Genomic DNA, 128,874 nt, shown 5'->3' with positions numbered 1-128,874 from the left:
TTACGATCTTGAAATATAATTCTGTCTCCTCCCAAAAAACCTCATTTTTTAATCTTTAAGTTTTCCACTGATTGAATGCATCCTACTCATATTATGGAGGGTATCTCTTTCACTTAGAATCAACTGATTATAGAAGTGCCTGGGTGGCTCAGTGGGTTAACCCTCTGCCATTGGCTCAGGTCATGATCTCAGGCTCCTGATATCAAGCCCTGCATGGGGCTCTCTGCTCAGCAGGGAGCCTGCTTCCTCCATCTCTGCCTGCCTCTCTGCCTGCCTCTCTGCCTACTTGTGATCTCTCTCTCTCTCTCTCTCTGTCAAATAAATAAATAAAATATTTTTTTAAAAAAGAATCATCTGATTATAAATCCCATCTACAAACATACCTTCACAATAACATTAGATAACACAGTCTATCCAAGTTGACACATCAAATTAACCATCACAAGGACTCTGATAGATTTGTATTCATTCCTTCCTATCCCCAGTGAGAGGAATATAAATTCCCTGTTCTATGAATTGACATTACTTGCTTTGGCAAATGGAATAGGAGCTCATCCTGAGACAAATTTTTCATTTTATGACTTGAATAGCTCATTCTGACTATTTCCTAGTGTCATGAAAATGGGTTTGTTCCACAAAAGGACTTTCTTTTATTTTAGACCCAGGAATTAAGACAGTTTATAAAGCAGATCAAAATCTAACCACCAATCTGGATCAGAGCTGAAAAATAAGAAAAGCCACCAACATAAACCCGCCACCACTAACAAAGAACATGAAGAAAAATAAATCCTTATTTATTTCACAAACTATTGCGATTTGAGGGTTATTACACAGAAAAATCACTAGCAAAAGTTAAATAATACAAATACTTTGGTGAAGCCTGCCACATTTGATAGTACAGCTGATCCTTGAACAATACATGAGTTAGGAGTAATCCCTGCACAGTCAAAAATCCATCTATAATTTTTGACTCCCCAAAAAGTTACCTACTAATAGCCTCCTGTTGACTATTAGTTAGGCTATTAGTTAGGCTATTATTAGACTGTTTATGTTGACAACATAAACAGTCATTACATAATTTGTACATCATATGTAATGGATATTGTATTCTTATAATAAAGTAAGCTAGAGAAAAAGAAAATGTTAAGAAAATCTTAAGAGAAAATAAATTTACAGTATCACATTCACTGAAAAAAATCTGCATAAGTGGACCCATGCAGTTCAAACCTGTGTTGTTCAAGGGTTAATTATGTAATGCATCATATCCAATCCATTTATGCTACCAATGATAAATATACATTAGCTGTATGAATCTCATTTTTAACTAGATAGTGCACAGCATGGCCTCTGTGGTGGATATTGTGTTTTACAAAACGTAATATAAGTGGAGCTATATAAAATTTATTTAGGACTCACTGTGTTTCAGACAATCTGAGCTCAGCATGTACAAAAATGAATGTGACACAGTTTCTCCATTTAAAAGCCAACAGACTAGAGAGGAAAATCATACATGTCAACATATAGAATGACAAGAGCTTTAAAGTATACTTTAAAGTATATTAAAGTATACTTCATTAAAGTATACTTCATGAGTTATGGCCTCACCTCTCTGCTAAGGCCTTCTGACCAAAGCCTTCCTCCTATGCCTTAAGACCCAACTTGTTATGATTTTCTTCTGTTGGCTCCTGAGAAAGATCCATTGCCTTAAAACAAACATCTATATAATCCATCCTTTCACCTAAATAGAAAAATGGTTTTGTTAAGAGAACAAAATTGAATGACAGACACAATTGCGACTCAGAACCCCATCTTTCCTTCTAGTGCATTACACAATTAACCCTTGAACAACACGGGTTTGAACTGCATGGGTCCACTTATGCAGATTTTTTTCAGTGAATGTGATACTGTAAATTTATTTTCTCTTATGATTTTCTTAACATTTTCAAATCTACACAGCTCTTGCCAACATTCAAAGTTGTCTGTCACCTGTCCCAGCCAACCCCTAGAGCCTTACCTCCTACCACACCCAACATGAGCACTCCACTCCAGTCAACTTCCTCACTGCTGGCCCAATGTGCCCACTGTGCTCCTTCCATGGTAGCTTTTGTCTCTCAGCTTCATACTCAGACTTCTCAACTTGGCTTTGTGGTGCTGGCACTGGGCTCTGCAAATCATATCTCTGTTTTTTGCCAGGTAGGCTCTGGCAATAAGGGGCATATGGAGAAAGGACTGAGAATGGGAAGGGATTTTTTTTTTCTTTCCTATTTGCTCTCTGCTTGGGTCAGCATAAGGAAGCGTTCTTTGACCCAAAAACGGCAGTTAGTTTGGTTCTAGTTGCCGTGGCAGTTTTAGTTAGCCTTTTTTCCCCCAGAATTCCAGCACCAACTTTAGCATGCCCCTTCACAGATATCAGCACTGGTAGGTTTGAGTCCTACCTTCTTGGGATCACTCCTCCAAATGTCTACATTCTAATAATATCAGCTTCTTCTCTTTGTCCCACCAACCCTAAAGATGACTGTGGTTTCCTGCAGTCACTGCCTCTCATGATACCTCTTCATCCCCTTTTGCCTTTTCAGTTCTCCAACTCCTGGTCAGTAATTCTTTATAGGAAATTCCCCTGCTAAATAAGTGGTACGGATTCTGCTATCTGACTGGACCCCAACTGATACAGCCTAATGTAGCAAGCTTACTCTTAACTCTTGATTTGGTTTTGGTTTAGATTTCATTCCATGTTTCCCCCTCAAGTCAAATGAATAGTCACCCCTCTCTCATCCTCCAGGACTTGACTCTAGTCATGTATCCTTGATGAAGGCTTCTACCCCAACCCTTCTCTCCCTCTGAACTCCAACAGTATGGTTATCACAGGAAGATATACTCAGGAAGATATATTCAGATACTGAGATATACTCAGGAAGATATATACAGGAAGACTAGAAAGGGACCTTGACCCAGGACTCTGCTAGTCACTAGTCCTATAAATTTGGGTCTTTCTGGGATTTAGATTTCTCCCCTATAAAAGAGAGAAAGTTGGATTAACTAATCTCTCAGTCCTGTGATAACTGCATTCTTTCAGAACTCTGTACTCTGTTTTTTACTGGTAAATACTGTCTTTCCAAGATATAAGATTATAACCTCCTTAAGGCCAAAAGCTTTGCCTGAAACTATCTTTAGCATGCCTCCATCCCACTCTTATCCTTAGGATGCCTGGCACAGTTTTGTGGGCTATGCACACAGTGAGAGCTCTCTAAACCTCTTCTAACTAAAATCTCAGAATTATATTGAAAATCTGTGTGAATCAGAAGTTGCAAATTAGTGGGCTGGAAACCAAATATTGCCCATGAACATGACTTGTTTGGGCCACAACGAATTTTTATTAACTAGTTGCCGTGATTTTTAAAACTGGGAAATGTTATACACAAATCCAAAATGCAACCTTCAAATTTCACAGATGAGAAAATTTAGGATGAAGAGGCAAGGGAAACTGTCCAACGTCAACGACTCCATCAAGAGGAAAATGGTTAATGAACTATGAATACCTCTTTTGGTTTTGGGGTTCCTGAACCTCCCTGCTTCTGTAAAATGATACCATGAAGCGGGGTTGGGGGAAAGTGCTATAACAAAGGAAAATTTACATCTCGAACTATATTTGTCTTTGTTGTTAGCCAAATCCTCTCATTTATCTTGATGTACAGCAGGTTTTAATACTCTATATAAGGCTACCTTTAAACATTTTGAATGCAATTTTATTTTCAAGTAATTATAAATGATCGACATTTCATTTCATTTTTGTTGGCATTCATAATTCACAGAATTCACTGTGATTGATTTTGAAGAAAACTGATACCAAAGTACTTATTCTCTGTAATGTAAAATTAATAGCAGATGCATGACTGAGGAAAATTTTTTCCTGCTGTTTTTATGGCTTTTAAAACTCTTGGACTCTACTCTGTTTATATCCCAGATGCTATGTTGTCCCCCTTACTAATTTAATTCACTGTAGCATTTAAAAGTGGTGGCTACTCTCTCTTAAAACCCTTTTGTGGCTTTCTGCTTTGAAGTAATAACAGCAGCCAACATTTCCTGAGCCCTTGTTATGTGCTACACAGCAGATTAAGTGCTTGGTAAATGTTATCTTGATTAATATATGAGAGAAGCTTGGAAAGTAATATTATCCCCATTTTACAGAGAAAAACAAATGAAGCTCAGAGACAGTAAGTAGATTGCCATCAATGACCCTGTTAGCATGTGGTGGTACCTTCTCTCTCGGTGCTCTTCTTCTTCTGTTTCCTCTACTTAGCCTCTTTCACAGGCCCCTCTTCTTTTGCTGGACCTCAGTATGTTCCCAGACTTCCATCTTCACCTATGTCTCTGACAAATATAGTGACAACAGTTCTACATGGCTATTTCAGAACTCCCCCTGAGCTCATGGCAGAAAATTGTTGTAGTTAAAAGTGGGATTTGGAGCCCAGTAGCCCTTCAAACTCAACCTTTGTCTACAACAAAGGCTTCATTTCCTCTTGTAAGCCTGCTCCTCCTCTGTTTTCTTTTATGGTGAATGGCACTGCCACTCTTCACCAATTCATTCAAATCAGAAATCTAGGTTAATCCCTACCCCTAAGACATGTACTCCCCTAGAGGATGGAATTTTTAGCTAACGTCCAGAATATATCATCTGTACTTGCATAAGAGGGATCTCTTTCAAAATTCCAAATCTGTTCATACCTGCTCACCTCATTTAAACTCCCTCAGTAGATCACCAAGATCTTTAGAATGCAATCCAAGTGGTTAAACAGAGCAGGCATAGCCCTTCAACATCAGTCTTTGCTGATTCTCCAGTCTGACCATCTACCTTTCCATTCTCCAAAGGCACAAATTTACTACTGCTGCCCCGAACAGAAACTAGTCATTTGTTTCTGTTGTATGCTGGCTAACACAGTTTCCAGGAGTCAAAATTACCCTCCTCGCTAACCCTTCCTGCCCTTCTAAATGCTGCTCATGCCCTCCTCTTTCCACATCTTTGACAGCTCCTGAAGTCTATTAGGCCCCTCCTGGGTAGCACTCACAGCCTGCCCTTAGCTGGTTCACAGACAGCCCTTGCTGCTGGTTGCTCCTCAGTCTTACTTACTAGACTCTGAGATTCCTGAGTTGAGTTTATCAGTTCTATAACCAGATCCAGATGGTATCCAAGAGGCACCTGACAAGGAAAACTATACTAGAAAGCCAACTAAGTTCAAACTTAAAAAGCAGTCATGTTGACAGTACAATTACAAATCTGTTTGTGCAAATATAAAATTGTAGTGCTGACAACAACTTTGCAAGTCTAATCCAATTGTTTTAACTTACATATGAGAACTTATTCTTGTCTAGACTCATCCTAGAACACCAGTTTAGAAAAGGTTAAATGATCTGAACCTGTGTCTCAAACTGGAACATAATCATTCTCCAAACTCACATAAATAATGTATTTACTTATAATCTGTCATGTCACAGAAAAGGTCTTGGACATTGTGGAGAAGTACTTAAAAGAACATAAGACTTCAGTTTTCTTACGGCTAATGAAAAAGTCGTACAGTGCTGGAAAACAGCAGCTGTGAAGTGGACAGGACTATGAAAGCCGAAGAGAGGTAGGCTAAAATCCCAAGTGAGATTAAAATTTAAAGCCCTGCTGTAAGAGCTGGTCCATTTTCTGAAAGTAGATTACAAATTTGCCTGCAAGTTACTTAGCAGCCAACACAGCAAAGTAGGTAGAATATATTCTTGAATCAGAGTGGAAGATAAAAACAAACCAGTGCTTCAGGAGAAACATTCCTGATGCTGATCTGAAAGGAATTTCTCCCAGAGGTCTTTATGAAGAACAAAAATGTGAAAGAGAATAAACAATGTCTTTAAAATAATTCTGAGTTTCATAATATCACCTGTATAGTATTATTCAATAAAGGCCCAAAGCCTCAAAAAGAGCAGTTCAGGAAAATTGGAGGGATTTGGTAGAAGGCAAAATGATGTGAAATTTAAATATATATTTCCCTTCCTAAAATAGGTTGTGCACTTCATGAGGGCAAGCAGCCCTTGTCTTGTTCACTATTGTGTTCCTTAGTGCACCCTCTACATTTGTAAAGTCTCCATGGTTCAAAATGTTCAATAAAAAACTGAATGAATTAATCCATATAAACAGTCAATACCTCAGTGAATCAAGAAAGAAAAGTAAAATGTGAGAAGAACAACTTTTTAAGGCAGAACCACATTATTGACTAGGATCCCAGTAAACATCAGTTCCAGGCCCTACATTGGTATGCAAAGAATTTGTACAACAGTTTCAGAGGAAACATTTCAAGTTTGCAGTTAATATTAAATTGGAAGAGACAGCAAATAATGAGAAACAAAGGAGGCAGATAAAAGGGTTTTAGATATTTCAAGTACCTACCCAGCTAATAAATGCAAATGAAGTTCAGTGCAGATAAGCACAGAATTATGAGTCTGGAAGCAAAGAAGAAAAAGAAGGACTATCTGCTTAATGGAAATGAGCTGCACGGTGCTGACCAGGAATGAGATCTGGGGAATTATTGCAGAAGAAATCCCTCAAGCTTTCAACCCAGTTTGCTGCAATGGAAAAGAAACATGACGATGAGCTGTATTAAGCCACAATACACAACTATCAAGTCACGCTCCACATTGGGTGAAAATGAAACCACAGCAAGGAAAGAGTAAGATTTTTTTTTTTTTTTAATTTAAACTGTCATTCTATTCAGGCCAAACCATCCTTAATGATTTTTTTTTTTTTTAATCTTGACCTTAAGTAACTGTCTTCTCCAGATGTATTGGAATGTGGCTTCTTATGATTTGCTTGTATTCTCTGCCATTTTCTATGCCATCCTACAGTTATTTAAGGGTCTCCAGAAAACAGCCATCATACCTGATAGCAGCATCTATCACTATAAAAATTAGAAGACACTTGGATTACAAAGGTTGAGTGCTTCTTCTGCCAAAGCCTTATATTTTCTTCATTGGTAAAAAAAAAAAGAAAGAAAGAAAGAAAGAAAGAAAGAAAGAAGAAACAGATTCATAGCTTTTAAAGCTAGAAGACATTCTAAGTACCTACTAACTATTACTAACACAATGTTACAGCTGAATTTCTCAGACTCAAAAGTCTGAACCATTGAGACTCTCTACAATGGTAGAGGGTGCACTAAGGAACACAACAGTGAACAAGACAAGGGCTGCTTGCCCTCATGAAGTGCACAATCTATTTAGGATAATATCAACTGACCACATTACGGTCTACTCTAGACCCAAGTCAAACTTAGCACACAGCTGAAGGAGACTGGGATGGTGGAAGGCATACCCAAAGCTTCCCTGGCCAAAAATAGTTCTCCCTTTTCTAGTTTTGGTTCCTGAAATCCTATATTCATTCATTCAACAAGTATTTCTTGAGTCCCTACTTTGAACTAGGTATTGTTCTAAGTACTGGTGATATAACAGTAAACAAAAGAGATAATATCCCTACCTTCACTGAGCCTAAGCTTTAGGAAGGGGAGAGAGACAATAAACCAATAAACACAGAAACGAGGCAGACAGTCTCAGGTAATAGAAAGCATCAGAAAAATAATTAACTGGATGAGATGGAGGAAAACCAGCAAGGGGTGCAGAGACTACATAAGGAAAATGATCAAGAAAGACAATTCTGAGAAGGTAACATTTAAGGACTTAATGAGGAGTCCATAGGGAATTAGAATTATGCCCTAGACAGGTTAAGGTATTAAAAGGATAATCATTTACTCAAATCTCATTCTGAATTGATTTCTCAGATTTTTAATCCAATCAATTCATAGAACTATGTAAAAAAAGAAGAAGAAGAGAGAATAAATTCTGCTTCATATGAAGGAAGGAAACAATGGGTTAGGAACACAGGATTTGGACTAATGAGCAGGTCCTAGACCTTGGTAAAGAAGGAAGCAAGGGAAAACACTTCCTGACAGTGACAAGAAACTGAAGGGATAGGTTTTGAAACACAACTATTAGAGCACACTCCACCAGATTTAGCCACATTTTCACCAATAATATCCTTACTACAGAGAAGGCAGTTTTTTCACCTAATCGGTGACTTCTACAGACATATCTTATATAAACAAATAGTAGTTCAATTTTCTTTTGAAATAGAAAAAGCCGTAGGATGCTTGGGGGGAGCCTCTCCGTGATCTTCCATGTTCCCTGCCACCTGGTATTCATGCCCTATATAGTCTTCCCTCCTGAGTGTGGGTTGGACCTTGACTTTCACTTCTATAAACAGAATTCAGGAAAAGTGATGAGATGTCACTTCTGAGATGAAGTTGCAAAGAGACCATGGCTTCCTTCTTACTCATTCACTCACTCTGAGACAAGTGAAAGGTTATGCTGTGAGCTGCCATGGAGGAGCCCATGGGGCAAGAAGAAGCTGAAGGACTGAATCCTGCCAACAAGCACATAAATGACATAAATGACTGTCTCCCAGATTAGCCTTCAAAAAATACTGCATTTCCAGGCAGCACTGTAATCGCAGCCTGTGAGAGAAACTGAGGCAGAAGTTTCTAGCCAAGCCACGTCTGGATTCTGACCCACCGAAACTTTGACGTAATAGATGTTTGTTGTTTGAGACTGCTAAGTTTTGGGAGCTATGTGTTACAAAGCAATAAATAACTAACTTATACACCAAGAAAGCACTTTAAAATTGTGTCCCACCTCCCTTTGAAGATCTTGTATTTTACCCAAAACTGCTTATATAGTAAAATTCTATCTCTCGATGCCTTCTTGAGCAAAAGAGAAGCTGAAAGTTGGGCATGCAATGAGGCTACCTACAAAGGTGGCAAGTTAAAGGACAATAATAATAGCCATTAAATTCCTTTTCATTCTGAATATAAATCCATAAATATATGACATGGGATAGTAACAAACCCTACTAAAGTGTCTGTTGCCTATAATTTTAATAGTTTGCTCAAGCCATCAGAACTTGATGATTTTCTTTCCTGGGGTTAGTCTGGAGCATCCTTAAACTCAGGTAACCAAGGGATACCATACCCTCTCCACCTGAAGAAGAGAAGCACATCCCTAGGCCCCCACCAACTGGAAGTATCAGAGCCAGTCTCAACTTGACCCACTCTTCTCGGGTAGCCCCCTGAAGTTCTCAGCTTGACTTAACCACTCAGAGAACCAAATAAAATGTGATAAACTCCCAACTAATACCAGCAAAGAAAATTAAATTAATTAAGATCATTAAGAGTTTATAATTCAAATTGAATTACTTTTGGATTAAATACTATCATTTCTCTAATATAAACTCATTTATTTAGCTGAACCAAAGAGGAGCTTTTATTATGTCTAAATGAATAATGCTCTCCTTGCTTATCTTTGAAAAGCTAAGGAATTTCTCCAGAACACTGTAAGGTTGCTCCTATCATCCCAAAATAAATATAATACTAATCAAAACAGACAGCCCCTTAGAGTACTGCCACTGGCTATTAGCTATAAGACACTACACAGTAGGTCTTCTTGAGCACAGCAACTACAGTGATACTAGGTTTTCCAAATTCAAAGAGGCAGTTCTGGACTGCAGAGATCTTCCAAATATGAAGACAAAAAATACACTTAATAGACCTTGGAAAGCATTATTCCCTTGCCCCGTGACCTCACCCTGAGGGGAACCAGTCTAACCGGGACAATCCAAAGGAAGAAAGGCTAAGAAAATGTCCCTATTTCCACCTCTTTGTTTTAATCTTTCCACAGCATTGGCCTACATAAAAATCAATACATTTGTCAACATTTTATCATCAGCAGTTCTTTTAAATAGGCTTCCATTCCGGGAATAGCCACAGATTTAAGGCCAAACTCTCCGCTGTGGTACCACTAAATGCCAAATAGGAATACCTAAAATAGAATTTGGCCATAACAACACTGATCCTCCCCACTGCCATTTAAAATCTGCTTTATGGGAAGCAGTGGGAAAACATGCTTTTCCTGTAAACCACTCCTGATATAGTTCATATACAAAGAAATCCAATTTCGATTTTAAGGTTTTCTTTGCCAGATTCAATAAAATTTCAAGTCTACACTTTCTTTTTTTTTTTTTTTCTTTTTTTTTTTTTTTATCTAAAGAAAAAAGTATTTTTTTTTTAATTTATTTTTTATTTTCAGCATAACAGTATTCATTATTTTTTCACCACACCCTTTTTTTAATTTTTTATTTCTTTTCAGCATAACAGTATTCATTATTTTTGCACCACACCCAGTGCTCCATGCAATCCGTGTCCTCTCTAATACCCACCACCTGGTTCCCCCAGCCTCCTACCCCCCACCCCTTCAAAACCCTCAGATTGTTTTTCAGAGTCCATAGTCTCTCATGGTTCACCTCCCCTTCCAATTTCCCTCAACTCCCTTCTCCTCTCCCTCTCCCCTTGTCCTCCATGCTATTTGTTATGCTCCACAAATAGGTGAAACCATATGATAATTGACTCTCTCTGCTTGACTTATTTCACTCAGTATAATCTCTTCCAGTCCCGTCTATGTTGCTACAAAGGTTGGGTATTTGTCCTTTCTGATGGAGGCATAATACTCCATAGTGTATATGGACCACATCTTCCTTATCCATTTGTCCGTTGAAGGGCATCTTGGTTCTTTCCAGTTTGGCGACCGTGGCCATTACGGCTATAAACATTGGGGTACAGATGGCCCTTCTTTTCACTACATCTGTATCTTTGGGGTAAACACCCAGGAGTGCAATTGCAGGATCATAGGGAAGGTCTATATTTAATTTCTTGAGGAATCTCCACACTGTTCTCCAAAGTGGCTGTACCAACTTGTATTCAAACCAACAGTGTAAGAGGGTTCCCCTTTCTCCTCATCCTCTTCAACACATGTTGTTTATTAATGTATCTTTTTCTCCCTACTTGTATTGAGTAATAATTGACATATATCACTGTGTAAATTTAAGGCATGCAGCAAGACAGCTTGATTTATATATACATATATTTATATATTTTTAATATATATTGTTAAATAATTACCTCAATAGGTTCTGCTAACATCCACCTTCTCCTATCTTTAGATACGATAAAAAGAAAGAAGAAAAGGAAAAAAATTCTCCTTATGTTAAGAACTCAGGATTTACTCTCTTAGAACTTCTGTATATATCACACTAATTATAGTCCTCGTGCCATACACTACATGCCTACTACTTATTTGTCTTAAAATGGAAGTTTATAACATTTGACTATCTTCCTCCAACTCTCCCTTCCCCTCACTCTCTGGCCAAGTCTGATCTCTTTTTCTATGAGTTTGGTTGTGGTTTTTTTCTTCTTTCCTTCTTTCCCTCCCTCCTTTCTTCCCTTCCTTCCTTTCTTTCCTTGCTCTTGTTCTCTTTCTCCCTCCCTCCCTTCCTTTCTTCTTCCCCTCCTTCCTTCCTTCCTTCCTTCCTTCTTTGTTTTAGATTCCACATATAAGTGAGATAATATAGTTTTTTACTTTGTCAGACTCATTTCACCTAGCATAACACCTTCAAGGTCCATCCATGTTGTCACAAATGGTAAGATTTCCTTGTTTGTTTTCAATGACTGAATGGTATTCCAGTGTTTCTGTGTGTGTTTGTGTGTTTGTGTATCTATCTAAATATCTCACAACTTCTTTACCCATTCTTCCATCAATGGACACTTAGGTTATTTTGGTGTCTAGTCTATTGTAAATAATTCTGCTATGAACATGGGGGTGCAGATATCTTTTCTAGTTAGTGTCTTCATTTCCTTTGGATATACTGACAGAAGTAGAACTGTTAGATCATATAGTAGTTCTATTTTTACTATTTTAAGGATCCTCCATATTGTATTCCATAATGGCTGTAACAATTTAAAATCCCACTAATAGGACACAGGATTCCCTTTTCTCTACATCCACAGAACCACTTGTTATCTCTTATCTTTATAATGACAGCCATTCTAACAGGCATGAAGGGCTATCTCATTATGGTTTTAATTTCCATTTCCCTAATGACTAGTGATGTTGAGCATCTTTTCATGTACCTATTGGCCCTTCACATAGTTTGGGATAAATGTCTATTCAGATCCTTTGTCCATGCTTTTATTGGGTTATTTAGATTTTTCATATAACTGAGTTATATGAGCTCTTTATATATTTTGGATACTAACCCCATAACAGATTTATGGTTTGCACATATTTTTTCCCATTCCGTAGACAGTCTTTTCACTTTGTTGATGGCTTTTTTTGCTGTGTAAAAGCTTCTTAATTTGATATAGGCAGGTTCGTTTATTTTTTTTATTTTGATGATTGTACTTCAGGCATCACGTCCAAAAATTTGTTACCAAGACCCATGTCAAGGAGTCTTGTTCATATGTTTTCTTCTAGAACATTTATGATTTGAAGTCTTACATTTAAGTATTTAATCCACTTTGAGTTAATTTTTCTGAGTGGGGTAAGATATTGATCCAACTTTATTCTTTTACTTGTAAACGCCCAATTATCCAAGCTCTTTTTATTGAAACCACTATCTTTTCTCCTAAACACTATTATTGAGTATTCTTGGCTCCCTTGTCAATATTAGTTGACTGTATATGGTTGGATTTATTTCTGGGCTCTCAATTCTGCTCCACTGGTCCATTTGTCTGTTTTTATGCCAGTATTATACTGTTTTGATGACTACAGCTATAATAAAGCTAAAATCAGGAAGTGTGATGCCAATTCAAAGTCTTTCACGACTCTATATAAATTTTAGGATTGTTTTTTTCTACTTCTGTAAAAAATGACATTGGACTCTGGATAAAGATTGCATTAAGTTTATAGATGGCTTTTGATAGTACTGGCATTTTTCTAATATTTCTGCTAATCCATGAACACAGGATAACTTTCCATTTATTTGTGTCTTTTCTTTTTTCATCAGTGTCTTACAGTTTTCAAAGTGGAGATCTTTCACCTCCTTAGTTAAATTCATTCCTAAGTATTTTATTGTTTTAGATGCTATTATAAGGAATTGATTTATTTCCTTTTCAGAAATTTCACTGTTTATGTATAAACATGTCACTGATTTTTGTATGTCAACTTTGTATCCTGCAACTTTATTGAATTCATTGATTAGATCTAAGAGTTTTTTGGTTGAGCCTTTAGGATTTCCTATATATAACACCATATCATTTGCAAATAGGGCCAATTTTACTTCATTTTCAACTTTAATATCTTTCTGTTCTTTTTCTTGCCTGATTGCTCTAGCTGGGACTTCTAGTACTATTTTGAATAAAAATGATGAGAGTGAGCACCCTTATTTTATTCCTGATCTTAGACAAAATCTTCAATATCTCACCATTCACCATTGAGTATGATGTTAGCCATAGGCTTTCCATATGTGTCCTTTATTATGTTGAGGTATGTTTTTTCTATGCCTAATATGTTAGGTTGTTATCATGAATATATGTTGAATTATATCAGGATGCTTTTCTACATCTATTGAGATGCTCAAATGCTCTTATTTTGGTTAATCTTTTCTATTGTTTTTATTTCTCATTTTCATTATTTCCCTTCTTCTGCTGACTCTGGACTTCATTTGTAATTCTTTAAGGTATGAAGTTAGGCTGCTTAATTGGAATCTTTCTTGCTTCTTAATGTAGGCGTTTACTGCTATAAATGTCACTCTTAGAACTGCTTTTCCTGCAACCTACAAGTTCTGGTATGCTGTGTTTCCATTTTTGTTTACCTCAAGGAATTTCTGATTTCCCCTTTAATTTCTTTTTTGGCCATTCGTCCTTGAGGAAAATATTGTCTAATCTCCATGTGTTCACGAATTTTGCAGTCTTCCTCTTGTTATTAATCTCTGGTTTCATGCCATTGTGGTCTGAGGATATATTCAGTATTTATTAAGTCTTCTTGAATTCGCTAAGATTTGTATCCCAACATATGGTCTTTCCTAGAAAACATTCCATTTGCACTTGAGGAAAAAAGTGTATTCTGTTGTTGTTGAATAGAATGTTCTATAGATGTCTGTAAGATCCATTTGGCCTATAGCACTGTTCAAATCCACTGATTCTCTGCCTGGATGATCTACCTATTGTTAAAAGTGGGGTAATAAAGTTTCCAACTATTGTTGTATTACTATTTCTCCTTTCAGCTCTGCTATATTTTGGTCTATGTTTAGGTGCTCTAAAGTTGGGTACACAAATATTTACAACTGTCATATCTTCTTTGTCTCTTTTTATGATTTTTAAACTTTATTTTGTCTGATATGAGGAGAGCTACCCTGCTTGTTTTGGTGAACATTTGCTTGAAATATCTTTTTCCATCCCTTCACTCTCAGTCATTGTGTGTCTTTATAGCTAAAGGGAGCCCTCTTGTAGCCAGCGTATTTGGATCTCGGGGGGGGGGGGGGGTTTTATCCATCCACCTATCTTGTCTTATCCAGTACACTTAAAGTAATTGTTGATAGGTAAGGACTTACTATTGTCATTTGTTATTTGTTTTCTAGATCCTTGTTTCTTATCCTTCTTATCCTATTGTCTTTTTTTGTGTTTTGCTGTCTTTTAATATCAGTTTGTTTGACTTCATTATCATGTTCTTTTCTGTAATTACTATAAAATTTTTCCTTCTGATTACCATAAAGCTTACATAAAATATCTTAAACTTACAACACCCTATTTTAAACTAATAGCAACTTAACTTCAACAGCATTGAAGCAACTTAAGCAACTTAAGCAACTTAAGCATAATAGCAACTTAACTTCAACAGCATTTATAAACCATATAGTTTTTTCTTTCTCACATTTTAGATTACTGTTGTTATAATTTACATTTTTATATTATGTAACTAATAACAGGTTACTGTAGTTAAATACATTCTTTTTTTTAAACTTTAAAACTAGCATTATAAATGAATTATACATCACTATTACCATATTACAGAATGTAATTATGACTATATATTTAACATTACCAGTGAGATTTACACTACCTTTGTATGTTCTTATATTAACTAACATTCTTTTACTTCCACTAACTTTAGTAAGTGTAATGCCCTTTAGCATCTCTTATAAGGCAGGTTTGGCATAATGAACTCACTCAGCTTTTGTTTGTGCAGAAAAGTCTTTATCCTTCCTTCTCTACTGAAGGAAAACTTTGCCAGGTACAGAATTATTGACTGACAGTTATTTTCCATCAATATTTTGAATACATCATCTCATTTTCCCCTGGCCTGAAAAGTTTCTGTTGAGAAATCTGTCTATAATCTTACGAGGGCTCCCTTCTATGTAACTTCTCTCTTTTCTCTTGCTGTTTTGTTTTTTTGTTTGTTTGTTTGTTTAAGATTTTATTTATTTATTTATTTGTCAGAGAGGAAGAGAGAGAGAAACACAAGCACGCAGAGAGGCAGGCAGAGGTGGAGAGAGAGAAGCAGGCTCCCTGCTGAGCAAGGAGCCTGATTCAGAACTTGATTCCAGGACCCTGGGATCATGACCTGAGCCGAAGGCAGCGGTTTAACCCACTGAGCCACCCAGGCATCCCTCTCTTGCTGCTCTTAAAATTCTTTCTTTGTCTTTGGCAATTAATTATAATGTGTCTCAGTGTAGCTTTATTTGGGTTCAACCTATCTGAGGTCTTTTATATCACAAGAATCAGAATGTTCATTTTTCTCCCCAAGTTTAAAATATTTTCAGCCAAAGTTGCTTGAAATATAGTTTCTGTCCCTTTCTCTTTCTCTTCTCTTTCTGGAATACCTATAATGTGACTACCATTTCTTTTCATTGTACTCCATAATCTCTATAAGCTTTCTTCACTCTTTTTCATTCTTTTTTTCTCTTTTGCTCCTGACTGGGTGATTCCAAATATTCTATCCTCCAGCTAACTGATTCTTTCTTCTATATGATCTAGTCTACTTTTGAGACTCCACCAAATTCTTCAGTTCAGTTACTGTGTTTTTCAACCATAGGCTATCTGAGGATTTTTATGGTTACCATTTCCTTCTGAAATTTTTCATTGTGTTCATGCATTGTTTTCCTAATTTCATTCAGTTGTCTGTGTTTTCTTGTAGTTCACTAAACTTCCTTATGAAGATCATTCTGAATTCGTTGACAGTTCATAGATCTCCATTTGTTTAGAGTTAGTTATTGGAGCTTTACTAGTTTCCTTGGTGGTGTCATTGACCTGATTTTTCATGATCCTTGATTCCTTTTGTTGGTATCTGCACATTTGAGTAATCTGGCTCCTCTTCCAGACTTTACCGGTTTGCTCTGGCAGTGGCAGTTCACCACTCCACTCAGTTTGGGCTTCTGGGTTATATCTTTGGGCAAGTAGAGCCTTCTATCATGGTCTATTTAAGGGCAAAGTAACTATTCGAGCTCTGAGAACAAGGATGGGGGTTGTGCCACCAGCTGATAACAATTGGATAAGACTTCTGGCTTGGTTCCCTACCTGAGAGGCTGTAGGATGGACCCCATGGTTGCCTGGATTTTCTGGTCACGCTCACTAGATAGTTAGGACTGGGTATTAGATTCAGTAGTAAACAGTACTATGAATTAGCTTCCCTGCCCTTGTAGGGCAGCAGAATGGAACCCAGGGCCTAAACAGCTCATTGTTTGTGAACCTGAATCAGGCCAAAGTGTACACTAAATTTGCTAGTCAGGGGAGGCCAACAGTCTTGCTCTTCAAACAGGGTAAGGTATGGCTGTGCTCTCTATTCAAGTGCTGCTGTGCATAGGACTATTGGTGAGCTACATAGCTTCCCATGTGCTCTGGTAGTTTCCTGGGTGAGACAGCCTAAAGGCTATATTCAGCAATGGACAGGACTATGTTCCCTACCTGAGCACAGTGGGAGAAGCAGCTCTAATGCTGGTAAAGTTCTTTGTTGACTTAACTTATGCTGACCTGCACCCCAGGGTTCCTGACCTAAGCAGAGTCATTGGCTTTTCTCTGCAGACTATTGGCTCTACCTACCCATCTCTTGGCTCAAGTGCTGCTGGACCATCCATCTTTTAGGAGTCTTCTCCAGCCGTTCTGGTCAAATAGGGTTGGAAGACACTCCACAGCAGTTGGGGCTATGATTTAGTTCATCACCTGTGTGTGAGTAAACAGGGCTCTAGGGACCTAAAAACTCATTTGAGGACTTAGAACTGCACCCTGCTAAGTTCCCTAGTCAGAGGGCAACCCAATTTGATTCCCTAATCAGACAACAAAACCTCTTGTTGAGATTACTCCTTGGGCACCATAGGTATTAACTCAGCCTGCCTAGATCCATGTCCTGTTTGTTGCAAGCCCCTCCCCATTTCCCCATCACAGTCATATTCCCATGTTGAGCACCACAGATCCCTTGCAATCCCTGGAGGTGTGAGATCTGAGTAGGGATCCCACAAAACAACCCACAATGCTGGGGAAGACCTGGTTGTCCCCACAATGTTCTCTTTTCCCATGGAAGGACTGGAGGCTCAGCAGAGTTCTGTTCGTGTGGTCCTGCACTGGCTTGGGTGAGGAGCACTGCAGTTAGTTGTAGCCACTTCTCTTACCCTTCTGATGCAAGGTCTCTTGGTCTCTTTGGTATAGGAGATGCTTCAACTTCACCTATATATTTTAGGATGCTCTCAGTGGTACCTTGTTCTTTAATACTTGTTAGTTGTTTTTCTTGTGAGGGAAGCAAAGTCAGGAACTGTCTGTGACACCACCACCCCCACCACTACCCAAGCATACATATTTTAATCTATGTCCCTTACACAGGGTGCCTGGGTAGCTGTTGGTTAAGCATCTGACTCTTGATTTCCACTCAAGTCATGATCTCGAGGTCCTGAGATAAGGCCCTGGGTCAGGCTCCCAGCACAGAATGTGTTTGAGATTCTCTTTCCTTCTCCCTCTGCCACTCCCCCCTGAGTGCACTCTCTCTCAAATAAATTTTTTTTTTAAGATTTTTTTTTTAATTTATTTGACAGACAGAGATCACAAGTAGGCAGAGAGGCTCTCTCCCCACCCAGTAGAGAGCCCCATGTGGGGCTCGATCCCAGGACCCTGGGATCATGACCTGAGCCGAAGGCAGAGGCTTAACCCACTGAGCCACCCAGGCACCCCAAATAAAATCTTTTTTTAAAAAAATCTATTTCCCTCACATTTACACTAGTTCTCAGGTATTTATGTATATTTACACTAGTTCTCAGGCATTTATGAAAACAAATGTTTGAAAAGCCAGAGATTAAAAGTATCATACCTACACCAAGTACAAGGAGCACAAAAGAGCAAAGTGGGACAAAGAAAAAAAAAAATTTTAATGTATTAATTTAAAAAATAAAATAAAGTGTATTAATTTGCTAAGCTATTAGATGAAATTGAAAAAAAAGAAGGGTTAATGTAACATCTTTCTATGAAGAAAACAAAATTACTTATATTATTTCCCTATATACCATTGAATTTACCTCTTTATTCACCAGATTGTTTGTGGTGCTTTTTTACGCATTCTTTTAAAAATAAAAATCATGCTAGCTTTCATCTAAACTGGCAGTATTTTCCAAAACATACAAAATTCATCATGTTTACAGGAGAAAAACTGTGAGAGAGTCACTAGCTTTAAAGACTACAGGACAAAAAAAGACACTGTTGTAGAAATTTCCTTATATTCACACTCCTGACCTTTAAGAAAAGCAAAACTACATTCATTTGAAAGAAGCATTCATATAAAAAATACTATATTCATTATATAGAATAATAAGCATATTGGTCAGAATAATTCTGTGCATCGAAATTAAAATGCCAAATGTTTTCATGTTTTCATCTTATAAAATTATTTAACATCCTTCATTAACTTTCCTGAGAAGTTCCCAAAACTATATCTACATTAGACTTCCCAATCCCTTCAAGGTATAATTGAATTAAGCTTTTTTAGTAAAGTAATTCTGCACTCTATAAATAAAATGATTTAAAAGTCTATCTTCACAGGAAAAAAAAAACTTGTGAAATCCAAATAAAGTCTATAGTTTAATAGTATTATAGCAATGTGAATTTCTTACTTTGATAAATGTACCATGGTTATGTAAGATGATAGTATTAGGGGAGGCAGCGTGAACGATACACAGAACCTCTCTTTAATGTCTTTGCAAGTCCTCTGTAAATTTTAGATTATTTAAAAATAAAAATATTTTTAAAGAAAAATCTTATTTGGAATTTCAGTATGATAGGCATTTGGAGAAGAAAAACTCCTAACATTTTATATGGAACCTATTCATAAACATGCAATTAACAGACAACATGTGTTCTCAATTGACTTCTGACATTAAGACTATTTTATAGATCTAGAGACCACACTAAGGCAACAGGGTTATGACCAACATGAGCACAATATATTTGTATTCTCACTCAGACCACAGCCTTTCAAAGTCTCTATAAATCAACATCTATTTTCAGTCATAGAAAATAGAGGAAGCAGTTATTTCTAGATTAAAATTCTCCTAATGAGGAAAGCATTTTTTAAAGCAGGTATTATGAAAAATTCTATTCATAGAACAAAGCACAATATTGAGCTTATCTGTATATGTTCATTATTTACATGGAAATATTCCATGTAGAACTAATATCTACCTTGACTCATGAGAATGTTGAAGTCTTTATGTTCAGCAGGCACATTATTTAATCCATTAATAAATAGTAAAATCCCACTAACACCAAAGAGTGATCATGTCTATACATCTGTCCAATGAAGAATCCCACTGTCAGCTCAAACCCAGCACTGAAATTATTCTTCCTGGCAAAAAGCCAAAGGAACCCATAAACCTCTTCACTTTACCACAGAGCTAAACAAGAAAATTACTCAGATGGAAATGGTGAAAATGCAAAGCTGACAGCAGTGCCTTCCTTGGCTCCTTCAGTGAAGTATCTGCCCTGAGCTCAGGTCGTGATCCCAGGGACCTAGGACCAAGCCCCACGTCAGACTCCTAGCTTAGGGAAGAGTCTTCTTCTCCCTCTGCCCCTCCCCCTGCTCATGCTCCACAACCTCCCTCTCCCTCTTTCTCTCTCTCTCTCTCAAATAAATAAATAAAATCTTTTAAAAAATTCATAGCTGAGAAAATTTAAAAAGTTATATTGAAATAGTAGTGGACACAAATATCTTGCAGGGTACCAGAGAAAGCAACCCATGGAATCTATAAATGACGAAGGCAACACAGATCAAATCTTTACTTTACTCAAATCTGCAAGTAATAAAAAGCATCCTTTTACCAGGAGAGTTCTGACTCCAGCACAAATGAATGGGACAAGACAGAACAGCATGGAAAAAAGAGGACATGGAAAGCCTGAACAACTAACAAACAGGAGAAATGGGAACCAGACCAGAACAGAAATAGTTTCCATGGTGAGCAGAGATACAAAATTACAGGTCATCAATGCCTCGTCAGGAGAGGCCAGAAATGAAGAGCTGAGTTCTTTGGCATACCATTTGATATTTCTGTTTAATACAATTACACTTAAAACAATAGTATGATAATATAAAATAATATATATAATAATAATAAAGTGCAACTCACACCCCACAACATGCATTCATTCATTCTCGATACATTTATTGTCTTAAACTTGATTTAAAGAAACTTTTCAGGTCTTCATGATTCTTCCTGGTCACCAGACCGAATGACCACACTGACAATGGCATTCATTCTGTGCCTAAAGGGGCCCAGGAGGGCAGGGGGTTATAGGTTGACCCACCATTCACCCTCCAATGCAGAATGCTACTCTATGAAACCTTGTTTCTGGGTGCTCCAAACTAAAACATCATCATTTGACTATGTTTCACATTAAAAATGAAGTAGCGGAGGTGCCTGGGTGTCTCAGTCAGTTAAGCACCAGATCTTGATTTCAGCTCAGGTCATGATTTCCAGGTATTGGGATCACGCCCCACATCAGGCTTCATGCTGGGTGTGATGCCTACTCGGGATCCTCTATCTCCCTCTCTCTCTGTCCCTCCCCACCCCTCTAAAAATTTAATTAAAATAAAAGTAGCAATTGTCAGCAGATTCAAAGGAGCATAAAGAAGCGTTTATTTAAAAATATATATATATCTGAGGAACACCTGGGTGGCTCCACCGGTTAAGCATCTGCCTTCAGCTGAGATCATGATCCCAGGGTCCTGGGATCAAGTCCCACATTGAGCTCCTTGCTCAACGGGGAGCCTGCTTCTCTCTCTCTCTCCTTCTGCCTGCTGCTCCTTCTGCTTGTGTTCTGTCTCTCAAATAAGTAAATAAAATCTTTAAAATAAAATAAAAAATAAAAAGAATATTTGACATTTATCCATGTTAAGAACTGCTTGTTTGTTATTATATCAGTAACACTGAAAATGTTACAGATGTTATTTTATATAAATATTTCATAATTCAAAAGAGAAAGGACTGCTGAAAGTTCTAAAATGACATTTCCATACATATGTATGTGTACATAAACATTTACACGATACAAAACGTATATGTTAGCCTTTATATTTGCTCTTCCAAAACTTTTTCAGGAAATATTTCATTTTTACCCTGAAATCCTCCAAAGAGGCAGCTAAAAGTACTGTATATTATCTTAGTTTTAAATACTCAATGCAGAAGTCACAAACTCTCTGCAGTATCACACACTGAATCAGTGAAGAGACAGAATAAGGAACAACTTTCAAAACATGACTAATTCCACAGTTCATAAAAGTTGTACACCTTATTAAGGTTTCAACATAAATAATTTAATATTAGTAAAGATACTTATTTTTTTAATTTTTTATTTTTTATAAACATATATTTTTATCTCCAGGGGTACAGGTCTGTGAATCGCCAGGTTTACACACTTCACAGCACTCACCAAAGCACATACCCTCCCCAATGTCCATAACCCCACACCCCTTCTCCTAACCCCCCTCCCCCCAGCAACCCTCAGTTTGTTTTGTGAGATTAAGAGTCACTTATGGCTTGTCTCCCTCCCAATCCCATCTTGTTTCATTGATTCTTCTCCTACCCACTTAAGCCTCCATGTTGCATCACCACTTCCTCATATCAAGGAGATCATATGATAGCTGTCTTTCTCTGCTTGACTTATTTCGCTAAGCATGATATGCTCTAGTTCCATCCATGTTGTCGCAAATGGCAAGATTTCATTTCTTTTGATGGCTGCATAGTATTCCATTGTGTATATATACCACATCTTCTTGATCCATTCATCTGTTGATGGACATCTAGGTTCTTTCCATAGTTTGGCTATTGTGGACATTGCTGTTATAAACATTCGGGTGCATGTGCCCCTTTGGATCACCACGTTTGTATCTTTAGGGTAAATACCCAGTAGTGCAATTGCTGGGTCATAGGGCAGTTCTATTTTCAACATTTTGAGGAACCTCCATGCTGTTTTCGAGAGTGGCTGCACCAGCGTGCATTCCCACCAACAGTGTAGGAGGGTTCCCCTTTCTCCGCATCCTCGCCAGCATCTGTCATTTCCTGACTTGTTGATTTTAGCCATTCTGACTGGTGTGAGGTGATATCTCATTGTGGTTTTGATTTGTATTTCCCTGATGCCGAGTGATATGGAACACTTTTTCATGTGTCTGTTGGCCATCTGGATGTCTTCTTTGCAGAAATGTCTGTTCATGTCCTCTGCCCATTTCTTGATTGGATTATTTGTTCTTTGGAAGTTGAGTTTGCTAAGTTCTTTATAGATTTTGGACACTAGCCCTTTATCTTATATGTCGTTTGGAAATATCTTCTCCCATTCTGTCAGTTGTCTTTTGATTTTGTTAACTGTTTCCTTTGCTGTGCAAAAGCTTTTGATCTTAATGAAATCCCAATAGTTCATTTTTGCCCTTGCTTCCCTTGCCTTTGGCGATGTTCCTAGGAAGATGTTGCTGCGGCTGAGGTCAAAGAGGTTGCTGCCTGTGTTCTCCTCAAGGATTTTGATGGATTCCTTTCTCACATTGAGTTCCTTCATCCATTTTGAGTCTATTTTCATGTGTGGTATAAGGAAATGGTCCAATTTCATTTTTCTGCATGTGGCTGTCCAATTTTCCCAACACCATTTATTGAAGAGGCTGCCTTTTTTCCATTGGACATCCTTTCCTGCTTTGTTGAAAATTAGTTGACCATAGAGTTGAGGGTCTATTTCTGGGCTCTCTATTCTGTTCCATTGATCTATGTGTCTGTTTTTGTGCCAGTACCATGCTGTCTTGATGATGACAGCTTTGTAATAGAGCTTGAAGTCTGGAATTGTGATACCACCAACTTTTGGCTTTCTTTTTCAATATCCCTTTGGCTATTCGAGGTCTTTTCTGGTTCGAGGTCTTTTTTGGTTAGGTTTATTCCTAGGAATGAACAGAATCTATACTCAGAAAACTATAAAGTACTCATGAAAGAAATTGAAGAAGACACAAAGAAATGGAAAAATGTTCCATGCTCCTGGATTGGAAGAATAAATATTGTGAAAATGTCTATGCTACCTAAAGCAATCTACACATTTAATGCAATTCCTATCAAAGTACCATCCATCTTTTTCAAAGAAATGGAACAAATAATTCTAAAATTTATATGGAACCAGAAAAGACCTCGAATAGCCAAAGGGATATTGAAAAAGAAAGCCAAAGTTGGTGGCATCACAATTCCGAACTTCAAGCTCTATTATTTTTTAAATCTATTAAATTATAAATGTATTACATTTATGGACTATAGTCCATTACACAGGTCTCCAGGAGTTTTGAGTATGCACTGAAATAAAATAAATGTTCATGTCATTTTCTCCTCACTTTCACAACTTCAGGTTAATTGTAAGCTTCTAAAAACAATCTAGACTTCACTTGAACTAGCTTCAAATGAGAGGTCAGCAATGAAATAAGCAAATGTTTTTAGCTAGAGGTCTGGTTTCAATGAACAAGTATAAAAACACTTACTATTTAATTCCTTGAAGCATTTTTTTAATCAAATGATTTAGTAAAGGCATTTGGCCTGCTTTCCTAAAAGGATTATAGGTGCCAAGAAAAATCAAACTATAATGGAAATGGGGGATATTTTAATACGATGTGAATTCATTAGACTATTCCAGACTAAAGCTCGAACTTGCCCAAAATATCTCCACATCTTCACCTTCCCTGAGGAGGGCAGCCTCTACCGGAGGAGGCCAGGAGAATAACAAAAGAAGTCCAAACAGTGGACTCATGAACTTTTGAAGCATACTTCATGGTTCTTCAGCGAATACTTGCTGACTGCATGTATGCCTAGCACCAGGCTACAAACACTGATGAACCAAAGGATGCGGCACCTTCCTCCTGGACTTGTCACCGAGTAGAAGAGGCAGACAACAAACCAAGTATTTGAGTCACCCGTGTGATAATGGCTAGGAAGAATGTGGGAAGGAAGAATTTGAGAAAGAAGTTCTCCAAACTAGATAGAAAGTTCGAATACATCTAGGGAGATGGGGCAAGTAGGGAGAGGAACATCCATGTCCTTAACAATGAAACCAGAAACAGCTTCTAACACAGAGAGTGTTCTCTGTGGCCAGTTTCCCATGCATTACCCTACTGAATTTTCACAGCCCTGTGGGGGAGGGAGAGTGCAGATTTTATTGCCCTGAATATTCTGACCAGGAAACCGAAGCCTCAGAGAGTAAGGGCACTGACCTAAAGTGCCACCACCCAGGCTATGAACACCCTGCGACTAGTCTTCACTGGGGTGAACCCAGCAGAGACCAAACATATTAACCTCACAATGAGAGGAGTTTGCTGCCTTGCTGGGCAACAGGTGTAGAGCAGAGGCCATACCTAAGAAACACCCTAAGCACAGGATTTTCCTCCTTAAATAACCTTCAGTAAGTGTGAAAGCAAGCATCTTTCTCCTGGGACCCAAAAAAGAAAATATCCCACGTCACAGTGGTAGACACCCAGCAAAACAGAAGAACCTCTTACAAATGTACTTTATCAAAAGAGACCAAGTAAAATCATTTCAAAATATGATATTTATTTCATAATAACACAAAAAAATTTAGAAAAAAACAGGATGGTGAGTACATTCTCTCTCTTTTAATATTTTTCAAGGAAAAATAACAAAATTAACCAGGCCAAAGGAGCATCCTGTATCTACCATCACATACTGAAGTGAGAACTTTTCTTTCTCCACCAATTCTTCCAAAACTGCAGCATTGGATAAGATTGGTAGGCAACTGAATAACCATTGGGTTTTTCTTTTCTTCTTATAAAACTGTCATGCTGCACATATCTCAGCAATGTGTCTGTCTTCTCTATTTTGAAAGCAGGTCTATACAATAGAAATACAATGTAAAGATGACTTCAAGTGAGGCTCTGTGGTTTGGCTATAAAAGAGGCCATGGTGCTTGGCATGTAGTCCCACCCCCCACCAGCGTTCCAGCTCCCTGAGAGCTTTGCAGGACTGCAATGCAGTAAAGGGTCTCCATAAATGAAAGGAGATGGGAGAGGGGGAGGGAGAGAGGGAGGTTGCAATTTCCTGGTGTGCATTGAGCCTGAGCATTTTCTATTTCAACTAAATATGAAGAATCATGGCCTTGTTTTAAGGATTTCAGCAAAAGAAGACAGTTTAAAACCAAATGCCTGCTCTCTGCTATGGCAGTTCTATTGGCAGGCTGTAATTTGTCTGAGACAGATAACGGAAATGCAGTTATGTTTGTATAATCCATGGGCTGTTTATCAGCTAGGTAAAGCCCAAAGATACAGGTAGCAGCAAATCTTTCTGTCTGGGGTGGAAAAAAAAATCTTTTGATTCTGTAAAAGGAAAAAAAAAAAGAAAAAGAAAATGCAGTTCCATTTCATTTCTTTACAGGTAATTCTGAAGCAAAGAGAAGAGGTTAATGGAGAAAAAGAACCTGTGGGATAATAGGCATGTTTCATATCATATATGGAACATGAATGTGCATTTCACAAAAAGAGAGATTTCCATTCATGTCCTGATATATCGTTAGCCCACAATTTAGAAACAAGTAATGTAAATGACAGCTCTACACAAATCACTTCTTTGCTACTAGGATTACAACAACCAGAACCTTCTTTTGGGGGAAAAACGTATTGTAATCAATGCAGGCAATAATTTGTTACCTTTGTTTTGTATTTTTTTCATGATTTTTGGCTTTTCTGGAAGAATCAAATCCTCAGCAAAACCTCACCCTTATCTGAAAGTATTAAACAAGCATTCACTGGTTTTGTCGTGAGAAATAACATACACAGATATAAATGTGATAGGCTCCTTAAGAACCATGTAAAGTAAACTCTGAAAATTGCTTCTTTATTCAGATATCCGTATTTACTTCTGAGCTTTCATTTTCTAGGCTGCATGTTTTACTCTGAGATATAATCTTGCTTCATCTTTTCAATGTCAGTATGTCAGTCTTCGATTGAACCAACAACGATGAATATAGAGCTTATTTAGTAATAAACAGAAGGTACATGCACAGACTACAAAAACACAGTGTAAACACATTTCAGAATACAGCTGCCCGAAATTTCCATTTCAGCATATCTCGCAACCACACTGCATACCACGGAAGAGACTAGAGTGAAATGACATCGCAGACCAGGGTTTCCCTGTGTGGTTTCTATCCTGATCAGTGTCTGCACTGTTTAAATGCAAAGAGGACAACACATAAATCATAAGCTTTTTCTCCCGCTTAAACATCCCTTACTGGTATTTCATTCTCTGTAACCTCAGGTGAGCTTCAAAAATGAATCCAGCCATCAGCATCCAGCCACACAAATTGCAAGCCGTTCTAGCTTTTTATTTTCTTATTCTTTGGGGGACTATTTGCTCCCTGGCTCACGCAGTCCAATTTACCAAGCCCCTGAAAGTATTGGGGTGCTTCTCCTTCACAGGGTCTCGGACAGGATTCAGTGCAGCAATCCCTAGAAAGAACATCACACAGCACCTCACGCACAGCAAGTATGCATTAAATCATGAGTCATATTGGTATTATTATAATTAGTGATTTTCTAGCTATTTTCTCTAGACCAGAATTTCTCACTCAGTATGTAATAACCCCCAGAGAAGAACTGCTACAAAGGAAACTGCATGATTTTTAGGGGACCTGTACTCATATTTTGGCTTTGCTGTTTAACATGACTTTGGGTAATTTACTTTAACTCACTTAACTTCAGGTAACCTATCCATGCAATGGACATGGTAATACTTAGTTCATAGGTTTGGTGTCTGGATTAAATAATAAAGCTCCTCACTCTAAAAGGCAGGACAGCAGACAGTGATAGAATGAAGAAATGAGGCATACAGAAAGAACTCAAGATTGCACAGCAATTGGCACAAATTGTGTGGGCACAAATACTCATGCTGCCAATTACTGTGCAACCTTGAGTTCTTTATCTGTGCCTCAGTTTCCTTATCTATAAAATGGGAATAATAATGGTGAATAGGCCTAATATGGCATTGTGAGGACTGAATAAGTTATAAATTACTTCCAGAAGAGTCTCTAGAAGGCAGCAAGTGTCAGTTATAATGATAATTGCCATTTTTTTTATTTAGTAATAAGGTATTTATTGAGCAACTACTAAATAATCCATCACTGTGCTAGTCACTGAGGACACAAAAACAGTATAATCCCTGCACTCATAAAATTTAGAGTCTGATGGGAAGATAAACATTAATCTAACAACCAAAAAAGATAAATGTATACTTATAAACTGAGATATATGCATTGAAAAAAGGGAACAGTTTTATGAAAACATAACTAAACAGGTGAATCTTTGGGGAAGAGGCATTTGAACTGACAGCTGAAGAATGAGAAGTTAAGTAAGTAATAAGGACAGGGGGGAAAGGAGCCGTATATGCAAAGGCCTTGTGGTGAGAGAGAGCATGTTGCGTCAGAGGAAGTGACTGGAGACCGGAGAAAGGGTGAGCATAATAGGAGAAGAAGCTGGCAAGGTATGCAAGTGTCACACCATGCAGGGCTTGGAGACCAGAGTGAGGATTAGAGATTTTATCCTAGGAGAATAGGAAACTTTATGGGAATTTAAGCACTGGAAGGCAAGGGAAGTTGGTGGTAACAATCAGATTTGCATCCTGCGATTTTCCGGCTCATATGTTTTGGACACAGACACAACTATATGCCTGGGAGACCAGTTAGAAGGCTATGGTGGTGGTTTTCTAAGGTTTTCTAAGCCTACGCTGAGGGCACAGCTAGAGATAGACATGTATTTTCACCATGTAGTGGGACTTGACCTACTGATAATCTGGATCAGGACACAGTGAGCTGAGGCAAGCTCTCCTGAGGGTGAGCTTTCACCTGGGCTACTCAGACTAATCTCAGTCCAGCCAGAGCAAAGGCCACACTACCACCCAGGAGTTCTGGGGACTAGAGTAGCGCTCGACATGGGGCAAGGCTGAAGCTGCTTTCTGTTCCCACTGCTGCTTCTTGCCACCTGGCAAAGAAAACAGCTAAGATCCACTCCTAGGTCTATGTCTATGATCAATCCAAACAGTATTCATCAATCTTCTTTGTTATTTATGCCCACTTTTTGCCAAAACACTACAAAATACAACTTGTGGACATTATCTGGTAGGTCTCTGTCTTGGTCACAGACAACAGGTCAAGTGTCAGTTTCAGCCCCTGTCATCACTGACATGTCTCTCTGGAATACTGTTACTAAGTCTGACTCTCTGTGACGAAATTGGTTTTCTTTTAAGCTGCCACTGATTGTGGCAATCATCTATTGCGTTACACTGATTTCTATAAACAGATTCTCACTCAATAAGAATCTAATATTTATTGAACATATACTATGTGGCATGCTTATGTCAGGTGCAGGACACCAGAAGATGAGTGCCCCATTCCCAGTGTCAAGTATCAGCAGTCTAGTAGGGAAGACAGTATAAACTGACTAATTACATGATATGGAAGTGCAAAAATGAGGGCATGAATAAAGTACAGAAATCCAGTGCTGGATATAATTAATTTCTGTCTGGGGCGGTACATAAAATCTCCACAGAATTTGTTGCAAAACACAATAAACATTAGATAGCCTTTCGATTAACAACTTCCTTCTGGCATTTTGTTCTTACCCTTTAACCTCACTGCAATTGCCTTATAGTTCCTGCACTATATTATTAATGGAAATGTTTCCCCTCATTATCCAGCAACTTTGTTACATAGACAATTATGTTCTGGAAGATGCTTGAGAACTTCTTTAGCTGATAAAAGAATTAACCTTTTAGACTAAGGCACCACTTGCTGCTGGGCACAACTCAAAAGGATTCTGATTACTTGGAAAATACATAGCATCTGTTTTGCATGTGTATGTAGTATACCCTAGCAAATAACTACTCATAAGAGTAAAATTAATTATAGCTAGGAGATTAAAGAATGATAATCTTCAAATCATGCTTCTAAAACAGTCAAATCTTAAAATTTTTTTTAGCAAATCATGCTTCTAAGACTGTCAAATCTTAATTTTTTTAGCCTCCAAAGAATAGAAATGTCACTAAAGGTGCCTGTGTGGCTCAGTCATTAAGCATCTGCCTTCAGCTCAGGTCATGATCCCAAGGTCCTGGGATTAAGCCCTGCATGGGGCTCCCTCCTCCTTGGGAAGCCTGCTTCTCCCTCTCTTGTTGTGTCTCTCTGTCAAATAAATAAATAAAATCTTAAAAAAAAAAAATCTCTGGGTCCCAGGGCCAATACTATAGGAAAAGAAGAGGCAGTTATCTGCTAGAGAATTAAGGACTGTGGAAAACCTACCTGACCCAAAATATGTTCCTCAAAGACTAGACTACTTGATCATTGGTAGAGATGTAAAAACAATGCCATCTTACATTCTCTGAGAAAGAAATGAATCTCAGAACACAAGAATTATGGGCACCTGAGTGGTTCAGTCTGTTAAGCATCCAACTCTTGATTTCAGCTCATGTCATGATCTCAGGATCACGGGATTGAGTCCAGCACTGGGCTTCAAGCTCAAGGTAGAGTCTGCTTGAGATTCTCTCTCTCCCTGCCTATTCCCCTCTCTCTGCTTGTGCTCATGTGCATGTATGCTCGCTCTCTTTCTGTCTCTCTCTCTCTCAATAAATGGATAAAATCTTAAAAAAAAAAAAAAGAACACAAGAATTGGGGGACATGTGGTAAAAGACAGGTGACTCCTACTCTCGATTCTCTGGATAAAAGAACTTCTTCCATCCTATCATTCTTTATAACCCAAAGAACAGAATCCAAAGCTTTACCCATGCACTTAAGGCCTTCTCCAATCTAATGTCAACCTATGTTCGCCAACTCGTATCTCACCTTCCCTACAAAAGCCCTTTGTTCCAGACTAGCATAATCACTGTCCTTAGTTCATGCTTTCCTCTTTCCCTCCAAGTAGAGATGGGGGCAGGCACAGCTATGCTATAGGTAGCTACAGAATGAGCTCCATAACACAACCTTCAGTGAATTTGAACATCCCAAATTATATTATCGATAATCAAATTAGTAACTGAATCAACGAGTAACCTCAGAAATAAACATCTAGAAATAGACTCCTGACCTAGGTAATAAACTAAAAGAACAGGTAGCCCTCCTGAGGGATCTAGTTTCTGTGCCCCTAAAGGCATTACAGAACAGATCAGGCTCTAATCCGAAAATGGCAAGTTAACCAAAACTCTGGTTAACAAAATCTTTGTTACCAAATGAAAGATAAAGGCATAAAAATAACAAAAAGAATAGCTGATATTTATTGAGAACTTGCAGTGTACCAGCACCATTCTTAATGCTTTACATGGACTGATTCATTTAATCCTCACAGGAATGCTCTGGGGTAGGTAATGTTTATTATGCCCACATTAGAGGTGAGAAAAATGAAGTCAGACTTTGAGTCATTTGCTCAAATTCACACAGAGCTTAAGTAGAAAATCAGAATTTGACCTCAGACTCTCTGATTCTGGAATATATGCTCTTGACTTAGTAGCCAGGTAGAAAAATGTCAGACTACAGGTAGAACTATATATGAAGTGAGTCTTAATGTTTCAGGTTTTCTGAGATAAAATATTTACTGATTAAACGTCAAGAAAAAGGATATGTTTGTTATTTTCTATAATTGCTGAATTCTTTGTTTTATCAAATCAAAATGCAAAGAATAAAAAGGCTTCCTACCAAATATATCTTCGAATGCAGGAAAAATGAGCAATGCCTCTTCCTAGATTCTACTTAAGTTTAAAGAACTAAATTAAAATTTTCTCTTAAAGTCCGTCTATCTAAAAGATACACAGCTTGACCTACAAGGTTGACTATGAATTTATCCCATTTGGCAAATGTCTTAATCTAAAGAAGCTCATTATTAGAAGAGTTTTCGTTGAAAGAAAAAATTTAAATTTTATTGAACTTTATATTTACCTTAATAGTTCTGAACACGCATCATAATTGCTGTATATATACAAAGTGAATATTTCACTGGCTTGATTCTACATTACACAATGGAATAATAAGGATCTATTAAAAATTAATTCTGTGAGTAGTTTTTAGCAAGGAATAAAAAGCCTTATCCTAGAGTGTCAAGTGAAAATGACAAGATTTTATATTTTTTTTAAAGATTTTATTTATTTATTTGACAGAGAGAAATCACAAGTAGATGGAGAGGCAGGCAGAGAGAGAGAGAGGGAAGCAGGCTTTCTGCTGAGCAGAGAGCCCGATGCGGGACTCGATCCCAGGACTCTGAGATCATGACCTGAGCCAAAGGCAGCGGCTTAACCCAATGAGCCACCCAGGCGCCCCAAGATTTTATATTTAATATGACTACATCACTGGGCATACATATTCATAAAAAATAGGCTAGTAGAAGTTGTTAATATTAATAAAATCGTTGTCTTTAGGTGATGGCATGTTGTGATTTTTTTTCTTTATGCTCTTTTTCTGTTTTTCTAAACATCTTTACAGTTGTAATAAAAAAAGCAAAACTTTAAATATGAACAAGAAAGTCATTAGCAATCCAAGTTCTGTTTCTACACTCAGCTCTTTAAAGGAACATTTTACCATCTACTTAAGAAAATTCTCTTTGAACCACACACCAGATGTAAGTTTACCTTTATGAGACCTTTCAGCATTTTATAGACAACCACTAATCCAGAGTAATAAGGGAAATCAGGCATTCTTTCTGTAAAGGGGAAAAAACATTTCTTCTCTAATTGAGAAGAAATAAAATGGGCTTTGTACTACATCTGAATCATGGTTCAAATACTTCAGCAAATTAGTTAAGCTCCCTGAGCCTACGTTTTCCCACATGTTTAAAAAAAAAAAAAAAAAAAAGCTGCTATCAGAATTAAATTCAGTAGCATAAGTCAAGTGGCCAGCTCGGGAGACTGCGGCGCCACCCAACACCTGATGGCAATTGCAGTGCTAGTTCCTTTACCTCATGCTAAGCACTGGATCCCACCACCGTGTCCCTAACTGGGAGGAAACACAACTGAATCCCAATCAATATTTTAGAGTCATCTAAAATACCAGTGGCTACAGACTAGGGGATAGAGAAAATTCGGTAGTATTCTCCAGTCAACACTGTTTATTGTTCTGGTCGATGTGGAATAATTTCAGTTCTTAATGACCATTTAACTTTCTGCAACAAAAATAAAAAATAGGGTTACCTGATTTCTAAATATACTTTTTACAACATACCTTGTGTTAAATTTAACACATCTTGTTTCTTTTCTTTCTGTCAGTCTGATTTGCCTTCCCAGTGTCTCTGTTTCTTTCTTATGTTATTTTGGACATAAAGACAATGCAACAGTTTTATAAAACACCCAAAATGCTAACTATATTCTTACAGCTGGATAATTTATCAGGTACAATTTGATCTGTATAATGCTAAAATATATTATAACCCTCATATACCAAGAAGTACATCAAAGAAAAAATTTTCTTTTGTTTAGTGTAAATGATTATTAAAATGGGTTAGAATCCTCCTGTGATGTTTCTAGTTGGGCATTTTCTCCTTGTGAACATTCAGTCTCTGTCTCATCTACTGACCTTCAAAGTTTGCTTAAAAGCATTCTAGTCCTTTATAATATAGTTATTTTAACCAGGTTTTATAGATCATACAGTCCTTTTTACTTAGTATCAGTGACAGAACAAATATAAAATAGGATTAGATGAGCATAATTGAGGTTTTATCATAAGTATGTCATTTCTATTAGCATTCAATATTCTTGTATTTGTGAAGTTGGCAACTCCTCTCTCTGTCTTGCTAATTCCCACTTTTTTCAGATCTCATATTAAATAAGACAAATTCTTGAAAGACTTTTCTGAACACTTCCCACTCCTACCTTTTCACCCAACTTACCACCTCAGATTAGATCGGAGGCTTTAATTACATTCTCTCATTACACACTAGATTTTTACTTTATACCGTTATCACAACAATAAAGTCATTACTAATATAATATTCTGCTTAATATCTATCTGTCTGAGTAAACTATGACTTCCATGGGACAAAGATGTACCTACATTTTACCCCATCCTCCTGTGGTATCTGACCTAGAAAAGATGTTCAATGAGTAATTATTGAATAAATGAACATACAAAACCAATACTTGTTGCCAGTAAAAATATCCAGGGTTATGCTTTCATCTCAGCAAAACAGTCTGAATCTCAACAGTTCATTTAGAATCATACTATATTCATTGTGTAGTTTAGTAAAATATGTCAAGGAACCATTTTTCAGCTTCTAGTAAATATCTACACCAAAATAAGCAGTCTGGCTGTCATTCACTCAGGCATTTGTGTTACCAAAGAATATTTACAACCACAGAGTTGACAGCAAAAGATGTTTTCTAAATTCAGATACGTATAGGCTACTGATTTATCAGGTACCTTTTTCCTGGAAGATTTACTATGAGAATCAATGAAATGTCAGCTTTGAGATATAACAAGGGCTATTTCTGATAGTTATCAGAAAGATGATATCCAGTGAAAAGAGAGTATATTATAAGGTATGAACAAAATTCAAATCAGAAGAATTTAAGTTAGTATGCTTGGAAAGAATATAAAACAGAAATTTCTTTAGTGAACCAGGGTCAGGTCCTCAAAGTTGCTCTAAACTCTCTAATAATAAACAACCCCACATAACCAACAGGATCAGTTTTATGGAGTACAGTGAGGTTTTTTTGAGCTGTTGGAATGTTCACTGTGGAGTGGCCTCTAGGTTTATACATTACTTTAATAACAGGGTAATTCAGGTTACTCTACTTGCCTTCTGAAGTCGTGATAAAGTTTCATTCTGGAACAGGAACTAGGCAAGGTGTCAAGTGGGTAGCTTAAACTCCCACTGTGTGTTAAAAAAGAAATAATGAGAACACAAGAGTGAAAAGCAAAGCTTCAAACCCTCATTAAAGAAGGCACCAAACAACAAAAAGCAACACCAAAGATTTTGAGACAATAATACATGCTTTTTCCTAACTTTGTTCAACAAATAATTTATATGCCAGCAACTGAGCATGATTTTAGTGATTAACACAGGTACAATGCATGTCTTTCACTGTATTTACACAATGTCTTATGAAATACTAACACAGAAGCACAGTATCTAAAGAATATTGGTAAATGTTTTTTATTTGTTCATCATTAATGAAATGCTATATATGGCCTGTCATGTGTTATCAGTCACTTAGAAACCTTCCCAAGAATTGAACTAGACTTTGCAGTCACAAATGACTACAAGAGACAAATGAGTGACCCAAATGATAAAGTCTAGGTGAGTCCAAAAATGGAGATTTCATGTCCAACAAAGGACTAGCGCTGAGCTTTGGAAAAATGAAGACCTGGAGAAAAGTGAAGAGGACTCTGAGGACCTGAGGAAAGGCACAGAGAAGACATGGACCCAGGAGTGTTGATGGCATCCAAGGAGAAGTCAGTAGGCTGGTTGAACTGATGCAGAGGGTACCAGAATGAAGCAACGGGGTTGGAAAGGTGGGAAGACTCCTCAAATATCTTATACCTTATACTATAGAGTCCTCAGCATTCAGAAGAGAACCTTGAAGAAATTCTTGCATTAGAGAGACTAAACTGGTTGTAGCGCCTAAGATCTGATTTGAAAAATGGGGCCAGCTGGCCTAATTAGAATCACCTGGAGCACTTTATGAATCCCACAGACCCCAAGTCCCACATTCCTAGTGACTTAGAGTATATCTAAGAGAATGAATATAACTTTTTTATTATATGTGTAATTAAAAAATATACATAGTTTTTTTTTTAACTAGTACTTTAAATGATTTCTTATGTGATTCTGAGGCACAACCTGCATGGAAAGCATTGCCATAGAAGCTGAAATGACTGTGCTGGCTTAGGAAAAGTGACAAGGACCAGGCCTAGGGAGTGTGGACTGGCCTGACTTGAAAGACAGAAAGACCACTCAGTCTTAAGTCAAAACTCCAAGGTTGAATTGGGCATCTGGTAATATTCGTAGGAACTTTTGACCCCCAAAAGTACATTACTCTCACACTGCTGGGCTCAATGTTTAGAATAAAAGATTTAGTATGCAAGGACTCCAAATGAATCAAAAAATTACATCTACACATCTTGACTCCATCTGTTTTCTCCTACTGCCATCCCATGAGGAGAGGAAGGAAAGCTCCTCAAGTCAGAGAATTTACTTCCTGTTTTATCCTAGCCCTAACAATGGCAGTAACACAGACTTGACATTGACAAGCAATCTTTTTTTTTTTTTAATGAATTCTTAAGTGAATAAAGAAAAACAAGTCTTTTCAACTGCTAGAAAAAGCAGAAGCCATTCACAATTCTTTGGAACCATGTCTAAAATACCCATTCCCAGGTGAAAACCAGGAGAATTCAGTCCACCATAGACATTAAGTACTTTGGTATACTCTGTGGGTTTTAACATTGGGAAGAGACCTGGGAAAACCCTTTTTAAAAACAATGTTGAGGTACAGAGGCAGTAAGAGTAACAACATCGCCACAGTCGATTTCAGCCTGATTATAAAGCATCTGCCATCTACAAACATCATAACTTTCCAGATGTGTCATGGGGGTTTTTACTCCCTCAGGTCTGCAGGAGAACTTCTGGTTCATGAAGGAATTCCTCCTCTTTCCATTTGAATTCCAGAAATCTGAGTTTAATATTTGAGAGTTCTAGAAATTCAGGGTTTAGTATTTAGGAGTTAGTAGATCTTACATGCTTTTGTTTTCGTTTTTTTTTTTTTTTTTCTGAAATTGAACAAAACTGTGATTGCTATACAATCAACTGTTATTCCTTTAATTCAGATTTTTTTAAAAAATCATTTTAACTTGGCACACTTAGCTAAAATGACCACGCTGTGAAGTAATCTGTCTAGTTTCTTCATTAATGACCTCTGATAACATCAGCCAGACTTTAAAAAGAGGGAAACCAAGGCCCAGAGCGTTGATGCCATGCCTAAGGTTTATCAGTGTCAAAGCTACCACTACAACAAGGTCTCTGCATTCAAGACTAAATTCTACAGGTGAGATGCTGCTTCTCTTAAAAAAAAGAAAAGCCTAGGAGTTCATGTATTTTAAGTCTAGTGCTTTTTATTACATAGGCATTTTTCCTTCAGCAATCAAGAAGCAACTCAGTGAGAAACCAGTTTTAAATTTATGTGGGTAAGATTCCAGATTTTAAATAATTCCATTTAACCAAATAAGTGAAATTAAATTGTCCTTGAGACAAATTAGGAGGGGAAAGCATAAAATATATAAATAAAGTTTGCTTAGTTTCTCCAATAGGGCTTTTTAAGAGAGCATGGCAGTGGGGTGGGGGTTAGAGATGCAGTGGCATTTGCCCCTGCAGGTAGGAGGAGTATTTTTATTACTGGCATTGTTTAAAATCACTGAAGCATAATGATAGAAAGCAGAGCAACCTGGCTCTATTACTCTTTTTAAATTCTCTACAGATAATGCACCCCCTAACTGCCCTTAGTAGGCTCCTGCAGTGGGCCTAGTGGGAGCTGTGCTTAGAGATAACCCAAGGACACAAATCACTGCCACAAATATTGTCACCAGGGGTAGAACTAATATCAGAGAAACACTGGAAAACATTTAGGATCTTAGTGAAGAGTATAAACATAAGCAGCAATGAGTGAAAAGCAGTTTAAAGTATGTCTAGGTGATATGTTGGATGAAAAAGCTCTGAGTACATGGCACAGGAAAGCTCCACAGACCAAATGAAAGACTGTTCTAGGTTGTTCAACCTCCCCAGACCAAAGGAATTAGCCTCAGTTCCTCCATTAGGATCAGGCCTGGTTTGCCCTCACCTCCCTTCACTGATGTATTATTAATTGATAGGTTAATGTAAAAAAAGAGAGAGAGAAATAGACAGTGAATATAAATACTACATAATAAATTCTATGAAGCTGAAACAACAACTCAAAGTGTGATGATGAAGGGAGAGTCCTCACGCACATCACCCAGCCTCTTCCGTTCCTGATTTTGTGGTGTTCTGGATGCCTGTCCAGGCCATCCATTGCTTCTAAGGTCCATCCTGTGTGGCAGGGAGGACACGTTAGACTCCTGGGTGGAGGTCCCATGACCTGGCCTACTGAGCAGGTCCCTTTCTGCACTCACATCTCAGATTCGAACCCCCATCAGAGGTAGATGATGACCTTCACAAATAGGGAAACTGACTTCAAGCAATACATTCCTCCATCCTACGATGGAATCTACTGTCTGGGGTTTCATGGTCACAACACTAAGGTCAAAGCTAAGTACTATGCCCACCTCTCAGAGAGTCACAATGCACGGTAGTCATAGCATAGGTTCTAAAGAGTCCTGTGGTGATGAAACATGTTTGACTTTGTTTTACCAGGTATTTCTGCAAAATCAGTAAGGTAGAGAACCCTTTTTCCACAGAGGACCTATTAGTATGAATGCATATGTGGGCCAGCATTCTGCATTTAGAACCAAATGGAATTAAGGAATTCAGACTTCCTCTTAAACATATTTTCTGAAATAGAAGAGTCGAAAAGTCCTACACTTAAATAACACTTGATTTATATATAAACAAATGACTTGAATTACAGAATTCCAAAATATAAAGGCAAGGCTAACTGGCGACCAATATTGAATGTAGACACCCTCTTGCATCACTGGGGTTCATGTCTGTATAAAATTTAATAATAGTGGAACAATATTGAACATTTCATTGATTGTATATCCATGTGCAGGTGAGTTCATACGAAGTCCATGCATATTTACGGTTTGCCTCAACTGTCCCCACCCCTCAAGAATTCTCTTTCTTCTTCTGGTTATGTAGTATCAAAAGGTTAAAAAAAATGAGCTTACTTTTTTTTATTTTCAATTTAAGTCAATGACAGTTTTTTTTTTATTTTATCTGGATTTACAGTATCTACTTTACAAAAAAACAGCTACACATTTCTTCAAATATATGCCATCATTTAATAAGAAGTTTTAAAGTCTAAAAATGCATGGGTACCAATTTAATTAATGTGCTATTTAACACATTTTTAACCACCTGTTATTCAACACTACATTTAGCAGATGTTATCTCTGAGGCCAATTAGGTTTTTTCATCTGAAAAGAGTGTGGGAGGTGACAGATTATTGTTGCCATGTAAGAAGAAAACTTCACATTCATTACTACCAATTTACAGCCTCTTTTTTCTGGCACTTCTAATATTTTTTTTTGTCACATTTTTCCTTTACCCTTTATAACAACCTCTAGTAGTGGACTTTCCCTCCTTGGGGGCTGTCAGTTACAAGATGCCCTGAATCAGATGTCATTAGCTGATACAACATTCATCTTCTTTCAGGATTAGAAAAATGACCAAATAACGATTAGAGACAGAGGGCTTTTAAATATCCTAATCATATATCTCAATTCAATATTGATTTAAGTGATAAATTTTTCTATGATGATACAGCATCGTGACCTATCAAATATAATGTTTACAAGGTGTATTAATCATAGTTTATAGTTTTCTTAGAGGCATGATGGATAGCGAAGGTTTTTTGAATCAATAGATGCAAAAAACTATTTGCACTGGAAATAAGGGAGCAAACACACGACCTGCTCAATTTGTATCTGTTTTCAAAATTCCAGCAGTCTCTTAATTATAAACTCATTTTGGCTTATATTAAGGGTTTCTTTCATTAGCTTATTTTTATCATTATGGGGTAATGGAAAAACAAATTCAAAACGTGGAGCTGTTTCTACACTTTATTCAATGTCAAACTGCAAATAACAGTTAGCTATATGAACTATCCAGAGGAAACAATATTTTACGTAGAACTATATAAAACCGTCTGTGTATGTTTTATTTCTTTGAAGAACAATCAAGATTTAAAGATTATATCTAAAGTATGGTCAAAAGAAATAGATCAAGATTTTGCTAAGCAGAACTTAGAGCTTGTAACAATAAAGGTTTCCTCTGACAATTTTGAATGATTATAATACTTCTGTTATTTTTTACTCTTTAGATGAATTCACACATTCACACCATCATTTTATGGATAACTGATTAATTTTTTTAATTTACTTCTATGTGATTTTGTTTGTTGCCACTTTCATCTTGTTTATCCTTCATTTTTGTCCTTCTTGTTGGAACACAGTCACTACACACATTCAGTTTCAGAGGACCTTCAGGACTCTCAGCTTAGTTCTGTTTCTAACATTGTTCTAATGGGTGCTCCTTCTCTGGAGCAAATTTCTCAAAGGTAGAGTTCTGAGCAGGGATCCTCTCCTCTTGACATGTGCTAAAATAGAGCTTCTAAATATGCAGAACTGGAAAGCGGATCTCAAGGTAAGCAAAGGATCATCTCATTTGTTTTCCAGTACCCCCAGGACAGCGCCACTACAGAAGAGCATAATTATGTGAGAACAAATACCATGACAATGGTGATATATGACCAGTTTCACATCCATGATATGTGGAACTCCTGAGTTTCTGGAGTCCAGGCTGATCAGCTCAGTGGGCAAGGTGGAAAACAGTGCCCACCACCTGCCCACAAATAGTACCCCAGGACCAACCCCTAGACAGTGTGCTTGATCTTAGGAAATAGACTGAATTTATCTGGAAATTTATCTGAATTCAAAACAATACGTCTCTGAGTTTTGCATTCAGTTGGTTCCCGCTGAGAGTTTTAACCAAGAGATGTTTTTTACTTTACTCAAAAAACAGCCCAGTGCTTCAGAAAAAAAGAATCTGAAAAGTCTCAGATGCCCCCCAATGATATCTAAAATGTAAGAATCATTTATGGAAGCATCCTTTTGGGGTACAAGGTTAATATCAGAGAAGACAGTTTGAAAACACTATTTTATAACACCAGCTTTTTACTGTGTTTCATTCAACAGACACTTAACTAGGACCAGTTACATAACAGGCTTTTGCATTACACTGAGCATTGGGAAAAAAAAAAAAAGAAAGAAAGAAAAAAGAATGACTATTCCTGCTCTCAAGGAGCCCAAAATCTAGTGAGATAAGTAGACAAGAAAATAAATACTTTGGAATAAAAGCAATAGTGCTGTGACTCAGAAACAAATAAGGAACTGTAAGTGTTTAAGGTCTGAGCAACTAATCTGCCGAGGATGTCAGAGCCAACCCGAGGAAGCGAATTGGAACTGTTAAAGAATGAGTAAAAGTTTTCCAGAAGAGGAAATGTGTTCCAAGAAGGAAGACCATGCGCAAAAGCATAGTCACGCAAGAAGCTGGTATATCCTAGGAATGATTTAAAAAGGGGGTGTTGAGGATTAAAGCCCTGGTAGGAGATGAAAGTGAGGCAGACGGATATAAAGCCCCTTAAAGTAAACATACATTGTCTGCCTATTATTGGATCTTTTGACGAAGCACTCCCCTAATCCTTCTAGCTGAGGAAGCTGACAAAACCTTGGTTTTTGGCCCTAGCTGTGGACAAGTAAGCCAACCCTGAACCACTGGAGAGCTCCATACACTGGACAAGGGATAGGTTCAAGAATAGATACATAACCCCTCTCCTTACTCCTCAAAAAAAAGAAAAAAAAAAAAAAAAGAACAGATGTATAACCCAAACTTGGCCAATCATAATCCTTGTCAGCAGATCCAGCTTGGGGTCTATGACCTGCTCAGTGACAAAGGCCTCTTTAGTAAGTTCAAGAGTGTCCTGCACTTGGTTTAATGCTCTGCTGTTGCTGCTTTGAAATTCTCAGTAATTTTACCTTGAACTTGTGTTTTGTAAGTGAAGTCCCACTGAACAATGGGCATACACATGAGCAAAGAAAATACATACTCTGTTTGCAGGATAGCATTTATGATGCCCGTAAGCACAGCCTTCCAGTGGACCCACAAAGTGGAGCAGTTCTGTAAGACTCAAAGGACAAGGTAAGTACGTTACATTTAAAACTGAATAAATGGGGTTGCTGAGAGATCCATGAGACCGTACTTTCCATTTGAACCAGAACTTTCTTCCAATGAAGAAAGCAGAAAGAATGCAGTGGCATTTTAAGAAACAAGACCAAATAACTTCATCATATCTTTTCTTACTTGTGTCACTTCCCTTTATTAGACAAACTCACTAAAAATGATGACACTGAAGGAAAGGAAAGATAGGGCAACCCATAGTTCTTTTCTTTTCAGTTATTCCTTACTCATTGTTATGCTGAAGGAAGAAATGGCAGAATGTGGGAGTATCAAGAAGTGAAATAAAAACAGTTGAGTTCATTTTGCACATTTCCATTGGTTTAGTAAGAAAAAATATATATTAATTATATGTATTATAAATTGTATAATTTTAGTGCTTCCATATATGAGTTAAATGCTTTTATATTTATGTTGAAAAACTGGTGTTGCACAATATAATGACAAATGGTGAGAGTCATACTCATTCTTAAAATTTTAGTTTTTCTTTACTTGGAACAACATTACATAAGAGATTTTTTAAAACATAAAAAACACAATGACAAGTTGAAAGCATACAGAATATTTTTTTGAAAGCACTTTATATTTTAGTGCCTTTAATGACACTTGTTCCTGGTATTTGAACAAGAGACCCCACAAATTACATAACTAGCCCTCCCTATTAGGAAAGACGTTTATTTTTCCCTAGGATCCCAAGTTAGAAGGGCAGTGTGAGCTGGACTTTCACGTGACTCTCATCCATAGCCAAGTGTGTGAAGTGAGCTACAGTAAGAGATACAGCAGCCCAAATGCAAGCATAACATAGATGAGAAAGACAAAAAGAAAGAACCCATACTGTCATTTTAACTTGTGGGCGTGGAGAGACCAAAGTTAAGGGCACATTTATCCTTCTTTGTCATATAAGCCAACAAATTCTTTTTCTTTTGGTGGGGAAGTAGGTAAGTGCTTAAATAATCTGAACTGGATTTCTTTCACTTGCATCCAGAATATTAACTAACATAGCCTTGTATGCTAAGCATATATGGAGTTCTCAAATTCATACTCCTAGAAGCTTAATAGAAGCTTTAGAGAGTCAAGAAGACAGGAGATTCGGGTTCTTCTTAAAATCAGTTTTATAATTTTGAATGAGAAAATATTTATAAAAGATATAAATAATATTTGTGAAAGGTTGAATATACCAATATAAATATGCATGTACTTACTACGCAATTTAAAAGTATCTACCAGTGCCTTTGATGGCCCATAAGATTTTCCTCAATTACTCCCCTGACCATTTTCACCCACCCACCTCAAAGGTAACCACTGTGAACTTTGCAAATAGCCTTTTCTTGCTTTTCCATATAATTTGGGTATTTTTTCCAGAGAAATGGAGAAGAACTGGAGGAGGCTAGTCTGTACGTTAGTCCAGGCAGGAGATAGCATAAGTCTAAGCTAACCTGATCTTCATTTGTGAGTGCTTTATGTAACCACCAGATCATGTTTCATCAAATAAAATTCAGGCAACAGATTAATTTATAAAATTATGTATTTTAAAAGGAGAAAAAGCATACTGCTTTTTTTTTTTTTAGCCATGGGCAACTATTTAATCAGAGCAAGATGAAACACCAACACCTTAATATACCATGACCCAGTTATTCAAGCACAGAAATGAGCTTTGGGTTTGAGGTGAGGGCACTGAAGGTAGTGGATCTGCTACCCGACTCACCAGTGATGCCAGGAAGGGAAGTAGAAAAGAACAACATGAGGAAGGAAGGAAAGGAAAGAACAAGGAATTCTGTGTTTCATGCTATGTTATCCTCTCCCAACACATAAAAAAGCAACCTGACACACGTTATGGTATTTCTCATGACTTTACATAGAATTGTCCTTCTCCTTCTATCAAATTCATTTTAATGAATCACAGGAATAAAAGAAGGAATAGTTAGCCCAAGGAAATAATCCCTAATTATAAAACGTGGTGCAGTATAGTACTGAGTTAGAGATCCATAGGAACAAAGCTTCCCAGTATTAGTGAAACCTTCCTTTTACATCTTCACATTCTTGCTGGCTCACATAATGAGAACTTCTGCTCTAGCTGTAAACACTGTAGCTACCTGAATACTAGTAGAGGAACATTTTTTTCTGTTTTGTGATGAAAGTCTGATACCCACTAGTCCACTTTGCACTGCTGGGTGGATCAATGGATTCACGGCTGCTGAGTGGCCTCTTACTCAGGTTCTCTGGGCCCAGTGGGTATGAGTTGGTCCATAGACCTTCAAGAAGATGGCAGAGGAACTATCACTCTGCAGACCCAACTCCATCTCCCATTCATGTCCTAAACTTATTGGAGAGGGAGCAGGAAGCCCATTTAGCACCACATCTAAGCCACATTCTCCAGTTTTATGCATATAAAATTCCCATGTTTATTTCTCATTGTCCATTTCCTGTATCTATTTCTCAATTGGTTTAGAACTCAGAGGGAAGATGGAAAGGATTGGCCCCTTGAAACCCCAACACACAACATCCCTCAACTTATATAATTTAGTTAACTATTTATGAATACAAATACAAGTACAAATGAATATATAACTCAGTTCTGAGGAGTTTAAAAAAAAAAAGGATAGAGATGTAAACTCTAACTATGAAAATTAATCTTATCCCTAGCTCATAAAGTCTTCAATAAAACAATGTGATTTTTTTACCCTCCTGTTTTTCTATAAGCCATAGCCTCCTCAAATACAGACTCAGGATTTGTAATGCTCTCCAGACTCCATGCAACAATCTCCAAATACTTAAATCAGCAAAACAAATTTACCCATGAGCAACCTAGGAGCTGCCAGCATCAATTAAAAATAAGTGGTGTATAACAAATTGATGAAGGATAATTTTGATGCAACACCATTTCAGTTTATACAATGCCTTCCATCTCTAAAAATAAGCAGACCTGAATAACAACAATAAAAAAAAAATCCCTAAGAAACAAACAAACATTTGTTCCATTCAATAAGAACAAATTGCTTTTATGTTATCTGAAAGGGTTTAGTCAAACAGAAATATTGGCATTGAACCACAACATTTGAATATTTTGGCAGAGGTGTTTTTAAACCATTCCTTTACATAATTTAATAAAAATGGCAGTACCATTGGAAAATAACGGAACAGAAAACTCTGCAACATACAATAAAGTTACCATAAAATGTGAACATTATAAAAACAGTTAAGCTTTATTATGCTATTAATGGCTTAGGTGGGACTTATTCTTTAATGCCCTTGAAACCATTTTTTTTTTAAGATTTTATTTATTTATTTGACAGAGAGAGATCACAAGTAAGCAGAGAGGCAGTTGGGGGTGGACAGGAAGCAGGCTCCCTGCAAGCAGAGAGCCAGGATGAGGGGCTTGATCCCAGGACTCTGAGACTACAACCCAAGCCGGAGGCAGAGGCCCAACTCACTGAGCCACCACACACACTGAAACCACATTTTTTAAAAGATGCATTTTTAAAATAACATAAGATGGGAGCACCTGGGTGGCTCAGTGGGTTAAAGCCTCTGCCTTTGGCTCAGGTCATGATCCCAGGGTCATGTGATCGAGCCCCGAATCGGGCTCTCTGCTTGGCAGGGAGCCTGCTTCCTCCTCTCTCTCTGCCTGCCTCTCTGCCTACTTGTGATCTCTGTCTGTCAAATAAATAAATAAAATCTTAAAAAAAAAATAACATAAGATGACTTCAAATGTTACAAAGTACAATTTTCTATTTTAAAACTGGTGTCTCCCAATAAATAGGGAAAAGCTGTTTCTAACTAAGGCCAGGGGCACCTGGGTGGCTCAGTCAGTTAAGTGGCTGCCTTGGACTCAAGTCATGATGTCAAAGTTCCTGGGATCAAGCCTCACATCGGGTTCTCTGCTCAGTGGGGTGTCTGCTTCTCCCTCTCCCTCTGCCTCTACACTTGCTTGTGCTCTTTTTCACTCTCTCTCTCAAATAAATAAAAACTTATAAAAAAAATATAAGTCCAGAAATCTTTATGTACTCAGTAGTTTTCAGAGCCAGTTTCCCACCTCCCACCCCAAGTTGACATGTCTTTTCTTTAGTTCCTATTACAATTGCTCCCAGTGTCCACATTGCCGACACCCTGATGCTGTGTCCTCCACCAGACTTGGAGTGAAGAGCCTGTGAGACTGAGACTAACAAACACGCTCTCATCTTCTCTCTTCTCTTCCCCTAAATCTCTACTGCCAACCATCCTCCTTTCCCTTTACTTTTGTGTTCTTCCTATTCCAGACTAACCCGGAGAAGCTCTCCTTTATTCCACTTGACCTCTGAACATGCCAGCCCTGCTTCCCCATAACAGCCTCAACACAGTCTTCCCTGCCCTCCCCCAATAGTGCACAGGGCTCTCTGACAAACCACCTGACAGATCAGGATCAAATCCAAATCCCCAACTCACCTGCCAACAGAGGCCAGAGAGGTCATGCAAGTGAAAGGAATGGGCAGGTCGAAAGGACAACCATCAGGAATGGGGACTGTGTGGTGACACAAGAGAGCACATTATTTCTGAAGTAGACAACAAATTATTGCCAAGAGGAAGCAAAGGCCATTGCTGTCAGATCTTCCAGTTTTTTCAAGAGAAATATAAACTTACATTTTATATGAAACCTCCCAATTTTTAAGTGTTGGAAACTAATTTTTTTTTTCTTTGAACACCATGGAGCACAGCAATCAGTTAAACCACATTGTGAAACACCTATGCGGTGGGTCTGTTGTCTGTCTACACCTGCTACCTCCATGGCCCCAGTGTCCTACTCCGTACCTGTTTTGCAGTCTGGCTTCCAACCACATCTCTATACTGAAACTCAGTATGACACTCTCTGGCTTCTTCTCAGTTCTTTTCATCCCTAAATGGCCATAGCATTGACGTCGGTCACTGATATTGATGACCAACTCACATTCCTGGAAGTCCCCTCTCTTGGCATCCATGACATCATGTTTTCCTGGTTCTCTTCTTCCCTCTCTGATTTCTCTAGTCGCTCTTCCTTCTCTTCACCTCCCACACCCTTCTGGACTTGCAGGGTGGTATGGGGAGGTTCATATGGAGAGAATGCCTACACAACAAACTCCACAGGGCAGGTTTTGAGAGGACAGTAATACAGGCTAAGCATCAGTTGTGCTTCTCACACAAAGGGGACATTTGGCAGTGTTTCTGACCCGTGGATGTACACTAAAATCACCCTGATTTCATTGGCCTGAGTTGTAATCTGGCCTTGGGATTTTAAGAAGCTCCCCAGGTGATTCTAAAGTGCAGCAAAATAGAACACTGGTATACTTGGTGCTAAGGCGTGCCTGCACCAGGGGCCTCAAGGAAGGCAAAGGAACTGGCAGAGCCAGCACCGGTTGCTGAACATCCTCACTCAGAACAGATCCTGTATAATCTGAGTAAACTTATTTTGTGAAAGTAAACTATTTCTTCCACTGGAATATAATTTGTAAAAAAAAAAAAAAAAAGTCTCTTATTACAAGGCCTTTCCCTAGGCTTATAAATGGAAATCTTACAAATCTTTTTTCTCTCTCTCCAACTCTGAATACCTTTATTGACTTGACTTCTGCTTTTCCAACTACTTGGTCGACGTTACTACATTTCTTCTCCCCCACCTAAATCTTCTCCTCCTTCCAATTCTCCATTATAATTTTTCCATTCTCCAGCCCACTAGACTGTAAAATCTTGACACAATCCTTGACTCCTCTTTCTAGTTTTTCCTTCACAGCTAATGCTGTTTCTTCTCTCACCCTGTTACTGTCATTTGGCTGTGTCTCCCCATTCCCACTACACCTTCCAACTTAAGAGAGTAACACTTCATGTCTGACATATGACAATGGACCTTAGTACTCTCACTGCCCCCGGCCTATTCCTCAAACTGTCCATCGCACTCCATGATTATGTTTCTCACTTCGTACAAACCTTGTTGCACCCAGGAGGAACAGACTTAGGCCTACAGCCTGGGTCTGCGGAACTATGTTATTCCACCCACTCCCTTGACTGAAGACTCAGAAGTGTTCTACGCCTCTTTTGGAATAGTTTCTTGTACCTGGTGAACAGGCAGGCCCAACCCAGAGTCTATTGCATAGTCAGGCAGGTGGCTATAAAATCTCCCAGGAATGCAAAGTTGAGCCTCTCACCCCTGGCCAAATCTTTGCCCACAGAAATGGATTCAACAGCAGCAGTGACCTCTATAGGAACTTTGGGGGACCCATGCCTCCACCTGAGAACATGCCGAACAGCTTCCTGTTTTATGTAGTTAATTCCAGATGGGTATGTTTCTGGATCCTTTCACACTGAAGAACTTTCATTCTCTTGTTGCATCTCTTGGCATCTCTCTGTATTTCACATCATCCTCCCAAAAAGACAGCTGCACAGATCTCCAATACTCAACAATTAAGATCCATTCTCCTGGGAGCTGTCATTCTAGGTCCTTCCCAATCTGCTTCACTCGTCCTTCTGGCCTTATCTCCCACTACACCTTTATTCCCACCCCCTGCTCTGATCCCAGTAGGCTATTTGCAACATGCATTAAGGCCAAAGAATCTGAATCACTCAGATGTCCCATCCTAAGAAGGGTATAGCCTTTCAAACTTTCCGTTTATTGAACTATAAAAACACAGTTCTAAAGACAAACTCCAGGATAATGAGAAATATTGGAGATCATCACAAAATTATTCTTGTTGATTTTAAGAAGTTCTGTCCATTTCTCACTTCAACATTATGAGTATAGTTTTAGATAACCCTTGATAACACTTGACAAAGTACTCTGCATATGTTCTCTAATACACACAACAATCCTTCGAACACCTGCAGATGAGAAAATGGACCCACAGAGATATTATTTTGATTTTCCCAAGGTCACACAGTTTATAGGTGGCACAGATGGTTCCCAAACTCATTTGTCCTGATTTTAAAATCCTATTGACATTCTACTACCCAGTCTTGCTTTATTTACTGATATAAATCTCCACTGTTCACCAAAACTTACAATGAAAATTAATAAGATAAACTACCTATCCTTGAGAATTTCAATGCTTTCTAGATACCGTTCTGACTCCTCCTTCAAAGCCGTAATAAGGAGAATATGCCTCTCTGTAGATCTGCATCATTAGAAACCTCATATACTCAACTAAGATTGTCCACAGATGGAGAACTGAAAGCTTATAAAAGGCACTGAAATTGAACAAAAAAGACAGTAATGAAAAGGTAAGTAGACAAACAGCATTTCAGTGATTACACTGTTCCGCAAAGAAAGCTGTCCATCATCAAATATTGGCCTCTTTATGTTGTCATGCAAAAATCTAATTGCACCATTTACCTCCCACAGTGCTATAGAGAGAACAAAAGAGCCAAGCACCATTTCTTTATTTCTGTCATTTGCCACGGATTCCAATGCTAGAAGGAAGGAGCAGAGATTAAACAGAACTATAAGAATCTACTCTGTTTTAATACTGGTGAAGATAAATATGTGTCCCTTGAAAAACCCTTGGTATCCAAGAGGGATGGAGGTTCTGGGAACAGCTGAAGTGAACAAAGGAGGTATGGGATGAATTTTCGAGCCCTGTCTCATGGCATCCTGCTTGGAGGGCTCAAATGGCTCAATTTTTAAGTAGTCTAACATGAATATTTTTCACAGAAACAAATTTTATTCACTTGTAAAAATAAATACTTTCCAAATCTTTGACTTAGCTATCTTACTTCTAGGAATCTACCTAAGAAGAAATACACAGATACATATACACACATACACACACACAGAGTCACTCACACATACGTGATAACAGTAGTTGACTATGAGAGTAGCAGAGTTGAAAAACAAGGACAGCTGAAAAAAGATTTAATTTTTACTGTGTCCTTTGGTACCCTTGCACTTTTGTCAAGTGAATACCTATTATATATACATGAAATTAATCAACAGGATTATTCTTAATTCATGCCTCAAATACACCTAAGCTGTAAGCCAAAAATGCCTCTTTTAAAAATGTTTACAAATAAGCACCAAGAAATCTGTACAAGGATGTTTGGTGCAGTAGTATTTATTATACAAATGATCAGATGAAAACTAACTTGCATCAACAAGAGAATGGTTTGGTAAATTCCAGCACATGAATTCAGTGCACACTCTACAGTGATGAAGAAGAAGAATATAACCATATGCAAAATACTCTGAAAAAAGAATTTTTTTCCAAAAAAACAGCAAAGTGAAGAACATGTATAGCTTATTATCATTTTTTGTAAAAAATAGAGACTATAAAATCACAGAGATATAAATATTCCCGTATATACTTAGAGACTTTATAGAAGGAGACTAGGGAAACTACAAACAGTGGTTAACAGTTAAGGGGGTTTCTGAGAGACTGATGGTTTGAGGTAGATCCCTCTTTGCTTTTAATTTTTAGACTTGGTGTACATTAATTTTTCAATTAAAATGGATTTTTTAAAATATTTTATTTATTTGACAGAGAGAGACATGGCAAGGGAGGGAACAGAAGCAAGGGGAGTGGGAGGGAGAAACAGGCTTCCCACAGAGCAGGGAGCCTGATGTGGGGCTTGATCCCAGGACCCTAGCATCATGACCTGAGCAGAAGGCAGCTGTTTAACAACTGAGCCACACTGGTGCCCCCCCAAAAAATCAGTTTTTAAAAAATCAGTGTCTCAACACAATGAGACAAAGAAAACTTACCTCAGCTAAGTATATTAATTAACCTTGTTCTTTCTTCATAAATCTGAGCAGACAATTCAGCATTAACAGTATCTAAGGAACAGCAACAATCCAGAAGAGAAGGACCAACATGAGCAAAGAAAACAACTGACCTAATCTGGAAGAGGGTCACTTAATATCCCCAGAGATATTTGGGACCCCTGGGTGGCTCAGTCAGTTAAGCATTTACCTTCAGCTCAAATCATGATCCCATGGTCCTGGGATGGAGTCCCACATTTGGGCGCTTGTGCTCAGCGAGGAATCTACCTCTCCCTCTCTGGTTCCTCCTGCTGTATTCTCTCTCTCTCTCTGTACAATAAATAAAATCTTAAAAAAAAAATCAATCATATTTCTTGACTTCAATATACTTCGATTAAGATATGAATTATATTTTCACATTTCAAAAGTACTTAAAATCGTCACACTTCTCATATAGATATATATACTAAAATCTCTTTGGGAAGTACATGTTTCCTTTTTATTTTTTTTTTTTAAGATTTTATTTATTTATTTGTCAGAGAGAGAGAGAGAGCACAAGCAGAGGCAGAACCAGGCAGAGGAAGAAGAAAGCAGGCTTCTTGCTAAGCAGGGAGCCTGACACGGGACTCGATCCCAGGACCCCCGGGATCATGGCCCAAGCCAAAGGCACTTAACCGACTGAGCCACCCAAGTGTCCCAGGATGTACATGCTTCTATTTACCAACTTCAAACAAGCCTCAGGATAGTACATATGATTTTTTTTAAGATTTTATTTATTTACTTGACAGAGAAATCACAAGCAGGTAGAGAGGCAGGCAGGGGTGAGTGGGGGGATGCAGGCTCCCGACCAAGCAGAAAGCCCGATGCAGGGCTTGATCCCAGCCAAAGGCAGAGGCTCACCCACTGAGCCACCTAGGCGCCCCAGGATAGTACATATTATTAAGATAACATGAAATGCATTATTTTCCCTGAATCTTTTTCATAGGCTTCATGGTCAGGTATTTTGCAAAAGGCTCTTCAGCTTAAAGCAGAAATTCTCTTCTAGGGATAGCTAGAGAAAATTTAAGATGGAAAGATTTGACTGCTCTTTTGTGGGTCACAGCACTGAAGTGCTTCAGCCCTTAGAGCATGGCTGAAATTTCAGTCACTGACAATGTTAGTTCCTATTTCCTTCTTTCCCTCTGTCTTTAAGCTGAGTTCATTTAGCACATTGGTTTGCCATAAATTCAGCTGAATGTATCTCCCAATCCCTTCATACTACCTAGTGAAGATTGATTAAAGATGGGGGAAATGATGCTACCCATAGTAGAAGTGACCGAAATCCAGTCCTCTCTTCCCCCTTGCTAGAAGGATGCCATGTTTTTTGGGTGTCTACTAAGGAGAAGAAAAGAGGCCCTCTCCACATCCCCGGATTTCCTGTTCCCATGGCCAAGGATTAGATTGAAAAGGGCATGTAGTATAATTCTGAATACTGTGATGTGTAGGAAATCTGGGAAAGGCTCTCCTTATTAACACTAAAAAAAAAAGTTTGGGGATAAACATCCCCTGCTGCTGGAGGTCAGTGTGTCTACCAGGGTTTCTGGAGCTGTGGCAGTCATCTGACAATCAGGTGGGGATCTAAGTCAACAAATGCAGGAGGGCAGAATAGAAAGATGCAAAGAACTTAGGTTTTCATTCTTGTACAGCAAATGAATCAATCAATCTGGAGCTGTTCCATATTCACATTTCTGTTAAGTGAGATAATAAATGTTTCTCATTGTTCAAGACATTTTTAGTCAGTTTTCTGTTACTTAGCAGATAAATCCATCCAGATTGGCGCATATGAATTAGTTCCCTCTGTTATCCCTCTCTTCCTCCATTGAGCCAACATTTTAAACATTCTTAACATAATTTAATTGGTATTAACATTTTCATGTAGGTAGATTTTGGCTTTCTTTAGCGACAAACTTAAATTTATCCTCATGTTTTATACTTTACCTTGGCAATCTACTTTAAGAAACTGAATCTTATCAAATGTATCTGGTTACCATACCCATGGGGTACTGATTTTATTCTTAAGGTCATGCAAATAGCAGAAGGAGACTACAATGCTTTTTGATAGCCGAACATACCCATTTTGAACAAAGGTCCTTTCCCCTATTAAAAAAATAAATAAAAGAAAGAAAAGAAAAAATTTAGCTATACACAGAAGCTAATTCCTATCCCAAACTTTTTTTGGATAGACTTTCATTACAGCAACTCCTTGAAGCCTGACTATTTGGCTTTCACAGTTTAGTTTCTCAGCTTTGAGTTAATATTATTCCCTTAATCTCACTAATCCCCTGAGGAAGATGAACATAATGGTGACTTCATATAAGAAATATTCTATTTAAATTTTGAAATGATTAAATTGTAAACATAAAAATAAAATATGAATCCACACTGAATTTATATAACTTCCTGCCCAAATTTCTGGATTTAAGCTATCTTTTCACCAACACTATTTCCGAATGTCCCTCTATGTGAGCTTTATCAAGACAAGTGTCAGAATTCATAAAATCAACCAGAGCAATTGAAAGACCTACGTTAATTACAAATCATAACACAAGTCAACGTTAATTACACTTAGATTTTAAATGTTTTGCTTGAGGATGTTAAGCTTATTTAGTCTAGAATGTATTTTTTAAAAATAAAATGCTATGTATGACAAATACAAGAGTTTACTACAGCTGTAGGATAGGGGAGGAAGCACCTACCCAGCACTATTTAAACATTACATATTCATCTCAAAAGTAACAAAAATAAGCAGTGTGAATATAAATTATTCTCAGGGCTTTTTAGCTCTTAAAAGGAAATGTAAAGGCCATAATCTCTGAAGCACTTCTGAGCAATTACAATTTTTTAAAAATTCTAACCTGGATGAAGCAAAGATGCCAACATTTATTTCTGGAGTTCGCAGCCAATTTTGCCATACAAGTGCTTAACTAATATTTTTTCACTCCTGTGTTCTGTTCTAAGAAGAGTTTCCCAGAACAAAGTCTTAAGTTTAAAATCACAAAGTACTCAGAATCCACCCGACAACATTTTTAGCAGTTCTCTAGCTCCTCATAAGGAAAAACATTGGAGATGGAATTAGAACTTTTACGTAACTATAAGGATGTGAGAACAAGCTTACCCAGTCTGGAAAGTGGACATGGGATTTCTAAAGTCCAAGAATACTAGAAAGTCTAATATGAAACTAAATGGAGATATTCTACAAGTAAAAAAAAAAAAAAAAAAAACCAATAACAACAACTCTTTTCCTTAAGGGAAATTCAAAGTAATTTTAAGAATAAACATATAAACAACTAAGGGATCTGGCAGAGGGTATATAGAGATCGTGTTTTTATAATTTTTTAAAAATCTAGGGGCACCTGGGTGGTTCAGCGGGTTAAAGCCTCTGCCTTCGGCTCAGGCCATGGTCTCAGGTCTCTGCTCCACAGGGAGCCTGCTTCCTCCTCTCTCTCTGCCTGCCTCTCTGCCTACTTGTGATATCTGTCTGTCAAATAAATAAATAAAATCTTAAAAAATAAAAATCTAAAGCTTTTACAAATTGGAAAATGTAAAAATGTTTTAAAATGCTTAAAAATTATTACTATTTTGGCATAAATTAATTCAATTGTCTAAAAGGTTTTATTTTCTGACCAGGTTCAAACTAGATTAGAACGTTATTGTGTTGGGAAAATTTCAATCTGTATTCCATGGCCTCAATTCTTATCTTAGTTCTTGGTGGTATTTAAAGACATCAATTCCCATAAATAGACAGATTTTTATTTTCATACAGAAGAGTTCTACATAGAAGAAATACTAAAAACTCCATGAACATTATAAGCCTGAGTTTGGATAGTATTTGAAATCTGACTTAAATATATTGCTCTTTTATTTGGTAGTTTATCAGATCCTTTCAAATTACTTCATAACATTTCTACCTTTATGTTGCTTAAAAATAAATCATAAAATTATAAACCTAAAATGACCTATAATTATAGTTTATACACTCTCAGAGCTCAGAGCAATATTAGATTATCCTAAATGGACCAGAGATGTGAAGGGACTTACCTGAGGCCACTCACTACAACTTAATACATCACATCACACAACATAACACATCAGTTAACTTCAATGTGGGAACATACATTGGATCATATAAAAGACATTCTTGTCTTAAATATGGAATCGCTACCAAATAGTGTTATACAATTATTGTTAATTTTCTTAAGTATAACTTATAATAATGTTATTCAAGATAATAATACATGATTATATAAGTTATATAAATAAGTATCTATTATATACTATACTTATATTTAATATATACTTATATAATAAACAGATATAATAATATATTTAGTTATATTATGATAACTTATAAAAAATAAGTATATTTGCATTATCCTTATTCTTAGATGATGCTTGATGTACTTACGACTTTGGAACTCATTGTTATTTTCAAATGGTATAGCATATGCATCTGTGTATGTCAATACATGTGTGCATGTGTTATCATATTGAGAGAGCAAGATAAAGAAATTATGAAAAAATATTAAGAATTATTTTTTATATGGAGAGCACATAGGCATTCAAATTTTCTGTATGTTGAAAATACAGAATAGCACTGTACTTCATGAAAAAACACAATAGCTCTCACAAAGATAGTACTCACAACTTTGTTTAGAGCAAGCAGATTCTTTAAAAAGTGGGTTTTCTTGAGTACAATAGATTACAAGCCAAAAATTAAAAGGAGAGAAATGGGTGTTACAAGCAGTCATGATCCATCTGATAAACATTTATAAAATATCTACAGACTTATGAAACAGCAATGGCCAAATTTGATCCTGGTCCTGAAGGAGCCCATGATCCGGCTGGCAACACAGACATGCAAACAAAGAACCACAATGATAACTAAGATATCTAATACAGAGAAAGAATATTAAATAGTAGATACAACTATACTGATAACCAGTGAGAAATGAAATTTACAATGATGACCCATAGTAGGAAGTAAACGTTCAAATTTCATTTCATATACATTTAGAAAGTTAGAGTAATTAGCATTCTATTTTATAAATATTATTGTAAAAATATTTTAATAAACTAAAGACTTAAAGTTTCCAGAGAAATGTTTTTTACTTACTAAAATTTATTTCCCTGGATAGTGTTGGATAGGAAAAATTTTCCTTTTACTATTCTAGGTTCTTTGGTTGGTCTAATAATCAAATTAACATAAAACAGATTAACAGGAGAAAAACAAACTTAAGTACATTATCAGGGCCCCATAAAAATATAAGACCCACATGTAGTCAAGCAAATGAGGCCTATATGTTTCCCTGAGCTCAGATGAAGGGGACAGAGGTTTGGGATTTCAAAAGAGAAGAAGGTGATTCACAAGGAGACAAAAAGAACAAATTTTTGGTAATCAAATATTTGCCATGCTATGTGGAGAAGTCTTTCTTACGTAAAACAAAGCTATCTTTGGTGGTAACTCTTTTCCTGGTACATACTCCTTATCTATCTAAATTATTTTAAGCAATTAAGGGAGAGGTAAAAAGAATGACATCTTAAGACTTCTGTGTCTTGGGGCGTCGGGGTGGCTCAGTGGGTTAAAGTCTCTGCCTTTGGCTCAGATCATGGTCTCAGGGTGCTGGGATCAAGCCCCAAGTTGGGCTCTCTGCTCAGCAGGGAGCCTGCTTCCCCCCTTCTCTCTGCCTGCCTCTCTGCCTGCTTTTGATCTCTCTGTCAAATAAATAAATAAAATCTTTAGAAAAAAAAAAAGACTTTTTTGTCTTAAAAAATAATCTGTCTAGAATAACCTTAATGCCAAAGTGACATATTTTGAAGTAGCAAAATGTAGAAGTGGCTTTATACAGTAGGAAATCTCAATATTCTTAAGATGTCAATTCTCCCCAACTTGATCTATTGATTCAGTGCAATCCCAATCAAAATTCTCAAAAGTTACTTTTTGTATCAACAAATACACAAACTAAACTTTATATGAAAAGACAAAAGACCCAGAAAAACCAATACAATATTAAAGAACAAAGTCTGAGGACTGATACTACCTGACTTATATATATACTTATACATATGTGTGTGTGTGTGTGTGTGTGTATGTGTGTGTGTGTGTGTGTGTATATATATATATATATATATATATATATATATATATATACTATATACTTATATAACTGTAAAGCTAAAATAATTAGTGTTGTATTGATGAAAGAGTAAAATAGATTAAGGGGACAGAATTAAGAGCCAAAAAATAGACCCACATAAATATAGTCAACTAATCTTTGACAAAGAAACAAAGTCAATTTAATGGAGAAAATGTAGTGTTTTTAACAAATGGTAGTTTGTTAAACTAGCAACCGGACATCCACCTACAAAAAAAAAAAAGAAAGAAAGAAAGAAAAGGAAAAGGGAAAGAAAGAGAAAGAAGGAAGAAAGGAAAGGAGGGAAGATGGGTATGAGGAAGGAAGAGTAGGAGGAATGAAAGAAAAAAATATCGACACTGGCCTTACACCTTTCCAAAAATTAACTCAAAACTAAGTTGGGTCATAGACCTAAATGTAAAAAGCAAAACTATAAGACTTCTAGAACAAAGAAGAAAATCCAGATGACCTTGAGTTTGGAGATGAGTTTTTTAAATAGACAACCTAAAGCACAACTCATGAAGGAAAATCCACAACTTGGACTTCATGAAACTCAAAAATTTCAGCTCTGCAAAAAGAGAATGTTCAAAGAATTAGAAAAAAGGCATAGACTGGGAGAAAATATATGCAAAACATCTAATGAAAGACTTGTATCCAAAATACATAAAGAACCCTTAAAACTCAACAATAAGAAAACAAGCAATGCATTTACAAAATGGGCAAAAGAGTCAATCAGATACCTCACTAAAGAAGATACACAGATAGTAAACAAACACGTATAAAGATGTTCAACATCATATTTCAGAGAATTGTAAATTAAAACATCAATAAGATATCACTATATTCCCATTTGAATGGCAAAATTCAAAAAAATCATCAATATCAAATGCTGGCATGGATGTGGAACAAGAACTTTGATTCAGTCCTGGTGGGAATTCAAAATGATTCAGCTACTTCGGAAGACAGCTTAGCAGTTACTTACAAAACTAAACAGTTTTACCATATAATCCAGTCATCACACTCCTAGGTATTTACCTAAATGAACTGAAAACATACATCTGCACCAAAACTTGCCCACAAATGTTTATAGCAGCCTTTTATTTTTTTTTAATAGTTGTCCCAAACCAGAAGCAACCACGATGTCTTTCAAAAAGCGAATGGATAGGGGGCGCCTGGGTGGCTCAGTGGGTTAAGCCGCTGCCTTCGGCTCAGGTCATGATCTCAGGGTCCTGGGATCGAGTCCCGCATCGGGCTCTCTGCTCAGCAGGGAGTCTGCTTCCCTCTCTCTCTCTCTCTGCCTGCCTCTCAGTCTACTTGTGATTTCTCTCTGTCAAATAAATAAATAAAATCTTTAGGAAAACAAAAAAAGCGAATGGATAAACAAACTGTGGGACATCCATACAGTGGAATATTATTCAGGAAGAAATGAGCTACCAAGCCACTAAAAGACATAAAGAAATCTTAAATGCATATTGCTTAATGAAAGGAACCAATCTGAAAAGGCTATATACATGATTACAACTATATGACATTCTGGAAGAGCCGAAACTATAGTGACAATAAAAACATCAGTGGTTGCCAAGAGTTCAGGGAGGGGAGGAGAAGAGGGATGAATAGGCAGAGCACAGGGGATTTCTTGGACCAGTACAACTATTCTGTAGGATACTACAATGATAGATACAGAACGTGATACACTTATCAAAACCCATTCAACTGTACAACACAAAGAGTGAACCCTAATATAAACTATGGATTTTAGTTAATAATAATGTATCAACTACAGATTTTAGTTAATGAGACTGTATACCACATTAATACAAGATGTTAATAAGAAGGGAAACTGATTAGGGGAGAGAGGGAGTATATGGGATACACTGCCCAATTTTCTGTAAACCTAAATTGCTTTAAAAAATCAAGTTTAGGGGCGCCTGGGTGGCTCAGTTGGTTAAAGCCTCTGCCTTCCGCTCAGGTCATGATCTCAGGGTCCTGGGATCCAGCCCCACATCGGGCTTTCTGCTCAGCAGGGAGCCTGCTTCCCTCTCTCTCTGCCTACTTGCACTCTCTCTATCAAATAAATAAGAAAAATCTTTAAAAAAAAAAAAAGTAAAGAAAAGAAAAAGAATAAAATTTACTATTTTTTTACTTTTTTATGCAAGACTCATTTTCCCACATACCAAATAACAAAGCTCTGTTGGAATAAGCATGTGCTGCTCATAGTTAAGTCTTTATCTACACTAAACTGGATTTTTATGAATTGTCAATCACTTTTAGATATGCTAAAATAATGAGCACATAAATTATGAGTAGGCCCTGGGCAGAGTTTGGAAAAGTGTGGTCTTCAAAACACCTGCACCAAAATCATTTGGATGCTTGTTAAAAATCATATCCCTACTAAATCAGAGCCTCAAGGGGTGGGCAATCTGCATTTTTAACAAGTTCCCTGGGGATTGTGATGCATGGTAAGTGTGGGAAGCACTGCATTAATAGTGTATAAGGATACTTAAGGAATACTCCTTTTATTTTATTGCTTATAAAAAGCAAACAATTAAAACATACCAGCTGCCCAGTAATTGAGAACAGGTTTCCCTTCATCTCTCTGGCACAAGACGACAATCAGTGACTTATTTTGCAATTTCAGGAATTCTAGCCATAAGGACTAAATTCTCCAGAAGCACTTTGTCATATAACACCTTGTTTTTTAAAATGCTGGTTTTTCAAGAAAGAAAGAACTAGAAGGTGAAGACTAGACTGATGCTTATGGTTCTCTTGTATGTTTTTAATTGAAGCTTTATGAATCATAGTTTTAATAAAGGATTAAAGAAAAAGCTGATGCTTTATCATTTATTATTCCCTAAATTGAATAAATATTTTTAATAATATTTTCCAATGGCATTGTCAATTCCTTTTTTTCCCCAAGAAAATTAATTTCTATGAAATAATTCTGGTCTTGACCTTTTCAGGAAGATATAATTTTACTGTGTCTATATCAAAGGTCACAGAGTCAGAACACAGGGCAATGCTTCACAGCAAAGCCCCAGAACAATGATAGAGTGAGCCAAATCAATCCTAGCTGTCATCATTTCTTTCAGACTCTCCACCTTGCCCTTTTGTGATTTTAGCAATCCACCTTTAAGCTAGATTGTATTATGACCCAGATTGATCCAGTGGTCAAACCTCAAGAAATCTTTGCTATTCGTAACACAGCAGAAATACAGGTCTTTCAAATCTTTGCCTCACCTTTCTGCATCCCTTCCTGCTGCTTTAACATATCATTTACAATCCGTCCTCAGTAGAAATGATCTGATGGTACTCATTTACATTTATCATCTAAGGCAGGGGCGCCTGGGTGGCTCAGTTGGTTAAGCAGCTGCCTTCGGCTCAGGTCATGATCCCAGCGTCCTGGGATCGAGTCCCACATCGGGCTCCTTGCTTGGTAGGGAGCCTGCTTCTCCCTCTGCCTTTGCCTGCCATTCTGTCTGCCTGTGCTCACTCTCTCTCCCTCTCTCTCTCTAATAAATAAATAAAATCTTTAAAAAAAATTGTTTATCATCTAAGGCAGTGCTGCTCAAATTGGAGTGTGTGCCATGATCATCTGGAAGGCTTGTCAAAAGCCCAATTGCTGGGCCCCACCCCCACAGTTTCTGATTCAGTAGGTTTAGGATGGGGTCTGAGAACTTACATTTTTTTTTTAAAGATTTTATTTATTTATTTGACAGAGAGAGATCACAAGTAGACAGAGAGGCAGGCAGAGAGAGAGAGAGGGAAGCAGGCTCCCTGCTGAGCAGAGAGCCCAATGCGGGCCTCGATCCCAGGACCCTGAGATCATGACCTGAGCCGAAGGCAGTGGCTTAACCCAAAGAGCCACCCAGGTGCCCTGAGAACTTACATTTCTAACAAGTAATGCTGATGCTGCTAGTTTAGGGGCCACACTCTGAGAACCACTAATACAAGATAATTTGCCACTTTTTCTCTGGTATATGTTCCAGTAAAGTGACCAGTGTTGTAATTTATGTAATTTGTTCTAAGACTCATCAGAATGAGCATCCTAATTAACAATCCCTAGATGGTATTATTAGAATGATGCAAATTAGGGGTGCCTGGCTGACTCAGTTTGTAGTGACTCTTGATCTCAGGGTTTTAAGTATGAGCCTCATGTTGGGTATGGAGATTACTTAAAAATAAAAATCTTAAAAAAAGAAAAAAAGAAATGATGCAAACTGACAACTCTTTTTGATAGTGGAGTGGTCAGAACACCCAATATAGTAATTTTTTTGTTGCTGTTTTCCAACAAAACTCTCAAGTTAGCACATGAGAACTCCAGTCTTTTACTTGTTAACCAAATCTTAAGTAGCCAAGTCTCTCAGCTTCCCCACCCTGGAAGCACTTTCACTCAATTTCCACTTGCCTGCCTGCAGTCTTAGCGAGTCTGTTGGACAGCGGCCCACTACATGAAGACCTACATGCCTCTTCCCACCATGAATCTCGCACCCACCCCCTCCCCACTGCCCCCCTTAGAACCCAACCTACCTTTCCGATCTCATCATGGATCCTCTCCATCTTAGCTCCCTAGAGGCCCTGAGGAGTTCTGGCCCACCTCCATCCAGGGTTCGCAGAACTCACAGGTATGTGACAAATCTCTGGCATCAGTCCTCTCGGCTGCCTCCCACCGACATGATTTGGAGGAGAATGCTTACTCTCTTCTAAAGGGAGTTAGAAGCATGCCAAAGCTGAGGTGAGGCAAGACCCATACTTGGTAATTCAATAGATGGCAGGAGAAAAGGGAGCTTTCACACATAGGAGTGTATTGTTGAAGAAATATCAAGTCCTGCTTTCTTTGATGTTCTCTGATATTTTCCTTACGTGAAGTGCCAACCAGAATGTTTTCTCACCTTCAAACAAGAGTGGCATACACTGAGAAAAGAGGTTGCTCTAGGAAGATCAAGATTAAGGCCAGAGGAAACCAAGCAACAAGAAAAGTGAGCCACTTCGCCAGCAGAGGGCGGCAGACCACATTACAAGCAGGACCCTATCCACAAGCAGCAATTCACAGGAGTCCAGGTGTGCAGCGGCTGGTAATTACGGTGTTGCTGAAGGGAGTACGCAGGACTATTACTGTTGCTTTTGTGTTGTTACTTCCCATGGTTAGAATACTAACAGGAAAATGTCAGCAATGTATAGAAAAAGAGCCCAAGACTTGAAGTCTAAAAAGCTGGATTCCAGCATTTTCTAGCTATGTGACATGGTCAACAACCCAGAGCCTCCATTTTTTTTCCCCCCAGTGAAATGGAGGGAAAAAATAATAGAACCAAATAGCAATCTCATGTGCCTCAGCGTCACAGCTTTGCTCTTGAGGCTAATGAATAAAAGAAAAGAAAGTCTATATGCACAAAGTTTACTTATCTCTCAGAAACTATCTGGGCTGTGAACTCAAGACAAAAGAAGTATGTTGACCTCAAAGGCCACCTCAGCTCTTCACAGGTTCCAATGCTCACGAATTCTTTAACCTTACTGCTACTGTGCAAGGCTATTTTGGGCACTGGCCTGCAAGTTCATTCACGGAGGCACAAAATCCCACTCAGTAATTAATGGCAGAGACCAATCCACCGCAATCACAGGTACTTAAGTGACTATGGCAAAAGAGAAACCAGGAGACACATGGCAGAGAATTGAGCTGGGGGAGATTAAGGGAAAGATCAAATCTAGGGCTGTCTCTTCCAAACAATTACTGGAAAATTGTGGAACCAGCCCGCTCCAGGACACCTCAGGGAAAATATTATTTTGATTGTGTGATTGCACCTTTCACAGAGCACACAAGAGCACTGCCGGGCACTGTGAGCTAGACACTAAGAGCTCCAGTAGTTATATTATTCCTTTGCGGGGTTGCTATGCTTAGTTAATGTCAAAAGAAGCACAAAATTCAAATGCCAAAGTTAAAATCACAAATTCTGGACTAAACTATAAGACAGAGTTCCAGATGATTTCATTCTATTTTTATGTGACAGGCTATTAATTGCAATCACTGCACAGAATTTTTATTTTAGGACAGCTAAGATTTCTCTTGCCGTCAGGTCCCAACCAACACAGTCCCCTCTGCTGGAGAAATTTCTCTAACCAATTTTCCTGTCGTCTGCCTCACAGGTTTAATCAAATTGACACTTGAGAGTTAATTTACACCTTCCTATTTTATAAAAACAATCCCAGAAGAAGGTACCAAATGATCTCTCCCATTTGAATTAGAAGTCTAAATTTTGATTTTCAGTCTCTACTACATATTATGTAAATGGGAACCCTTGAGGAGGACACTCAGATGAATATGGAAAATTTTTCTATCCTTTAAATTATTTTCTCAACATACCCAAGCTGGTTACTTTTTTTTTTTTTTTTTTAAGATTTTATTTATTTACTTGAGAAAGAGGAAGAGCATGGAGGCAGTGGGGAGAGGCAGAGGGAAAGCCAGAGAGATCACAGAGGGAGAAGGAGAAGCCAGCTTCCCACTGAGCAGGGACCTCTCCCAGGACCCTGAAATCATGACCCCAGCAGAATGCAGTTTAACTGACTGAGCCACTCAGGAGCCCCCAAGCTAGTCTTTTAAATCTAGCTTTTAAATCTACTTCAGCCTGTTCTTTAAAATCCAGCTAACAAACAAATCATTATTAACAGTGCCTTTTTAGGGAAATGAAGGATACCACCACTGAATTCTTCTACAAGGAAGTTATTAACATAGGTAACTGAAAATCAGAACAATCTCTGAATAATGATGTCTTTTCTGAACCTTCTAATAGATCTAAGGATGTTTTAAAATTAAAGTAAACATGTATTAGAATTTTTTAAGCTAAAATATATTTAAGACCAGCATAGGTTTCTTTTGAAAACACATGGTATTTACATTACTCACTGACACTGCCTGTCACCTGCATTCCTGCTCCCTGGTAGTATTAACACTTCCCTGCCCTCATGTAATTAGGCAGGGCTAAGTGAATTGCTTCACCCAATGAAGTGAGAGAGTAAGTGCACACATCCCTTCCAGCAGAACATCGTAAGAGCCAATGCCTGACTGGACTATTCCCTTGCCCAGCCACCATGTCCAACTCTGTACCCTGTGCTCTGAGTGAGAAAATCATGAATCAGAGGCTCCTTGGAGACAAACTGTGGTACCCACAACCAATGGGCAATAAATATTTGCTGCTATAAGCCACTGAGATTTAGGGGTTCTTCATATACCACAGCATGATCGAGCATATCCTGACTGGTGCCCTATCAGAAAATCATACTGTAATAATGCACCAGGACACGGGCTTTGTAGCAAGCAGAGGTCAGGGAGGTTATCACTGGGCAAGGCAAGAGAGGTAGGAACCAAAGAAACAGCGAGCCTTTCAAAACTGAGACAGGTGGGGCACCTGGGTGGCTCAGTGGGTTAAGCCTCTGCCTTCGGCTCAGGTCATGATCTCAGGGTTCTGGGATGGAGCCCCGTATCGGGCTCTCTGCTCAGCGGGGATCCTGCTTCCTCCTCTCTCTCTGCCTGCCTGTCTGCCTACTTGGGATCTCTATCTGTCAAATAAAAAAAAATTTAAAAAAAAAATCTGAGACAGGCCTGGTTTAAAACCTGATTCTGATACCTACCTACCCTTGATGACATAGGCGAGTTCTTTCATACAAGTTCTGAGCCTCAGTTCCCTCCACCACAAAAATGAGGATAATAATATCTTTCCTAAATAAGAACCTATGTGTAAAGTACCTTTCACACAGTAAAATTTCAATATAGTTTAAGAATAACTGCTATTGGGACGCCTGGGTGGCTCAGTTGGTTGGACGACTGCCTTCGGCTCAGGTCATGATCCCGGAGTCCCGGGATCGAGTCCCGCATAGGGCTCCCAGCTCCACGGGGAGTCTGCTTCTCTCTCTGACCTTCTCCTCGCTCATGTTCTCTCTCACTGTCTCTCTCTCAAATAAATAAATAAAATCTTTAAAAAAAAAAAAAAGAATAACTGCTATTATTATCACTTGTTCTTAAAGAAGAGTATCTGAAAATGGACTTGCCAGAGCAAAATAAACATTTCCAAGTGTCCATCCTTAAAAAACGTTACGTTAAGCACTGACACTGACATTTTCTAAACAAGCTCTGTATAGGAAATACAAATTTTACTAATAGTAGTACTGGCATCTTATGAATGCAGAAAATAATGAATATATAGATGTTAAGTACATAGCAAGTTGATCTGGAGAGGGATTTATTTATTTACCCAATTTATGAATTTGTGACCTTGAAAGTCTTATGCAAAAAAGCCATTAATCCCAATTTGTAAAGTACACGAAACTAGCAATACAAGTGGTAATATAGATAAAGGACAACACAAGAAGAATTAAAATGGCTTTTAAAGCAACATTTGTCTGCTCCTTTCTCATTAAGCCTGTTTTAAAAGGTGAGGTATATTCCTGACCCTAAAAATTAAAACTCCTAACCCCAATCAATCTGGTTTTGTACATTGAGATATACTGCCTTCCTCCACTAAAAGATTTCATAAACCCTGGGGTAACCAGAGATGAATTTCTTAATAAAAATTCAATTTGCAGGGTTTAGATATTATTTACTTCTTGATTGGAGAGCAATTTGAGAACCTTACCCAACATGGCTACATAACTTCTTCCTCTGGCAATGGGAGTAAAATTGATTGGATCTTTTCACAAAATAACACAGGGGTTGATCCAAATTTTTCTCTCTCGCATCTCACATATGGCCTTGCTATTTACTTTCTGTCAAAATAATCCTAGCATGCCAGCCACCAAGCAAAACATAGATTTTTATCTCTAAGAATTTTCATCTTTGTTTAGTAAATGATTCTGTCTATAACAGATTCCTTCTGCTCACCAAATCCAGATAGGAAGGGGGGAAAAAAAATGGATAATCCAGGCCCGTCCATTTGTTTCACTTTCATCAAAAATTTGCTGACACTAGTTCTTGCTTCTCACTTGGGCTAAGGACTCCTTTCCTTATTTTGCACTTCCAATGCTATTAGTTCTCTTCAGTAATCACTCAGGACTTAATTATACCTTGAAAACCGGAAAAGACGCATCTCCTAGTCACAAGCACATGCCTGCCTGTCAGTTGCACAAGCCAGTTGAAGGCCCTGACTCCATGGACTCAACCATGTTTCATGAAGCACTGGCAGAACAAGATAGTCCATATGGGCACAGCAATACAGGACTTTCAGAGCCTAAAGGAAAATACAGCCTATTAGATTCTCTCTGAATTTATCAGCTTAGGTCTGTGCCCCCAGAATGACCTCACTGACCAAAAGCTGATCATTCAGCTAACCTTAAATTCAGGGAAAAGTAACAACACTAAAACTAAAACATTCACCTATCATATCACACGGTAGGATCATTGCATGCAGCACCCACAAGCCCAGTAACATGGAGGGGTATTTCAAAGTTGAAAACTGTCTTTGATTCTCCCAGGGGCTAGGACAGAGGATACAGTAAAGGAGACATCTAATTGAAACTGCTCAGAATCTTCCAAGTGCTTCAGGCTGAAAGTTACCAACCACGATGTGAAAATTAGGTGGACAGTCTGCATTTCCTTTGTGCTACATCCTAGGGATCTGGTTATAATCATGGCTGTTAGTGATCAGACCCGGACTTCGGCTGATGGTATATGAAGTGGTATCAGGATGTGTGCTCTCATGTGCAAATGTACACAGCTCATTGACTTTACTCTCCAACTCCTACACCGCGCTCGTCGAAAGAACAGAGGAGCTGCCCCAGAGAGGAATATCTATCCAAAACAGTCCGTTTAAAGATAGGTCAAGGACAGTGCAGCCAGAGAAAGGAATTCCAACATGACAGATGTTTGACTGTTATAAGTTCAAAAAAGCAAAGAAAATGAGAAACAGAAGCATGGAGCTGAGGTTTGAAAGGTTTCTCTCTTGAAGGCCTCACCCAACAACAACTTCTCAGACTGCCATTAAGGCACCTCTAAGAAGACAGTCAACAAGAAGCTTTACCCAAAAGGCTGAAGATCAGAAAGCCGCAGACATCTTGGTTCCAGCCTAGAACATTACAGGTCAGAAAGAGCTGGCTTAGAAGCCTCTGATAAGAAATACTAATAGTTTATCTGATAACGTGCAATTCAAATAAAGCTGTGCTGGCTCCCACTCTGGGACCAGCCTCACTACAATGTATTTAAAAACAGAAAACAAAACCCTAACTCTAGATGAGGACCAGAGATTTTCTTTTAAGGAGAGCTGGCTGGGAAGCAAAAGAGGTATAAATTATAATATACAATACACACTAATACTTTCTAAAAATCCTCCTTCCTCATCTCTGCTCCTGAAAGTCCTATTTCTTGGCACAGTTGTCCTGATTCTCATTCTGTGTTTCTTAAAATGTTCCAGAATCACTAGGCTCTACTTCTCACTAGCCTGTCAGCAATTTTCCTTTATTCCTCAGATAGTTACAGGCTCTTTCTTTTGTTCAGTCATCACTGTCCTACAGGGTTTTCAGTTTTTATCTCTGACCATTTTCCAACTAGATCCAGTAGCTTTGTAAGGAAGAATCCCGCATTACCAGTAATACAGAAGGAAAAGGATAAATGTATAAATTGTTCTTTGATTATTCTTTTCTTTTCTTTTTAAGATTTTATTTATTTATTTGACAGAGATCACAAGTAGGCAGAGAGGCAGGCAGAGAGAGAGAGAGAGAGAGAAGCAGGCTCCCTGCTGAGCAGAGAGCCCGATGTGGGACTCGATCCCAGGACCCCGAGATCATGACCTGAGCCGAAGGCAGCGGCTTAACCCACTGAGCCACCCAGGCGCCCCTGATGATTCTTTTCTTTGCATACTTGCACAAACACGCACAGGTACACACACACAGAGAGAGAGAGAGAGAGACACTCAAATAGCACAGTGATGGACTATATGGAGAAGCTAAAGTCAAATATTCACTAATGAACTAACTCTGTTTACCTCACATTCTTCAAAACAGCATCTATCTGCTCCTATACTCTCTCAGATCAGCATTTTGGCTAGCATCTGGCTATATTAATTTTATAGTACAAAATAAGTGACTTAAAATAGCACAAATTTATCCTTCTATAGTTCTAGAAGTCAGAAGTCTGAAATGAGTCTTGAGAGATTAATACCACAGCACTGGCAGGGTTGCTCTATCTGGAGGTTCCAAGGCAGAATGTGTTCCTGGCCTCTTCTAACTTCTAGAGGCAGCAGGCTTTCAGTGGCCAGTGGATGCATCAGTATAATCTCTTGTTTCCAGCCTCAATCCACTTCTCACCCTGATCTCCTTTCTTCCTCTTATGATGATCTTTGTGATTACATCAGACCTAGACCTACCTGAACCATCCAGGATAAGATCCTTACAGTCTTAAGAGCCCTAGCCTAAGTATATCCACAAAGTCCCTTTCATATAAGGTAACATTCACAAATTCAGTAGATTAGGATATGGACATGATTGGGGAAGCCATCCTTCAGTCTACCACACTAGCAGATGTCACAAACCTTATTTTTAAAAAACTAGTACAAATGAAACCAAGACAATCACAAGAGAAATTGCCAGACTTGGAAAAGATGAATGAATTCATAGTCAACAGAAGTTATGGTTGAGAACTGCTGGAATTATGAGCAAAGCCATTGACAAATGATGATTCAGCAGAGATAGAATCTCTTACAATTGAAAAAAAAATAGAAAATCATCAGGAATAGTAACAGCTAGGTACAGCAAAGAAAAAATTATATAAATACCACCTGATTAAGAGAGAATCTTGGAAAACTGATGAAGTCCTCACATTTTTGGCTTATAATGCAAAATGTGAAATGATATCATATATAATCATACATTTGTCTTGGAAATTTTTTACTGAAAGCAAATCAATCTTTTTTTTATTAACATATAATGTATTATTTGCTCCAGGGGTACAGGTCTATGTATCATCAGTCTTACACATCTCACAGCACTCACCATAGTACATATCCTCCCCAATGTCCATAACCCAGCCACCCTATCCCTACTCGCCCACCCCCCCAGCAACCCTCAGTTTGTTTCGTGAGAGTAAGAGTCCCTTATGGTTTATCTCCCTCCTGATCCCATCCATCCCGATCCCATCTTGTTTCATTTTTTTCTTCCCTACACCCCAAAACCCCCCACCCTGTCTCTCAAATTCCTCATATCAGAAAGACCATATGATAATTGTCTTTCCCTGACTGACTTACTTTGCTCAGCATAATACGCTCTAGTTCCATCCACATTGTTCAAATGGCACGATTTTGTTTCTTTTGGTGGCTGCATAGTATTCCACTGTAAATATATACCACATCTTCTTTATCCATTCATCTGTTGATGGACATCTAGGTTCTTTCCATAGTTTGGCTATTGTGGACATTGCTGCTATAAACATTTGTGTACACGTGCCCCTTCAGATCACTAGATTTGTATCTTTAGGGTAAATACCCAGTAATGTGGTTGCTGGGTCTTGAGTAGTTCTATTTTCAACTTTTTGAGGAACCACCATACTGTTTTCCAAATGGATGCACCAGCTAAATGCAAATCAATCTTGATTAATTCCTTACTGCCTCTAAGGAATTAATTTGATTCCTTACTGCCTCTTGATTAATTCCTTACTGCCTCTAAGTTCATAATTATAATTATTATTTTTAATTTTTTAGTTTTAAGTTCTAGGCAAGAGTTTTAGTTCAAGGCAAGAGACCAATTTAGACCTTTTCTATTTTTTACTATAAAGTTTTGGTCTCTGTTCTAAGTGGATTCATTTTAAATAGCTATTTTCTAGTGAAAATTAACCTTAGAAAAAAAGAGAGAATTTGGAGAACCCACCAATGAAGACAAAAATGTACTCTAAAGGGGCAGGGAAAAGACCCAAAGGCATAGCACAGCTGAACAGAAAAAGCTGTAGAGACCAAGGCCACATACTATAACCTTAAAAAGAGCCCATTTCCCTATCTAGGCCAAAAGTATTCCCCTTAGTACAGACAGAAGCTTTAGCTGTGTGTGTGGGGGGGGGGGGGAGGGGAATCACTGGCCTGGTAAACTTCACACTACAAAATGATCACAAAATCACAATGTCATATGGGAAGGTATTTCATAATTCTAAAGGGGGGAAATAGGCACCATTTATTGAATGCCTCCAAAATCCAAATAGGGTAGGGTCCATTCTCACTAATCCTCTACAAATTAAGTACTATCCACCATTTGCTGAAGAAGCAGCTAAGTTTCTACAAAAGTTGAATAATTTTCCCAGGATCTCACAGGTAGGAAATGTCAAAATCAGGGAGGAACTAGAATTTTGCCCACTCCACAGCTACTTTTACTACATCATGTTTCTTAGTGTTGTGTGTCATGACAGGTGCACCCTTGGTCTCAAGAACCTGCTTCTCCCCATCATAAAGGGATAGATGAGACTGACTGGATATGTAGACCATATAACCATAGAAAGATCAAGAGTATAAAGGGAGAAAATCTGGTCTTAGGCCTCTTTCAAGATTTGTCATTTTTGTGACATTGAACAATAAGGATGTTTGGAACCTCTAAAAAGATCTCTCCTTCCCAATAAAATGAGTTATCAACACTTGTCTTCATACATTTGTTGACTCCAAGGAAACTCACCTTAAAATTCAGATAAGTAGCTAGAAAACTCAGTATTAAAATAAAGATATCTATTTAATGCTACCCCAATAAAGACACCACCAGCAATACCTGGAATGAAACAAGCTAATTCTAAAGTTAAATATTAAAAAATAATCTTGCGGGGTGCCTGGGTGGCTCAGTGGGTTAAAGCCTCTGCCTTCGGCTCAGGTCATGATCCCAGGGTCCTGGGATCAAGCCCTGCATTGGGCTCTCTGCTCAGCAGGGAGTGTGCTTCCTCCTCTCTCTCTGCCTGCCTCTCTGCCTACTTGTGATCTCCGTCAGACAAATAAATAAATAAATAATCTTTTAGAAAAATAATAATCTTGCAAGAATATTCTGAGAAAGGAAAGTAATTAGAAGATAAGCTCAACCAGAGAAGATATAATAAAGCTACAGTAATTAAAGCAGTATGATATTATGCCTGAAAAGGACAGAACAATAGGACAGAACAGAGTCCTGAAATGGACTTGAATACATTCAGGCATTTAAGATATGATAAAAGTATCCTTACAGATCAGTGGGCAAAAAAATGAATCGTCCAGTAAATGTTGTCAGAACAACTGAGTAACTATCTAGGGGAAAATACATTTCTAATTCTTACCTTTCACAAAAATAAATTATGGATGGATATATGATTTCAACATACAAAATAGAAGCATTTTAATCGCTAAAAAAAAGTATGGGAGACATTTTTATAATTTCAGATTAGGATGGTTGTGAATTTACGTTACAACTATAACATAAAAAATAATGAATTTGACTCCATAACAATTTTTTATTTCTGCTTGAAAAGAAATCACAAAGGACGCCTGGGTGGCTCAGTCTTTAAGTGTCTGCCTTCAGCTCGGGTCATTTTCGGAGGGTCCTGGGATAGAGCTCCATGTGTTTCTCTTGGTCAAATAAATAAACAAAATCTTGAGAGAAAGAAAAGGAAAGAAAAGAAAAATCTTAAAAACAGAGAGAGAAAGAAAAGAAATCACAAAGTGGAGACAATTAGCCCCACTGTTGTTTCTATTCTTGCATGCCTCAGAGTATTTTCACTTGCTATTTCGTCCTCCTGAAAGTGTTCTTTCTCCAGTTTGCAAATAACAAACAGGGCAACCTATCTGCAATACATTTAAGGATTCCAACATATCAGTCAGAAAATATCAACAAGGAAAAAGTGTACAAAAACAGCACATCACAAAAAATGATATTAGAAATTAGTTGACCTTATTCAAATTAAGTGAAACTGAACACTATGATTCCATTTTTTAACAGTCAGAATGGAGAAAAACAAAATTTGATTGCATATTATATTGGAGAGGGGAAGCAAATACGCTTAAAATAATGTGGGTAGGAAGGTAATTAGAACAATCGTTGGTTTACAACCTCGGAAATGCCCCAGTGAAATCTGAAATGAGCTCCAGTAAATGAAGGGCAAGGAGAGACCCAAAAAGGGGCAGACCACTCACTTCAGACTGGTGGGGGGAGGTTTAATAAGTAAGGGAACTTACATAAAGGCGTGGCCTAAGTGGCTACAAGACAAGCAGATCTCTACACCCACCCATCAGAATTGTAGAATTTTATATATAGGCATATAGGCCTTAAGGGGGTCCAGTCAAGCATACCGTCCAGATGGTCTGAAGAACACATTACTCTCTCAAGGCTGTGTCCTTGAAAATGGCTCCAGCTGTGGCACAGTGGATAGAACATATATTCTAAAGACAAGGTAGGGGATGAAGAAGCCAATTGCCCAGGTCCAACTTACAGGTCAACTAGTGGTCACATCCTCTCCATGATCTCCTCCAACAACATCTTTACAGAGAAATCTGGGAGTGTCTACTAAAATGTACAAATCCTGACATATAAATTCTAGTCATATAAAAATTAAATATCTATTAAAAAATTAAATATCTATGAGATACCCGGGTGGCTCAATCAGTTAAGCATCTGCCTCTGGCTCGAGTCATGATCTCGAGCCCCGCCTCGGGCTCCCTGCTCTGTGGGAGTTGGCTCCTCTCTCTCCCTTTTTCTCTGTATGTGTGCTCTCTCTCTTTCTCTCTTGTTCTCACTCTCTCTCAAATAAATAAATAAAATCTTTAAAAAATTAAGTTATCTATGAAAAGTATCTATGAAAAGGATGCCTGGGTGGCTCAGTTGGTTAAGCAGCTGCTTTCAGCTCAGGTCATGATCCCGGGGTCCTGGGATTGAGTCCAACATCGGGCTCCTTGCTTGGCCTCTGCCTGCCACTCTGTCTGCCTGTGCTCGCTCTAGCTCCTCTCTCTCTGACAAATAAATAAATAAAATCTTTTTTAAAAAATGCATACTCTAACCCTAATATATCTTATAAAAATACTCTGACATATATACAAACAAGTATGTAAAAGGGAATTAAAATGTAACTTTTCTTTTTTTTTTTTTTTTGGTAACAGAAAACAATCAGTTAAAAACCAACGCCCTTTGGTTGAAGGACTGGTTAAGTAAGTGATTGCACATACACACAATGAAATACACTGCAGTCAATAATGGTAATGAGATGCCTTTAAGTGAATGAGCTCCAAGTAACATTGCTATATGAAACGAATGAAGGTGCAGAACAGAACAAACAATATGCTAACATTTGTGAGTGTTTTAGGGGTATGTGTATACACACATACAGTTACAAGTGTTCATTGTGGAGTCAAGGACCAAACTTTTGATCATGTTCCTATAATATCTATTCAAAAAATTAAGGAAACCCATGTTCAAGCCAGGCCCTGAATATTTGGGCAATCATGTGTGATTTACCATTGCCAGCACCACTGAGCCTTGCTGTTGATACACGTAAGGAAAAACTGAATGTAAATAATCTCTTGCTTTTCAGTGGACACTGAATTCAGTGAAGTCTGAAACTCACTGCGTGAGGCAGTACAAATGCACTAATCATCTGGAGCTGGAAGACCAGGGTTCAGTCTTCAGCTCCACATCTTAAAACCTGCGTAAATCTAGAAAAAGGAGCTTACATTTTGAACCTTGGTTTTCTCAACTATCAGTAGGAACAAATGTTTAGGGTTTTCCTGTGAGGTTCCAACTGGGTAATGATAAAACTTAAAGTGCCATGTCAACCCAATGTGACATAAACATGCTAGATAATATCTAATTCCTATCTGAGAATTTAGTGCCATATAAACTGAAAGTGACATAAACAAGCTAGTTAGTATGTAATTAATTTTTAAGGATTAAGAAACTCAGTGGCGTGAATAGAAGACAATAACCTGGAAAGTCTTGATGAAGGTCATATGATAATGAGGATTAAATTTAAAAACCCTCAGCTGCAGGAGGCAAAGATGTTCCATGTGCCCAAGTAGAGGACACTGCCACACATTTGTCCAAAGAGGGGGGGGGGTGTATGTGTTGGGGGATGTGTGCATGTTGTGGGGGAACATATGTATTTTTTTCCTTTCAGCTTGAACCCTAATCAAGAAGTATGTCTTCCGGGGCGCCTGGGTGGCTCAGTGGGTTAAGCTGCTGCCTTCGGCTCAGGTCATGATCTCAGGTTCCTGGGATCGAGTCCCGCATCGGGCTCTCTGCTCAGCAGGGAGCCTGCTTCCTTCTCTCTCTCTCTGCCTGCCTCTCAGTGTACTTGTAATTTCTCTCTGTCAAATAAATAAATAAAATCTTTAAAAAAAAAAAAAAAAAAAGAAGTATGTCTTCCTCCTCAAGGATTTTAATGAATTCGGCCCCTCCTCCTGCCCTGGCAGATGCTGAACACAAAGTGACACAAGCAAGAGGCAGCTGGCTACAGAGCACAGAACTCAAGGAAAGGCAGAAAACTCTGACAAGCCATTTCCAGGTGGACCAGAAGCATTTGGCCAAGTAAATTTGAAAGTCAAATTTCCAAACAATTGTTAAAAATATGTAATTTAAAATCTAAATTTGACTAACCTCAAAGAAAAACTGGAAAGAAAAAAAAAAACTCTTGCAAATAAAACTAAAGAAACTAAGATAAGGAAAGGATAATATACATAAAGTAAGGATGAACAGAATGAACAGCAGAACACAGAAAAGTGAAAAAAAGGAGGAATCAGATGAATCTAGATATGAGGATTTAATACATATCTGCAAATTCTTTGACACTACCTGTCCTCAGAAGTTAGGTTTCCCTATGTTCTCGCCCCTGAATCTGGGTTGACCTTCTTGACCAGTTCACCTATAGTATGGTAAGGGTGACTTTCCTAGTCATGGGACCTAAGAAGCCATAAAGGGCCCGAGGCTCAGAAGGGCTCCTTACTTGGTTTAATGGTATGCTACTGCAATCCTGAGATTCTTAGCAACAAAGAACCCACGTTTTCCTTTTGCACTGGGCCCCACAGATTATACAGCCAGTCCTCCTTCTGAATCTGGGTCATAAAAGGCAATGCAGCTTGCACTTGGTTCTCTGGAACACTTGTGCTGGAGGCCTAGGCCACCACATGATCACTCTGAATTAGCATGAGGCTACCATGCTATGATGAAACCAAACTATCCCACCCAAGGAGACCATAAGTGCTGAGTCTACATGACGAATGAGGTGTCCTAGGCCACTGATGTTCCAGTTCCAGACAGCATAGACTGTAAATCACTGGAGAGACCCAGAGCCAGAAGTGCCCACCCAAGCCCTCCAAATTCCCAATCAGAAACTATCAAAGATCAAATAATAGTTGTCAATAGCCTAGGAGTTTACATTTTAGTTATTTTTATTTTTTTTATTTTTATAAAACAACAGTTAACAGGAACATTGGATTATGCCAGACTAGATTTTATTCCTTAAGCTATAAATTCTTTTTTTTTAAGATTTTATCTATTAATTTGACAGACAGAGATCACAGTAGGCAGAGAGAGAGGAGGAAGCAGGCTCCCCACTGAGCAGAGAGCCCAATGTGGGGCTCAATCCCAGGACCCTGAGATCATGACCTGAGCCAAAGGCAGAGGCTTTAACCCACTGAGCCACCCAGGTGCCCCTAAGCTATAAATTCTTAATCTTTTTTATGAATAAAGGAGAAAAAGGCATTAAGAATAATAGAGACATGGGACGCCTGGGTGGCTCAGTTGGTTAAGCAGCTGCCTTCGGCTCAGGTCATGATCCCGGCATCCTAGGATCGAGTCCCACATCGGGCTCCTTGCTCCGCAGGGAGCCTGCTTCTCCCTCTGACTCTGCCTGCCACTCTGTCTGCCTGTGCTCACTCTCGCTCTCTCTCTCTCTCTCTGACAAAATAAATAAAAAATCTTTAAAAAAAAAAAAAAAAAGAAGAAGCATAGAGACATTTTCTTTAGCCCTTTCTCTACCTATTAGCCATTAAACAAGAAAAGGAGACAGTTCTGGAGAGTGACTGAGTCGGGAACCCAAGAAACAAAGCAAGTTCTGACCACTCAGTGTCTGGGTTGGAGCCTCGTCCTGGATCCTGCTAAGCCAGGGGTTCATCAACTCCAAGAGCCTTAACTGAATGAGATAAAAAGAGGGAAAAGAGACCATATCTTATTAACCTAAGTAATTCCCACTCAGTTTGTGTGTCTTCTGGGCTCAACCCTCACACTGCTAAGTTCTTTGAAACTCCAGCTTCCCACAGGGTTTGTAGGGCTAAGGAATAGTGACAACCATTCATCAAGGACTCATCATGAGCCAGACTCTCCACCTACCCTGGCTCTCATTCCACAAACAACACCACGGAGAGGGTTTCATTGTCCCCCATTCTAGGAGTTAGGAAAGGAAGCTTAGAGTAATAAAATAACTTTAGAAAGGTGATGTCTACTGAGCATTAATCATGTGCAGATTCTGCTGTATGTTCCATGTGCACTATCCCACTAAATGCTCACAGCTACACCCTAAAGAAAGGAATAACATGGGGTGCTCAGTATAACATGGGTGGCTCAGTGGGTTAAAGCCTCTGCCTTTGGCTCAGGTCATGATCCCAGGGTCCTGGGATCGAGCCCTGCATCGGGCTCTCTGCTCAGCAGGGAGCCTGCCTCCTCCTCTCTCTCTCTGCCTGCCTCTCTGCCTACTTGTAATCTCTGTCTGTCGAATAAAATAAATAAAATCTTTAAAAAAAAAAAAAAAAAGAAAGGAATAACTTCATCGTTGTTTTACAACAAATTATATTTTTCAGAGAGGTTAACTAACTTGACCACACAGAGTGGCCTTAAGAAAGCGGGGTTTCACTGGTTCAAAATCCTGCTCACACCCTCCTTTCTCTGCCAACTCCAAAGGCCACACTTGGCCCACAGGGAAGCTTGTTGCCTCTTTGTAAAGTTTCCTCAACATCGACTACAGTCTTCAGAGGGGGAAAGGGTACATTTCCCTCAACTCTCATGGCCATGTTGAGACTACTGAAATGTATGGGCTTTACAGGTTGGTAGATGCATGAGACTTATTTTATAACAGATATCATTATAAAACTTCAGTAAGTTCATTTTATGCTCCACAAGGACTTCTGCCAGTGGAGTGTGCCGTTCAAATTCACAGAAGCCAAGAGTATAACATAAAATTGGGCAGTGGCCTGGGGAAAGCGCTCTACAAACACAAGAGTTCATCTTGCCTCTAATTGCATGAATTGTCTTTGTGTGTCTGTAGACCTGAGTGTTGTTTGGTTTCACTTCCCTAGGACAAGGAAGGCAGCTGTGCTATCCTGACGGGGCCCTATCACCATTATGCAAGTGATGTGAAGCAACAGGGAACCTAAACTTTTCCTGTCTTTTTGGCTTATATTCACAAGTTTTTTATAACCTTCAGAGCCAATTTTGTTGGCAGTTCCTAAGGTTAGCAACATCACCCCCATCAAACACCTTTTTTCTATCTCCTAGATGGGATCTTACACTATCTATTCCCAATCACTGCTTCTTGCTTATTGTGTAAATTGCATTTATCACTCTAAAAGGACCTGAAATATCTTGACTGTTTTCCTCTATGTGGAACTTGAAATGCATCGATTTCTGTTGCTACAGACCTAGCTATATGTTTATTATCTGTCACTTCTAGTTTACTTAGAAGTTGCTTCTATAGAACCTAACAGTCTTAAACTAGTTCACAAAAGACAGAGAATCAACAGCCATATTTCATGCACCCTCTCAGTTCTACTCAACATGTTTTTTCTGGAAAGGCACCTGGCATCAGAGGGCTCTCTCTCCTTCTGTGGTCACCAGAAAGCTTTCTAAATGCCTCCAGCTGTGAGAAGAGAAGAAAGTTGTCAAATTCAGATCAGAAATTTAGATCTGTGTTCAAATATCAGTCCTTCCTGTTATTGCTGTCACCATCATGACTGTATGTTACACAGCAAAGCTATGTGAACCTCTTTCCAGGACCTCCATAAAGTCAGGAATATCGTGCCCTGAGCTCGATCCTCAGAGAAGTAAAGGCAGATCCAGGGGATGGAGAGTGGACTTTGGAGCCAGATAGATGTGGTGTTGGAAAAGTCATTTAACCTCTTTTGGGAGTAGTTTTATTTTCTGTAAATGGTAGTAACAGCTCACTTGCAAGGTTCATGTAAAAATTAGAAATAATGTCTGAAAAAAAACTTGCTTTCATGCTTAACAGATAGAAGGTCCTCAGGAAACAGTAGCCATTATTGCTATGAAAAGAAACTAGGATAATAGCTTTATTTTCAATGTTAGTTTTATTTTTAACAAACTTACACAGGCACATACTTTACATGGTCAAATAGGGCTATCAGTCTTGTCATAAAAACACTACTCCTTACATTATGCCTATTGTCTACTCGGAATTCAATGTTAAACTGTTTTCTAAATTGGTTAGATCCATTTACACTCCCACGAGTCCATGGGCTCTTTGATTCCGGAAACTCCTACCCTTCCCTACTGAGATATTTCAAAAGTATTTTTTTTTTTTTTGTCTATATTGTGGCTTATTCAACTTTTCTTCTCACCCCTCTGCTGCATTTTTTAAAAAAGACTTGACAGAGAAAGAGAGAACAAGAGAGCATAGCAGGGGGCAGAGAGAGAGGGACAAGCAGGCTCCCCAATGAGCAGGGAGCCCGAGGGGATATGGGGCTCAATCCCAGGCCCTGAGCCACCCAGGTGCCCCTTCTGCTGAATTTTTATTTCTTCTTTCATAGCTTTAATTTTTAGGATCTCTTATAGTTTTCTGAATGTTACTTTTTTATAGCCAGTATGTTTTGTCTATGACTGCCATATCTTCTTTCACCCCCTGGTTAATAATTTCCTTTGGTCATATTTTCCTCTTCCTATTGTCTTACTAGTGCCTACTCCCTCCAAGATTCTTTTTTTAGGCTGTTTCTGTCTCTGTCAGCCTTACTGGATGCTTTCCTAAAAGGTCTGACAATTCCTGGTTGTCTATCTTTAAAAGTACTGCACTGGGGCGCCTGGGAGGCTCAGTGGGTTAAAACCTCTGCCTTTGGCTAGGGTCATGATCTCAGGGTCCTGGGTCCTGAATTGGGAGGGGGGGAAATCTCTGCTCAGAAGGGAGCCTGCTTCCCCTCCTCTCTCTCTCTGCGTCTCTGCTTGCTTGTGATCTCTATCTGTCAAATAAATAAATAAAATCTTAAAAAAAACCACACACACATAAAATAAAAGTATTGCACTTACAAATTTATAAAGCTTTGTGTTCATGGTCTGGCTTGGCAACTTTTTTTGGTACACTCCTCTGCCTACGTATCTCATTGGCTAACACTCACTACTAGGAAATGAAGGCCTTTTCCTTGGGCTGGTCACATCTTTCAGACAAGACTCTTCCAATCACCTACATATATAGGTAGCCTGGCTTTGTATTCCAGGAACCAGCAGAAGAAACAGAAGGGGAATGGAGTTGAAATTGTCAGTAGGTGAGCATTCACTTAATCTCCCTGTTTTTGCTAGGGTCCTGCAAAAATAACACTAACTTCCTGCCAGGGTAGGTGAGAGGCTGTCCCCTGCTGTGCAAAGTGGGGGGGGGGGGGGGGGGAGAAGGTCTTAAGATCTGTTTCTATGTCAATTTTGAAGATAGTTTACTTTTCCCCAAAATGGTTCAAAAATAGGCAGTGGGTCCTAGATGGGTGGACTCTGCTCCTTGAGAAGGGGGGGAAAAATCTAGGCATGTTCTATTTGTTATTCCACCTTCTTCTAGGAGGTCCTCTTCCCATAGTCCCAGTTAACTCAACACATGATACCTATATCCCAGCTCACAGGAAGGGAGGAGAGAGAAATTGAAGGGCAATTAACTTATTTTCTAAGAGCCTGATGCACCATATCCTATTTAGCAACAATTTACTCATATAGCCATCTCTCCCTGCAAGAAAGACTGAGAAAAGTCATTGATAACTGGGCAGCACATGCTTAGCTAAACTTGGTGACAAGGGGGTTCCAAAAGAAAGAAAAGGAGATTGGATTTGAGGACAGGAGCCTTCTCTGACGTAGCTTCTCAAACAAATTTTCAATCAGTCCTTCTGTTTTTAACCTCACCTCCACTTCCCCTTCTAGAAGAAACCTAAGACGCCAATTCAAGAGCTTTCTTGGGGTTTTATAGTGTTAACAGGATTGCTTTTTTAACTTTCCCAACTGTAGGCCCGGGTTCAGGTTTCTCCAATCTGCTCTGGCATTTGCAAATAACCCACCTGTTCTCTACTTTCCCGAATTCCATGGCTGTTGTCTTACCCTGATCTCCATTTCCTTGAAGATGTATTCCTTGTTAAATACAACTTAATTATTGGGATTCAGGAGGGAGTGGTTACGTAAGTGTTCTCCATCTGCCCATTCTGAAACAATTCTGGTTTCACCGATTCTAATTTTTAATCAGGATTAAACATGATGGGCATCTACTTTACGTTCTTTCATTGGTTATCTTTCACTTACTCATACATTCAATCTGCAAGTATCTGTTAAATGTCTGTTTACACGGCAGTCATTGTGACAGACTCTGGAGAGACAATGGCTTTATCAACCTCATAGCCCAAAGAAATAAACAAACAATAAATGCATTTTTAAGAGATAACCATGCAATAAAAAAATAAGAAACATGCAATAAATAAAACAGTACACTGGGTTAGAAAATAAGGAGGCAAGAGAAGGCCTCTTTGATGTGGTAAAACTTGAGGTGAGATTTGAAAAAGACCTAGAAGCCACCAAGCAAAGCACTGTGCTAAACTCGCTTTGTTTCAGGAACTAAAAGTATGTTACTATGATCTTCTGGCTTCCTACCTTTACAACTTCCAACCTTCTGACTTAAACTGTACCACAAAATTTTTTTCTTGTTTTTCCTTCTCAATTTATAGTTATTGGTGATACAATGACATTACCTTTTGACTCAAAAGACAGGATTTCGGGGCACCTGGGTGGCTCAGTGGGTTAAGCCTCTGCCTTCGGCTCAGGTCATGATCCCAGGATCCTGGGATCGAGCCCCACATCGGGCTCTCTGCTCTGCAGGGAGCCTGCTTCCTCCTCTCTCTCTCTCTGCCTGCCTCTCTGCCTACTTAAGATCTCTCTCTGTCAAATAAATAAATAAAATCTTAAAAAAAAAAAAAAAAGACAGGATTTCAAATTCTAGTTCTGCCACTTTCCAGCTATGTGACTCAGCCAAGTTTTTCAACTTCTCAAAACTGAGGACAGTTGAAAAGTGAAAAATTAAAAAGGCTTATAGCAAGAATAAAATTAGTTGATTCATGTGAAAGTTACCCGGCACATAGTAGGTACTCAAAAATTGTTGAAACTAAATCCAAATATTGAACACATTCTCAGGTACATTAACTTGCATTCTTCCCCAAATGGGCAAAAGACTCATGAATTAATTCTCTAGTCCAATAATAAGAAAACAAAACAAAACAAAAAAATACCACCTGTAAATGTTACAAATATTCTAGGTAATGAAATCAGAACAAATGTGTCAGGCTGGCGCAGTCAGTTAGATGGCTGCCTTCAGCTCAGGTCATCATTCCAGGGTCCTGGGATCAAACCCTGTTTGGTGGAGAACCTGCTTCTCTCTCTGCCTGCTGCTCTCCCTACTTGTGCTACCTCTCTGTCACATAAATAAATAAAATCTTTTTTAAAAAAATGAATGAATGGGTCAGATCCATGGCTTTCACTGCTTAGAATTATATCTGATGATGCCATCCAGAACCATGTTGTATAAGGCAGCAACTATGCCCCTAGACATCTGTTGTTTCACGGGTGGGGATGTAACATGTCTCAACACCCTACTCTCCCCGAGCGTATTACATACATACAGTTAATGGACTTATCCAACGTGCTTCAAGTAACTCTTTTTTCAGCATGTATAAACTCTTGAAAAGCATAAGCTTTGTAAGTTTGAATTTGAAGTAATCTTGTTTATTTTTCTATAACTTAATGTCTTGAATATTGTATAATATCCAAAGAGATATTATTTAGACTTAATTCAAGAAACCTTGATCACTCACTTCCCAGACATACAATACTGGGTTAATGTGCTGGGAGATGTACAAAGACGAACATAGTATTGGTAGTCTAAAATATAATAAATTATGGACAATTTCAAAGTCCTTTTTCGGTGATTCAGAGGGCACTTTATGATCCTAAACATTCCAGAGTAATCACAGTGAATGTCAGTTATTTTCTATATGGTCATCCTTATAAGGAAAGGCTGAATAAGGTCTATAAGATACAAAATAGTAGCAAAAGAGTGAGTTCTCTTCTTAGAGCTCCCATAGAAAGCATTCAGTTCTACATGGAACATGGGAGTTCTGGGTTGTAGTAATCCAAATGCTGAGAGAACAGCCCTCCAGATCCTGAAGTATTCAGTAGCCAGGTCAGTCTCCTGTCCTTTTTTGCAGTCTCAGTACCTAAAATCAGGTGAGGCATGCAGTGTACACTCAAAAAATGTGAAGGGCTGGATAAAGGCATAAATATCTAATGCTTTCCTTTTCTATTTATTGCCCCAGGAAACATATAGTGGTAAATATTGATATTAAAGACACTCTACTAGCACAATGAAGCTTAGTATTAGCATTGCGCATGGTGATGCTACCATTTTTTTATCTCTTCACCCAAAGTTAGACTAGAACTCACAAGCCCAAGATGAAGAATCACATGCTTCACTATCTGAGCCAGCCAGGCCCCCCATGATACTATCATTTCTACAACAGCACATATAAGTGTGAATAAAGGGTTAATATCAGGCCTGGCTGAGGCGGGCCAGCCTGAGAATGACCTCCTGTCCCCCACGGTCCTGTTTCCTTGGAAACAGGAAGATAAAGGGGTTAAGATAAAGGGGGAACAGTTGTCTCTCCCTCCACATTGTGTGAAACAAAAACCTGAGCTTGAGGATCTGCAAGCTGGCATGCAGACCTCAAGCTTGATGAAAACCATATACAAGATTGGTGGGGGTAGTGGCCACTCTGTGACAAGGTGACCCACATACCCTGACTCTCACACCTTGTCCCTGTGTGGGGGAGGGAGCAAAGAAAAACTGCTACTAGGGTACCTGCTAGGCCTCCCAATGAGCTGATGATACTGTGTCTCCTTGCTGGTCTCCTGCTTGCTTCCTTCCAGAAAGTTCAGTAAGAGTAGTATTGATTAAAGCCTGTCTGTGTCTCCTGAGTCTGATTTGCCAACTCAGATTCATAAAGGCAACCTAGCTGTCTCACTCAGTAATCTTCACACCTGGCTCTCCTGCTCCCAAATGTCACTTTCAGCACATAAAACCGGGGAGTTAAAAAACAAAAAACAAAAGAGAAGAAAAATCTCCAATACTGTGTTCCCCAAGATGGAAAATAAAATGCTTGCAAATATTTGGGGATGCCATGAACCCGAGGCAAAACCCAGACTGGCTCCCAAAAGGTCAGCACACTTGATGGTCACATCCCAGCAAAATAAGAATGCAGAGGATTAAAATTAATCCAGTGCCAATGTCTGGAGTAGGCACTGCACAATTTAAACTCCATCACCAAGGAAAGGCCATTTGGGAAAGGAAGTGCAGAAGAGAAAAAGCAGGATAAGGATAATTTGATGACTAGGCAAAGGTCAAAGAGGCATATTCAAGAAGGTCCCTCTGGATCTGTGAAACAAGAGGGAATAAAAGCATATGCATGCTTACTGAAATTAAAAACCCTTTTAGGTTGTCTTCTCTGCTAAATTCTTATGACCTGAAATGATTTTAAATTCCTGAAAGCAACTCCTTTCCCTCTAAATCAATGTTTAGCTACTTTAATGTGCTTTACCTGGGAGTTTGGTCCGTGCCTTCAAGCCAGGAAAAGAGTTTTAAGAGGGTCTAATACTCCCTTCAGGCATACGTATTTTTTCAAGCACCAGAGTCCACATGCTAATGAAGCCTAAAGAGGCCATGTAAGTCATATCGGACAGAGCACCACCCCAAAGACCTGGTTCAAGGCACTTAGAACTCATGGCCGTCTTTACTATCCTTGATCCGTTATCTTTCATTTTTTTTCAATGCACTTAGAGCCCACACTGAGCAAATCAAATTGACCCTAAACTTTTTTTACTTAATTTATCCCATGCAACTAGTTCCAAAGAAAAGTGTGCTACAGGTCATTACTCTCCATATATTCAAAATCATCTAAACAACCTACAGTGGATCAATTCCAAGAAATATTGACAGTTTTAGTTATAGCAACATAAAATTAATGTGTATGTCTTTGAAACGATAAATCTCCCTCTAATAAAGTTCTACACGTAATATGTTTAAGGTTGTCTATGCATTGTCTATGCATACTAATATTAAGTAAAACTGCACATGTTCCTATAGCCCTTTACATATTTAAACATTTTGCAAAACTTGTCCCATTCAATATTCTCAATAACCCTGTGATGTCGTAACACACAAGGTTATTTATACTATTCAGCTGTCTTAGAAACAGATGTCTTAGAAAACAGAAAGTTGTTAAATGACCTTAAACTACAATCCTGCTAGTATGATGTCCAGCAAAATCATTTTTCTACTACATAACTTAATAAAAATAAATGCAAGGAATTTTTTACTTCACTTTTACAAAATTTCAAAGTTAATAAAAACAAATGGAAGTTAAGTACCTTTCCTTCAGAAATAAGATAACTAAGTAATTTGTAACTTATTATGCAAAAATTCAAGCTTTTAAAAAACACAGAGCCTTTTTGTGATGCGGCTGGGTAAGGAATTCATTCTATTTCTTTTTTATTTCCCTGAAGGGATTTATTAAACAAATACCAAGTTTAAAAATTCATATACCTCAAGTACAAGTTCAAAAACTTTAATTCCACTTTAAAAAAAAAAAAAACAAAAAAACAAAAAAACTTTAATTCCAGCACTATGAATACCTTAATTTCCTGGGAATAAAATTTTTAAAAATCAAAATCTAGATCTACTCCCTTTAGCATGCATTCTAACAGTTTACCCAGCTCCATATTTTGTTTCAGAACAGCTCTAGTGGCATTTCAACCCTTTGAGGTAATCTTCAGATTTGCTTTAAATTCTTCTGGAAGATTCATACTTTTATAGTTGGGGAAAAAATTAATGACTTCTGTAAAGGATAGGAAAAAGTATTTATAATGGGATTTAAGGGGCAGGAGTTTTGCAATTAAAAATACCATTTAAACATTTTACTTAAATCCAACCAAACTGGAGTGTCAGCGCAATTCTATTCGTTAATTTTGACATGATTTACTGAGTATAATCCCCTTAAGTCAGAAGCTGACCTCCACAGCATTCAAGCTTCCTGTGGGATCAAAAGGAATAATAAGAAACATGTTACTACTGTAAAATAAGCAAGTCTGGTGTTGTGCCGCAGGTTTGTTCCTATGTTGTCAAATAGACAAGCACGCAGCAAATACTCAGCAATAACAAAATAAATGTCCAGAGACCTTTTTCCAACCAACAAGCCGACAACTCAGCAACTTCAAACAGATTTTTTTTTCTTTCAGAGCCAATTCACTTGCCGTGTAGGCTGATAAAGCAGTATTAATCTCCTGCTTTAAATCAAGTTTCTGTCACTGGGCTCCATTAATCTCCCCCCTGTTATCAAGTGTCTCCATGGCAGGAAATTATATTTCTAAATTGAATTTTGTTCTGTTTCGATGTAGTAAGAAATATTTTCCAGACTACTAATAGGATGCATAAAGATTGTGACTCTGACAATACTGTTAGATAAATAAAAACTATAAATTAAACCCACCTTCATTCACCAGCAAGCATAATAGCAAAATAGAAAGCATTGATTACCTGGAAAGAGTAATCAAATAAAAGATTTTAAATGAAAAGTGAGGTAGCAGATGGTTAACTTTTTAATTTACCTTTTTATAGCAATTGACCATAAAGGTAAAAAGAAAAAAAATCAATTCAATGAGTCTCCTGGTGCTAATAAAACACATATTGATTCTTAGTGCATATGCTTACTCTACAAGATGCTCAAACCTGGTTCTACCACTGGTAATGGAAGCAGATACTGTTTATGAGCACTTCAGTGGCGACAAATTTACAGTAAAGAAATGTCTCTGAGCTAGATTTATTATTAAAGAACAAAAGCTTATAACCACAAGTAACAAAGATATTTCATTTTATGGTTAGAAATCTACTCATAGGAGGCCAGGACAATTCAGCCAAATGGCAGTTCAGTCACTGGAAAAGGATTTCAAAATTATAGTCTCTCTTTTTGTCGTTGAACAATAGTGATTTCAATAAGGTTTCGTTTTTTCCATTGATCTAAATTGTCGTGTACCGCCTCACTTAATACAGGTCTAGATTCTCTTTGACAGTAACAATTTGGGAAAAATCTCTTCAACTTATTATTGAAAACATGGCCCCAAGGTGGTCCATTAAAACTTCCCATGTTTAAAGAAACACTCCATGAAAGAAGCTTTTCATTGTGTATCCTTGTAACTGGTAATTAATGCTACCTATACCAAGATGCTTGAAAAGTAAATAGAATCTGACAAATGTAAAAAGGAATGGGGGGGCACTTTTCTAGACAGAAGAGAGATGAATGGATACTAGCACTTCTTTCCCACCATCACCTACAGATCTTAACCTGAAGAGATAAGATACATGGATCAAATCACTATAACTTCTCTAACTTCACATTTAGAATACTTCAAGCAGAATTACTATGGTGGCTTAAACCACTGTTACACATACTATCTTCATCAACTTTTGAAGTTCCATTAGAATAAACATGTAAATGTTATTCATAAGGAATAAAGTAATAACAATGTAACATAGAACTTACAGTTTATGAAAGTAAAACTAAGAATCTGATGAAAATTATAAAGAATACCTTCAAAATAATAAATAAGTATTAACCAGAACTAGACAGCAAACTATAAGAATAAATTACTTTCAGAAGAAGAAATACAACATGTTCTTTTCATAAATAAAAGCAGGTAGTAAAAAGAAAAGTCAGCATTTGAAAAACATAAATCCTCCTCATTTACCGTCAGAGCAGATCTTACCTACATCTCTGAGAAAGAAAAAACAAGAGTGCATAAGTCACATTCCTTAAGAATAACCAGTAGCAATGGTAAGTTTGAAAAACTCTGAAGCTTATTTATTATTATTACTACTACTACTAATAATAATAATATAATTTTGACCAGAGTGCAGATTATAATATGCTCCTGGGAAGAATGGCAGCAAAAGAGCATGACAATCATTGTTTTTCTATATGCTGCAATTCGACAATGTATTTTGTATAAACCACACCACCAGATGTCTATCTAGCCTCTGGACTCCCTTTATCAGAAAGCGCATCTCATCAAGTGTGATGTACAATTTAAGTATTTCTACCATGCTCTGTTTAATGCCAAAAGGTTTGGTGGGGTTCCACATGGAATTAATTTGTGGTCCTGAAAGCCAATTCAGGCAGTCTCAATTTCAGGCTAAATCCATCTGCCAAAATGTTGCTTGACACATGAAACGCACTTGCTAGTCACTAATTTTCAGAAGTGTCCCTAAGTCACCTACTGATACATAAAATATATAGTTCAATCGTGACCCATTAAAGAGGAAAATAATCTATATTGCTTAAACAAAGCGCAAAACAGAAACCACAAACAAGGGTGTAAAAGCACTTCAATTTTGCAGTAGAGAAATTCTTGTACTGCATTTCTTGGAGTTTTCCAGCAACACACATTCTCCTATGCTAAATGTTCACGATTTTCATTTTCGCCATTAAATGGTCCCATTTTAAAAGGATCACTTTACTTGACAAAACATATTTAGATACCCAGTTGTACTGGTTCAAAGGCTTCTAGTTCTAAATACTTATAGATAGAAGAGAGAAGTTTTAGGATCACCTTGGCTTTTCCTAAGATTTGAAAAAGACTGATCAACCACACACCAGAACATCAGGATGTGGCCAGAGGCTTTGTTCTTCAGCTGTGAAACAAAGTTTCCTCAGGAAGGAAATTTTAAGAAAGTCATCAGGAAACTAAGGACTATGCCAGTCATCTATAGAGAGCTCAAAATACTTCCAAGATGGGGCGCCTGGGTGGCTCAGTGGGTTAAAGCCTTGCTTTCGGCTCAGGTCATGATCCCAGAGTCCTGGGATCGAGCCCCACATCGGGCTCCCTGCTCCACAGAGGAGCCTGCTTTCCTTCCTCTCTCTCTGCCTACTTGTGATCTCTGTCAAATAAATTAAAAAAAAAAAAAATACTTCCGAGAGCAAAATGTTCAACCAAGTTCTTTTACTATTTTATTTTTTATTTTAGAGACAGAGCAGGAGGAGGGGCAGAGGTTAAGGGAGACAGAGTCTTAAGCAGACCCCACACAAGCTTAGACCTCAACTTGGGGCTCAATCTCATGACCCTGAGTTCACAACCTGAGTGAGCTGAAACCGAGTTGGACACTTAACTGTGCCACCCAGGTGCCCCAAGGTCTTTTTTTTTTTTTTTTAAGATTTTATTTATTTATTTGAGAGAGAGAGAGAGCAAGAGAGCATGAGAGGGGAGAAGGTCAGAGAGAGAAGCAGACTCTCTGTGGAGCTGGGAGCCAGATGCGGGACTCAATCCTGAGACTCCAGGATCATGACCTGAGCCAAAGGCAGTCACTTAAACAACTGAGCCACACAGGTGCCCCAAAAATTCTTTTTCTATCCTATTTTAAAATGTTTTTAAGATTTTATTTATTTGACAGAGAGAGATCACAAGTAGGCAGAGGGGCAGACAGAGCTAGAGGGGTAAGCAGGCTCCCCACTGAGCAGAGAGCCCAATGCAGGGCTTGATCCCAGGACCCCGAGAGCATAACCTGAGCCAAAGGCAGAGGCTTAACTCACTGAGCCACCAAGGCACCCCAAGTTCTTTTTTTAAACAAAGAAATCAAATCCCAAATTCAGCCAAAGAGAAAAACATCACAAGAGATATTCTATCGTCTCAAAAAAAAAAAAAAAAAATGGTACTCACTCTCAATTTTTTTTTTTTTAAAGATTTTTATTTATTTGAGAGACAGAGATCACAAGCAGACAGAGAGGCAGGCAGAAAGAGAGAGAGGGGAAAGCAGGCTCCCTGCTGAGCAGAGATCCTAATGCAGGGCTTGATCCCAGGACCCTGAGATCATGACCTGAGCCGAAGGCAGAGGCCTAACCCACTGAGCCACCCAGGTGCCCCCACTCTAAATTTTTTAAACGTATCTTTAGTTGGTTCCAAGTATAGCTTTATTTATTTTCCCAAGTATAGTTTTTTTTAAGATTTTTATTTATTTATTTGACAGAGAGAGAGAGAGATCACAAGTAGGCAGAGATAAAGACAGAGAGTGGGGGGAAGCAGGCTCCCTGCTGAGCAGAGAGCTCGACGACATGGGGCTCAATCCCAGGACCCTGAGATCATGACCTGAGCTGAAGGCAGAGGCTTAACCCACTGAGTCACCCAGGCAACCCTCCCAAGTATAGTTTTAAATATATTAAGGGCTCTGCTTTGAATAATTGTGCTGGATTCTCCATGGTGTGTTTCCCAGGCCATTCTTCTCAAATATCAAAATGCCCAGGAATCTTCCTTACTTCCAGAAAAAAAAATCCTTAAACCTTGAGCTGAACAGAATAGATGCTTGATTGTAAAGCATTTTGTCAAATTCTAGCTGAACAGAAGGGGCACCTCCCTAGGGTTATCTTTGGAGATCCAACCTTATAACCAACTGGTTAATCGAAAGTGAAAGCTTAAGAAGGGAAGAAAGCTCATTGACATGGCTTCTTAATACCTATCTGGTTCCAAACAGCCAACATCTATATTAAAAGGCTAAGCTAATAACTTTTTTCCTGTCTGTATTAGTCCTGAGATCTAGCAAGATCTACAATCTCCCAGAATTCCTTCAACCAAATTCTTCAGCAATATTGGCCACCAATCCACAGTACAAGGCGGGGCAAAGCAGGATACAAAGAAACTAAAATACCAGAGCCTCTCACCTTAACAGAATTTTAAATTCATTGTACCATTTTAAAATTTGGATATTTCCCATAAATATCCAAATTTGTGGGTTTTTTTTTTTTCCTTTTAATTGTAGGATCCAGCATCACTGGGCCCTCATGTCAGTCTGGCAATAACTGATTGGCAATGAGTAGCTACTGCTTAATCCATGAACAAGATAATCTCCAAAATCCTTCTGGGAACAAAATTCTGAGTGTCTAAATAAGACTGTACTTAGTTTGTTGTTAAATTTTTCATTCAAATAGCATTAATGGGCACCTGGGTGGCTCAGTGGGTTAAAGCCTCTGCATTCGGCTCAGGTCATGATCTCAGGGTCCTGGGATCAAGCCCCGCATTGGGGGCGGGGGGGGGGGGGTGGTCTCTGCTCAGCAGGGAGCCTGCTTCCTCCCTCTCTGCCTGCCTCTTTGCCTACTTGTGATCTCTGTCAAATAAATAAATAAATTTTTTAAAAAATACATTAACAAAAAAGAATTCATAGCTCGGAACACTTTTTGAAGTAAAAGTGAATTTCAGAATTATGATTATTAAAAATGACAGGGAGGTTCCTCTTGAACTAAACAGGATTACCATGGCGACAACACATTATCAGTAAGGTAAAACTAACCCACCCTATGATGGTCTAATCCCAGCTCACCTTCCCTATTAGTGAACGAACAATCCAATGCCTGGTGAATTCCGCTTCACCATGACAGGAAGAGACAACATCAAAGGACCATAGAGCAACATTGTTATGAACGCTTGGCCACCACAAGCCAGCTATCCTTGTGGTAACTTTTCTGATACCTCCTGCTTAAAACCCAAAAGATCAGAAGGATGATGAGGGCCTGCTTTCATAATGTGCATTCATGCTGAAATCAAGACCGAGTGAGTGTTTGTCCTTCTGCTCCATGGGAACTCACCTTCCTGAGCTCATGTTGGGACACCTGCACTGCTGTTCGACAGATGTACCACCCCAGGCCTTTGTGGCAGCCTTCCAGCCCCCACTGCCAATGTGCTTGTTAAAGATTTGAGAAGGGAGGCCCACTCCGAGTATTCAGCCATGGTGAAGAAGGCGAAGAAGGCCATCTTTGTCCCAGTTCATCTCTCCAGACCCCCAACCTTAAACTGCGGCCTCGTAAAGACCTCTTTTAGGGCCTCAGAGGTCTTACAGTCAAGCTTCTTAATGTCACTCTTGAAGCTCTGCACATACCACCCAGTTGGACCAGGGGTCCAAGGAAGCATGAGGGGCAAGGAAGAGCAAGAGGTGGAGGTGACCAAGGTGGGCTATGGCCCAGGGCAGGCCAGGGCTGTTGCTGCCATGAAAGAGGAGGCTGCCCATCACATGATGCTCACAGGCCCTGACACAGAGGTGGACATCTACATCAGGCACAACCTGACTGGCCACAGCCCCACCCAGCAGCATCCATTTGAGCCCCAGGCTGGCTGAGCCTAGAGAGATGTGGGCTCACCTCATCATGGACCAGCACTCAGTACAGCTGTGCCCCTATCACCATGATTATACGGCACATCCCCTACTACAGCTGGCTGACTTTCATGTCTTCATGCTGCTTCTCTGGGCTTGCCCCAGCTGGACCATGTGCAGCTGCCACCAGCTGACCACGCGTGGAGGACCCTCCATCCTCCTGCTCTATAGGCTGGCACTGTGCAGCCTGCACCACATGCGGGCCACAGAGCATGACACACATGTCCTGAGCTCCCCATCACCCTGGACTCTGTCAGCCTGGCCATATGGGACTACAGAACATCATCCACTACCTCTGCCTGAACCTCAGTGACATGGTGCTGAACACTCCGACCTTCTAGCTGCTGCTACACCAGTGTGTCAAGGAGAAGCTGCTGAAGGTGAAGGCCCCCCTGCACGAACAGAGGTCACCACGGCAGACACGGAGCGCATGCAATGCTTCTTCAGAGTCTGGGGGAGCCAGTCACAGGTGTGTACGCCAACTACTGGATGTATACATCTGCTGAAACATACATCGTGGTCAGCTTTGCCAGCTGCCTCACCATCTACAAGATCATCTACATGTTCCTCTTCTTGCTCTGCCTCACCCTCTTCCACATCTATAACAGCCTTTGGCAGAAGCTGTTTGAAATGTTCTGGTGGCTGGCCATGGTTTACACTGTATTGGGGCTCATTGCTGCCTATAATTTCCAGTTGCACAGTCTTGCCATACACTGGAACGACCTGATGGGCTTCACCAATGAGCAGCTGGAGGACACGAGCCTGGAGCGGTTCCACATGCCCAAGTTCTTCTCTAGCATCCTCATCCCTGGCCTCTCCTGCTTCCCTGCACCCTGCCTGCCCTGCACCCAGCACTTTATGCAGCTCATCAAGCATGTCCTCTGACCTGGCACCACCTCCCATGTCAGGTTCACAGGAAGTTTGTGGTGTGTGGGACCCCACTGCTGGAGTAGCAGGAAGAGGAAGAGTAGGTTTCCAGGGACAAGGGGCTGAGCGCAGCTGGCTCCCATCAAGCCATGTAAGTCCCAGAAGTCACAGCCAACAGGTGGGTCCTGGTGACCATGCAGCCACTGGACTTGGTCACTGGCTTCTGGCTTGTGTGGTGTTCTTCTGATGTCTGCTGGAGCTGCCTGTCTTCAAGCAGGCGGTCCTGCACACTGTCTGCATGACCCTCATGGAGGTGTCAGTGATGAACCTGGTTGTGCTGTGGGGCTTCACCCTGCCCTACTTCCACTTCTGGCCTCAGGCCAGTCCACCTTCTGGATATGTATTATCCTTATGTGTCTATCAAGATCATCAGCCCCCTTGAGTATTCCAAAAACTACTGAGCCCTTCCTCAATAGCACCAACTTACAGAAGACAGAGACCAGTCAATTCTTGCTGTACCGGCGGCCCACAAGTCTTGCTAACTGGTTTGGGGGTGTGGAAGGTCTTCCTGAACCTGGGCTATATCCAGAACCACCTACAGGCCCTGCTGCTGCCCCCCATATGCCACCTATAGGCATTTGAGGCCACCATGTACCAATGCCAGGAACATCAACACCCATAGTACCTGCTGGCCCCACCAACTGCCCAAGCTGTCTATAAGGGACAATACTCTCTAGTGGCTGAAACAGGGACTACTCCCACTTCAAATTCTTCTACAGACTTGGACTGGAGATCTTCCTGGTGGCCATGAACATGTTTGGGCTGTGCAGGAACTTCATGGTCATGCTGCAGTGATTATCCTCACCCACCAGCACTCTGGGCTATTGCTGGCCTCTGGCCCAACTACCGCCTCTTCCTGATACTCTTTACTGTTTTCCCAATACCGGATACACCTTGGCATTCCTGTGCATAAACTACCTGTGTCACTGAAGCAAGACCATCTTTGTGAATTCCACACTTAAGTGGCTGTACCTACCCAAGTTATTCAGGGCCTCCAACTCCACCAACCTCGTAAGTGATTTCCTCCTGTTGCTCTGCTGTGGTAGGTGTTCTCTTCCAAGTACAACAAGGAGCAGCTGGCATCAATACTGACCACCTGGAACCTGTCAGGGGGAGCCCCATGCCATGCCCAACTTTATCCCCTGTGGGTCCTACCTTAGCATGCTGGAGATGGCCACCTTTTGCTTCCTCTCCTGGTTGGTGTTAGTCAAGACAGCTCCCCACATCAGCATCTTCAAGCTGGGCTACCCACTGACCCACTTCTACCTGCTGCTCTTCAGCACCAAGCTGCAGACGAACACATGAGCCTGCCTCCTGCCAAGGGGCTGCCTCATTCTCGGCAAGCTCACTGTCATCTCCAAGGACATCCTCTTATTCCTGTCCTGTGTGTATGTGGAGCAAATGCAGAGCAACTTCAGCTGGGCCATCCAACCTTTACTCAGCCTCATGTGCTGCATCAGGGGTGACCATAACCCCAGGGAGATGCCAGGACTGCCTGCTGCAGGTGGAGGAGGCCAGATCCTGCCTGACAGTCTCTGCTCCCTGTTCCCGCTGCTGCAGCACTGCATCTTCCTCAGCCACCACTCCCTGCACATCAAGGCCGAGCTCCAGATCTTCCTGCTGCCCACCACCCTGCAGGCCTCCAGGAGTTTTGCCCTCTTCAAAGCCGCTGACCTCAAAAGCATCGACCTGCACCACAAAGCAGAGAAGTCCCCGGAGCAGCTGTGCCAAGCCTGAGAGGCACAAGCAGGACCCGACGGGCAGTGGCCCCCCCAGAAACCAGAGGGCTTCTCCCTGCTGCAGTGACAATGGTGCTGGCTGTGACTAGACCACGTCACAGCCATTCACTCCCGCCTGGGACCACTGTTCGAGTCCGACGGGGAGAAGAAGGCGGCCTGGCCCAAAGAGCCCAGGCAGTGAGCACAGAACGCCTTCCAGATGGCAGAGCAGGGATAGGATAGGTGACCAGAGCCCTGGCAGTGCTGAGGCGGCGGTGGCAGGCCGGCAGAGCAGCTGCCCACAAGGATTGCCTGCGTCCGGAAACGGAGCCCGCGGAAGGCGTGGCGTAGCCGCGTGACGCAGCCACGTGACGCAGCCACGAGACGCAGCGAGCGCGGATCCCGAGGTTCCTGTGGGGGAGGGGCTCTGCGCTGGCGGAAAGGGCTGACACACGTGCTGCGCGCCTGCAGGAGCGCCGCGAGCCACGTGCTGGGCCGCGGGTGCCACGTTCCCGACCCCCTGGGGCCCCGAGCTCCTTCGGAGGACAGTCACTGGCGCGTACTGGGCCAGCTGTAGGAGAGCACAGTCCAGGCCATGCTGCAGGGCCGCTCGCAGGCCCGCCCCGAGCCAAGCACGTCCTCAGGGAAGCCGCCGAGCCTACAACCAACAGCACAGGCAGCGCCCTCAGCAACGGCCACAACCCCCAGAGCAGCAGCGAGGACGACGTGCCTGCCGAGCCCAGGGCTTCCCTGTGCAGTTGTGGTAGCTTCCAGTCAATACGCGTATCCGGTCGCGCATGGCTAGTGAGCTGCTCTTCACCAAGCCCCTGTGCTTCCTAAAGCTGGTGGAGGCCAAAGCGGCAGGGCCGGGCCCTGTGGCTGCTGCAGGCTGGGTACCAGCGTGCAGCTGCCCCACTCGGAACTACCCTGCTACGCCCTCGCCGTCCCTGACCACGTGGTCACCACCTCGTGGTGCTGCCCATCCTATGGGCCATGCCTGCCATGCCATGGGCCATGCTGTCCATCCAGAAGGTGCTTCTGGATGAAGGCCATTGTCCTCATAGTGTCACACAAGTACCTGTTCCAGTTTGACTTCCCTGAAACAGTCCCGCAGTGATGCAGCATTATGAGAACAAGCCCGACTTCTCTTCATGCATCCTGGGCCTGAAGAAGACTGACGGCTATTTCAGTTTGACCTGGTGAAGCCCATGGCCCTCTTTGGGAGGGCCCAAAACCCAGAGGTCCTGCAGGAGCACGGGGAGGCAGCTGCTTGGTGAGAGGGAAGAGGCGAAGTTACCCCAGGAGACAGTGAGGACAGCAGGGTTCCACCCGCAGGGCTGCTTCTGTCTGTCCCCAGCCCTAAGTGTATATCCACAGCAGATGGCAGCTGGGCTTGCAGCTCAATGACCCACTACTCAAGGAAGCCAGCAACCCCTGAACCTACACACTCCCTCCAAAGCTAGATGTACATATTGTGGTAGCCAGCCTCCTCTTAGGCCTACAGCTGCTTCACAGGGTTGGCTTCAGACCTGTTGGGTACAGAAATATTCTTGGGGAGGAGATTGGGGATGATTACTGACCTGTCTGACATACCCTCCAGCAAGCTGGCCAGCTGTCATTGCACAGTCCGAAACCGGTCCATGGTGTACTCCATGGTGCTGCATTTGGCTAGGTCCCTCTGGAAGTTCTAAGCAGACTCTTCTCTGTGGGTAAAAAGCATTATTCTATCCAGTGCTTGGTTATGTTGTGTTTTCCTTGGTGACTCTGATACCAAGATACAGTGGACACAAGTGTTTGGACTCTCTGCTGGGTGGCTGGCACCAGTGATGATTTTTCCTCTCCTCCATGTTGTTGGAGCCCTGCCATGGCACTGATTACTGGTACACAGTGTTCTGCTTCACAGACTGCTAATGGACTCCTGGGTTTCTTTTGGGTGATAAGAAATTGTCTAAACTTAGATCATCATGATGGTTGCACAACTCTACAAATATACTAATAGATGACATGGCAATGGTGTTCTTTGTTGATAAAAAAAAAAAATTCACTACAAACTCACTAAAATTAAAACTCTGTATAACCAATGTTTTCTCTAGCCCGGGGCCATGTGAGGATTATATTCTCAGGGGACTTAAATTCCTAAGAAGAGAAAAGCCATCAAGCCAGGGTTCTCATCTCTTCCATTTTAAAAACATCCCAGTCAGCCTCCATCCTCCTCAAGATATCAAGAAGCCCAAACACCAAAGGAAGCTGTGATGAAAAGAATGGTGTAGATGAGACTTTCCTCTGACACTAGTTTCAGTACTCTGTTTGCTGGTCCACAAGAGATGGGGGGGCGGGGTGGGGTGGGGCAGTAATCAGCTTAATGTCATCTCAGCCACCATTTTATCTACAACTCATGCAGTCTGGGAAAGCAATGTCAGGCATTAACCTTAAATTTCACTTAAATCAGATATTTCGTTCATTTTTTTTAAAGATAGTTTAAACTTTAGCATACAGCTAATTTAGTACTATTGATACTATTGTTTCTTCTATTAAATTACTAAGTCCATTCAGAAAGGGGGGGAGGGAGAGATGTCTATATCCCCAGATACTTTCCATTGTTCAGCCCAGAAGATGGATCCATTTTACCCCAAGTCTATTAGTAGTGAACATTGAATGAATGTGGAACAGAGTGGTATCTCAAATATTGTTACTGGCTTAGCAGTACTTTGGGTACAGATATAGTTGCTGTTGAAAGCAAGATACTCTTCCCTCCCTCCCATATACCTGTGGTCACTTTTGTTTGGCATGTATGCTCCTTCACATGATCACAACACTGTACCCCAGGGTATTGCCAACTCAGTTTTTTTCTTTGTATCGCTATATTCAGTGTATTTTTCACATCAAGGTGTTTCCACAGACTGGACAGAGTTAGAGTTCAGCTTCTTCTAGCCAAAGTGTTTAAATCCGACCAGACAGCAGCAATTGCTTTTTAATCTAAGCAAACTGATCTGTCAAAGGCAATCAACTCAGGGAAGTTATTCCAGGAGGAGCCTAATAATCCCGATGAATCACACTGCCCTATGTGAAGCTCAGCTGCTGAACTCTTGACATAATGTCACAAGTACTTAGAGGAATTAGTACATACAGCTGAACTCTATGTTGACACACAAACTCTAGCCTCTGTGCATAAGTTAATGATCACTGCATTTAGTCCGGGGAGGAGTAATGTGTGTGGTGATGTCGGTTCATGTTTCTTTTTTTTAAAAGATTTTATTTATTTATTTTAGAGAGAGTAAAAGAACACAAGCAGAGGGAGCGGGAGAGGGAGAAGCAGGCTATTGCCTAAGCAGGGAGCCCCACGTGAGGCTCAATCCTAGGACCCTCGGACCATGACCTGAGCCAAAGGCAGACATTTAACTGACTGAGCTACACAGGTGCCCCTCAGTTCATGTTTAATAATGATGTTACACCCCTAGACTTCATGTTGCATAATGTTCACAAGCATTTATCAACAGTATGCTTAATTTCTCTAGCCGGAAATAAAGATTTGTTGTTGTGATTTTTAAAAAATCACTTCCTATCTTTTAAACAAGGGTTCCTAACCTCTTAAAAATGCTCCTACCAATTTAGGGCTTTCCTGTTACCAAGATTTTTAAGTACTTTTTCTTGTTTAAATATTGCAACAATATTTGAGAGGTCAATAGAGATGGTAACATCATTTATATCATTAGTAAGTCACAGAACTGAGACTCAAACCTGAATCTGATAGCTTGATGTTTTGAGGTCTTCCTGAAACTGTAAATCTTGTCTTTGGAGCTTTTGTTCTAGTGTTAGGATTACTAGGATAGGTGGGATAAGACAGGATAGCATTGTTGAGAGTCTTGTCCCCAAATAGGGCAGCCTGTCAGGTTCCCTCTGCTCCCCACAGAGAACCCTACCAGACTTAAAATAAGGAAACAGAATAGATGGGGGAGGCGGCAATAGTGAGCCGCATCTCTTGGAGGGCTGTGCTGAAAATTCTCCCTCAGTGATGGCACAGGTGTTTTTTGAGAATGACCTCCTATTAGAGTTGGAAGAGAATTTTAAGAGAAGTAATGGCACACACTCAAATCAGAGGGCAATGAAAGAAGAGATTGGCTAGGAGATAAGCTTGGAAGAATAATAAATAGTAATAGTAAGAATAGTAAGAATAATAGTAGTAATATAATTGCTAATATATATTGAGTACTTACTATTTTCCATTATTGTAAGTGCTGTGTATTAATTTTGAAATCCTCATCAGAACCCTGTGAAGTAGGTACGGTTACTCTGATGAAAAATTGAGTCAATAGGAGGTTGATTGACTTATCTGTGACCACACAGGTAGTAACTTAGGGAAACAGATTCTCCAACTTGTGCTCTAATTATTGTGTGGTCGTCATGATAAATTTGAAAAGACTTCGTGAGTTATGAGAAATTTCACTTACTTTCCTGACCTAAGGACAATAATGCATATTTCCATCCCAGGCAGTATTTCACCCTCAAGAGTCTGACCCTTCCATTTGAAAACACCCAAAATCGATGCATAATATTAAAAGGAAAATATTTTTAAAACATGCTAATAAGCTGGCAAGAAAGTGAGGAATACTTAGGTGCCTAAAGTCCCATGAAAATGTGGACCCAGTTTTCACTCTGATAATATTCAGTAATCCTGTAGACCTTGATCTTTGATTTCTCATAGGGTCTCGGGGCATGGAGACACAAGTGGCCGGACTGAGGCAGGGAGTCTAAAAGGAGACTTCAATGACAGTTCTACTTCCTACATTAGAGATAATAAGAAAAACTAATTTCTTGGGGCACCTGGATGGCTCAGTCTGTTAAGTGTCTGCCTTTGGCTCAGATCATGATCTTTGTGTTCTTGGATCGAGCCTCAAGTCTGGCTCCCCACTCAGCAGGGAGTCTGCTCTGTCCATACCCCCCAACCCCTGCTCATACTCAATCTCTCTCTCTCTCTCTCTCTAATAAATAAAATCTAGGGAGGGAAGGTGGAAGGAAGGAAAGAAGGAAGGAAGGAAGGAAGGAAGGAAGGAAGGAAGGAAGGAAGGAAGGGAGGGAGGGAGGGAGAAAGAAAAACTTCCCAATCCCTAGATGCTAGTAGAGGAGAAAAAAATCTCTCCTAAGAATTCATAACCACAAACAGACCTTTATTTGGGTTTCTAGTCCAAATTTACACCACTAGAGTGGTGCCAAAGAAACTTCAGGTTAAGAATATAGTTTAAAATTGTACTGGGTTGGTAATGCACTCAGATGCCTGACAGAATCAAAAGCAGCCCCACTCAAAAGGAACGAACTGTCAAGTCGATTCCCAAAGAATTCCCACAGATAAACTACCAAAGAGTAAAATCTCAGAGCAGAGTTTCACAAAACACATGAAGGACCATGAGTATAGGGCCATAGGAAACTATAATCATAAGAATTAAACCCCAGAAGACACCAGATAGTGCAATTATGCAATAGCAAATGACAGGTGTGATCTGGTATGTTTTGCTTCAGCTGTACCATTTATCTCTTGCTCCCTGTCCCTGGGCTTCTCTGATATCAGTTTATTCAGAAATCGACTAGGCACATGCATGCACATCTGGAAGTATGGAAGACTGCCCTCCCTGGGGCAACTTTTGACCAAGGGACTACGAAAGCTAATGGATAAATGCTCTCATCTTTCACTCTTTTAGTGGACAATTTTGAGATACCAGCTCTTCAAAAGGTCCTGATGGAACAGAGTCCCAGTTGCCTACAGTGAAGATCAATCCATGGGGCACCCCTATATTGGCATTCCCTCCTTGTTTCCCTTTCCCTAATCTCACACTCCTGTTCCCTGCATTCGCTTCCCCAATAAACTATTTGCCTACTTGCCTGAGAATTTTAAATACAAATAAGGAACACAAGACTAAAACATGAAAAGGAAGACACAGAAAAAGAACCACCTAGAACTTTTAGAAATAAAAAATAATTTTAACTTCAAATTTAAAAGATGGTTAAACAAAAGAATAGATACAGCATAAGAAAGAATAAGCTGGAAGATGAATCAGAATATTTTGCATAATGCAGAACAGAGACATAGCATATAGAAGATATACAAGAGATGGAAATATGTACATCTACAAAAATCAAATTGGAAATCCTGAAGGGGATAGCACATGGATATAGGTACAAAATATGAATTATTATGTAAATTTAAATGCACAAATAAATGTGCTTAAAAGTAAACATTATTAAATTGGGTAAAAATAAATAAAATCCACTTATAAGTTGCTTTATAAGGAGTCCTGTGACTTAAGGTTAACAATTAGTTGAAATTAGAAGGATGAAAAAATATATACACAGTGCAGATAACCAAAATAAAGCTGATGTTACTATATTAATATCAGACAAAATAGACTTTTAAGACAAAAGGCATTGAGACAAACTACATAATGAAAAAGGTTAATTCACCATCAGATACAAAAATTCCAAACTGAACTCTATACATTATAGCTTGAAACTATATAAAGCAAAACTTAAAAGAATTACGAATAAATATAGAAGCATAGCAGTAGAGCTGAGGATTTTAACATACCTCAGAACTTGGTGATTGATAGTTCACAAAATCAAGAAGAAAAATATCAGTAAGGATATGGAAGATTTGAACAATACAGTTAACAAGCTTTACCTGATGAATATATATGGAACATTTTACCCAAAAAGTGGAGACAGTAAACAGTAGTTTACAAGAACCGAAAGCATTCTGGGCCATTGTTTTAAGACTCAACTAATTTTAAATGATTGATATCGTATAAATTATCTTCTTTGCCACAATGTGCTTCATAGAAGACTCAAGCACAAATGGCCAATAAATTATAAAAATGCTGCTTAACTTTTAGTTTAGCAATTGAAATGAAAATTAGAAATAAAGGGGCACCTGGGTGGCTCAGTGGGTTGAAGCCTCTGCCTCCGGCACAGGTCATGATCTCAGGGTCCTGGAATTAAGGCCCGCATCGGGCTCTCTGCTCAGCGGGGAGCCTGCTTCCTCCTCTCTCTCTGCCTGCCTCTCTGCCTACTTATGATCTGTCAAATAGATAAATAAAATCTTTTTTTAAAAAATTAGAAATGAGGAAATGGAAGAAAAGGAAAACGAAAATTAGAATCACACTAAGATATATTTCACACTGATGGTATTGGCAGGATTTTTAAAATCTGACATCCGAAGCATTGACAAGAATCTAGGAGCAGTCACATCTCTTATATACTGCTAAAGAAAATATGAAATGATATCACCACTTTGGAAAACCAGTAGGATCATCTCTTAAATTTGGAGATGTGCATTCCCTGTGATCTAGTGATGCTACCAGAAAAACTCTGGCACACATATAGACATTCAAGACTATTCATAACAGTATTGTTTTAAAACAAAAATTGGAAACAGTATGAATGTCAAACCTGAACAAGGCCACAATAAGCAAATAATAATGTCCCCCATGGACAAGTGTGAAATTCTTCTAGGAAATATGAAGCACAAGACAACTGGGCCACAGGCACACTCGTATTTAGTGTAACCAAATTCTTCAAGAATTTTTTCCAGAATGGCCCTACCAGTTAACACTTTAATTTCCAAGGCTTTAGTGACTTCTCACATAGCCACTAAAATCTGGTATATTCTAATATTTGCTATTCTGATGTGGAACTAATTTTTACTTGAAATTTGCCTGTTTTGATTTGCATCTGTTCATATACTGGTTAGCCAGCTGGGCTTCTCCATCTGTGAATTGCCTAACCATATCCTTTGCCCCTTTGCCCACTGGGTTTCCTCTTTCTTTCTTTTTTTCTTTCTTTCTTTCTTTTTTTTTTTTTTTCTTGTTGATAAGCAGCATTTGTTTGAATATTCTGTATGTGAACTTCTTGTTGGACTTAGATATTATGGATATCTTTTCCCAATCTCTCATCTGTTTTTCTCTATGATGTTTCCCAAATAAAAAAACCTCTTAATTTTGTAGCAAACAATTCTTTATTTGAGTTGTTTGGGTCTTAAAAGTTTTTCCACACCCTCAGGTCATAGTCTTTAAACAGTCTTAACGTTTTACCTGTAATTTTTTGCATTTTTGCATTTTTGAGAGATTATATCTTACCTCATAGTTTTAGTGGCTATTGTAGGTAGTGTATAATTTCCACTTAAATTTTCTGATTGTTGCTGATAAAGACAAATACTATCATTCTTATCTCCTATTAGACTATTAGACCTAATAGTCACTCTGTTCAATACACTTATTTCTTTTGTCCACAATCATAGCTACAAATAATTTTATATCTTTCCCATCCTGATAACTTTTAATTCTTTTCTTTACATCATAGCATTAGCTAAACCTTCAGTATTATGTCAAACATTAATAGTAATATTGAATATTCCTGTCTTAGAACAGATCTTGATGAGAATAAAGTCTCCCCATTAACATGATATTTGCAGTAGAATGTTTGGTATACAATATGTCTTTCTCAAATCAAGTAAATTCTTCTAAATTTTGAATTTTGACAGTGTTTGTCAAAAGAGGTTGAACTTTGTGGTGCTTGGATATCTCAGTCGATTGGGCGTCCATCTGTTGATTTCAGTTTGGGTCATGATCTTAGGGTCCTGAGATTGAGCCCCACATTGGGCTCCATACTCAGCATAGAGTCTGTTCCAGTTTCTCTCTCTCCCTCTCCCTCTGCCCCTCCTTCCACTCACATGCTCTCACTCTCTCTCTCTCTAAAGACATAAAATCTTTAAAGGTGGCGGGGGGTGGGGGGACTTGAACTTTATCAAGTGCTCATTTCTACTGTTGGGGCCAATTCCACATTAAAACCTGTTAAACCCCTAGGGCCTGCCTGGGCCTGCTTAGCCAGAGTGACTCCATATTGCCTAGGTAGCCATTTTGTTGCCTAGGTAGCCATTTTGTTGTTTAATAAATTCCTCAGCAGTTACTGATATCAGTTCGGGGTAACTGTTACTGAAATACACACCTAAAATAAGACCAGACAGGCAAAAGACATCCAATCAGCCAAAGCCACATACGTAGGAATCTGCGGTTGTACCCTGTAAAAATTAGCCTGTAAGACCAAGGGGGGTCGCTTTCTTTGGAGGCAGCCCTGGCCGGTCAGTGGGACTTCTAATGCTTGGCATAAAATAAGTCTTTGCATAACTTTCACTTTGTCTCAGTCTCGTTCCTTTGATAACGGACCCTATCTCTACATTTATTGATGTAATCATATGATTTTTTGCCCTTATTCCAATAATGTTCTGACCTCAAGAACTGTTAAAATAATAAATGTTTGTGGTTTTAAGTTACTAAATTTGTGGTAATTTGTTACATCAGCAATAGAAAACTAACCTACAATATGTGATTCTCATAATTCTACATCTCCTTTATAAACTGTAGCAGAGAACAGTTAAGAAACTTGCCCAAGTTCACACAACTGAAGAGTCTGGCTCCTGGTTAAAAACCTGTGTGTGATTTTTCAGATGTGTCTATGAGCAATTACAAAGATTTTACTGGCAGGCTTCTTGGGAAAAAGGCTGCTGCCCCTCAACCTACACTTGGCACAGAGCCCAATGCATTGCAGTCTCTGAAGACAGTTGCAGTAAACAACTCAGATTCCCCTGCCCAGTCATGCCTTCACTTCTGGGTCTCTTCATCTGAGGCCAGAGGCATAAACCTTCTTCAGATGCTTCTGCTGAGTCCTCCCTTTAAGAGGCAGTGGGAGACACCTTGAAAACACTGTTCCACTGACTTTTCCACTCCTAATCTACCTCCTTCACCCTCCCCTCAACCACAGAGTCATTAAAGTTACTGGAGCCTTTAGGTTGAGGCTCCTACAGCAGTTGAGACATCTCCCATGTCTGTGTTGACACACCCGACCCTGGATTAGCATGCTTTTTCATGACGGAAATGCAACAGGGGGAATCAGTGCCTTCTCATTTTAGAGTCTTCCATATAACCATTCCAGCACATAAAGGCTTAACTCTTTCATTTTTGGCTTGTTGCATTAATCAGCTACTCTTAACATCTGAACCTCAGCTCACTTCCCCAGCTCAGCTGAACTCCTAACAACAGATAATAGTAGGAAAGCTCGAATTCAAATCCAGGACATCCAGCTCTGAACCTCTATTCCTAACCATAATGCTCTACTGCCTCCCTTTGTGTTGGCCACTCTAGTCTACGGAACTGATCATGGTGACTTGGACAGGGCACTAGAGTTTGACTAAAGTATACGGAATGGGTAAACTCAACAAGACTTGGTGTTGGGTAGGATGTAGAAAATAAGAAAAGGGAAAACTTTTTGGTCTTCAGCTTAGAACGATAAAGTAGGTGGTGGTGCCATTTGCTGAGATAGGAAAGATTGGGATGGGGTGACAGGTGACAGGGAGACAGTGGAGAAACAAGAGATCTCTTTGGATATATATACGGTTTCAGATTTTTAATATCTAAGTGAAGATGTCAGGTAGGCCACTCATAATGGAATTTTGGAATTTGAATATCAAGCTTACTTTTTTTTCCCTTGATTCCTAGATATTAGGAAAAGAGAAATATTGTATAAGAGGATACTGTACAGACACAACCTTAAGCTAAGCACGCCTCCTCCCTGCTCCTCCAGTAAGCTCTCAAAAAGAATCAGATATTGCCACTCTTCCGTGAAAAATACTGAGCCATTTTCAAATATTGTTGGTATATGAACACAATAGTCTCTAAGTTATGAAAACTACTAGGTCAGCATTCTCAAGGAATGACCAGAATTTAGAACTGAGCAAGTAAATAATTCTCTAAAAATCTGAGAACTCTGTGAGTGCTACACATTAGCCTTGAAAGTTTATAATTTTGGGGGCGCCTGGGGTCCTGGGATCACGACCTGGGCCGAAGGCAGAGGCTTAAACCCACTGAGCCACCCAGGCGCCCCGAAAGTTTACAATTTTTAACCTGATTTTCAGTCATTTGTTCAATCAACAGGGTAATCAATTTATTTGTCTCCAAATCTACAGAGCAATTTAATAATTCAGTTAGGCCAAATATTTGAAGTTCCTTAGCTATTCAGTTTATGTTAAACCCTTCTTCCCCTACACTAATGCATTTCTGTGCTGGTTTTTACACTTAAATCATCTGCTATACTGCACAGTTTCAAAATGTTTCAAATATGCCTTCCATCTGCCCAACCTAATTTTATTTCCTTTGAGGGCAAAGACTGTGACCCAGTCCCTAAACCAGTGCTGAATACATTTAAGGGGAAATTGTTAAATTCATCTGGAAAGTTGTTTCCACTAACTGTATATCCAGCGCTCACCTGGGATGACTCACCCTCCATTTCACTCAATTCAATTCAGTCGCACAAGTATACAGTAATAGTCATCATATTCTCAGTTTATGGTTTTAATGGTATTGCAACATTAGATTCACAACATATTTCCAAACACCAAGTATGCTTGAAATGGAACATTTTTTTAAAGATAATAAAACTTAATGACTACCCATGATCTATGATCTGACGATACATCTGTTCTTTTTCATCTTCAAATAGTAAAATACCCACCCTAGCTTATTGTGGCACAGTGGGAGAGAAGAAATATAGTCCTATTAATCACTCTTAACTATCAGCTTATTAAGTTATAGTTTCCCAACAGGCTTGTCTTACATGACTGTTAATAGGCTGCAGGTGTTTTTCTAAAAGAGTCTTTTTATAATGCAGTTATGTCATAAAGAGACAGCATGGAGTAAAAGAAAAACTGGTGGGCTAAGAATGAGAAAACCTAGGTTTTAAATTCTAGTACTAAAGCAGCCCCGAAGCCTTAAGCAAGTCACCACCTCTCTGATTACCACAATTTTCTCATCTGTAAAATGAGAGGACTTATTATATATTAAATAAATGCATTTGTGCCATTTATACCAGATCAGTAGGCAGGTAACCATAACCTAGGACCAAAGAATTTCACAAAGGACATTCTAACAGAAATCTTTCTACATTAAAATAGCTTAAGCTGAAGTGTAAAGTTGAGATTTGTCACTAGTTAATGTGGAATGTAAATTTTGTTAACCACTATGGATGTGCACAGGAACAGAGGAGCATGTTTCATATTAGAAAAATAGTGACCACTGATACATGTTAATAGACCTGAATTGTGCTGAAAATAGCCAAAATTTTACTTTTAGTTAAAAACCCACTCATAGGGCGCCTGGGTGGCTTAGTGGGTTAAGCCGCTGCCTTCAGCTCAGGTCATGATCTCAGGGTCCTGGGATCGAGTCCCGCGTCGGGCTCTCTGCTCAGCAGGGAGCCTGCTTCCATCTCTCTCTCTCTCTGCCTGCCTCTCCATCTACTTGTGATCTCTCTCTATCAAATAAATAAATAAAATCTTAAAAAAAAAAACCCACTCATAGAGGCAGCTGTTATACATACATTTTACAACTGATGAAAGGATTGCATTCCAAAAGCTTCTAAGTCCATTTTATGAAAACTTTGTAAATGGAAGCTAGGTTTGTAGTTTAACCCATGGGAGTATAAATGTTGACATGGCTGTACTATATAACATAATATTACATTCTCAAGTTCTGGGTCCTGAGAATGGGGGTTGTGTCATGCAGGTGAGTTTCCTCCCCTGCTCTTAGAAAGAAGACTCAAGTAAACAATTATTTTTTAAAATATTATTTATTTATTTGACAGACAGAGATCATAAGTAGGCAGAGAGGCAGGCAGAGAGAGAGAGAGAGAGGAGGAAGCAGGCTCCCTGCTAAGCAGAGAGCCCAATGTGGGGCTCAATCCCAGGATCCTGGGATCATGACCGGAACTGAAGGCAGAGACTTTAACCCACTGAGCCACCCAGGTGTCCCCAAGTAAAGAATGATTAAAATTGATTTACCTTTGTCACACCCTTCTATCTCTCTTTCTAATCTTTTTTATGCTCAGATAGGTCACACAGCTCTAATTGTGCTGCTTGAAAAATGCTATCTAGTCCTACCTACCATAAATTTCAACAGCCCTTCCTTGAACCTTCAAATAGTAATTCCACAACTGTGAAGCAATTGATGGACATTTCAACAAATAACCCGGCAAATGTTACCACCTTTAAACTGTAACTAGTGTTGAAAGAGACCATCTGGTATTTATAAAAGCAGAAATATTAGAAATCTATGTTAAAAACTTTAGAGACAGTGTCAAATAGATTGATACATTCATACAAAAGAATATTATGCCAAAGTTTAATAAAATGTTTAAAAGTTAGTTGTAATGACATGGGAAATAAACAAAATATAATGCTGAATAAATAAAAAAGATACTAAATGCTATGTTCTTTATGAACTCAATTATGGAAAACATGCATTAAGACCAGAAGCTAATAATAATACCAGAACTTTTGGGTAGTAGACTTGTAATTTATGGCTTTTTTCCAGTTAACACATGAATCCATGCTTTCCAGATTTTCCCCTATCAAATAAGCGCTTATTTAAAAAAAAAAAAAAAGGACACAAGGATGTCTCAGTTGGTTACGCGTCTGCCTCCGGCTCAGGTCAGGAGTCCGTCAGGCTCCTTGCTCAGCAGGGAGTATCCTTCTCCCTTCGCCTTTCACCCCTCTCTCTTTCTCTCATGTTCTCAAATAAACACAATCTTTAAAAAAAATTTTTTTAAAGGAAAATCAGAGAAAAAAGTGTAAATTCAAATAAATATATAACAGGTAGAATTTTAAAGAGCTATAAATAGTGCTAATTATCAGGCACTGTGGAAATAGAGCTTCGTGGGAAAAAAAAGCGTTTATGTTCGCAAAAGACTTTAATTAGACTTAGTGTGTGTGTGTGTGTGTGTGTGTGTGTGTGATTTTTTTTAAATTGAAGGTCCCTTATTGGTCCTGCTTCCATGAGTGACTGCACCCAGATAAAGGGGAGGGGAACCAAGTGGGCAGGAAGGGGTTATCTCCACAACATTCCATTTATACACAGAACTAAACAGACAAGCACAGAGTCATTATGGAGGTTAGAAGTTACCAGCATGGGAAAAAGAACAGGTAGGGAATTGGGGTGTCATAAAAAATATAGTACCACCCACCAAACTGGGGTGCCTGGATAGGAGTACTTGGTCTGCTTCAACCCAAGAGGAATCAGATCAAAAGTGGCTTGGGAAGGCTAGAACCGTCAGGGATGGATGAAGGAGGAAGGTCCAGGGGGCAAGGAGGCTGTTTGGCAACTAGGGTGAAGGGACTGCCCTCCCCTTGCTGGTATCCCTCCAGCCCTTCGGGTTTGGCAGGAAGAGGTTAGCCTGCAACCCTCATGGGCAGGTCCTAGGCTACCAGATGCTCCAGGCAGGGGGCTGAATGGGGTTCACAAAGGCTTGCCTTCCAGGGAAATAACGGCATTGCCCCCCAACTTCTCAGCCAGGGTACATCAGTCCATGACATCCTCACAGCAGTTTGCTTATAATTCATGCTTGGTCTCCATCAGCTTCTTCATGATGGCGTCCATCGAGCTGGCATAGATCATTTTGCTCTTAGGGGTACAGACTTAGGTGCCCAGAAAATAAACATTAGGTCCTCCTTCTTGCTCTCTTTGTTCTCACAGGTTGTGTCATAGAGGCATACCAGCAGTCCTTGTCTGGTAGCATCCTGACAAAGGTGGCAGAGGGGTGGTCTATAGTCTGGCCCACATGCCCTACCAAGATCTCCTTGCCCTCCTCCAGGTATTAAGATGTTCTTGCCCTGGCTTATGCAGAGGAATACCTTCTTGCACTTCTCACCTCCTCTGGTGTTGAGGATTAATGCACATACCCTCAAGTCACTGAACACCTCGATGATGCCATCAGAGACTGTCGTATCAGAGGCCATTTTCCGTAAGCAAAAGGGAGATAACAAGGAGAGTCAGGAGAGAGGATGGCCACTGCCGCTGCTGCTGGGATCCGACTCAAAGAGACTTACTTTAAGTTAACCACATTATAAAGAGTAAGTTTTGTGGTTATGAAGATATTGCTTATTGCTACTGTTATGGCATTTTTATAGATCAAATAAAAACCCATTATTAATGCTTACTTCCCTTGAGACCAGTGTTTCTGGTCTCAAAGGAAGTAAAGAGACCAGTGTTTCTTTTTACAAATATCACATAGAAAATAACTCAGGCTTGTGTTTTAGACAACTAGGAAAAAAAGGTTATTTTAATGAGAAAGTTTTTATCCCATCTTACAATGCTTTCCCACATATAGCAGTAATCCATGGCCCAGAAATCATTCTTGTGTGAAACTGCCCCACATATGTTATATTTCTTTATACACTAATCACTCTTCCATATACCTTATTTCACTTAACATACTTTAGAGACATTTACGTATCAATATGTATAAATCCATTTTATTCTTTGCAAATACTATTTAATATTCTACTGATGGCTATAATTTATTAGTAACCCCTTACTGATAGGCATTTAAATTGTTTCTCTCTATAACGAGGCTTCAGGTAACATTCTTGTACAAATATCTTTATGACATGAACAAGATTATCCATGAGATAAATTCTTTGAATTGTTGAGTCAAGGAGTATGTGTACATTTAAAAAAAATCTGACATTGCCAAATTGCCTTCCAAAGAATTTGTACCAATTTATACTCCAGGGGAACATTTCTGATCAAAGCAAATTCCAATGCTGTCAATGGCCAAGAAGGTTACACAAATGAGTGAGGCAGGATGGGGTACAAAGATGGTAGACTGAAGAGCGTGAATATTCAGTCAATGGAAGAAGTGGGTTCTCCTTAATTGTGGCCAACTATGCCTTCGAGGAATCAATGCCCAATATTGTTAGTGTCCTGCACTCTCAAAAGCCTAAAATCTAGACTTCTGCATGAAACCTTCAGATTTTTTAAATGTTGACAACTCATTTTGAATTTTAGAATTGGCATGACAAACAAACTGTGAGTAGAAATCATCTACTGGGCCTCCAAATTGTGACCTTCACTTTAAAGCTTTCATTTCTGGCCCCATATCCAACCCACAAAGACTGTCATACCTCCAGGCGGCATTTAGCATACTGTTTTAAAGCTGAGATTTCCTTACATTTAATTTCTGACAGACTAGATTTTATGAACTATGTCATAACTATTCCCTCAAACTATGTGACCAATTTAATCTACTCTTGCTGAAATGCTTTTATTAATCCGTTTCCTATACTATGGTCCTTTGCCCTATATTTTTATTCCTTTAGAGTGCTGGTTCCTCTGTTTTCTCCGTTACATGGAATCACTACATGTTTTAAGGTCAGAGTCATTTTCCTATGAGAGTAATCTTTTACCCAAAGGGGATAAAAATCTCTAGTCATTTTTCTATGCTACTTTGCATTCAACATATGCATGTACTTATGGAAGAAACTGTGGGAATAAGGTATGTTAAAAAGACTTGCTGCCTCTCACTTAAATAGTATTTTTAATCCATATAAAATACTTTATATTAACTACATTCTTAAGGTTGAGAGATAAAGACAACATAAAAAAAACAAAACTCTGAAGTTGTTAAGTCTGTACAAAAAATACTCAAATTCAGGGGTAAAATACCATGAAATTTTAAATATTTTATTATCTCCTACATAAATACTTGCAAAAGGACTAATCTGACAAAGCCCAATGCACTGAATGATTAAAGGAACAAATGTTTGTTAAACATTAAAATCATAAGCAATGTAATATTAAAGAAGTCAGTTGCCTTTTTGAAAACTCAGAAGGCAACAACTTCTTATACAAATGAATTTTGAAAATCAAATTTAAAAAATTTTTAGCTTCATTTATTGTAAATATGCATTTAGTCTTAATTTTAAAGCTGTCTTTTTAAAGAATTCCTAGTTTTAATATTAATTTGCTCAGAAATTCTTTTTATACGTAATATATAATATAAATAATATACATATTCTATATATGTAAATATATAATACATAAATATATATATATACCTGCAAAAACAAAAGAAGATCAAAAGACATATATTAAAGAAGCTATATAATGTAACAAAGTTTTCAATATATATTGAAAATATGACCATCTTCTCATAGGAAAAAAATCTGCATGAATCATTTTATGATTATGAATCATTGATGCCACTGGATAGTATACTTTTAGTTTCCAAAGGCAAAGTCCTAGACATTACAAGTTCCTCTGCTAGCACGTCTAACTATGTGAGTGTTCCGGGGCATCTGGGTAGCTCACTGGGTTAAAGCCTCTGCCTTCGGCTCAGGTCATGATCCCAGGGTCCTGGGATCGAGCCCCGTGTCAGGCTCTCTGCTCAGTGGCAAGCTTGCTTCCTCCTCTCTCTCTCTGCCTGCCTCTCTGCCTACTTGTGATCTCTGTCTGTCAAATAAATAAAATCTTAAAAAAAAAAAAAAAAAAAAAGAATATGTGAGTGTTCCTACTTCCCCTTAAAAGGTATGCTGTAACAACTGAGGTGGATCCTTTCAAAAGAAAACTAGATTAGATCACTCTAAAATTTAAAAAGCCAAAGCTCTGTGTTAGGCATGTCATTTATCTCAACATTTTAATCATGAAAAATAAACAAGAATAAAAACTTACATATTTAAATTGTACTGTGCACATTGAACTACTTCTTCAAATATGTTATCAGAACTCACAGATAAAACAAAAGCAATAAAAAAAAGTGTTAAAATATTATATTTAATTTTACCTAAAATATAAATTAAAAAAGGGCATAAGACTTTGAGACCACAATATATATATGGGAAACTGACCAATGAAAGATGCAAATAATTCATACAATATAAGCTTTAATATATAAATTAAATGTCATTTCATCAGCTGTTAGTCACATCACTCTAAATTTTACACTATATATTAAAATATTAAAAAGCTAAAAAACATCATTGCAATATAGATTCAATATGGGAAAATACATATTTGTGGCTTTATACACAACCTAAATTAATTCACTCTATACAACAGTTTTCCAAAATATAAACAGCACTTTACATGCAACAGAACATACCAGGTTGGGTGTCCCAATACAATTTTATAGGAAAATAAAGAGAAAACACCCTTTCAACAAGACAGTTAAATGGTAGAGGTGGAATGTAGAATAAGGTTTCGCCTTAACACAATCTTCAATTAGAGTAAGGAAATATGAAAAAGGATAATTTCTACTACTTTCAATTAGCATTTTTTAAGTTGAAGACTACTGTGATTTTATATTTTCTAATTGTATCACAAACAGCAAACATAAAAGGGAAGCGGGAAGGGAGGGTAGAAAGCGTGATCCTTTATGAATTTTAAACATCAGCCCTGCCTGTGGGCTGTATTTAGGCTCCTTTTCTGTTGACAGTTTCCTAAATTATTTCTGCCACTCTGAATTGCGCATCAGTAATCAGATGAATTTTCCAGACTTCTTTACGCCATTGTGTAACCATAGCTGCCACAATGTAATGCCACAAGAAGTCTGTCCTTGAGTATTTCTTTACTTGGGTATTCAGGTAACTTAAGCATGTTGATACTAAAAAAGAAAAATATACCATCATTAAATAGGAAATCTATGAAATTTCTGATTGCTTTGTCTAGCAGTGAAAACACTACTCAAAATTAACATAAAATCACCCTCTCAAATTTACATTCAAATTGGAAAACCCTGAAGTAGTATTTAAAAAGAAAAAAAAAAAAAACTGCTGCATTGCAGTTTCCTTTAGTATGCAAATGTAGTAGAAGAAAATAAGTTCCGTTCAGCCTAAAATAAATAAGCAATAAGGAAATTTAGTTTGAAGTGATGGTGTAATTCAGTGTTACTTGTGACAGTGTAACTTCAGTGATACTTGAACTACATTTAATTAAATTATAGGTAGGTAGTTTCCTCAAATATTTTCCCTACCAAAAAAAGAGAAAGGCAAGGGATTATGCTGGTACTTATTTATCAGTGATTCCAAAATGCTGAAAACAGATTACTGTTGAGGTTTTCCTCTCAATGAAGCAGTACAGTAGTCAGACCTTTAATTATTCAAAATTAATCAAGACAATTCACAATGCATTTAAATAAACATTTTAACATACCATGTGCTTGAAGTTGGTAGGAGATTTGGAGTATATGGCACAGCAGCAATTGTAAAGTTTTGCAATCCACTTCCACCCATGATATTAGCAAATCCACCATGTGGGACCCTGGAACTAAAAGTTCAGAGCTTAGTAAGTTGTAATCAGGAAACAAAAATCTTTGTGATAGATACATTTCAAATTATAAGTTATAGAGTTAGAATATATTCAACTCTAGGGCACTGACAAGGTAACATTTTTTGGTTCTGCAAAACTCCAGCTCATTATTAAAAGATGCTTTGTGGCCAGTTAGCAAGCTTCCATGGAGAACCTCTGTCCACATTTCTGTAAGCCATACCATGCTTTCAATTGGCCATTGCACATACCTCTATTATTGCACATAGCATACTGCATGTACAATTATTTTCTCATATGTGTCTCCCCCTACTCAACTGAGACTAACTTGAGGACCTAAATGTGTCACATTTGTATTTATACCTTTGGGGTTAGCAAAATGACTGGCGTCTAACAGACATTCATTAGATACTTGCCAAATACATGGATGTTTGCTTGATTAATTCAAGCAACAGAGAGGCTCTTAGATGTAATCCAAACAATTTCCCTATATGTGAATAATATCTAGGATCTGATGGGGTTCAGGGCAGGCCATCCCCGAATATGCCACTTAGGCATAATGATTATTTCAAATTAAAGTTACTTAAAAACAACCAGTGCAAAAAGGACACTTAAACCTTCCTCTGTCTGGCTGAAAGCAGGAAATACATCTCCCATAGGAGAGGTACTCTCCCTGTACCAGAAGGTAAAGAAACATCCTATGACCAGAGATAGGCAATTCAGGGCTGGGAAGGCTATAGAAACAAATCTCATTACTTCTTCACCAATTTACTACTCAAAGCACTAACTGCTTTGTCTTTTCAATCCCTCAAAAATATATTGTTTCTTTGTCTAAAAGGTGTTAAGTCCTGCTTGCTTACTTTGGTCACTTCTCTGAGATTCGTATTTCTATGAGCTCTAAAACATATGAATTAAATTTGTTTTCTTCCTATTAATCTGTCCATGTCAATTTACTTCTTAGACCAAGCCGAATAACTTTAAAAGGTAAAGAAAAATCTTTCCTCCCCAACAGGTCAAAGGATTTTTGTTTTGTTTTTCACTGTGGGAAAGCTAGAATATTCTTTACATTTCTGTTCCAAAGAGTCACAATATCAGATGTATTTCTTTTTTTAATGTCACCTAACATAAACATAAAAAGACCTCATTCAAATTTGAAAACCCTAACAAAATGCATACAGTATTAGAAAATTTAATCTTGGGTACATGGCTACAGAGAATACAATCACAACTTCCTAAATTCTATTGTTCACATTTGAAAGACATTATTTCAAATTAGCTTTTGTATGTATCATGATTAAACAAAATCCTGTAGAACATTTTGTTTTTATTTTTTTTTTAAAGATTTCATTTGTTTATTTGTCAGAGAGAGAGAGCACAAGCAGGGGGAGCAGCAGGCACAGTAAGCACAGGGAGATGCAGTCTCCCCACCAAGCAAGGAGCCCAATGAGGGACTCCATCCCAAGACCCTGAGATCATGACCTGAGCCGAAGACAGCCGCTTAACCGAATAAGCCACCCAGGCATCCCAACATTTTGTTTTATATTGAGATTCTATTATACCTTCTAGATAAGTAAGAATGATAACAAAACAAAACAAAACAAAATTAATGTATAGGTACTAAAGGTATACTCAAACGCAGAAGTCTGACCAGTATTAGAAATGTTTTCTAACATGAGATTCTTAGTACAAAGCATAATTTAGTTCATTTAAGAAAAAAAAGTTAAACTTTAGCCAAAACCATCTTGAAAAAGAAGAATAAAGTTGGAGGTTTCACAGTTTCTGATTTCAAAACTTAAATTACAAATCTATGGTTATCAGAAAAATGTAGCAATAACATGAAGCATAAAGACAGACATATAGAAGTAGAATACATTATCCCAAATAAACTCTTGCATATATGGTTAAATCATTTTCAACCAGAATCCTAACACTCAATGGGGAAAGGACAATCTTTTTAACAACTGAGTTGCTGGATATCCACACTACCAAAAAATGGAATTGAATTCTCACCTGAAACCATAAACAAAAATTAACTCAAAATAAATCAAAGATCAAAGCATGAACTATAACCACAAAATTCTTAGAAGAAAATAGAAGGGAAGAGCTTCATGACACTGAATTTGGCAATGTTTTCTTAGATATGACACCAAAAGTAGAGGCAACAAAAGAAAAATACATAAATTGAACTTTATCGAAATTAAAAACTTGTCCGCCACAGGACACCATCAACAAAGTGAAAAGGCAGTCCATGGAATGGGAGATAATTATTTTCAAGTCATAAATCTGATAGGAATTGATATCCAGAAAATAAACAGAACTCCTACAACCCAACAACAACAATAAAAACCCAATTTAAAAATAGGGAAAGGACCCAAATAGACATCTCTCCAAAGAAGATTCACATATGAAAAGATGCTCAATCAGGCGCCTGGGTAACTCAGTTGGTTAAGCCACTGCCTTCGGCTCAAGTCATGATCCTGGAGTTCCGGGATCAAGTCCCAAGCTGGGCTCCCAGTCTGCTTCTCCCTCTGACCTTCTCCCCTCTCATGCTCTCTCTCTCAAATAAATAAATAAAATCTTTAAAAAAAAAAAAAAAAAAAAAAGGAAAGATGTTCAATCAACGTCACTAGTATTGGGGAACTATAAATCAAAACCACAATCAGATATCACTTCATACACATCACGATGGCCTGGATGACCTTTTTATTTTTTTTTTTAATTTCTGTAAAGATTAATTTATTTATTTTAGAGAGAGTGTGTGTGCAGGGAGAGACAAAAGGAGAGGGAGAGAGAATCTCAAGCAGACTCCCTGCTAAGCACGGAGTCTGACATGGGGATCGATCTCACAACTCTATAATCATGACCTGAGCCCAAATCAAGAGCTGGATGCTTAACCGAATAGAGCCACCGAGGGACTCCCAGGATGACCATTTTAAAGAAAAAACACAAAATTTAAAAAAAAAGAAAATAATAAGTATTGGAAAGGATATGCAGAAATTGGAACACTTCTGCATTGCTGGTGGGAATGTAAAATTTATATCAGCTATGGAAAACAGTATGGCTGTTTCTCAAAAAACAAACATAGAATTACAGTATATAGCCCAAAGAATTGAAAACAGAGACTAAAAGAGATTATATGTACATCCATGTTCATAGCAGTGTTACTTATAAAAGCCAAAAAAGGTAGAAGCAACTCAAGTGATCATCCATGGATGAAAGAATAAGCAAAAGGTGGTATATACCTATAGTGGATAATTATTTAGCCTTAAAAAGGAAGGAAATTCTGACATATGCTACAATGTGGATGAACATTGAGGACACTATGCTGAGTAAAATAAGCTAATCACAAAATGACAAATGATACACGGTTCCACATATATGAAGTACCCATAGTAGTGAAATTCAGAGAGAGAGATAACAGAATGGTGGTTCCAAAGGGCTAGAGGGAGGGAGTATGAAGAGTTAGTGTTTAACTGGTACAGTTTCAGCTGCAGAAGATAAAAGACTTCGGGAGCTGGATGGTGGTGATGGTTGCACAACAATGTGAATGTGCTTAATGTCACAGAACTGTACTTAAAAATGGTTAAAGTGTTAAATGTTATTGTACTTTCTGCCTATACACTACAAAAACTGTGGAAAAATGCACCAGAATTTTGTTTAAAATCATAAATGGTATGTATACATCCATCGGGGAAAAAAAATCCAATCCACAATCCAATATAAATAAAACTCTAAAAAAGAGCAGTTTTCTTTTATAGCTGGGAACTTGTTTGGTTGCTATTAAATGCTTTACTCATGAAATGTCTGACCTTACCTTAGAAAACCAAATGAATATTGAAAGTCTTGTTAATAAACACTAAAAGAATAGCAAAAGAATAGCTAAAGAAGATCTGGACAAGTGTGTAAACGGAAATAAAATTCTACATTAGTCTACGCCTATTAAAAGGACAACCAAAAATGAAAAGGGGTGAAAAGCCAAGCTGTTCTCAATTTCCTGTAGAGGTAGAATTTATCAGAATAAGATAAGAAAATGAGACTTGAAAAATTACAGTATTTCAACATCAGAATGATCAATCTAATGTTTTTCATATAACTAAATTTTGAAAAACATGCTTAAAAATCATAAGACTTTCCAATTTAAAGATCTAAAACTAAAATTATATTATAAACTGCTATTCACAATTTCTGAAATTTTATTCCTCTTCTTCTAAACTACAAACAAATATGACTGGGCCCCATAATTGAATAATCAGTGAATACTACCCTAAGATCATGGCTCATCAAGCTTAAGCATGTATGAGAAAAATAAATGAAATGGTCTTGGCTGAATATTATGACACTTGGATCATACAATGTAAAATTACAGTCAATAAAAATGACACACTTCTATTTTATACACAAAGAAATCATCAAGTCTGAATCCCATTATTCTTGAGTAAGTCATTTAATTAAGACAGTCTTACAGACCACCAAAATAATGTTACGCCATAATAATATTCAAAAATTAATTTTTGCATTGGTTCTTGGTTCTAATAATTAGAACACATGTGACTTTTCAGGAAGGTTGCACTAAACTAAACTATGGACACAGAGAAAGATACTTTAATATCTAATATAAACAGATAATCAGAATTTTCTAGAAAGTGCTACTGAATAAAAAAAACATGCTAAGTTTAGAATGGTAAATGCTCTACACCTACACTTAAGTCTAATTAAATAAAAGTTAAGGTTTAAAAAAGTTGAAAAATTACTCAGTCTGAATTCAAAACAAGGACTCTGTAGACTAAATGTTTAAAGGTGACTTCTTCAGCATGATGGTGAAGCTTAGCTCTGTGTTGTTCCCCTCAGCTTCCTTGGCTTCTATTTTTTACTCAAATCCCTCACCTCAGTTTAAATGGATTCATAAGCTACACTTCATGACCAGGTAAATAATAATAAGTGCAATTCTTTTCAGTACTGCTAACCATGACTATACGTCTGACCTGGGAGAGGCATTCTGTATTATTAATAGAAGAGTTTTTTATTCTACAAGAGCAGCAACTTGACATTTTTAGTCCCAGAGACCTTGAGTAATTGTAATTGTTATCTGCACTTTAAAGACTTGTACCAACCAAATCATGGTGGTGCGGACATAATAATCCATTAAATGGTGTTTAGATATAAATCATTTAGAAAACAGTAAAAGCTCTACGTCAATACATAAACTAAAATCCAGATGGCTTAAAAATTGGAAAGTAAAAATAGGAACTATAAAAAGTTATAGAAAAAAATGCAGATAAACATATATATATAATCTTGGGAGTGGGGAAGGAGTTATAAAAACAACAAAGAAAAGTACAATGATCAACTTACAAAATTAATACTTCTATTTTATAAATTTTGTAAAGTAAATTTATAATTTAAATTACATGGGAATCTGTATTTAATTTAATGAAGTTAAAAGGCAAATGATAACCTGGGAAAAGTTATTTGTAAGGTTAACGTCCCACATAAAGAACACTTAGAACTGAATTTTTAAAAATGACAGGGCAACTGTGTGGCTCAGTCGGTTAAGCATCTGACTCTTGATTTTAGCTCAGGTCATGATCTCAAAGTGATGAGATCAAACCCTGTGTCTGGCTCTGTGCTCACCGGGGAGTTGGCTTGGGATTCTCTCCTTCTCCCTTTCCCTCTCCACCCCCCAATAATCCCCACCAAGCTCTCTTTCTCTCAAATAAATACATATTTAAAAATAAAAAAATAAATGATAATAGAATGCGTAATAATTAAGACAGTCAATTCACATAAGAATTATATAAATAAAAAATTATATAAAAATAGAAATGAGGATGCCTGGGTGGCTCAGTCGGTTTAGCATCTGCCTTTGGCTCAGCTCAAGATCCTAGGGTCCTGGGACTGAGTCTACATCCCACTCCCTGCTGAGCAGGGAGTCTGCTTCTCCCTCTGCCCCTCCCCCCTACTCATGGTCTCATTCTTTCTCATGCTCGGTCAAATAAATAAGACCTTAAAAAAAAAAATTACATTCTGTACTGATAGAACAAAAGGAATAGGTCCTCTCATTCCCTGTTGATATGAATACTGGTAATTTTCTGAAGGGTAAAAAAACCTGATACATATGTATCAGGTTATAAAAATTTATATACTTTCATGTACAAAAACTTCTAAGAATTTTTTCTATATAAATAATCAAACTGGCCCACAAGTGTATAAATGTAAGAATTCCTTATTTGTTCAGCATTACTATAAACAGGAAAATTTAGCAATGAAGGACAATACCAATTAAGGTCCATAAACTGAAGAATAGGTAGCCATGAACAAATTAGATCTATAAATGGAAAAAATTTTAATAATATATTGCTAAATTCAGAAGTTATAAAAGAGGAACGATGTTTTTAAAAAGTAAAAATTTATGGGACATCTGGCTGGCTTAGTTGGGAGAAGCAAGAGACTCTTATTGGGGTTGTAAGTTTGATCCCCAGGTTGGTTGTAGAGATTACTTAAATAAAACTTAACAAAAAAAAAGAAAAGTAAAACTTTATGTATGTGGGAAAATTTCTGGAATCTCAGACACTAAGATTAGAAGTAATTCTTTTTATTGAAACTGTCTAATCCTCCCACCTAGAATATATAATTTTTAATTCTTTTCATTAAATTACTCAAATCTCTGGGTACTTCTTGGCATTAAGAGGCCAAAAAACTACAACAGAACACTAAAACAAGGTTTTCTTTCATATCTTTAGTCTATAATCTGTGAATATTCATGTTCTTTTTTTTTTTTTTTTTAAGATTTTATTTTTAAGTAATCTCTATACCCAACATGAGGCTCAAACTTAAAACCCTAAGATCAAGAGTCTCATGCTTTCCCAACTGAGCTAGTCAGGTACCCTGAATGAATATTTCTGATTTATTTATTGTTTAAAATTAGATTACAGTGTAAACCCCCAACTATTTTTCTAAAGGACTTTGAAAATAAAGCAAAATATTAAAGTATTATCTCTGCATAGTGGAATTACCTAATGGATTTTCATTGTCTTCTATCTATATTCTTCATTTTCCAAATTTTTTTTCTAAAAATCTAAAAAAAGATTTTATTTATTTATTTGACAGACAGAGATCACAAGTAGGTAGAGAAGCAGGCAGAGAGAGAGGAGGAAGCAGGCTCCCTGCTGAACAGAGAGACCGATGCGGGGCTCAATCCCAGGACACTGGGATCATGACCTGAGCTCAAGGCAGTGGCTTTACCCACTGAGCCACCCAGGTGCCACTATAATGGTTATAGATTACAAGAAATAAGGAAATACTAGATTTCAAATAACATATATATTTTATAGAGATATACACCCATAATTATGTTTTTAAGATAGACAGAAAAAATAGAGAAGTAAATACACCAAATTATTTACAATAGTTATTGCTCGCAGAGAATGGTGTTCATTATTTGTTCTAATTTTATGTGTGCTCCAACTTTCCTAGAAGAACCATGTACATTTATGATGGAACAAATGAACTATATTTCCATAAAGTGGAGGGCACAAATAAAATTCTAAGATGCCAAGAATTAAAATCGGATTTTTTACAAATATCTTTCATTAATGTAACTTAAAGGAGGTTAAAAGCATCTAGTTTTCCAGTATCTATATTTAATCAGTCCAAAAGTAGACTTTTCAAATATATTTGTGCTATCACAAATTATTTTTTAGGCCATGAATCTTGAGACTAAAATCTGTTGAGGGATGCTTGCGTGGCTTAGTTGTTAAGCTTCTGACTCTGTTTCTGCTCAGGTCATGATCTCAGTCAGGGTTGTGGGAGCAAGTCCCATGTCAGGCTCTGCACTCAGCACAGAGTATGCTTGGGATTCTTTTCCTCTCCCTCTGCTCCTCCCCAGCTTGTGGAATAAAATCTTCAAAAAATTTGGCAAGAACTGGAGAAAAACTGTTGAGTATGGATATTATGTGTGTCATGTGTATGTATGTGTATGTTGTCCAACAACAGACAAATATTAAGAATTTGGCACTACCACTGACTTACCGACAGAATGAAAAGATTACCAAATTATAAAATACAGTATATATGCTGATTGTCCTGACTGGAACAGTTTATACACTAGTATACATTAAATAAACATTTACTGAGTACTACCATATTTTATCCTTAACAGCTAAATAAATCTTTGTTTAATACCTAAAAAAATGGAAAGGGAAATAGAAACTGGCAATTCAAAGGAATAATGCATTTTGGTTGGTTAGGCCACCAAAACTGCAACACATTAAAAATCTTTCCACATTAGCATAAAAACACTTCTTACCTGCCAGTAACAAACTGCAAGAGAAGAACTCTCTCCTCTGGAGTAATGTCTTCCACAACTTCCCAGAACCACTAACAACAATAAAAAAACTTAACTCACATTTCAGAGTAATTGCAGACTTCTTAATACCTGAGAAATATGTAATATTCATAAAGCATATTTTATTCTATAAAACTCATTTATCAAAAATGCTTTCATACAAAGCTTTCATATGCAATATTCCCAGGAGAAGAGTTTAGGGAAAATTTTTACTTTGTTAATTAATGCAGGTTTTCATCCAATAGTGCTGAAAAGCTTATAAAATTAAATGGCAAACTTAACTTCATTCTGAGCTCTAGAGAGATTTTACCTGAATAACTGGATCCTCTCTTTCATAGCCACTTGTGTATTCTGTATTTCTTATCCAATCACTCACATCAATTTCTGGCATGCCAGAAAGCAGTAGCTCCTTTGGGGAAGAAGAGAAGTATTTCATTAATCTTCATTGGGGAAAAAAAAGTTATTACATTTAAATAGTAAATTTGCCTTAATTAGAAATTAATCCCATGTAAAACCGATTTATTTTTTTGACAGTTTCTGCATGTCATCAATAACAAGTACTATATGAGAAAGAATTCTTCATACTGATAATCTCAAATATTGCTGAGATGTGGAAATATCTCCACATTCATACAACTTCATTAAAACATAGGAGACAAATACATAAACACATACACAACAAGTTTACACCTGCAACACTTTTTTGAATGTTATTATTTGGGGTTTATGTTTATGTTAATGTATGAACTTGTTAAATTCTAAATTATATGCTCAACATGAATGTGACAACAAAGACCTGAATAAGTCCTGGGTTAAACAAAAGAAAAGATCATCAAGAAACTCTAGTCACTAGGAAAAAGGAGTAATATAATAAAAAAAGGTAATATAATAAAAATAGCCATTATTTTTTAAAAAACAGTACAGATTCAGGCCTTGGAAGAACTCTATTTTGGAATGTTTTGGATCCTCTAAAGCCAACATTTCCCAGTATGAGAAAAAAATACAATTTCCTAATGATTTTTGGTAGTCACCTTTTTTATGTGAAGATCATCAAACAAAATAGTAATCAAGTGTGAAATTAAGAATGTAAAAAATACCATTATGTCTTCCAAGAGAAAACTGAACATGGAAAGAGCTTGTCCAGATGGCTCAATGAGCCCATATGTCACAACTGGATGTGTTTATAAGTCAGATAAGGCAATGACTATACTACACTTAACCAAATACTGACAAGCCAGATCAGCAGAGTTTGTTGTCACAGACATAGATACAGTGTGGTTCAAAATCATGTCTCCTATAACAACTACCCATACAACACCTGACTAGTACCGAGTGTGCTCAGAAGAAAGTTAATGAAGACTAATAAGAGGTGGGATCTGACAACTCTTGGGGTTTCTAAGATCTACTCAGAGTCTAAAAGTTTCTCCCCTTTCCAACCTATCTGAGGCTGGATTTTCTTCATCTAGTTCAAGCAAACAACGTATTACAACTGATTATATGCAGAAGCAGATATAAGAACCTAATTGTCTTCTATTAGCTAGATATTTTAAAAACCTACAAAAATATAAAACATGCCACTCTTCTCACTTTAAGCTATTTTTAGCTTAATTCTAAAAAATGCAATTTTCAATTTTTAAATGTTATTTATATTAATATGTAATGGATTGTTATTTCTACATTAAGAAAATATTTTATATCTTTTAATTTCAAATACAGTAAACATCAATTAATAAAACCCACATAAACAAAAACTTTTGTTGTAAGGGTGTCCTAAAACCAAAAACTTTGAGAACTGTTGGTCTAGGGTGTATTTTAGTCTTCCTTTCCACAGTATTATAAAATACTTTTACTAGATGGATATTCTGATTAGTCTCCATTTTAACAATCCAGATATATTCCCCACCGTTCTTTGCACTCTTCTGAGCCCCATCAGACCAATTCATGCAGACTGGCTCTCTTGCCTATTAGCTTTAGGCTGAGCTCCATCCCTGGGAAACAGGCAGGATTCTGGAGGTGAGGATATTTTCTACTCCCACTTTGCTTCAGCACAACTTTGCAGGAGCCATGTTTCCTCAACTATAGCTACTATCAGGCTGCCTCTCACTGGTACTTCAGGCTCTCCCAGGGTCCTCGTAATAGCCCCCAATCTCACCCACAATCTCCCTTTCTGTGGTCTCAGCTACCGCAGTAACTATGGTCCAGAAGCCCGTAATCTGCTTTCTGACATACTGTCAGAAAGTCAATAGCAGCCTAATGCTAAGTCACGATGCCTACGTCATTCCCCTCACTTCATCTCATCACATTTTATCTGACATCATCAAAAGAACAAGGGTGATTACCACACAATAAGATATTTTCAGAGACCACTTCATATAACTTTTATTACAGTATACTGTTATAATTATTATTGTTATAAATATTAATTATTAGTAGTTGTTAATCTCTTACTGTATCTAAATTTTAAATTAAACTTTACCCTAGGTATGTATATTTAAAAGAAAACATAATTATACAAGATTCAGTACTATCCATGGTTTCAGGCATCTACTGCGGGTGTTGGAACAGATTCCCTCTTCATAAGGGGGGACTACTGTAATTCCTCCACCTGTTTCTTCAATTCTAAAAATGATAAAGCTTTCCACTGTTGCTAGTTTCTGGATGCCTCACCATACTCTTATTATTCTTTTTTTTTTTAATTTTTTAAACATATAATGTATTATTTGTTTCAGGGGTTACAGGTCTGATTCATCAGTCTTACATGATTCCCAGCACTCACCATAGTACATCCCCTCCCCAATGTCCATCACCCAGCCACCCCATCCCTCCACCTACCCTCCCCCTAGAGCAACCCTCAGTTTATTTCCTGAGATTAAGAGTCTCTTATGGTTTGTCTCCCTCATTTCATTTTTCCCTCCCTTCCCCTATGATCCTGTCTTTTCAAATTGCTCATATCAGTGAGATCATATGATAATTGTCTTTCTCTGATTGACTTATTTCACCGAGCATAATACCCTCTAAGTCCATCCACCTCCTTGCAAATGGCAAGATATCGTTTTTTGTTATTCTTACCACTGCCACACCTCTGTAATAGCTCCTTCGTTAAAGTTTCCATCTGAGCCATCTGGGGAAATTGGCAAGACACTGATACAGATCTGCCAAAAGTGAGTAGGGACGAATTTTATATATTTCTTACAAGCCATGAGAGTTTAATCCTCTTCCCTTCTAAAGATAAGCTTTTAATAATATTAAGTATGCTTCCATTATTAATAATTATAAGTAAAAATGATTGAGACTATATTCTCTCAAGAAATTTAAAGCATTTCATGAATATATTATTACAGCTTTTGTGAAGAGGAAGATCTTTATTATCCCATGTAACACCTAGGCAAAAAAAAAAAAAAAAAAATACACTGAGTAAAAACAAGTAGATGAAATGGGAATTCCACAATAAAAAGAATATACAGCAGGAAGATTTCAAGTCCCAATCAATAATTTATTGTTTTTTAAAAACATGACAAAATAAATGAATTTAGTCTACTGGAAATGGGTATAAATATATATCCCATATGAATGGCCAACAATTGAGCCATGCAAATATTCATAGCCATTAGCTTATCTAGTATTCATATGGTTCAATGTGTTAATTCCAGATGCACATCTAGCTTAGATTTCTTTGCCAACTTAAAAAAAAAAAAGTTTCCTATCCAAATGTAGCATACTCCTTTTCCTATGAAAGACAAAGCCATTCTAAAACCAAGTCCCATTTATAACTTATGCCTCTGAGAGACAGTCTGGCAATACTGATGAAGACAGACCAGATCTAGAGCACAGAACATGGGTTCCCGGTCTGGCTCTAACACATACTTTATGAACAGGAGGAAATTCTGTACCTTCTTTGGATTAGTTTTCCTTCTCTGTAAAATGGGAGGTCTATTGTAAAAATTTTTAAATTTAATAAATATAAGGGCGCTGGGTGGCTCAGTGGGTTAATGCCTCTGCCTTCAGCTCAGGTCATGATCTCGGGGTCCTGAGATTGAGCCCTGCATCGATCGGGTTCTCTGCTCAGTGGGGAGCCTGCTTCCTCCTCTCTCTCTGCCTACTTGGATCTCTGTCTGTCAAATAAATAAATAAAATCTTAAAAAAAAAAAAGTTAATAAATATAAAGTGCCTGGAAAATACCACATTTTTAATAATAATTTTCATCACTGAATATATCAGGATCATGCTGACAACACTGCTCTTTCCAAATAATCCCTCCTTCTCAATCAGCTCAACATAGTAAAGCTAGAGTCTAAGACCAATGAGGAATCCTGACCTAACTTCTAATACAAACCACAACTGAAAATTTAACAGCAGCAGACCAAAATATGAAAAATAAAGGAATAAAGAAAGCTTTTAGAAGAAAACATGGGGAAACACTTTCATGACCTGGGAATAAGAAACAGGTTCTTAAAAGGAGACAAAAGAGATCCATTTATTTAAAAAAGGGAAAAACAGGATAAACTGAACTGTTTTAAAACTAAATACTTTTATTCACTTAAAGATACCAAAACAGAAGATATTCACAATATAGATAACAAACACTCCTCTAAAGAATCCTATAAATCAGTAACAAAAAAACAAAACAAAACAGAAAACACAATAGAAAAATGGACAAATTATTTGAGTAAACACTATTTTTTTTTAAGATTTTATTTATTTATTTGACAGAGAGAGAGAGAGAAAGCACAAGCAAGGGGAATAGCAGACAGAGGGAAAGGGAAAATCAGATTTCCCGCTGAGCAGGGAGCCCAATACAGGGCTTGATCCCAGGACCCTGAGATCACAACCTGAGCTGAAGGCAGATGCTTAACCCACTGAGCCACCTGGCACCAGAGTGTAAGTGGCCAATGAACATATGAACACACTCAATCTCATAAGTCATTAGGTAAATGAAACACCACTACTAATCCACAAAAATGGTAAAAATGAAAAAAAAAAACATCAAGTGCTAGTGAAGACATGGAATACCCAGAACTCTCATACCTATTGGTGGGAATACAAACTGACACACCACTTGCTCTATCTGCAAATTATCTACTACAATAGAATAAATATACACCCTATGTCCCAGCAATTACATTTTAAGATGCACACATACACCCTCCTAAAGACATGTATTAGAATGTTTGTAACAGCACTACTTCAAATAACCCAAAACTGAAAAGTACCTACCAAATGTTCATCAAGCATAGACCTCTCTCTAAACACACACACACACACACACATACACACTGATACAATGAAATGCTATAATGCAATAAAAAGGAACAAATTACAACTTCCTGCAACAATATGTATAATTATACTTTTTTATAACTTCATAAAAAGTTGAGCTAAAGAAAGCAGAACTCCATTTACATTAAGTTCAAAAATGAGAAACCTAATCTATGGTATTTTTAGAAGTCAGAAGGGGAAGACAGGGTGGCTCAGTCCATTAACCACCGGACTGTTGATTTTGGATCAGGTCAAGATCTCTGGGTCATAAGATGGAGCCCCACATTGGGCTCCATGCTCAGCAGGGAGTCTGCTGGAGATTCTCTCTCACCCTCTGCCTCTGCCCCTCCCCATTCTCAGGTTCTCTCTAAAAAAATAAATAAATAAAATCTTAAAGAAAAAATATAAGACTGGTGAATCACTGAACTCTACCTCTGAAACTAATAATATATGTTAATTTACTGAATTTAAATAAATGTAAAAACAAGAATAATAATAATGTTAATGGGAATAAAAAGGTCAGAAGAGTAGTTCCCCATGAAGAGACAGTGACTGGAATAGAACAGGAGTGGACATGAGGGGTGCCAGGATTTCTCTGTTTCTTGATCCAGGTGCTGGTTTTATGGGTGTATAAAATTTATGGGTTTATAAAAATTCATCAAACTGTACATTACGATGCATATACTTTTCTCTACATACACTATAAATCAATAAATCTCATAAAACTGAGCAATATCCGTAAATCAGGAGGCAAAGTTTTTGTCAATTATTTACATTGTTGCTATTTGTTCTTTTTTACACAGAGGTCCAAAAGATAATGTGGAAGTCTGTTTTGAACTCACAAAGCCAACTTAATGTATGTACGGTACAGAAAAAAGTCAGATTTCAATCATGTTTATTAATAGTTCATAAGTACTCCTCCATTTTTAAATGCTAAAAATAACTTACTGTCATGTAAAAAGTAATGAGTCCACACTAAACAAAACCATTAATCTTAAACCTAAAAATGCAAGCAAAAAAAAAAAAAACCAACCTCAAAACTAACATTTAATGAAACTAAGTCACAATGGACTTCAAAATTAACTCATAAATTTTATTCACTATTATACTAAGATATAATGAATTATAAAACAAAAAATACTGGCATATATGTAAAATTAAAAGGTATAAAAAATACTGGCATATATGTAAAATTAAAAGGTATAAATCAGTGTACTTACTCATAAAGTAAAGTGAAAAGCATAGGGTAAAACTAATTTTATGGGAAAGAATAAAACCAAAGGATACTTTTCCATTGATCTAAAATTTACTATTCCAAATTACATTTTTTAAAATAAAAAATTAGCTATACTCTATACTCTATTCAAAACACTATAGGAGCGCCTGGGTGGCTCAGTCAGTTAAGCATCTGCCTTTGGCTCAGGTCATGATCCCAGGGTTCTGGGATCAAGCCCTGCATTGGGCTCCCGGCTCAGTGGGGAGTCTGCTTCTCCCTCTGCCTCTGCTCATGTGTTCTCTCACTCACTCTTTCTCAAATAAACTCTAAAAAAAAAAATACTATGTTTAATTACGGAGTTAGACAACTCCCCAAGAGTTTGAAAATAATTTATTACCAATCATAAGAGAGAAAAAGGATATGAGGGCAAATGCAAACATAAAGCTTATAAAATTAGAAATCCTGTTAGGTCATAGTAAAAGGCAAGGAAACTAAAAAAGCAAAACAAACATTAGAAACTAGAAGCCAACAAAGTAAGGACTCCACAAAGATTTAAAATGGAAAATTTAGAATTATATATGGTAAAATAAGAAGTTAGAGAAAATTAAACAAATACAGTAAGAAAAACCTTCTAATTCTTCTTTTCGGAAGGACAAGAAGTTAGTATCATTATCTTGTACCTCATATGGTCAAACCAAAAATTTAGAACGATGCAGGTGTTACGGACTCTGACCCCATGCAGTCAAAATCCACATGTAACATTTGAATTCCCCCCAAACTTAACTACTAATAGCCTACTGCTGGCCAGAAGCCTTATAGAAAACATAAACAGTAAGCATATTTTGTATGTTACATGAATTACACATATCCTATTCTTAGATCAAGGCAAACCAGGAGAAAAAATATTATTAAGAAAATCAGAAAGAAGAGGCGTCTAGGGTGGCTCAGTTGGCTGAGTGTCTGGCTCTTGGTTTGGGCTTAGGTCATGATCTGAGGATTTTGAGGCTGAACCCCACACTGGGCTCCATGCTTAGTGTGAAATCTGCTTAAGACTTTTTGTCCTCTTTTCTCCCTCCCCCTCTGCTCCTTTCCCAACTCACACACACTCTCTCTTGCTCTCAAATAAATCAATCTTAAAAAAAAAAAGTAAGAAAATTTAGTGTTATACTGGAAAACATCCACTTTTAAGTTTGAACTCACAACAGTTCAAACGCGTTGTTCAAGGCTTAAGGGTTAACTATAATATGAATATTGCTTTTGAGAGACTGGCCTTCAACATCTCCCATGTAAAATACTTGAAAATGTACTCCATTTTTGTTTTCATTTCACACTAAGGAATTGTTACTCTGGCTATTAAGCTTAAGAGAAGCACAACCACAAATCTTATAAGAAATCTCTTAACAAGAACATCAAACCATAATGTCATATTATACATTATTTTATACCATAGTACTCCAAAATTATTTCTGAATTACAGCGACTGGAGTTTTGTGCTGTTTCGTAACCAAAATGAACTGATGTTTTTCCTTACCAATTCATATTCATCAAAAAGCTGTATGAGAGAAGGTGGAATGAACATATGAAAGCCCTGCAAAAAAGCATTGATCTGAGGCTGAATGGCTCTTGTCATTCGAAGTTCAGTAACAAGCTGAACATACTCCGCCTAAAAAAAAAAAAAAAAAGGTGATTTTTTTTTCAATTTT

The 128,874-nt window shown here is 38.3% G+C and overlaps 2 protein-coding genes and 1 long non-coding RNA gene across 10 annotated transcripts in view; all 3 read right to left on the bottom strand.

Moving 5' to 3' along the window:
* Positions 1-23,189: 23,189 nt before the first annotated feature.
* Positions 23,190-94,951, bottom strand: LOC309864767. Its single transcript, XR_014311754.1, has 3 exons — positions 94,806-94,951; positions 25,061-25,234; positions 23,190-23,292 (listed from the first exon to the last, which is right to left on the bottom strand). It is a non-coding gene; the product is annotated as an uncharacterized lncRNA (long non-coding RNA).
* A 12,753-nt stretch (positions 94,952-107,704) lies between these two features.
* On the bottom strand, positions 107,705-108,049 carry LOC309864099 (cofilin-1-like; the record flags this gene model as incomplete). The annotated part of the gene is made up of 1 exon (XM_082729444.1): positions 107,705-108,049. The coding sequence occupies one exon, from the start codon at positions 108,047-108,049 to the stop codon at positions 107,705-107,707; it is 345 nt and encodes a 114-aa protein (XP_082585570.1).
* Positions 108,050-110,704: 2,655 nt separating this feature from the next.
* HACE1 (HECT domain and ankyrin repeat containing E3 ubiquitin protein ligase 1) overlaps positions 110,705-128,874 on the bottom strand; it is a 115,734-nt gene continuing 97,564 nt past the window's right edge. For all 8 annotated transcript variants that reach the window (XM_082730529.1, XM_082730532.1, XM_082730534.1 and 5 more), the window contains 5 exons: positions 128,703-128,834; positions 121,010-121,108; positions 120,661-120,731; positions 112,242-112,355; positions 110,705-111,693 (listed from right to left, as the gene is read on the bottom strand). In XM_082730529.1, the coding sequence (XP_082586655.1) occupies positions 111,591-111,693; positions 112,242-112,355; positions 120,661-120,731; positions 121,010-121,108; positions 128,703-128,834 (519 nt within the window). In that variant the 3' untranslated portion in view covers positions 110,705-111,590. The remainder of the gene's footprint in view (positions 111,694-112,241; positions 112,356-120,660; positions 120,732-121,009; positions 121,109-128,702; positions 128,835-128,874) is intronic.

Source organism: Mustela nivalis, assembly GCF_964662115.1.
Source record: "Mustela nivalis genome assembly, chromosome: 5".
NCBI classification, from domain to species: Eukaryota; Metazoa; Chordata; class Mammalia; order Carnivora; family Mustelidae; genus Mustela; species Mustela nivalis.
Note: the sequence above shows the minus strand (reverse complement) of the source record. Positions and strands in the feature narration are given on the sequence as shown.